This window comes from Polyodon spathula, chromosome 17, assembly GCF_017654505.1.
Source record: "Polyodon spathula isolate WHYD16114869_AA chromosome 17, ASM1765450v1, whole genome shotgun sequence".
NCBI lineage: Eukaryota > Metazoa > Chordata > Actinopteri > Acipenseriformes > Polyodontidae > Polyodon > Polyodon spathula.
The window spans coordinates 18,036,355-18,160,164 of NC_054550.1; the positions used below are offsets into that span (position 1 = coordinate 18,036,355).

General features: G+C 42.5%; 2 protein-coding genes and 1 long non-coding RNA gene across 6 annotated transcripts in view; 1 reads left to right on the top strand and 2 right to left on the bottom strand.

Annotated features, from left to right (window-relative positions):
• LOC121330047 (synaptosomal-associated protein 23-like) overlaps nt 1-6,713 on the top strand; it is a 15,067-nt gene extending 8,354 nt beyond the window's left edge. For all 4 annotated transcript variants that reach the window (XM_041276286.1, XM_041276285.1, XM_041276289.1 and 1 more), the window contains 2 exons: nt 4,019-4,171; nt 5,319-6,713. In XM_041276286.1, the coding sequence (XP_041132220.1) occupies nt 4,019-4,171; nt 5,319-5,403 (238 nt within the window). In that variant the 3' untranslated portion in view covers nt 5,404-6,713. The remainder of the gene's footprint in view (nt 1-4,018; nt 4,172-5,318) is intronic.
• Nucleotides 6,714-35,053: 28,340 nt separating this feature from the next.
• Nucleotides 35,054-41,397, bottom strand: LOC121330413. The gene is made up of 3 exons (XR_005951856.1): nt 40,614-41,397; nt 35,560-35,698; nt 35,054-35,236 (listed from the first exon to the last, which is right to left on the bottom strand). It is a non-coding gene; the product is annotated as an uncharacterized LOC121330413 (long non-coding RNA).
• Nucleotides 41,398-82,606: 41,209 nt separating this feature from the next.
• exd2 (exonuclease 3'-5' domain containing 2) lies at nt 82,607-104,342 on the bottom strand. Its single transcript, XM_041276131.1, has 9 exons — nt 104,289-104,342; nt 100,702-101,435; nt 99,645-99,901; nt 93,664-93,790; nt 92,531-92,847; nt 87,726-87,832; nt 86,404-86,539; nt 85,487-85,843; nt 82,607-85,111 (listed from the first exon to the last, which is right to left on the bottom strand). Exons 2-9 carry the CDS (start codon nt 101,035-101,037, stop codon nt 84,895-84,897), a joined length of 1,854 nt encoding a protein of 617 aa, XP_041132065.1. The 5' UTR covers nt 101,038-101,435; nt 104,289-104,342; the 3' UTR covers nt 82,607-84,894.
• Nucleotides 104,343-123,810: the final 19,468 nt, after the last annotated feature.

Genomic DNA, 123,810 nt, shown 5'->3' on the forward strand with positions numbered 1-123,810 from the left:
AAGTTATTGACCCCTTAGTTAACTCAACCCAATTTTAAAGGGATAATTAGGGTCAGCTGTTTGAATGTTTTGGTTAACAATTAGGCCTGATTTGGGCCAGCCCTGCCCAATATATATCTGACTAACTTTGGCCCTTACCATCAGAGTGAAGTTATCAGCACACACGTTCGAGTGGCACATCGTGCCACAATCAAAAGAAATTCCTGAAGGAAAAATAGTTGTTGATGCCTATCAGTCTGGAAAGGGTTACAAAGCCATTTCTAAGGCTCTGGGGCTCCACCAAACCACAGTCGGAGCCACATTGTCCAAATGGAGAAAGTTTGGGACAGTAGTGAATCTTCCCAGGAGTGGCCGTCCTGCCAAAATCTCTCCAAGAGCAAGGTGTAAAATCGTCCAGGAAGTCACAAAGAACCCTAGAACAACATCCAGGGATCTGCAGGCGTCTCTAGCCTCTGCTAAGGTCAGTGTTCATGACTCCAGCGTCAGAAAGACACTGGGCAAAAACGGGATTCATGGCATAGCAAGGCGGAAACCATTGCTCACTAAGAAGAACATGAATGCTCGTCTCAAGTGTGCCAAAAAGCGCCTGGATGGTCCTCGAGTTCTGGAACAATGTTCTATGGACAGATGAGTCAAAAGTGGAACTTTTTGGCAAACATGGGCCCAATTATGTCTGGCGAAAACCAAACACTGCATTCCACAGTAAGAACCTCATACCAACGGTCAAGCGTGGTGGTGGTATTGTCATGATTTGGCGATGCTTTGCTGCATCAGGACCTGGACGACTTGCCATCATTGAAGGAACCATGAATTGTGCTCTGTATCAGAGAATTCTACAGGAGAATGTCAGGCCATCCGTCCGTGAGCTGAAGCACAGCTGGCTCATGCAGCAAGACAACGATCCGAAACACACAAGCAAGTCTACATCAGAATGGTTGAAGAACAAGAAATTTAAAGTTTTGGAATGGCCTAGTCAAAGTCCAGACCTAAACCCCATTGAGTTGTTTTGGCAGGACCTGAAACGAGCAGTTTATGCCCGAAAACCCACAAATATCACTGAGTTGAAGCAGTTTTGCATGAAGGAGTGGGCCAAAATTCCTCCACGGCGCTGTGAGAGACTGATCAATAACTACAGGAGACGTTTGGTTGCAGTTATTGCTTAAATGTGGCGTAACCAGTTATTGAGTCTAAGGGGCGAGTTACTTTTTCACACTGGGGTATTGGGTGTTGCATAACTTTCTTTAATAAATACATGAAATAAGTATCTAAATTGTGTGTTATTTGTTCACTTAGGGTCCTGAAGCATTTTATTTATTATATATATATAACACAATGCACAATTATATATAATTATATATAAATAAAAATATGCTTTGGTTGTTCAGATGTCTGTGGTGTACTCAGTAAAAAAACAAACCAAAAAAAAAAACAAATTACGTCCGACTGTTTCTCCTTTCATTATACTATGTAGTGTTTTGAACACAGCTCTCAGACTGCTGCGGGGCTTCTAGGTATGAGTATATCTCCGGTCCTTCCAGCGTTAAAGCCTGTGTAACACCAGAAACGTTTTGGGCAAACTTCCTGCAATTTGTAGCTTGAACTATTACCATGTGAATAGTTCAAGCTACAATACCTGGACAGTCTTGGGTTGAGCTTTACCTTAAGCTGCTTGATGATGCTCTGTAGAATAGGTTTTTAAAAAATTTAAATTGCTACCTGGTGTGTATTTTTTGCTACCTTGAAATAATTACCCTGCAGGTGGCATTCTGTTTAAACTAATGTGGTGACCTTTGCCTTTTTTGTTTGTTTTTAAATATAACTTTTCTTTAGAAATAGCAGCACTTCATGCATTACAATACCATGCTATGTTTTGGATGCATGGTAATTGCATGTAAATCATGCTAAACATGAACCCAGTTTCAGCTGGGGATGCACAAGGATGTTCTCTGTATGTCTTATCCTGGTGGGGGAGCTTCTTCTAACAAACTGGCAACCCACCCTGGGCACTATACTATACCAGCATAGGTATAGAAGATATTTTTGTGGTTTATATGCACAATTTAATAGAATTGATTTGAAAATCAGGTGTTTGTGATCACAGACCGGGGAAGTGCTGTTTTGTTATTGTTAATAAAGTACCCTTTGAACCCGGACCCTTGAGCATGATCTCTACGGTTCATTTTGATTTAGTGTGGCTCATGAAAAATCTGCTGAAGCCCTGTCCAAGTGTGTGTGCTGGTGGGGGTGAACAACAGTGTCACAAGGGATCAATGATGATGCCAATAAAATAGATTTTGAAGCCCTGATTATGACTACAAATAAACTGTCGGTGCCCTAGAAAAACACTTACGGGTCATATTGATAAAGCATTTACCCAAGTGTTAAATTTAACATTTCTATTTAATGGTGTTTGCAGTCATTTAGAGTTCAGCGTGATTGCAGGCATCATATAATAAGATGTAAATTAAATTTGGGCTGTCAATTAATTGTAGTTAACTTCTGCGATTTAAACGTTAATGTCTTTGGAGATAGTTAGTTTTTATTTTTATTTTTTAAAACGCACATTAAGTGCACCCTTTTGGCATATTGGAATTCATTCCCTGCGGCACTATTTTAGTATACCGGAGAGCCTGTAATGCAATGAGTGCAACTGGCGTTTACATAGAGATTAGTCATGTAACTGCATTATGGAGCCAAGTACTAAAAGTGAAGGACTTTGTGAATGGGAAGTTTATTTAAAAACAACTTTGACATATCTAAATTGAAACTTTCAGTATCACAAACATAATCTGAAGCAGCACCTGCGTGCTAAACATGCATCCACTTCTCAAAATACACTTGCTAGCAACAACACAACAAATGAAACTTGTCAGTTTTGACAGAGTACACTTTTAGATACAGTCGGTGATGCCTCGGGAGAAGTATTAGAATAAGCTGCTGTTCCAATTAAATGAGAGACATTTGAGACAACCTTGGTGAAAAGAATAATAATTAAATCACATTATGATTAAGTGCATAATTTAAAAGTCAATTGTTTTTTTTATTCCTAAACGAAATGAATTGCTGTTTCTACTTGAATTAAAATTACGTCTTATTACAAGGCGAGACCTCTATGATGTTGACATGCCAAACTTAAAATACATTTTAAAAAGAAGTGTAAAAAGCTTTGTGTGTGGCCCAATACAGTGAGTGCTTGTAATAAATTCTCTGGGCTCTTGTCATTGTGCAGTTGCTCAGTAGATTGTGTACATGGCTAACACTGTCTGTTCTGATCTTTTCATTGCCACCAGTCTCTTCTCTTTGCTCTGCTGCTCCTAACTTGTGCTAAGCCTGTGTTGCTAACCTCTGTGGATTGGCCCCTAATTTGGGATCTGTCGGCTTGCGGGACTCCATCTGCTGGTAATCCGCCTGTGCTGTCGTCTGTCTGCTGAGTAGGTGACAATCATATCTCTACAAATAGTTCACACTGTGTGCTCTGTTAATGAAACTGAAGTGCCTGTTTTCTGCAGTTGATTTAAGAGACACACACGTGCAAAACTGTGAGGATTACTCTTGACCACTGGTAGCTAATTTCATTTGACACTTGAGCCAGATTCAAACCCTGGAATAGCTGAGAGGTTGGTGAATTAGCTCACTGTCTCCTCTTCTAATATGGGTTTAACCCAAGTATGAAGTCTCCAAAATGCAAAATTATGAGAATTTAAGTCTTTCAGCCATTATACAACTTTTCAGAATGATAGCCCCTAAATAACGTCAGTGTCTTGCACTAAAAATGAAATACAAACTGGCATTGATTTACATATTTATATATTGATATTCGTTTACATTTCTGCAGTTTTGAGTTATTTGGTTTACTTTTCATCGACCTGTATCGGGTCTGCAGTGTTGATAGAATTAATAGCACTAGTGATAGTCTTTGCCCTTGACCACTCTATGGTGTCTGATGGTAACTTCATCATCACTGCAGCATGTTTCTATTGCTGTTGCTGCAAAGCTGACCCTGCTGTGTTTCCTGCAGAGCAAAGAACTTTGAGGTGAGCGACCACTACAAGAAGACCTGGGGCATCGGCACAGAAAGCTCTGCAAAAGTGGTGTCCAGCCAGCCCTGCAGCACCACCCAGAATGGACAGCAGACCTCCTCGGGAGGGCCAGGGGGACCCTATGTCAAGAGGTATCTATCACTGCACTGGTACAGAGTCTAAAGGTTCAGTTCTATCGATACACTGTCAGCTGGCTCTGTACAAAGAGATGTTAATATAAGGGAACTTAACAAAACACAGAGGTTTGCATCCTGGCTATGAAGTCACCGGTCTTAGCTGGGGATTCTGGATGGAGCGTTACATTGGCAAGACAATAGAAATGTGTCATAGTAGCGTATCTTTTAAGCTAGTTGAAATATTTCAGTAGTTGATATCCTGTTTATTTAATGTTTTACATTGCTACTTAAAAAAAAAAAAAAAAAGCAAATAAAACAAAATTTATTTTGCAAGTTCACAATAGTAAAGACAAACAGTTTTTCATGTTTTATTAATTGTATCATAACCTGTGTGGGAGGTAGGCAGCCTCATTGGGAACCTGAAGAACATGGCATTGGACATGGGCACTGAGATTGAGAAGCAGAACAACCAGATTGACCGCATCATTGTGAAGGTCAGGCGATTTCTGCTGTGCCCTCGTGGGGCACAGTGCCCAGGGGATGCACTTTAAGGATATCAATTTACTCTCGTGAAGTACTAAATAAATACATCACCACTTTGGTAGTACGTGTCAAGTAACCCTCTTAAAATGCCAATTCCGAATGGTTGCTAAATAAGGCAATTGAGTCCACAATTGCAGCACATATGTATTGATAACTTTTACAAAATTTTTGTTGATATATTGAACTTGGAGAAATGCATGCTTATAGTCCTTTTATATACAAACCTGGAATTCAGTTGCTTTGAACTCGCACAAAATACAGAGACTACTCCTGGGACAGCCGATTAGTAGTTTGTCTTCTACTGAAAGTTAAATGAACGTGGGCATAGTAATTCATATTGGTGTATTAGATTAGTTTAATGGTCTGCTGTATTGAGTGGTTACCATTCATAAAACTGTATACAGGGTTGTAATTGCAGACATTTCATTTAGGGAGTTTCTTTGATTTTGCATGACTTGTATTTGATTGATAGTATTCAGAGTGACAGTAATACAGATCTAATGGCAAACAACAAAACAAATCACATGTTTCATTTTAAAAAGGGGAATTCAGTACAGAGCAGTTAATACAACTGATACAATTGTGCAGTTTAAGCAAGCGTTCATTATTTGTTTTTCAGGCTGAAACAAACAAAGTGCGTATTGATGAGGCCAACCAGAGAGCGAATAAACTCATCAAGTAGTTGGAGAGCTTCTGTGGTGTGAGGGGGAGGGGGGGGGAGCAACCTTTGACCCCTCCTCCTGGACCTTGACCATTCTCCAGCTTCCACTTCAGTCTGGACTCTCTTCCTACAGGATATCTAACCCCTCCTCTCCTCCTTTACAAAATCAAGCCAGTGTGCTCATTTCAGCGATGGGATGTGTGAAGCTGGCACTAGGAATGGCAGGGCAGTTTGGGATTGCCTTTCAATCAGAACAAGAATTTACACGAGTCACAGCAGTGCTTTAGAAACGGGTTTGTGTTTCAGAAATACTAGCGCTATTGTTTTCAGTTGCAACACTGGAGATGGTAGAATCGGTGTGCAGGGAAAGTGCTGCTCCATCTTTTTCTTTTTTACAGCAAGGGTTTATAATTAAGGGATGTGCAACCTGAGGCCTGTGACCCCTACACAAGCCCACTCTGCAATGCTTGATTATGTAATGCAAAGAAGCAAAGGTGAGTGAATCTGGTCAGAACTGCTAGTAACCAATGCTAAGATGGTTAAACATGTTTTGGCCACAACAAATATTCAAAAACAAACAAGAAAACAGACAGTTTTATCTAAAATAACACATTTATTACAACAATTTCAACTCTTTCCATGGAGCCATAATGTAGCTGTGGTTGCTCACCCCTCATTATTAACCAGTAGTCTGTTTAACTGTCTGGGATAATAAGATTTGCTGTTCAGGGCTTTTGTTTTAGTACCTGTTAATAAACTCATTCAAATGGATGTAGTTCATTTGCTCTATTCAGTGCTCTATTGCTTCTGTCACACAAGAAATAAGTGATGTCATTTAAAATATCCATCCCTTGGTGCCTTGCAAGAAAGGATGGATATACACTCCTTGCTCTATTAGACTTTGTTCCCTTCACATTATCTTCTAGGTGTCCCAACATTTCCTTTCCGTCAGAGCATTGAAACAGTGCAGCCTGGTCCCGGGCTGGTCATTTACATGTTGGGATTGAGAGAGGCGCCCCGTTTGTAAAGTAATACAAAAAAAAAAAAAAAAAAAGCAACACGTCACAATGCTCTTGCACAGTAACCCCTTGTATACAGATTCACCAATCACTGCTCTCCATGTGTCCTTCAGCTCAGTGTCAAATCCCCTGTACCCCTAGAAGACAGTTGGGTTGCTATTGTACTATAAAGGGAACCCTGAAAATTTGCAGTATATTGTTTTAAATTAATGTAATTGTATTTATTTTTTTGTTTTTGTGTGTCCTATTTTGGTTTGTTTCCCAATTTAAATGAAGGCTTGCTTTTGTTCTGCGTTCTTGCCCGTGTGTTGGGGATTCTCCCAATAGTAATACATGGAACACAGCCCCCATCCCCAGCCTGGTTTAATGGTGCAACAATTTCATGATTTATTCTTCAGATGGATGGGATGATTAGGGTTAACTAGCTGGGGTTATATGGCTATTTCCTGCAAATAACGTTTCTGTGACTTTATACGTTCAATAAAATCAAGTTTGTCCAGTCTGTTCAATGTATTGCAGTTTTTCAGTGTATCGTTTGCCAAAAGTTGTCAATACAGTAAGTAAGCAATCAATACAGTAAGATGTACATTTTTTAGGGGCAATTTCAGATTGTCACACTTATTACTGTAATCTCATTAAATTGTGCACTCCTATTTCGTATAAAAAGAAAGTGCATGCATTTCAAAAAATAATTTCTCGTACTTGCTGTGGCAAAGTGCCTGCCCCTGTATGTATTTTACGTTGTGTGTTCGGTGAGTGGAGAACGGGATTGGAGATCGAGGTAATTGTAATAATAATAGTTAAAATAGAAGTTCACTGTGTTTTTTCTGTATAGTCTGTTTTGTTTGTCTTTTTGTTTTGGCTACGAGTGCCGTGTCCTGTGCTTGTTTGTCTTACAACCTTTTATTTTCTGTCTGTCTGTCCACTATTAAATGCTGAGCGAGACCATTTGCTCCGCTTCACCAAACTCCATCTCTGTTTATTTCTTGGTTTCTGGTCTGAGTCACCCACTACAGCTGTCTTTGTGACACTTGCACATCATTCAGTTATGTTTGTGTCTGCAGTAGCTTCAGATGTTACCAGGATGCTTGTGCTGAATTTGTTGGTAACCATGATGTCAGTAATTTAAAGAAAGCCTCAGTCCTCCCACATTTATGGAAGTCTGTTTTACAGCATTTAAAAATAATGTTCTTTGTGTAGAGTAGGAATAGGGTACCTTTTTGTTTGGTGAACCGTTCAGGTTTTTGTTAAGCTAATAGACCTTTGGGTTCTGCACAGAGTAACCTCTCCTCTTGCAGTCTTTTGTATGACTGTGTTTTATTGAATGATTTTTACTTGTTTTAAAAACAATGATTTTAAAAAGTAGCTGTTCGATCCCAGCCGCTCCCATATCCCTGCAAGATTTCAAAGCATTTGAATGATGACTCCTAACAAGGTGACTTTGGCAGCATGCTTTCTATTTATGCAGTGGTGGATTAAAAAACCTGTATAGGGATGAAACTTGTCGGGAAGCAGCAGTAGATCATGGGACAGATGAGTGGGTGGTTGGCACCTTTTCACCTTGGCACGGAATAACGTATTTTGTAAGGAAGATTAAGTCGGCTGATTTAAAACAGACAATCAGATAACCCTGCAGGCCACTTGACAGCCTGCGCTTGCTGTTCCTGTGGGCTACTGCATTGCATGTTGGGTAGCGATGTCATCGCAGAACCCCAGCAGTTCTGGGAACAGAGTGGTCACATTGAGTAAAGCCATGCTTGGGTGCTGCTTGCTAGGAGTCTACATGTGAGCCAGGTGACTGCCTCTTCCCCATGGTCTTCTGTCCGTACCTGCCCTTGCTCTGCTGGGCTTATTGATCCCTGGCATATCTCTGAACCTGTCAAGTGACTTTTGAATAATTCTGTATATAATGAAATCAGGCCCTGCAAAAATGTACTACTTCAGTTACACAAGAAATGTTGCTGCTGAAATTTAATGTGGGTAAGAAATTTAGTTCCTTTTTTTTTTTGTAATTTTTGTCAAAAAAAAAAAAAAAAGGCAATTTTAATTTTAGGCCTTTTTTAGTTCTTTGTCATTTGTTTGTGGAATATTGTCTCTGCATAAAGTGTTATGTGATTCAAGACAAGTGCCTTTTCACATAGGTATCAATTACTTTTAATTGGTACCTTCATTCTGAGCCTTTTACTGTATACAGGTATGTCTGTATTGTTTTAATAAAGTTTAATTCAGATGTGCCGTGAATATTTATTTTAAACTGAGACTGCAAATTGCACATGCATAATTGAAGCTGTATCCCAGAGGTAAAAGATTAGTTTTACTACAACACTTATCACAAGATGCAACCACGAGTGATAAACACTAAGGTCCACTTCTCTAATAAACTCCCAGATTACAGTGCAGTTTTCATTTGAGTACCTTGGACCTGCAACAACAGCCAGTGCTGTTCATATTCTGCTTTTCTCTATCCTTTTTACTGTAGATTTGGGGTCAGTGTGTTTGGTTAATGTTGTATCCTTGTAAAACCTCCACTTTATTTATTGTAGCTAAGGAGGGTGTATCTAAGTGCACAAACAAACGGGTAAGGCATGGGTGTATTTTGGAGCATATTTCCCCTGGCTTTGCCCAACTTCTTCAAAGACACCTCCACTATATCCCCATGTAAGCCATGATCATGACAGATAATAAGAGGAAAGAGAATACCGATGGTCAATGGGAATGAGTGAGATTAATCTCTTTTGTTTGTTTTGTTATATAAATGGTCAGCTTGCATTGCATTTGATTTACATTTCTGATTCTTGACTAAGTTCATTGTCTGCAGTTGGTGCTGCGGGGATTCCAGAACAGAGACTTTCATTTTCAATTGGACCTGCTCTTGATCCTTACTGCCATCACCTCCAGTCATAGCAGAAATCAGGCATGTGAAACTCAGACCCTAACTGAACTGGGCTGTATCTCCACAGCCTGAAACACAGACCTCAGCTGAACTGTGCTGCATTTCCACTGTCTGAAACACAGACCTCAACTGGGCTGTGTCTCCACTGTCTGACATGCAGACCTCAGCTGAACTGGGCTGTCTCCACTGCTTGAAACACTGTTGGCTAAAGCATGCTGTGCCAATGATGCAGTCAGCATACAACCCAAAGTCTTTAACTTTTTCTTACCCAAGGTTTAGATAGGAAAACAAAATTTGGGGTCCTCTAACCTGTAACACAGGAAGGGGGTATTATGGAGCTTATTACTGGGCACTCTACTAAACTCTGGGGGATTAGAATTGGTATGTTTGTGTACTCAGGTTATGAACACCAAACATCTTAACAGTACATTTGATTTGCTTTGGTGTTGTCTAAAAAGAACTGATTTCAACAGCAGTAGTATTTAGATCCGTTTAGGATTTAAAACTGAAATTACCTTGCCCTATTGTATTAGGATTTCTTAAACAAAAGGTCATTTTTAAAAAATTATTTTTGAAGTTATGCCCTGCTTCCAGTGAAGCTGTTGAACAAAGTCACTGTTCTCCAAACTGTTGCTTTTATTAGGTTTTACATGTTAGCAACAACAACAAAAATACATAAAAGGTTGAAAAACAGGATGAATGGCAAAACAAGTATTTGGAGTTGTACATTTTTTAAAAAGTGCAAAAAAAGCTGTAACAAAACAAACACAATGCTGAAAATGCTGAAGAAATGGATACATCACAAAACAAAGATTAGAAGCCAAAGGCAACCTGTTGAGTAGTACAGTGTGCCAGCAACACTAAGGCAGACGTGGTCGTTCACAAACAAGAAACCGTGTCAGTCTAATATACACCACAAAGGTACAGTCCCCCTGATTCTGAATCCCTGGTTTGTTTTTCTATGTGGTTCATCAAGTTGTATTAAAAACAAAACATTTTTTAGAGTGAAATCTGTATTTAATAATATAAATCTAGTGATATACCTCTAATAAAAATGTTGAAAAAAAATTGCACGACTAAATTGTAACCTGCAAACCAACCAAAGTAGACAATGTTCCTGTTCTATCTAAAATGCTGCATTGTAAAAAAAAACCTTCAAAAACATTGAGAAAGTAAATGTTACATTAGAGGGTGATTTTTGACATTCATTACAATGACTCTCTAATTCTTATCAAGAATATCCATAGACATGTTTTCCCAAACCCCTTTAATATTCTATACCAGGCATCTCCAATCCTGGTTGTGGAGGGCCAGTATACCTCCTGGATTTTGTTCCAACTGTACCTTAAATTACTTAATTGGACCAATTAAGCTTCTAAAGCACTTAATTGGTCCAATTAAGTAATTTAGGGTACAGCTGGAACAAAAACCAGGAAGGACAACGGCCCTCCAGGACCAAGATTGGAGACCCCTGTGCTACACAGTACTGTACAGCTCCTAGAAAAGAAGCCAAGCTGCATTTGAATGGTAACACTCTGTAAGAAAACTATCTAAGTGAACCCAGGTACAACATTTACAATATTAGCCACAACATGCCAAAACTGCATAGAATTCTGGTTTCAATTTCAGTGCTTATAGTGCAGTATTGCCGTACAACCATTTATTTCTTTTTAAAATGAATAAGGTAAAATTAGTGATAGAATTTAAAAAGAAAAATACTGTATGTAATCAATCTTTGCTTAGAGCTATAACACACTGTCACTTTTAATAATAATAAACAACAAGTGCACTGTAAGGTGTCCAGTGTTCGTACTCCATGTTTACTATCTCCATTTTAAACCATAAACATTAATAATAAAAGATATGTTGTTCATCTGACAAACCTTTTCAAATACAAAGTAAAAAAAGCAATTCATATTTTATTATGTGCACCTTTTGTTATAAATGTTATTTTTAGTGTTTTTAAAGAGAGCCACCAGAGCTGTGGTGTCTGGTTCTCTCGATTTCTTCTTTGAGAAGGGGTTGCTGAATCTCTTCTTGTCCTTCTTGCCGCCGCAGCTCTCTCTGCTGGCTGAGGTGGAGGGCTGGGTGGGCAGGTTGTGTGCCCTTCCCTATGTGCTGGGACTCTGGGACTTCCCCTGCTGTGGAATTGCATTCTGCACAGCCTGCTCCCAGCTCTGTAACTCCTCCTGGTCACACAGAACTGGAGCATCATTCATTCTTCACAATCTGCATGCAAGGTCTAACTTGGAAGGTGATATTTTCAGACAGTGTGTGTATTACCACTTTTCTTAAATCACCTATGTTATACAAGCTGCACTGAGGAATGAATAAGTTAGTAAGGTTGATAAGAAGTAACACAGGCTGTGTTGTTGCTCGCAACTTGGTTGTACAAAAAAACTAAAGATTCATTCAGGCGTAGGGTTGAGAACCACAGGGCCCCCAGTGACTGCTCTGTTCTCATGCTGCAGAAAAGAGAACATCAACTGGACAGCTTTTTATTTATTGATCAATTTTCACATTTAATTGTACGGTATGGAGTTTCTTGCTCTTCTGCTTGTGTTAAATCAGCTTCTGATTTTTGCAGAAGTAGCAACTCGCCTTGTCTTTGCCCTGGAAGAGGTACCCCCTGCCATAGTGAAGTCTGTAACAAAAAAGAGTAATTGGAAATTACCCAATAGCCTATTTCCAGGAATGTTAAAGAAAGGGAAACTGAAGGACATGAATCACGGCCCTTGCAGGTGTTGAAGCAAGAAGTCGACAATTTCAAGCAACTGTCATCAAGTTGCTCTCAGCTGTTTTAATAATGTCGCTTAACCTCTCCACATTTTCTATTGTGGAGTAAAGACGTATTGAAATGTGAGTTGATTCTCACCGCAGTCTGATAACATGTTTATTCTTCTTGCAGTTGGGTAGGATTTCACACGCTGCATTTCTGAGTGAGAGAGGGGAAGCGACAGCGAGTGGGAGAAGTACAGGCGTGGAAAAGTACAGAGCAGTTTCGAAGCAGAAAAGAGAAATTGCATCTTGAATTGCTTTAATCAGAAAACAGAGGACATTGGGGAAACATAGCAGCAGCTCAAAGTCAAACAGCCGCGTGTGTTTTTCTGATAACAAACAAGCTGAAACTCGGAGCAGCTGATTCAAATTCAGCGCCGTTTTGAGACACGGGCGAGGGGAGGAGCCGACAGCACAGCAGAACAACGCAGTTAAACGAGGCAGTCTTCCCAGCGACAGCGAGTGGAAGCCACAGCGAGTGGGAGAAGTACAGGCGTGGAAAAGTACAGAGCAGTTTAGAAGCAGTATGAAAGCAGGTTGACCGCTGCAGAAGAAACTAAATTTAAAAAAAAAAAACCTCAACATGGTCTTCAAGCCAGTAATCTGTGACACCTGCTTGATGTGGGAAATCCGAGAAAACCCAGCGGAGCTAAACCAAGTGTGCGTAAAGTGCCGCGCGATCCAGGATTTGCATAAACTAGTAAGTATGCTAGAAATGGAGCTGGAAGAAGTGAGACAGCAACAGGATCTTGAGGAACTGGCACACCCACAATTCATGGAAGTCTGCATCACCCCTAACAGACTGAAAGCCACCAGGGAGATAGAAGGTCAGAACAGCTGGGTTCAGGTAGGCAGAAGCAGGGAAAAAAAGAAACTTCGTCAAACAAAACCACCAGAAATCAAAACAACCAACAGATTTGAGTCACTTCAGAATTTTGATGAGCAGAACCAACAACAAGAGAATGAAAGGAACAACATCCAGGACCCTATTGACAGTGGTGACCAGACAGCAAAAAGAAGGGAGGTCATGATTGTTGGGGACTCCATATTGAGAAACACAGCAAGTTCAATTCGCAGTTTGGACCCCCTTACTACAACAGTGTGCTGCCTTCCGGGAGCCTCGGTCAAGCACATCACTGAGAACGTGGACAGGCTCCTAGAACGAACAGGAGACGACCCGGTAGTAGTCGTCCACATCGGTACAAACAACATTGGAAGAGACAGACCAAAATCCCTGCAAAACAAATTCAGAGAGCTAGGAAGGAAATTAAAAGAGAAAACCAAAACTGTGGTATTTTCTGGTATACTACCCGCACCTTGCAAAGGACCATATGGACAGCTGGAAATAATTAATCAAAACGCATGGCTGAAGACGTGGTGCACACGGGAAGGCTTCACCTATCTTGATCATTGGACCACATTCTACAACGAGGACTATCTGTATAGACGGGATGGACTGCATTTAAATAACAAGGGAACTAGTCTACTTGGAGAAAAGATCCTCGAGCAGGTTCGGAAGCATTTAAACTAGAAAGGAAGGGGGGAGAAATCAACAAAAAAACAGAAGGGAGACCGCATCAAAACAAGAACAACAACTCAGGTAAGACAACCATTAAATGTATTTATCTAAATGCTAGAAGTATCAGAAACAAAATTCTAGAACTTGAAGCTACTGCACTAACAGGTAACTATGATGTGATAGGTGTTACAGAAACGTGGTTATCTGAGAGTGATGGGGACGAATATAATATTTGTGGGTATACACTGTATAGGAAAGACAGGCAGGACAGAAGAGGAGGAGGGGTAGCACTATACATAAGAAACAGTCTTGAAGCCCAGGTGTTAAACCTGGACAAAGAAAATAAAACCGAATCAATATGGGTCAGAATAACAGACAAAAATTCAAAAGGCATAATAATAGGAGCATGCTATAGACCGCCAGATTCAGACGGTGAGCAAAATAATCTGTTATACAATGACATTAGAAATGTGTGTAGCAAAGGAGAAGCCATACTAATGGGGGATTTCAACTTCCCCCAAATAAAATGGGAAAACCCGGTGGGTAGCGCGAAGGATGAAATAGAAATGGTGGAAATGACAAATGACTGCTTCCTAACACAATTTGTGAAGGCACCCACTAGAGGGGAGGCATGCCTTGATTTAGTCTTTTCAAATAACGAAGATAGAATAACTAAAACAGAGGTCAGAGAACCACTGGCAAACTCAGACCACAACATGGTCTCATTTGAAGTGTTTTTTAAATCCCCAAAAGTAAAGACTAAAGCTAAGGTTTACAATTTTAGAAAAGCAAACTATGAAGGTATGAAACAGAGACTAACAGAAGTAGATTGGAGTAAAATAGAGAAAACACCCACAGAAGAAGGATGGTTGTTCTTCAAAAATGTAGTACTAGAGGCGCAAAACAATTATATCCCTAAAGTAGACAAATCTAAATGTAAAACTAAATTGCCAAAATGGTTTAATAGATCAATTAAAAAAAATATTCAGCGAAAAAAGGCACTTTACAGAGCATTAAAAAAGGACCAAAAAGAAAGTACGCAGAAAGAGTACACAGAACTGCAAACGCAAGTCAAAAAGGAAGTTAGAAAGGCCAAGAGAGAAATAGAAATGAACATTGCTAAGGGAGCTAAAACCAATTCCAAAATGTTTTTCCAATATTACAACAGCAAGAGAACATTCAAAGAGGAGATTAAATGTTTAAGAGATACAAATGGCAAAATCGTAGAGGAAGAAAAAAAAATAGCAAATATGTTAAATGATTACTTTTCACAAGTTTTTACAAAGGAAGATACTGACAACATGCCCCACATGTCATCCAGTTCCTATCCAGTTTTAAATAACTTTAGCATAACTGAGGCAGAAGTGTTAAAGGGACTAGGAGCTCTTAAAATAAACAAATCCCCTGGGCCGGATGAGATCCTCCCAGTAGTACTCAAAGAAATGAAAGAAGTAATTTACAAACCGCTAACCAAGATCATGCAGCAGTCTCTTGACACAGGGGTGGTACCGACAGACTGGAAAATTGCAAACGTAATACCGATCCACAAAAAGGGAAACAAAACTGAACCAGGTAACTACAGACCAGTAAGCCTGACTTCTATTATATGCAAACTTATGGAAACTATAATAAGATCCAAAATGGAAAATTACCTATATGGTAACAGTATCCTGGGAGACAGTCAACATGGTTTTAGGAAAGGGAGATCGTGTCTAACTAACTTGCTTGATTTTTTTGAGGATGCAACATCGATAATGGATAATTGCAAAGCATATGACATGGTTTATTTAGATTTCCAGAAAGCTTTTGACAAAGTCCCGCACAAAAGATTAATTCTCAAACTGAACGCAGTTGGGATTCAAGGAAACGCATGTACATGGATTAGGGAGTGGTTAACATGTAGAAAACAGAAAGTACTGATTAGAGGAAAAACCTCAGAATGGAGTGTGGTAACCAGCGGTGTACCACAGGGATCAGTATTAGGTCCTCTGCTATTCCTAATCTACATTAATGATTTAGATTCTGGTATAGTAAGCAAACTTGTTAAATTTGCAGACGACACAAAAGTAGGAGGAGTGGCAAACACTGTTGCAGCAGCAAAGGTCATTCAAAATGATCTAGACAAGATTCAGAACTGGGCAGACACATGGCAAATGACATTTAATAGAGAAAAGTGTAAGGTACTGCACGCAGGAAATAAAAATGTACATTATAAATATCATATGGGAGATAATGAAATTGGAGAAGGAATCTATGAAAAAGACCTAGGAGTTTTTGTTGACTCAGAAATGTCTTCATCTAGGCAATGTGGGGAAGCTATAAAAAAGGCTAACAAGATGCTCGGATACATTGTGAAAAGTGTTGAATTTAAATCAAGGGAAGTAATGTTAAAACTGTACAATGCACTAGTAAGACCTCATCTTGAATATTGTGTTCAGTTCTGGTCACCTCGCTATAAAAAAGATATTGCTGCTCTAGAAAGAGTGCAAAGAAGAGCGACCAGAATTATTCCGGGCTTAAAAGGCATGTCATATGCAGACAGGCTAAAAGAATTGAATCTGTTCAGTCTTGAACAAAGAAGACTACGTGGCGACCTAATTCAAGCATTCAAAATTCTAAAAGGTATTGACAGTGTCGACCCAAGGGACTTTTTCAGCCTGAAAAAAGAAACAAGGACCAGGGGTCACAAATGGAGTTTAGAAAAAGGGGCATTCAGAACAGAAAATAGGAGACACTTTTTTACACAGAGAATTGTGAGGGTCTGGAATCAACTCCCCAGTAATGTTGTTGAAGCTGACACCCTGGGATCCTTCAAGAAGCTGCTTGATGAGATTTTGGGATCAATAAGCTACTAACAACCAAACGAGCAAGATGGGCCGAATGGCCTCCTCTCGTTTGTAAACTTTCTTATGTTCTTATGTTCACTGTGGTAGTTGTTGCCGTAGCTTAAATTCTTAGCATCTTTATAGCAGGAAAGTTCCTCAGGCTTCAACACACAGTAGATGTTGATCCAAGACCTACAAGGCGTAGTGATTATTTACAGTTCTCTGCAAGTTGACATGGTCATTATTACACCGTGTAACAAATTTTTTATTTTTTTGTTCCTGGGTAGTAAGTGTTATTTCCTAATTGCTTATGCCTCAAAAGTATAGAAAATGGCTATTATTCCCCACAAACTTTGCTTTTGTGACCAGGACAGTGATATTTCAAAATACCACTATTTCCAATGGGAAAACGGGCAAATGTGTGTCTTTTTGTTCAGATAAATTCAGAAAAAAACAACATATGAATCCAAATTGACATGTATGTATACTAAAGTAATACAAAAATGACTACAAAAGATTTAGAAGTGAGTAGTTTTTCGAGATTTACGATTATACTGTAAATACTGTTTCTATTTACAGTATAATCGTAAATCTCGAAAAACTACTCACTTCTAAATCTTTTGTAGTCATTTTTGTATTACTTTAGTATAAATACATGTCAATTTGGATTCATATGTTGTTTTTTTCTGACTTTATGTGAACGAAAAGACACACATTTGCCCGTTTTTCCTGTGTTGGGCAGTGTCTGTGAATGCATTTGTGTGTTGGGCAGTGTCTCTGACGGCACCGGTGTTGGCAAGTGTCTCTCAAGGCACCGATGTGTTGAGCAGTGTCTCTGAAGGCAGTGGTGTGTTGGGTAGTTTCTCTGAAGGCACCGGTGTGCTGGTCAGTGTCTCTGAAGGCAGTGGTGTGTTGGGCAGTATGTATGAAGGCAGTCGTGTGTTGGGCAGTGCCTCTGAAGGTATTTGTGTGTTGGGCAGTGTCTCTAAAGGCACCAATGTGTTGGGAAGTGTCTCTGAAGGCAGTGTTGTGTTGGGCAGTGTCTCTGATGGCAGGAATGTGTTGGGCAGTGTCTCTGAAGGCAATGGTGTGTTCTGCAGTGTCTCTGAAGGCAGTGGTGTGTTGGGCAGTGTGTATGAAGGCAGTCGTGTGTTGGGCAGTGTCTCTGAAGGTATTTATGTGTTGGGCAGTGTCTCTAAAGGCACCAGTGTGTTGGGAAGTGTCTCTGAAGGCAGTGTTATGTTGGGCAGTGTCTCTGATGGCAGGAATGTGTTGGGCAGTGTCTTTGAAGGCAGTGGTGCTTCGCGCGGTGACTTTGAAGACACTGTTGTGTTGGACAGTGTCTATGAAGGTAGTGCTTTGTTGGGCAGTGTCTCTGCAGGCAGTTGTGTGTTGGGCAGTGTCTCTGAAGGCACCGGTGTGTTGGGCAGTGTCTCTGAAGGCACCGTTGTGTTGGACAGTGTCTCTGAAGGCAGTGTCTCTGAAGGCAGTGTTGTGTTGGGCAGTGTCTCTGATGGCAGGAATGTGTTGGGCAGTGTCTTTGAAGGCAGTGGTGCTTCGCGCGGTGACTTTGAAGACACTGTTGTGTTGGACAGTGTCTATGAAGGTAGTGCTTTGTTGGGCAGTGTCTCTGCAGGCAGTTGTGCATTGGGCAGTGTCTCTGAAGGCACCGGTATATTAGGAAGTGTCTCTGAAGGCACCGTTGTATTTGACATTGTCTCTGAAGGCACTGGTGTGCCGGCCACTGTCTCTGAAGGCACTTTTGTGTTGGATAGTGTCTCTGAAGGCACCGGTGTGCTTGTCAGTGTCTCTGAAGGCAGTGGTGTGTTGGGCAGAGTCTCTGAGTAAGCAACGGTGTGCTGGCCACTGTCTCTGAAGGGACTTTTGTGTTGGACAGTGTCTCTGAAGGCAGTGGGGTGTTGGTTTGTGTCTCTGAAGGCACCGGTGTGCTGGTCAGTGTCTCTGAAGGCAGTGTTGTGTAGGGCAGTGTCTCTGAATGCAGAAATGTGTTAGGCAGTGTCTCTGAAGGCCCTGTTGTGTTGGTCAGTGTCTCTGAGAAGGCAGTGGTGTGTTGTGCAGTGTCTCTGAGAAGGCAGTGGTGTGTTGTGCAGTTTCTCTGAAGGCACTGGTGTGTTTGGCAGTGTCTCTGAAGGCACTGCTGTGTTGGGCAGTGTCTCTCAAGGCTCTGGTGTATTGGGCAGTGTCTCAGAAGGCATCGGTGTATTGGCCAGTGTCTCTGTCTAGGTACCGGTGTGTTCAGCATTGTCTCTGAAGGCACTCTTGTGTTGGGCAGTGTCTCTGAAGGCATTCTTGTGTGGGGCAGTGTCTCTGAAAGCACTGTGAAATTGTGCAGTGTCTCCGAAGGCAACGTTATGTTGGGCAGTGTCTCTGGGAAGGCAGTGGTGTTTTGTGCAGTGTCTCTGAAGGCAGTGATGTGTTGGGCAGTGTCTGTGAAGGCAGTGGTGTGTTGGGCAGTGTCTGTGAAGGCAGTGGTGTGTTGGGCAGTGTCTCTGAAGGCAATGTTGTGTTGAGCAGTGTCTCTGAAGACACTCTTGTGTTGGGCAGTGTCTCTGAGAAGGCATTGGTGTGTTGTGCATTGTCTCGGTGAAGGCACTGTTGTATTGTGCAGTGTCTTTGAAGGCATTGGTGTGTTGTGCAGTGTCTCTGAGGGCAACCATCTGTTGGGCAGTGTCTCTGAAGGCAGTGGTGTGTTTTGCAGTGTCTCTGAAGGCAGTGATGCTTCGCGCAGTATCTCTGAAGGCACCGGTGTCTTGGGTATTGTCTCTGAAGGAATCAGTGTGCTGGGCAGTGTCTCTGAAGGCAGTGGTGTGTTGGGCATTGTTTCTGAAGTCGGTGGTGTGCTGGGCAGTGTCTCTGAAGGCAGTGGTGTGTTGGGCATTGTCTGTGAAGGCAGTGGTGTGTTGGGCAGTGTCTCTGAAGGCAGTGTTGTGTTGGGCAGTGTCTCTGAAGACACTCTTGTGTTGGGCAGTGTCTCTGAGAAGGCAGTGGTCTGCTGTGCAGTGTATCGGAAAAGGCACTATTGTATTGTGCAGTGTCTTTGAAGGCATTGGTTTGTTGTGCAGTGTCTCTGAAGGCACCCATCTGTTGGGCAGTGCTTCTGAAGGCAGTGGTGTGTTGTGCAGTGTCTCTGAAGGCAGTGGTGCTTTGTGCAGTATCTCTGAAGGAATCGGTGTGCTGGGCAATGTCTCTGAAGGCAGTGTTGTGTTGGGCAATGTCTCTGAAGGCACTGTTGAGTTGGGCAGTGTATTTGAAGGCAGTGGTGTTTTGGGCCGTGTCTCTGAAGACAAAGTTGTGTTGGGCAGTGTCTCTGAAGGCAGTGTTGTGTTGGGCAGTGTCTCTGAAGGCAGTATTGTGTTGGGCAGTGTCCCTGAAGGCACTGTTGTGTTGGGCAGTGTCTCTGACAGCAGTGCTGTGTTGGGCCGTGTCTCTGAAGTCAGTGGTGCTTTGTGCGGTGTCTTTGAAGGCAGTGGTGTGTTGGTCACTGTCTCTGAAGGTAGTGCTGTGTTGTTCAGTGTCTCTGAAGGCACTGGTGTCTTTGGCTGTGTCTCTGAAGGCACCGTTGTATTGGGCAGTGTCTCTGAAGGCACTGGTGTGTTGGGCAGTGTCTCTGAAGGCAAAGTTGTGGTGGACAGTGTCTCTGAAGGCACCGGTGTTTTGGGCAGTGTCACTGAAGGCACCGTTGTGTTGGGCAGTGTCTCTGAAGGCACTGGTGTGTTGGGCAGTGTCTCTGAAGGCAGTGGTGTGTTGGGCAGTGTCTCTGAAGGCAGTGGTGTGTTGGGCAGTGTCTCTGAAGGCAGTGTTGTGTTGGGCAGTGTCTCTGAAGGCACTGTTGTGTTGGGCAGTGTCTCTGAAGGCACTGTTGTGTTGGGCAGTGTCTCTGAAGGCAGTGGTGTGTTGGGCAGTGTCTCTGAAGGCAGTGGTGTGTTGGGCAGTGTCTCTGAAGGCAGTGGTGTGTTGGGCAGTGTCTCTGAAGGCACCGGTGTGTTGGGCAGTGTCTGTGAAGGCATTGGTGTGTTGGGCAGTGTCTCTGAAGGCACTGTGTTGGGCAGTGTCTCTCAGTGTGTTGGGCAGTGTCTCTGAAGGCAGTTATGTGCTGGGCAGTGTCTCTGAAGGCAGTGTTGTGTTGGGCAGTGTCTCTGAAGGCACTGTTGTGTTGGGCAGTGTCTCTGAAGGCAGTGGTGTGTTGGGCAGTGTCTCTGAAGGCACCAGTGTGTTGGGCAGTGTCTCTGAAGGCAGTGTTGTGTTGGGCAGTGTCTCTGAAGGCAGTGTTGTGTTGGGCAGTGTCTCTGAAGGCAGTGGTGTGTTGGGCAGTGTCTCTGAAGGCAGTGGTGTGTTGGGCAGTGTCTCTGAAGGCAGTGGTGTGTTGGGCAGTGTCTCTGAAGGCACTGTTGTGTGGGGCAGTGTCTCTGAAGGCAGTGGTGTGTTGGGCAGTGTCTCTGAAGGCAGTGGTGTGCTGGGCAATGTCTCTGAAGGCAGTGGTGTGTTGGGCAGTGTCTCTGAAGGCAGTGTTGTGTTGGGCAGTGTCTCTGAAGGCACTGTTGTGCTGGGCAGTGTCTCTGAAGGCAGTGTTGTGTTGGGCAGTGTCTCTGAAGGCAGTGGTGTGTTGGGCAGTGTCTCTGAAGGCAGTGGTGTGTTGGGCAGTGTCTCTGAAGGCAGTGGTGTTTTGGGCAGTGTCTCTGAAGGCACCACTGTTTTGTGCAGTTTGTATGAAGGCAGTATTGTGTTGGGCAGTGTCTCTGAAGGCACTGTTGTGTTGGGCAGTGTCTCTGAAGGCAGTGGTGTGTTGGGCAGTGTCTCTGAAGGCAGTGGTGTGTTGGGCAGTGTCTCTGAAGGCAGTGCTGTGTTGGGCAGTGTCTCTGAAGGCAGTGTCTCTGAAGTGTGTTTGGCAGTGTCTCTGAAGGCAGTGTTGTGTTGGGCAGTGTCTCTGAAGGCACTGGTGTGTTGGGCAGTGTCTCTGAAGGCACCGTTGTGTTGGGCAGTGTCTCTGAAGGCACTGGTGTGTTGGGCAGTGTCCCTGAAGGCACCGGTGTGTTGGGCAGTGTCTCTGAAGGCACAGGTGTGTTGGGCAGTGTCTGTGAAGGCATTTTTGTGTTGGGCAGTGTCTCTGAAGGCACCGGTGTGTTGGGCAGTGTCTCTGAGAAGGCAGTGGTGTGTTGGCCCGTGTCTCTGAAGGCACCTGTGTGTTGGGCAGTGTCTCTCAAGGCAGTGGTGTCTTGGGCAGTGTCTCTGAAGGCACCGGTCTGTTGGGCAGTGTCTCTGAAGGTACCGGTAAGTTGGACAGTGTCTCTCAAGTCACCGTGTCTTGTGCAGTGTCTCTGAAAGCACTGTTCTGTTGTGCAGTGTCTGTAGGCGGTATTGTGTTGGGCAGTGTCTCTGAAGGCAGTGGTGTGTTGGGCAGTGTCTCTGAAGGCAGTGGTGTGTTGGGCAGTGTCTCTGATGGCACCGTTGTTTTGGTCAGTGTCTCTGAAGGCAGCGTTGTAGTTGGGCAGTGTCTCTGAAGGCATCGGTGTGTTGGGCAGTATCTCTGATGGCACCAGTGTGTTGGGCAGTGTCTCTGAATGCACTGGTGTGTCAGGCAGTGTCTCTGAAGGCAGTTATGTGCTGGGCAATGTCTCTGAAGGCAGTGTTGTGGTGGGCAGTGTCTCTGAATGCACTGTTGTGTTGGGCAGTGTCTCTGAAGGCAGTGGTGTGTTGGGCAGTGTCTCTGAAGGCAGTGTTGTAGTTGGGCAGTGTCTCTGAAGGCACCGGTGTGTTGCGCAGTATCTCTGATGGCACCGGTGTGTTGGGCAGTGTCTCTGAATGCAGTGGTGTGTCGGGCAGTGTCTCTGAAGGCAGTGGTGTGCTGGGCAATGTCTCTGAAGGCAGTGGTGTGGTGGGCAGTGTCTCTGAATGCACTGTTGTGTGGGGCAGTGTCTCTGAAGGTAGTGGTGTGTTGGGCAGTGTTCCTGAAGAGAGTGATGTTTTGGGCAGTATCTCTGAAGGCTGTGGTGTCTTGGGCAGTGTCTCTGAGTAGGTACTGGTGTGTTGGGCTGTGTCTCTGAAGGCACTCTTGTGTAGGGCAGTACCTCTGGAGGCAGTGGTGTGTTGGGCAGTGGCTCTGAAGGCACCGGTGTGTTGGGCAGTGTCTTTGAAAGCACTCTTCTGTTGTGCAGTGTTTCTTAAGGCAGTGATGTGTTGTGCAGTGTCTCTGAAAGCAGTGGTTTGTTCGGCAGTGTCTCTGAAGGCACTGGTGTGTTGGGCAGTGTCTCTGAATGCAGTTTACTGACTGACTGGATTGTGTTTGAGTTCAGTTTGTCAGAGAGGAGCTGTTCTTCCCTGCATCTCAGTGATTGGGGTGTGTTTGAGCTCAGTTGTTATCAAAGGAGCAGCTCTTCTGTGCATGTTCACTGACTTTGCTGTGTTCGACTTCCGTTATAAGAGGAGAGGAGCTGCTCTTCAGTGCATTCTCAGTGACTTGATTGTTTTTGAGTTCAGTTTGTAATAGGAGAGGAGCTGCTCAGTGCATGCTCAGTGACTGGGTAGTGTTTGAGTTCATTTTGCTAGAGGACAGGAGCTGTTCTTCAGTGAATTTTCAGTGATTGGGATGTATTTGATTTCAATTTTAAGAGATGAGCTTCTCTTCAGTGCATGCTCAGTGATTGGGTTGTGTTTGAATTCAGTTTGTAAGAGGAGAGGAGCTGCTCTTCAATGCATTTTCTCAGGGTTATGTTTGAGTTAGGTTTGTAAGAGAGGAGCTGCTGTTCAGTTCAGATTCAGTGACGACTTTGTGTTTTAGTTCATTTTGTAAGAGGAGAGGAGCTGCACTTCAGTGCATGCTCAGTGACTGGGTTGTGTTTGAGTTCAGTATGTAAGAGAGGAGCTGCTCTTCAGTGCATGTTCACTAACTGGGTTGTGTTTGAGTTCATTTTTTTAGAGAGGAGCTGCTCTTAATTGTATTCTCACTGCCTGGGTTGTGTTTGAGTTCAGTTTTATGAGAGGAGCTGGTCTTCACTGCATGCTCAGTGACTGGGTTGTGTTGGATTTCAGATTTAAAGAGAGGAACTGCTCTTCAGTGCATTTTCACTGGGTTGTGTTTGAGTTCAGTTTGTCAGTGAGGAGCTTTTCTTCAGTGCATGTTCAGTTACTGGGGTGTGTTTGAGTTCAGTTAATAAGAGGAGCTGCTCTTAGTGCATGTTCAGTGACTGGGTTGTGTTTGAATTTAGTTTGTAGAGAGAGGAGCTGCTCTTCAGTGCATGTTCAGTGACTGGGTTGTGTTTGAGTTCAGTTTGTAAGAGAGGAGCTGCTCTTCAGTGCATGTTCACAGGGTTGTGTTTGAGTTTAGTTTGTGAGAGAGGAGCTGCTCTTCAGTGCAAATTCTGTGAATGGGTTGTGTTTGAGTTTAGATTGTAAGCAGAGAGTAACTGCTGTTCAGTGCATGTTCACTGACTGTGTTGTGTTTGAGTTCAGTTTGTAAGAGAGGAGCTGCTCTTCCGTGCATTTTCACAGGGTTGTGTTTGAGTTCAGTTTGTCAGAGAGGAGCTTCTCTTCAGTGCATGTTCAGTTACTGGGGTGTGTTTGAGTTCAGTTAATAAAAGAGGAGCTGCTCTTAGTGCATGTTCAGTGACTGGGTTGTGTTTGAGTTCAGTTTATAAGAGAGGAGCTGCTCTTCAGTGCATGTTCAGTGACTGGGTTGTGTTTGAGGTCAGTTGTAAGAGAGGAGCTGCACTTCTGTGCATGCTCAGCGACTGGGTTGTGTTTGAGTTTAGTTTTTAAGAGAGGAGCTGCTCTTCAGTGCATGTTCAGTGACTGGGTTGTGTTTGAGTTCAGTTTGTGAGAGAGGAGCTGCTCTTCAGTGCATGTTCAGTGACTGGGTTGTGTTTGAGTTCAGTTTGTAAGAGAGGAGCTGCTCTTCAGTGCATGCTCAGTGACTCGGTTGTGTTTGAGGTCAGTTGTAAGAGAGGAGCTGCACTTCTGTGCATGCTCAGCGACTGGGTTGTGTTTGAATTTAGTTTTAAAGAGAGGAGCTGCTGTTCAGTGCATGCTTAATGACTGGGTTGTGTTTGAGTTCATTTTGTCAGGAAGGAGCTGCACTTCCGTGCATGCTCAGTGACTCGGTTGTGTTTGAGTTCAGTTTTAAGAGAGGAACTGCTCTTCACTGCATGCTTAATGTCTGGATTGTGTTTGAATTTAGTTTTAAAGAGAGAAGCTGTTCTTCGGTGCATGCTTACTGACTGGGTTGTGTTTGAGTTCAGTTTGTAAGAGGACAGGAGCTGCTCTTCAGTGGAATTTCAGTGAGTGGGTTGTGTTTGATTTCATTTTTAAGAGATGACCTTCTCTTCAGTGCATGCTCAGTGACTGGGTTGTGTTTGTATTCAGTTTGTAAGAGGAGAGGAGCAGCTCTTCAGTGCATGTTCAGTGACTGGGTTCTATTTGTTCAGTTTGTTTGAGAGGAGCTGCTCTTCATTGCATGCTCAATGAATGGGTTGTGTATGAGTTCAGTTTGTGAGAGATTAGCTGCTCTTCAGTGCATGCTCAGTGACTGGGTTGTGTTTGAGTTCAGTTTGTGAGAGAGTAGCTGCTCTTCAGTGCAGGCTCAGTGACTGTGTTGTGTTTGAGTTCAGTTTGTAAAAGGATAGGAGCTGCTCTTTAGTGCATGCTCAGTGACTGGATTGTGTTTGAATTCAATTTGTTATAGAGGATTTGCTCTTCAGTGCATGCACGGTGATTGGGTTGTGTTTGAGTTCAGTTTTAAGAGAGGAGCTGCTCTTCAGTGCATGCTTAGTGACTGGGTTGTGTTTGAGTTTAGTTTGTCAGAAAGGAGCTTCTCATCAGTGCATGCTCAATGACTGGGTTGTGTTTGAGTTCAGTTTGTAAGAGGAGAGGAGCTGCTCTTCAGTACATGCTCAGTGACTGGGTTCTGTTTGACTTCATTTCATAAGACAGGAGCTGCTGTTCAGAGCATGCTAATTGTCTGGGTTGTGTTCGAATTCAGTTCATAAGAGAGAAGCCGCTATTCAGTGCATGATCAGTGACTGGGTTGTGTTTGAGTTCAGATTTAAGAGAGGAGCTGCTCTTCAGTGCATGTTCACAGGGTTGTGTTTGAGTTTAGTTTGTGAGAGAGGAGCTGCTCTTCAGTGCATGTTCAGTGACTGGGTTTTGTTTGAGTTCAGTTTGTTAGAGAGGAGCTGCTCTTCAGTGCATGCTGAGTGACTGGGTTGTGTTTGAGTTCAGTTTGTAAGAGGAGAGGAGCTGCTCTTCAGTGCATGTTCAATGAGTGGGATGTGTTTGGGTTCAGTTTGTAGGAGAGGAGCTGCTTTTCAGTGCATGTTCAGTGACTGGATTCTGTTTGAGTTAAAGTTATGAGAGGAGGTCCTCTTCAGTGCATGTTCACTGACTGGATTTTGTTTAAATTCATTATGTAAGAGAGGAACTGCTCTTCAATGCGTGTTCACTGACTGGGTTATGTATGAGTTCAGTTTTGTAAGAGAAGAGGAGCTGTTCTTCAGTGCATGTTCAGTGACTTTGTTGTTTTTGAGTTAACCTTGCAAGAGAGCTCTTCAGTGAATGCTCAGTGATTGGGCTGTGTTTGAACTCAGTTTATAAGAGAGGTGCTGCTTAGCTTGTGTGCCAAGCAAAGCTTTTGCAAAAACTGTGCACAAATATATCAGTACTTGTATGACCCTAAACTGGTTGCAGACTATGCAATATCTTCCGATTTTTAAAAAAAAAAGTTTTTTCGTAGATCAATAGTCAATACCTGGAGATTATATATATATTTTTTTAATTTATTATCCTTGTAGTCACATTTAGCTTAAAACCTCTTTTACGAGTGAGATCCAGGTAGCAGCTAGTCAATCAGACAAGAAGAACAATACACAATAAAATACAATTAAGACACTGGCAAATCACATTTAAAGCAATAATCAAAATACACAAAAGTAGTCAACTATTTAAAATAATTACAACTCTCAGTCATGAAATCATGCAGTTTACTCCTAAATTACATTAAAGATATCTGGGTCTGCAGCTTTATTTTGGACTGGAACTCATTCCAGGACCATGGGGCATAATAAGCAAAGGATCCTTTAACCAGCCTCAGTACACACATTTGGGATTTTAAAATGCAAAAAAGAATAATATCTGAGGCTATGGTTACTATGAAAAGCTATAAGGTATTCATTTAAATAAGTATATTCATATAATTTATATTGAGTAGCCTTATATACCAGAATATACCAGTGCTTCAACCTACGTAAAGCCAAAGAAGTCCAGCCTACCAAATCATATAATATACAATGATGAGTATTAAATCTTGTATTTGTAATGTACCTCAATGCTGCATTATATAGCGAGTCCAGTTTACCTAAAGTTGATGATGATGCAAACCTGTCTACTGCATCACCATAGTCAATTTGTGGCAAAAACATGCAAGCATTTAGCCTCTTTTTTTTGTTTCCATAACATATATAACATGTTCATATCATAGTGACATTTATAACGTATTCCCATGCCCAACAGATGAGTGTGGAAACATGCACTCACCTCTGTCCAGCACACTGCCTTCCTTCTGTTTCTTTAATACGGTCCTATTAGCATATGGTAATGCATCAGTTTAGAAACATGTGATGCAAATGTATTCTAGGTGGACATTCAATATGCACATAGCGCAATCAAATTTGAATTGGGTGAAAGCCCTAATTCGTCTGAATATACCAATATCTGTGCGATAATTGCGATGCGCTAGTTCCAATAACTGCGCTCATTAGTACAGAACCCCCCCCCCCCCCGGCTCACCGTGTTTTGTCTGTCTGGTTTTGTTTGTCTGTTTATTTTGGCTACCAGTGCCGTGTCCTGTGTTTTTGTTTGTCACAAAGACCTGACAGACTGGTTCACATATTAAATGCTGAGCGAATCCATTCGCTCAGCTCCACCAAACTCCACTTCTCTCTGTTGTTTATTTCCTGGCTCTGGTCTGACGTCACCCACTCCAGCCGTCTTTGTGACACGTGGTGTCAGAATGGGATTACCAGCGCCTCCTAGACGCAGACCAGAGCAGGAACTGCAATTTCTTGTTTAAAAAAAACTAAAAAAAAAAAAAAAAAAAAAAAAAATAAAAAAGAAATGGGAGGCTGGAGCTGGAGAGATGGCTGCCAGGATCTGGAGGACCTCCTCGGTGGTCTAGAGGACCAAGGCTGGTGCCTTGCCTGTGGGGAGTTCGGGCACCCGGTGGTGCGCTGCCCCTACCAAGAGGGAGAGGAGGAACTGGCCCAGGAGAGGAAGGTGAGGATGGCAGAGAAGGGGAAAGGGGAAGAGGAAGGCAGAGCGTCCACCGCCCAAGTCTCCACTAGCAGAGGAAGAATGCCTGCTGGTTTTGCCTCCAGAGCCAGAGGGAGAGGAGCCATCTCCAGCGCCAGAGGGAGAGGTGCATCCAGAGCAGTGAGGGAGAGCTGCACCAGTCCCCTGCAAGTGAGGGAGAGCCACACCAGTCCCCTGTAACAAGGGTAGACTACACGTCGCTCCCACCTCCGCCCCCATGAGACTACACACCTCCGCCATCTCCATCGGCAGGAGCAGGGCAGCAGGAGCTGCCTCGAACTCAGCCATCTTCACCAGCAGGAGCTGCCTCTGCCTCCGCCACCTCCACCGGCAGGAGCAGAGCAGCAGGAGCTGCCTCTGCCTCCGCCACCTCCACCGGCAGGAGACTATACGCCTCCGCCACCTCCACCGGCAGGAGCAGAGCAGCAGGAGCTGCCTCTGCCTCCGCCACCTCCACCGGCAGGAGCAGAGCAGCAGGAGCTGCCTCCCCCACCAGCAGAGGGTGAATGCCTGCTGGGTCCCTTTCCACCAGCAGAGGATGAATGCCTGCTGGTATCACTTCCCCCACCATCAGAGGATGAATGCCTGCTGGTATCACTTCCCCCACCATCACGAGGAGAGGAGCTGGAGCTGCCTCTGCCTCCATCACCATCAGGGGGAGAGGAGCAGGAGCTGCCTCTCCCTGCACCAGAAGGACCAGGAATAGATGCTGGCGGTCCTCAGCAGCCCTTGCATAGGCTGCTGAGGGAAGCACGGGGAAGAACCGCCCGGCCGCAGTGGCCGAGAAGAGGGCCAATGCATGCACCCCAGCTTGTCCTGACTCCCTGCCTCGCTTCGCCTGGGGTTGCCAGCCGCTCCGCATCGCCTGGGGTTGCCAGCCGCTCCGCATCGCCTGGGGTCGCTGGAACTGCTTCGCCAGGGGTTGCAGTCAGCTCTGCTTGGCCGCAGGGGTCAGTGTGGCCAGAACCCCACCAGAGGGAGCTGCCGGCTATGAAAAGGGGGGAGATGTCAGGAGACCACCCTTCCCCCGCAGCAATTTCGCTGCAGGAGTTCTGGGGGCTGGAGTCCCCCCAGAGGGAGCTGCCGGCTATAAGGGGGGGAAAGGTCAGGAGACCACCTTCCCCCGCAGCAGTTTCGCTGCAGGAGATTTTGGGGGAGGTCTGGAGACCACCAACCCCAGCAGCTTTTCCGCTGCTGGACTTGCCCCAGCTGAAGGAGTCAGTCTGGGAGCTGTCAGCACGTCTGCTGACAGCCGCACCATTGGCAGCATTTCCGCTGCCAGTGGTACAGCGGGAGGAGAGATTCGCCCCACTGTCAGCACGTCTGCTGACAGCATGGCCAGTAGCAGCCTGGCTACTGGCAACATTGCCGCCCATCAACCCCTTAAAGTCCCTGTTCTTGGCCCAGGACTTTGAGCAAGACTTTTGGGATTTTAAGGGGGGAGGTGGCCATTGAGGCCATGTGTGCTTTGCACAAGGGGGGGTGTGGCAGAGCAAAGCTCTGCCCTTTTAAATTGGCAGGGATGGGGTTAACTTCCCCTGCCTGCCTGGGTTTATTATGTTCAGGTGGCTGGGGTTGATTAGTTGATTAGGTTGATTAACGATCAATCAGCGCCCAGCCACCTGATATAAAAGGAGGCCTCTGCTTCTCATTTGGGAGAGAGGGAGCTGAGGAAGCAGGTTGGTGTTTGTTTTGTGGTTTTTTGAATTTTCTAAATCCAGTGAAGGCATTGCCCAGCCTGGAAACTTTATTTTTGTGAGTTTTGTTTTTGCTTTATTTGTGTTTGAGTATCTGTTATTTTGCCCTTGTGCACTTTATTTTTGTTTATTTATAATAAAATAGTTATTTTTTTGAACTGCAGTCTGTCTCTGGGCCTCTATCCACTCGCCAGCCTGCCACATTTGGTGTCAGAGTGGGATAGCGCCACCTAGAGGCTCAGAGCAGTATTTTTGGTTTTGTGGAATTTTTGTGATAATTTATTTTTTTTTTTTTTTGAAAAAAAAAAAAATGGGAAAGAAGAGCAGACAGTGGAAAAGGCAGGACAAGCAGCAGCTGAAGAAATGTAAGCTGCTGCAGCCACCGCTGGAGGACCCGGCCAGCCTCTTCCCCTGGTGTTCCTGGTGTGGGAAGGAGGACCATCGTTGGCGGTCCTGCCCAGACGTGCCACCGGCAAACTGGTGTGGCCGGTGTGAGGAGGACGGCCACAACTGGGCAGGATGCCCCTACAACCAGGCCCAGGAAGAGGTGCCGTGTTCACCCCGGGCATCAGGGGCCACCCCACTACCTCCAGCACCACCACCTTCACCACCGTCCCAGGAGATCTGGGACTGGTTGATGCACCCTGAGGCAGACCTCGTCCACGATCTCCCCATAGTTATCAACACGCTGTGGCGTCGAGATGGGGAGAGGTGGGAACAGTGGGAGGAACAACACCACCCGGCCTCCTTCCCAGAGGTTGCCCTCATGGTGGTTAATTACCTGGCGGTAGACATGGGAGATCCACCGGTCACTCCAATAAAGAGAGGTGAGCCGCCTTCCCGAGAGCCAGAGAGGGGTGAGCCGCCTTCCCGGGAGCCAGAGAGGGAGGAGGAGCTGCCGTCGCTCCCAGAGCCAGAGAGGGGTGAGGAGCTGCCGTCGCTCCCAGAGCCAGAGAGGGGCGAGGAGCTGCCGTCGTCCCCAGAGCCAGAGAGGGGTGAGGAGCTGCCGTCGCTCCCAGAGCCAGAGAGGGGTGAGGGGCTGCCGTCGCTCCCAGAGCCAGAGAGGGGCGAGGGGCTGCCGTCGCTCCCAGAGCCAGAGAGGGAGGAGGAGCTGCCGTCGCTCCCAGAGCCAGAGAGGGGTGAGGATCTGCCGTCGCTCCCAGAGCCAGAGAGGGAGGAGGATCTGCCGTCGCTCCCAGAGCCAGAGAGGGAGGAGGATCTGCCGTCGCTCCCAGAGCCAGAGAGGGAGGAGGATCTGCCGTCGCTCCCAGAGCCAGAGAGGAGTGAGGAGCTGCCGTCGCTCCCAGAGCCAGAGAGGGGTGAGGAGCTGCCGTCGCTCCCAGAGCCAGAGAGGGGTGAGGAGCTGCCGTCGCTCCCAGAGCCAGAGAGGGGTGAGGAGCTGCCGTCGCTCCCAGAGCCAGAGAGGGGTGAGGAGCTGCCGCCGCTCTCAGAGCCTAGAGAGGGAGGAGCCGCCGCCGCTCTCAGAGCCAGAGAGGGAGGAGGAGCCGCCGCCGCTCTCAGAGCCGGAGAGGGGAGGAGCCGCCGCCGCTCTCAGAGCCCGAGAGGGAGGAGCCGCCGCCGCTCTCAGAGCCCGAGAGGGAGGAGCCGCCGCCGCTCTCAGAGCCCGAGAGGGGAGGAGCCGCCGCCGCTCTCAGAGCCCGAGAGGTGAGGAGCCGCCGCCGCTCTCAGAGCCCGAGAGGGAGGAGCCGCCGCCGCTCTCAGAGCCCGAGAGGGAGGAGCCGCCGCCGCTCCCAGAGCCAGAGAGGAGAGGAGGAGCCGCCGTCGCCGCCTCCGCCACCAGAGGGAGCCGGGCCGCCGTCGCCGCCTCCGCCACCAGAGGGAGCCGGGCCGCCGTCGCCGCCTCCGCCACCAGAGGGAGCCGGGCCGCCGTCGCCGCCTCCGCCACCAGAGGGAGCCGGGCCGCCGTCGCCGCCTCCGCCACCAGAGGGAGCCGGGCCGCCGTCGCCGCCTCCGCCACCAGAGGGAGCCGGGCCGCCGTCGCCGCCTCCGCCACCAGAGGGAGCCGGGCCGCCGTCGCCGCCTCCGCCACCAGAGGGAGCCGGGCCGCCGTCGCCGCCTCCGCCACCAGAGGGAGCCGGGCCGCCGTCGCCGCCTCCGCCACCAGAGGGAGCCGGGCCGCCGTCGCCGCCTCCGCCACCAGAGGGAGCCGGGCCGCCGTCGCCGCCTCCGCCACCAGAGGGAGCCGGGCCGCCGTCGCCGCCTCCGCCACCAGAGGGAGCCGGGCCGCCGTCGCCGCCTCCGCCACCAGAGGGAGCCGGGCCGCCGTCGCCGCCTCCGCCACCAGAGGGAGCCGGGCCGCAGTCGCCGCCTCCGCCACCAGAGGGAGCCGGGCCGCCGTCGCCGCCTCCGCCACCAGAGGGAGCCGGGCCGCCGTCGCCGCCTCCGCCACCAGAGGGAGCCGGGCCGCCGTCGCCGCCTCCGCCACCAGAGGGAGCCGGGCCGCCGTCGCCGTACTACCTTGGAGATTCGGGGCCCCCTCAACCAAAGAAGGCTTGGGGGCTCCGACATCAACCCCGCCCACCACCACCCACCATAACAGCCCACCCAAGGGACATAATTGGACTCTTGGGGGGAAGGGGGTGGGGAGGGTGGGGGGAAGGGGGGAGTTGGCCGATTGCGGCCGGTGTACGTTGTACATGGGGGGAGGTGTGTGGCAGAGCAAAGCTCTGCCCTTTTAAATTGGCAGGGATGGGGTTAACTTCCCCTGCCTGCCTGGGTTTATTATGTTCAGGTGGCTGGGGTTGATTAGTTGATTAGGTTGATTAACGATCAATCAGCGCCCAGCCACCTGATATAAAAGGAGGCCTCTGCTTCTCATTTGGGAGGAGGGAGCTGAGGAAGCAGGTTGGTGTTTGTTTTGTGGTTTTTGAATTTTCTAAATCCAGTGAAGGCATTGCCCAGCCTGGAAAACTTTATTTTTGTGAGTTTTTTTTTGCTTTATTTGTGTTTGAGTATCTGTTATTTTGCCCTTGTGCACTTTATTTTTGTTTATTTATAATAAAATAGTTATTTTTTTGAACTGCAGTCTGTCTCTGGGCCTCTATCCACTCGCCAGCCTGCCACAGGGGGGGTATATGTGGCAAAGTTCCCGCCCCTGTGTATATTTTGTGTTGTGTGTTAATGTTGGTGTATATTCATTGGTGCACGGGATATAAACGGGTCTGTGTAACACGAGTGTTTAAAATGTAATGTAAAATGTAAAATTTAATTTGTATTTAGGCACGAGGATTGCACAGCACTTCATGTGCAAGTAAAATATAATATGTGAGCACGGGGAATTACACTTTATTAATTCACTTGCAGTTGTACCGTGACTCCAATTGAATGATTGATTAGCAATCGAGTCTCGGTACACCTGCATAAAACCTACATGTTTGCACATACTTGGGGTCTTTATTTTGGCTAAAGTGCCGTGTCCTGTGTTTTGTTTGTCTTGTAACCTTCTATTTTCTGCTTGTTTAATTATTAAATGCTGAGCGGTAACAATTGCTCAGCTTCACCAAACTCCACCTCTCTGTTTATTTTGTGTTGGTTCCTGGTTCTGGTCTGATGTCACCCACTGCAGCCGTCTTTGTGACAGATGGACTGGGTCCCTGTCCACCAGCAGAGGGTGAATACCTGCTGGGTCCCCGTCCACCAACAGAGGGTGAATGCCTGCTGGGCCCTTTCCACCAGCAGAGGATGAATGCCTGCTGGTATCACTTCCCCCACCAGCAGAGTATAGAGTATACAATTCTATGTGTTCTTCGCTGCTCCACAGGCATATCGGCATCCAACATGTACCATCAAAGTATGGAAATGTAGATTGAGAGAAGGATGATGAGGGGAGGGGGGCTGCTGCCTGTTATCTTTGCTGTGTGTTGCCACACATCTGTAAATTAATTTTATAAATACATCATACACCCATCTTGTGGCACATTGCTTTATTTGGCTACTCCATAGGTCGCTGTGCATTATGGGTGAGGGGTGGGCAGCTGCAGTTAATGTTTTCCTAAAATCAGACCGGTGATACAATCAACCAATCAAAGACCTGTATTTTCTCTGCAGCAGTCCAATCATAAGTTAGCTGAGCTGGGACAAACAGTTGTTAACTGAAATTTGTTTTTATGCAGCTGTCCAGTCTGCTGAATGTCGGTGTTGCTAATTCTACAGAGACTGTTAATTTATTCAGAAATCATAGTAGGCTACAATTATCATTTTAGGAGCATATTTAGAATTAATTTTGATTATGAAAATGGCATAACGGAAAAAAATCCATTCCGCCGACACTCAAAACCTTACAAACTGGGCTTAATCATGATGTTCAAATGGGTGAGTAGAATAAATAACAGAATGCATTTCTGTGTATTGTGTATATAAATATGCTTGATTGATGTTTACTTTGCAGGTGAATGTTACATTTACTGTGTGCTATCACAGTTAGACTTTGTCACGGCATGACTTAAAAAAAAATAATTCAGAAAAAAAAGACAGTATCCAAAGCCTTTTTTTTTTCAAAAACATATAGCTATGTCGGATCAGCTGGCCTTTAAAGAAACCTATATATTATATCCTTGTGATACAATACTGTCTGTATTCAATAAAAGAGTGGCATTATCAGTACATTAATTTGAAAACTCGGCACCTAGCTATGGAGCCAATTGTATATTTGAGTTGTCCGTATGTATGTGTGCACTACATATTGTGTGGTCTCGTCTGCTGTCATATCGGTACATACTGTGGCAACACCAATGATAGCAGCCTGTCGCATTACTAATGGTGACTGTCCATCATTCTGCATTCTCACTTGGCTGTTGTGTGCAGTTGCTGTATTGGTAGTGAATGTACAGAGAACTGCTATATTCCAATGTCTCACAACTGCTTTGTGCTGTTTTGGAATATCTCTCATTTTGTGCTAAAGCTGTATTTTTTGCGAGGCACAAATTTAGCGAGTGGATTGCGTGAAGATTGAAGATCGGGCCCCAGGTCTTTCTGGGGGAGAGGAGAGAGGGAATAGCTGCAGTTACTAACATTCTGCCATAAGGACACTTCTTAGATGAGTGAACATGTCTGTTTATTTGTGTTAATGGAATGTATCTTTGGCAATACTTGTTCAACTTGTCATACCAATAAAGTATTTAAACTTGAACTAATTTCTTCTTAACTCATATGTTTGGCTGTTTTGACCTTGAGCTCTCTGGTATTATTGGTCACACATCAATCTGTAGACAGATGTTTCTTTAACTCTTATGTGATATTTACCTTCTTGATGATAAGACATTCATGAAGTTAATAGACTTGCTTGATTCTGGGAAAAAGCTCCATTATACCAGGGGTAGGTTTCCTTGTATCCATGGAACGAAGTCGGATAATGGAATCAACTGGACTGGAAGAGCCAAGTCTGTCTACCACAGTGTTATACAGTAAAGTTATAGGTAGAAATGTTTTTATTTTGTTTTTTGTTTTTTGTTTTTTTAACAAAAAGACACAGATTTATGGGATGAGATCTTTACACTGAAGTGTAATTTGCACCAAATAAATGTAAACTGTTCCCGATAATGTTGCAAAATGTGGAAGAAGACTTTTAGATAAAATAAAAACTAGCGATCAAAGTGACACTGGCATTGGAGTGATGCATCTCTCCAATGCAGCACAGTACAATCACTCCAGTGCAGCGCAGTACAATCTCTCCAGTGCAGCGCAGTACAATCTCTCCAGTGCAGCGCAGTACAAGCAGAATTCACGTAGGCACAGCCAGTTCCACCTGTCATCCCATTTCACCAGCATCTCCTTCTTTTTCTCCATCAGCTGGATTAGTTTTTCTTTAATCTGTAAACATAGGAAGTTTGAAAAAAAGAATAAGCTCTAAAAATGATATTGTGTGTACATTTATACCCTAAACATGTTGTACAGCTGGAAAACCCTGATGAAAATAAGTGTTTTATGTAGTTTAATGCAGAAATTGTTTAAACCCACAAGATTAATTGCATTGTCCAAAATGTTCCTAGCAGTGTGCCTTGTCCTACAAGACTCTAAGCTGCTTGATCCTTTTTTTGTTAATTGACATTAACATCTTTCCAGGTATTGGATGCCAAGACCCTCGTAATGATATGAGATGGAGCTGCACAGCAGGAGCTCTACTACAGCCTTACCTCCAGTGAAGCCTGGTGTTTGCATGCTAACAGTGCCATGGCAAGGTCCACACACATACTGAAGCTCCTGTTCCTCGTGTCTATCTCAGCTTTAATGCCCTGGTGGTATTTCATTAGTAACTTCACTGAAGAGACATCCCTGGAAAAACGGAATACAGGCCATACATTAACCATACATTGGGTTTTTATTGAGCTTTGACATGGAGAATCTTTGTGAATTTCATGAGGAATGTCGTGGAACTTTTCAGGTCCGCAACTAAAAGAGCCAAATGCACCAGGTATTTTCTGGTATGCTACCGACACCTTGCAAAGGACCATATGGACAGCTGGAAATAATTAATCAAAACGCATGGCTGAAGATGTGGTGCACAAAGGCTTCACCTATCTTGATCATTGGACCACATTCTACAACGAGGACAATCTGTATAGACGGGACGGACTGCACTTAAATAACAACGGAACGTCTACTTGGAGAAAAGATCCTCGAGCAGGTTCAGAAGCATTTGAACTAGAAAGGAAGGGGGGAGAAATCAACAAAAAAACAGAAGGGAGACCGCATCAAAACAAGGACAACAACTCAGGTAAGACAACCATTAAATGTATTTATCTAAATGCTAGAAGTATCAGAAACAAAATTCTAGAACTTGAAGCTACTGCACTAACAAGTAACTATGATGTGATAGGTGTTACTGAAACTTGGTTGTCTGAGAGTGATGGGGACAAATATAATATTTGTGGGTATACACTGCATAAGAAAGACAGGCAGGACAGAAGAGGAGGAGGGGTAGCGCTATACATAAGAAACAGTCTTGAAGCCCAGGTGTTAAACCTGGACAAAGAAAATAAAGCCGACTCAATATAGGTCAGAATAACAGACAAAAATTCAAAAGGCATAATAATAGGAGCATGCTATAGACCGCCAGATTCAGATGGTAAGCAAAATAATCTGTTCTACAATGACATTAGAAATGCGTGTAGCAAAGGAGAAGCCTACTAATGGGGGATTTCAACTTCCCCCCATATAAAATGGGAAAACCCGATGGGTGGCACAAAGGATAAAATTGAAATGGTAGAAATGACAAATGACTGCTTCCTAACACAATTTGTCACGGCACCGACTAGAGGGGAGGCATGCCTTCATTTAGTCTTTTCAAATAGCGAAGACTAAAACAGAGGTCAGAGAACCACTGGCAAACTCAGACCACAACATGGTCTCATTTGAAGTGTTTTTTAAAACCCCAAAAGTGAAGACTAAAGCTAAGGTTTACAATTTTAGAAAAGCAAACTATGAAGGTATGAAACAGACACTAACAGAAGTAGATTGGAGTAAAATAGAGAAAACACCCACAGAAGAAGGATGGTTGTTCTTCAAAATTGTAGTACTAGAGGCGCAAAACAATTATATCCCTAAAGTAGACAAATCTAAATGTAAAACTAAATTACCAAAATGGTTTAATAGATCAATTAAAAAAAATATTCAGCGAAAAAAGGCACTTTACAGAGCATTAAAAAAGGACCAAAAAGAAAGTACGCAGAAAGAGTGCACAGAACTGCAAACGCAAGTCAAAAAGGAAGTTAGAAAGGCCAAGAGAGAAATAGAAATAAACATTGCTAAGGGAGCTAAAACCAATTCCAAAATGTTTTTCCAATATTACAACAGCAAGAAAACATTCAAAGAGGAGATTAAATGTTTAAGAGATACAAATGGCAAAATCGTAGATGAAGAAAAAAAAATAGCAAATATGTTAAATGATTACTTTTCACAAGTTTTTACAAAGGAAGATACTGACAACATGCCCCACATGTCATCCAGTTCCTATCCAGTTTTAAATAACTTTAGCATAACTGAGGCAGAAGTGTTAAAGGGACTAGGAGCTCTTAAAATAAACAAATCCCCTGGGCCGGATGAGATCCTCCCAGTAGTACTCAAAGAAATGAAAGAAGTAATTTACAAACCGCTAACCAAGATCATGCAGCAGTCTCTTGACACAGGGGTGGTACCGACAGACTGGAAAATTGCAAACGTAATACCGATCCACAAAAAGGGAAACAAAACTGAACCAGGTAACTACAGACCAGTAAGCCTGACTTCTATTATATGCAAACTTATGGAAACTATAATAAGATCCAAAATGGAAAATTACCTATATGGTAACAGGGTCCTGGGAGACAGTCAACATGGTTTTAGGAAAGGGAGATCGTGTCTAACTAACTTGCTTGATTTTTTTGAGGATGCAACATCGATAATGGATAATTGCAAAGCATATGACATGGTTTATTTAGATTTCCAGAAAGCTTTTGACAAAGTCCCGCACAAAAGATTAATTCTCAAACTGAACGCAGTTGGGATTCAAGGAAACACATGTACATGGATTAGGGAGTGGTTAACATGTAGAAAACAGAAAGTACTTATTAGAGGAAAAACCTCAGAATGGAGTGTGGTAACCAGCGGTGTACCACAGGGATCAGTATTAGGTCCTCTGCTATTCCTAATCTACATTAATGATTTAGATTCTGGTATAGTAAGCAAACTTGTTAAATTTGCAGACGACACAAAAGTAGGAGGAGTGGCAAACACTGTTGCAGCAGCAAAGGTCATTCAAAATGATCTAGACAAGATTCAGAACTGGGCAGACACATGGCAAATGACATTTAATATAGAAAAGTGTAAGGTACTGTACGCAGGAAATAAAAATGTACATTATAAATATCATATGGGAGATACTGCAATTGGAGAAGGAATCTATGAAAAAGACCTAGGAGTTTTTGTTGACTCAGAAATGTCTTCATCTAGACAATGTGGGGAAGCTATAAAAAAGGCTAACAAGATGCTCGGATACATTGTGAAAAGTGTTGAATTTAAATCAAGGGAAGTAATGTTAAAACTGTACAATGCACTAGTAAGACCTCATCTTGAATATTGTGTGCAGTTCTGGTCACCTCGCTATAAAAAAGATATTGCTGCTCTAGAAAGAGTGCAAAGAAGAGCGACCAGAATTATCCCGGGCTTAAAAGGCATGTCATATGCAGACAGGCTAAAAGAATTAAATCTGTTCAGTCTTGAACAAAGAAGACTACGTGGCGACCTAATTCAAGCATTCAAAATTCTAAAACATAAGAACATAAGAAAGTTTACAAACAAGAGGAGGCCATTTGGCCCATCTTGCTCGTTTGGTTGTTAGTAGCTTATTGATCCCAAAATCTCATCAAGCAGCTTTTTGAAGGATCCCAGGGTGTCAGCTTCAACAACATTACTGGGGAGTTGATTCCAGACCCTCACAATTCTGTGTAAAAAAGTGCCTCCTATTTTCTTTTCTGAATGCCCCTTTGTCTAATCTCCATTTGTGACCCCTGGTCCTTGTTTCTTTTTTCAGGCTGAAAAAGTCCCTTGGGTCGACACTGTCAATACCTTTTAGAATTTTGAATGCTTGAATTAGGTCCTGCAGTTTAATACATTTCATAAACTCAAATTGCTTTAAAGCATATAACTCGGTTAATAATGGTAGTATAGAGTAGCTACAAACAGGTACAGGAATGGTTTCTGCAATTATTCCCCTACAGGAACAATGGCACTGACCTGTGACCGGCCCACATGAGAACTTTCCTTCACAGCTTTGCCAGCAAGCATGGTTTTATCCTCTTTTGTTTTACATTTAGAAAGGTAAATTACACCCTGTTTTCACCCCAATTTAGAATTCCCAATTTGAGTGCGCCACCTCTTCACTGCTTCCCACATACCAACCCATGACTGAAGATAGACAGACGTTGCCGCCCTCAGATTAAAACTTTTTCCAGGATGGGAGGGGTCACTTTTTGTGACAATGCAGGCCCCCCAGCTGGCCCGCAGCCAAGAACTCCGGCAACCAGAATTCAAATTAACGAGCTCCATACGACTCAGACTGCACTCATGCGGTAGTGTCTTTACTGGAGGAGGTTCCACACACCTCAATAACCTGAGCAGTACCAGCACGCCATGCAGTCCTGGACCTCTCTCAAACCAATGCTGCTAAAAGGTCTGGTGGTTTTTTAGGGTTAAGTTGAGTCCAATCTCATTTCACTTGTTACTCTGTATTTTAACAAAGGTCTCCAGAGGAAAGGGCCCCTAAAGGAACCTTCTCCTTGCCTCACCTTGGTTTCTCCTGAGTTTCAATCTGCCTGATGTTGCTCTCCATCCAGGACATGAGGTCTCACACCATGCTGAAGAAGCAGCACTTGTCGTCTGGCGCCCATCGCAGGCATCCAGCAGTACCTTCCACGCCTCCACCACCTGGTACTCTGTGTGCTGGATCCAGCAAGCTGCTGGTTGCATGACTGTGACAGGAGTGAAAGGAGTTCCTCTTGTAAGTTGCCCTCCCGACTACTGGCAGGAAGGACCGAGACACAGGAGAATGGCCGAGTCATGGTTGGGGCAGAAGCCACAGTGGTGGTGGCCATCTTAACTTGGGGAAGAACCTAATGGTTGAGCCCCATTATTGCAATCAGCTGTGCTGCGTTTGACGATTGGCTGAGGTTGGGCAGTGCAATGATTGTAGGGGCAGGGCTCAGCACTATTTAAGCTGTGGGGTTCTGCCATTTGGTTGCTATCCTGGACGGAGACATTTATGCTGCATGAGCTCTGTGAGTTTTGTTCTTTTGTTTGGTTTGTTTGTCTTTTGTTTACACTCAGAATGAAGATTGCCAGACCAGCTGCCTGTGAGTCCGGACTTTTCCCCTGAGATCCTTGGGAGCTCCAGGAGTTACTTGTCCTGGGTTTTTTTTTTTTTAAGAGGGACCTCGAGCCACCTACTGTGGGGTGTGGAATACTGGAAAACCCTGTGACAGTGTTTATGTTCTGTTTTGTTTTCATTTTTAGCCTCTGTTTACCATAGTTGATAAGAGGCATTTTGTTTCTTGTGGGAATTATAAATAAAGAATCCAACCACAACTACGTGGTTCCCGTGTCCCATCACTTCCTCCCATAACCCACCACAATGACTCACCCTGTATTCACGCGGCAGTACCTTTACTGGGTGAGCCACTGCACATCAACAATCACAGAGGCACAGGAGGCATACCTGTTTCCTGAATGTGTGGATGTCTCGCTCGAAGGACTGTAGAAGGACTCGGCTGTGCTGACACATCTGCAGGGAGCTGCGTGTGCTTCTCCTGGAGCAGAGCCAACAGCGCCTTGCCATCATAGAAGTACTTGTGGAGTAGCTCTAGCAGGTCCCCCAGCTCTCGTTCAGATTGTCTTTCCACTCTGCCATGGTGGCTGCTTCGCTGTGCTCCCTGTCGATCAGGCCGTCTATCACACGATTCACATTGTCCACCCGCTCCTGCCCAATGCTCCCCGTGTCCCGGGCAAAGTCACAGAACTTGTCTCACAGTGTCTGAAAGAAAGAAATCAGTATTGCTGGGCAGAATTTGGCAAATGTTAAATCCTGTGTTGAAATAATAATTATATTTCAATATGTGATTTGGGCATTTATAAAACTTAATATACTATTCTGCACCAGAAGAAAAAGTAAATCTCAAACTCAATTTACATGCGGGCCAATGTCGAGCCAGATATCCTAATGTAGGGCCAATGACATCACAGAAGATGGTATTGGTTAAAAAAAAACAAAAAAAAAAACCTTCTTTCATGAAGTATTACACTGAACTGTCATAGAACTTTTTTACAATTTGGGTTTGCCAAAGATTTTTTAATGTTGCCAGACACCTGTCAATGGTTCATTTCTGTGAGTCCGTTGATGTTTGGCCTCAGTGACTGTGCAGTTGAATCCTTCAGGATTGCAGCAAGGTGTGTATCAGATCATTTTGTTCTGCATTTTGACTTGCTTATATTCATAGTGGAAAAAATTCTCTCACAAATGTATGTGCTGCCGAACAGAGCCATGGTTTTTCTGAAGCTTTTGCAAAGCTATGGGAAAGATGGTGGTAGCTGCTTGAAGAACTGTATTACATCTCCTCGGGCATCCTTGAATTTATTCTTCAGAGGTGTGTTGCACTGAAGATCAATGAGCTCCATCTGTAAATCACTTGGTGCTGTTTCCACATCAACTAAAAATAGATCAGCAAACCAGCTCTTCCAGAAGTGACTTGCATGATGGGAAATGAGTGCGATTACTCTGAGAAATCTGATTTTTCCTCAGTTTCAGTTTAGTTGTGAATGCTTTCACATTATTAAACATTGTTGTCACAAGCTGACCAGGAACTTGTAGCATCAGGTTTAGGTTATTCAACTCTTGGGTGATATCAACAAGGAAAGCAATATCCATCACCCACTTTGTGTCTTCAAACTCTGACATAGGCATATTAATCTCCTCCATGAACCTTTTCACCTTTTTGTTTTTAACTCAAAGAATATCTTTAAAACAGTACCCCTACTTAGCCAACGCACCTCTGTGAAGTAAAACAAGTGACCATATTTGGATTCAATTTCCTCCAAGAAAACATGAAACTGTCTGTGCTGCAAGCCCCTGGAGTGAATGTAGTTCACACATTTCACAAGGTAAAAAGGTAATTTCATTCAGCAAGCGTAATGACACATTTGAGCTACTGTAACTAGGCCAGCTTCAGTCAGTGAAAGCTAGGAAAATGAAGCGCACGTATCCTGGCGGAGTTCAAAAAGGAAAGAAGATAAAAGAATCGAAAACTCGACAGGAAAGTTTGCAGAAGCTCACTAATTTCTTTAAGAGTAACACTGCATAGGACTCATCCGATGGGGAGGAGGTGGAAAATGTTTGTCCTCCTCGTGATCTTGCCACCACCTCAGCTTGTTGCAGAAGCACCGTCAGCACAGACCTAGAAGAAGCAGCTCGACGTGCCGTAGAACTTGCCGATGCCTCCCCTGAATCGTAGCAAAACCAATCGAATGTGACCCGGTGGTGAGTGAAACTGTCACTCTCTCGGAATACCCAGTGCTTTGGGTGGACAAGCTTACCGACCAGGAGAAATGGCAGCTGATCAAAAGGGGGCCAGTTCAAATTAAAGATTTTGACTCCCCACAAAACGATGACAAAGTCCCACGTCGTTTTACTGAAGAGAATTACCAAAAGAAAATGAAAATAGAGAAAAAATACATAATGGTTAGTTTATTCAGTGAGCAGTGATTCTGTATTTTGTTTCTGCTGTAAGCTGTTTGAAAGAGGGACCAGATATGCTCTTAACAGCAATGGATTTTGTTCATGGATAAATCTTCATAGCCACTTGAAAGAGCATGAAAATGGCAAATCACACCGTGCCAATATGCAGAGCTGGAGTGAATTAGATGAAAGGCTGAAATCTGGCAAAACCATTGATAGCGTCAGTCAGGAATTACAGACTCTGGAAGTACAGCACTGGAGGGCTGTGTTAAGCAGAATAATTGCCATTGTTTGCAATTTAGCAGAACGCAACCAGATGTTAAGACGACACTCGGAGAAACTTTTTGAGTCTCATATGGCAACTTTCTTGGACAGATAGAGCTGATGGCACAGTTTGATCCCATAATGAGCGAACATCAAAGAAGGATTGACAAAAAGGAAATCAAGGATCATTACTTGAGTAACACCATCCAAAACGAGCTAATTGGATTAGTTGGACAGAAAACATGTGATGCAATTGTTCAGAAAGTGAAAGAGGTCAAATACTTTTCAGTCATAATGGACTGCACCCCAGACATCAGCCACACAGAACAGTTGTCCCTGATGCTACACATTGTGAACTGTGAGTCATCTGTGGGGGCCTCCATCTCAGAGCACTTTGTTGGGGTTATCAGTGTTGATGACACCACAGAAAAAGGCTTGTGCAATACCCTCCTTGAGCAGCTGAACCACTTGAAATTGAACATTGCAGGCTGTCATGGGCAATCCTACGATAATGGAAGTAAAATGATGGGACACAAGCAGGGGGTCCAGAAAAGAGTGCTGGAATTGAACAATAAAGCAATGTGTGTTCCCTGCAGCAGTCACACACTAAACCTTGTTGTGGCTGATGCAGCCAAGTCATCTGTACTCTCTGAGTTTTTTTGGCATTCTTCAGCACCTTTACAACCTCTTCACCTCCTCAGTACAGTGCTGGTCAATACTACAAAATCATGTGAAGCTCACAGTGAAAAGTCTGTCAACAACAAGATGGGAGTGCCACATTAACAGTGTGAGAGCACTTTGTTACCAAATGCCTGAAGTGGTGTAGGCTTTAACTGCACTCAATGAACAAGCAACAGAGAAGGAGAATGGGGAGACAATGTCTCCATCACAGAGCCTGTGTAAGGAGCTGACAACTTGGTGAATCGTTCTCTGTGTTGTGATCTGGTACAATGTGTTGCATCAGGTAAACCGTGTCAGCAAACTCCTGCAAAGCCCCAGTGTGTCGACTGAGACAGTGAAGACAGAGACTGATGGTGTTAAACAGTTTCTCCAGGAATACAAGGATGGTGGACTTGCCTCAGCCCAGATAGATGCAAGAGAAATAGCTGAGAAAATGCAAATAGACATGACATTCCCAGTGGAGAGACAGAGAAAAACTCGCCAGTTCCTCTATGAGGGCACAGAGGAAACTCAATTCACACCAGAACAGCCCTTTAAGCAAGATTTTTTCCTTCCCCCGGTTGAATAGTGTCAGTGAGAGATTCACACAGGTGGACCAGTTTTTTCTTTGTTGGGATTTTTATATTCAGCAGATAACATGAAGAAAGCCGTTCAGGAAGACACACTGTCATGCAGGAACCTGGAGCAGGACCTGGTCCTTGAAGTAAGGGCAGCTGTCACTGTTTTTCGAGGTCACATTTCTTCTCCAGCATAAATGCTGGATTACATCTACAAGGAGAATATTTTGGAACTGTATGGCAATTTGATCACTGCCCTTCATTTACTCTTGACTTTACCAGTCACTATCGCCACGGGTGAGAGGAGTTTCTCCTCCTTGAACTGATTAAAACATAATTGCAGTCAACTGGGTCCCAGGAAAGACTGATTGGTTTAGCAATGATCTCTATTGAGCAGAAAGTCTGATCAGAATATCAAATAATCAAATAATATAATCAACATAATCAAAGCTTTTGCTGAAGCCAAAGCCAGGATGGTTAGATTCTGATTGCAGCAAGAGATAATAGAAGGTACGAAAATGTCTTTCACTCTCCCATTTTAACTTACAAGAGAACACCTTAGTTCAAGTGCACTGTTGATACTGTAGCCCACCCTTATAATGACATAGGATTGTGGCAGACACTGGTGTGTGTGGTAACACTAAAATGGTCATGACAGGTAGAGGAGGAGGAGCCCCTAAACTGAGATTTGATTGGAGCCACAAATTGACAAACCCGCCCCTGAGAGTATGCAATGAATGCTTTGCCTTTCTCACAGAACTGCTCCTCAAGATCTTTAGAAAGCTAAACAACACGCCCTGCTACTGTATTTGCAGACAGGCTAATATTGCTAAAAACGTTTCTCTCAGGACATACGACCTCAGACACTTTAAGTATTCAGTCTTTAATAAATTCACCATCAGTGAACGGCTTCCCAGACTTAGCAATCACTTCACTCACCACATAACCAGTGATGTAGTCAAGACCAAACGTACCGAGACCAAGACTGAGACCAACCGTACCAAGACCATGACCAAGACCAAAATATTTTTGTTGTGACCAACCTTATAAACTAAATTCAGTTTTGCTAGAACAACAACAACAATGATAATAATAACTATTTCTTTTTTGAAAGCTATTTTTCTTTTAATAAACAAAATAAACACAACAAATATAACAACTGAAAAATTTGTTCTATTGACTTTTTCCAGTTACAATCAATTAGGAATACACACCCTGAAAAGGTGTATAAAAACATTTACTGCAACAGATGGCTGTGAGCTAGAAGCAAAAGCTGCACTTAGCTTCGGGAACTTCCCATACTCAGCATGAATAGAAGAATGATTTCACTTTAGATGCCTAGAAAACAAAAAATGAATATGGAATTATCTTAATAAATGTGGTCCTGTATTTACTGATTCTCATGTCAGTAAAACCATTTGGGGCATTAACATTAATGACCTTCACAATTAACATTTTATTACAACAATTAATTTTTTTGGCTACAAACTTAAAATTCCAAACATGCTATAATATATATATTATTTTATATATTGGTAAAGAAATATTATAAATATCCTTCGTTATCATGCGAGACATATATATATAAGTAATATATATATAATAAATGGTTGGTTTTTCATCATCTACATAGAAACTTAAGTAATATTCAATGACTCATAGGCCTCACAATTCTTCTCATTTTGTATTGCACATATATGCATATGCGCTTCTAAAATTCACCTTTTACATCAAACTTTTAGAAAGAAATAAAATTAACTCAGCAAATCTTCTGATTATTATTATTATTATTATTATTATTATTATTAATAATATTTATATAGAACTAGAGTTGCTAGCAACTATAAAGGCTTCTAAGAAAACATGGTTCAATCATCACAAATAATCGCTGATACAACTCGCTACGTTTCCTATAATAGTTAATGGGCTACTTAAGTTGTATCGTGTACAGAGCATAATCTTACACTGAAGTTTAAGTGCACCGATCTGTGTTAGATACAGCTAAGGAGCTATAGGCCAATTTGTAGGTTTTGAACCTTAACAGAGGTCAAAGCTCATGGGTAATGACATTTTTTTTTATAGAGCACGTATGAATTCCTATATGTGTTCCATGTGAACCATGACTCTATCTGTGATCCCTGAGGCGCAAGGAGCCAGTTTTTAGCTTGATCTTTTGGAGAGGTTAACGGTGGTGGGTGATGGCATTTTTTGTAGAGCACATATGTCTTCCTATACGTGTTCCATTATAACTATGAACCCATCAGCACTCCACAGGAGATAAAATTTAAATGTTAATTCCAATATGGCCACCAAGCTATGTGACCAATTTGCTTTGAACATTGGCTGTTATTACTTTATTATGGGCCGCACAACTGTACCAACAGTGAAGAGCATACATGCAACACTGTTACTGTTATGGGTCAAAAAAGTCTTTTTTCAATTATCAATATGGCTGCCAAAACCATGTGACCAAATCATGCCATTTTGAAATCAACAGTACTTGACGTATGTCTCTGGTCTATTGCAGTATGGATTTATACTTTAATATATGTAAATATAGCACTCGTGAAATTGTTATTTTGCTCACTGCATCCATGTTTTTAACGAAAAAGCAGGGATTTTGTAAAACTTAGAAAGGACCTTGTCCTGAGCAAACGTGACAATTTGGGTGAATATCAACACCGCGGTTTGAGACAAGAAGATCTTTGAATATTTTACGCAAATCCAACGTGCATCGTGAAATTTTTTGTTTGCTGCATCTAATTTAATTTAATTATCAATATGTTCGCCAAACCATGTGATCAAAACAGGCCATGTTGAAATCGACAGTACTTCACATTACCCTCTACTACCTTACACAGTTTCATGTCTCTAGTCTATTGCAGTATGGATTTATACTTCAAAAAATATAAATATAGCACTCCTGAAATTGTTATTTTGCTCACTGCATCCATGTTTTTTAACAAAAAAGCGGGGATTTTACAAACTTAGAAAGGACCTTGTCCTGAACAAACATGACAATTCTGATGCAGATCAACATTGCGGTTTCAAACAACAAGATCTTTGAATATTTTGCGCAAATCCAGCGTGGCGAGCAAACCAACCATCCAATTGACTTTGTTTCAACATTTTCATTTTATAGGCCATTCATGCGCTATATGCTGACATTGTCAGATCTCCATCTTGTCATGTTGAAACATCCTGAGAACTGCTCCAATCAAATAACAACACTGACAGGAATCCCTTTGAGTGTTAATAGGCAAACCACGGGTTTAGTTTTTTTTTTTTTTAATTGTTTCTTGGGTTGTTTTTATAAGCCTTTAAGCGAAAAATCAGAAACCCTAATCATATCATATACCAAAGCAAGGATGGAAATAAGACCCATTTCATAGCAGTTTTATCCATACCTGGTTTTATTATGCATTGAATAAGACACACCTGAGTTTATTACCTATACAGCTATGGCCAAAAGTATTGCATCATTTTGAATTTTAGGTATATATGTATACAGCACTTGACATATGTCTCTGGTCTATTGCGGTATGGATTTATACTTTAATATTTGTAAACTATATCGTGAAATGAAATTTGTAAGATATACACTCATGATATTGTGATAATATATTAATATATAATATATATAGAACCTTAAGATATATATGATATATCATATATATATATATATACAGTGCCTTGCAAAAGTATTCAGACCCCTGACCAATTCTCTCATATTACTGAATTACAAATGGTACATTGAAATTTCGTTCTGTTTGATATTTTATTTTTAAAACACTGAAACTCAGAATCAATTATTGTAAGGTAACATTGGTTTTATGTTGGGAAATACTTTTAAGAAAAATAGAAAACTGAAATATTTTGCTTGCATAAGTATTCAACCCCTGTGCTGTGGAAGCTTCCACTTTGCACAGATGAAAGAAATTGCCCTAATGAGGACACAATTACCTTATCATTAGCCTCCACCAGTGAACCATTAATGTTGCTGTCACATTTTCTGGATAAAAACCCCACTGTTGAAGGATCATTGGTAAGGCTGTGACTCTGAAGGAAAATGAAGACCAAAGACCAAAGACCAAAGACCATTCTACAGAAGTTAGAGATAAAGTAATACAAATGCATATATTAGGGAAAGGGTACAAAATAATATCCAAGTGTTTGAATATCCCAGTGAGCACAGTTGGATCAATAATCAGTAAGTGGAAGCTGCATCACACCACCCAGGCACTGCCAAGAAAAGGCTGTCCCTCAAACAAGGAGACTTGTGAGAGAAGCTACAGAGAGGCCAACAATCACTTTGAAGGAGTGTAGCAGGGCGGTAGGAAAGCCCTGCTGTTTATTCATATTGTTTGTTTATTTTTAGAACGGGGTCTCCCCCTCCGCCCCTGTGTTGTTATTTTGTATTTGTTTATTGTTTTATATTTGTGTTTATAGATGACGGCGAACCGCCATGTGTTTTGTTTGTTTATTATTTTGTATGACTGCGTAGATGTGGTTTAGTTTTGTTATTGTTTTGCAGCATGGATGGGAAGCCCCATCCACATTATGAAACTCGTGCAGAAGGTGGCCATCTCCCGAATTAGTTAAGTACTAATTTGTTGCTAATCGGGAGATGGTCACCTGTATAAATACCTGCAGCTCTCTGCACTTCGGGTGGGTGTTCAGAGGAGGAACAAGAGCGAGCGAGAGGAGAAACTAAACTTAAAAGAATATAAGGATCCGTGAAGGCTACTGCCCAGCTGGACCTTAATTCACTATTTGTGTTCGAGATTTATTTTGTTTAGTTGTTTTATTTCTGCTCTGCGAGCAAGTGTTTATTTTTGTTCAAATATTTTATTTATTTTTTTGTGTTTGCTTTAAATAAAACTGCGCATGCCCCACTGCACTGTACCTTTTGTTTTTTGTTGAGCTTTCTTCTGGTCTGAGTCACCGCATCCCACTCTGACACCACGTGGGGCAGGAAATGGCGTTGCGGTGACTCAGACCAGAATGAGAGAATTGGTTAGGGGTCTGAAGGGAAGGCACTGTAAAAGTTTTAGGCAGGTGTGAAAAAATGCTGTAAAGTAAGAATGCTTTAAAAAAGACATGTTAATAGTTTATATTTATCAATTAACTAAATGCAAAGTGAGTGAACAGAAGACAAATCTACATCAAATCCATATTTGGTGTGACCACCCTTTGCCTTCAAAACAGCATCAATTCTTCTAGGTACACTTGCACACAGTTTTTGAAGGAACTTGGCGGGTGGTTGGCCCAAACATCTTCTGACCAGACTTCTCTGGACCGTAGATGGGTGTACCAGGGTCCCACTGTTTTCTGCCAATTCTGAGCTGATGGCATTGCTGGACATCTTCTGATTGTGAAGAGAAGTAAGCATGATGTGTCTTTCATCTGCTGCACTAAGTTTCCTTGGCCAACCACTGTGTCTACGGTCCTCAGCGTTGCCTGTTTCTTTGTGTTGCTTCAAAAGAGCTTGGACAGCACATCTGGAAACCCCTGTCTGCCTTGAAATTTCTGCCTGGGAGAGACCTTGCTGATGCAGTATAACTACCTTGTGTCTTGTTGCTGTGCTCAGTCTTGCCATGGTGTATGACTTTTGACAGTAAACTGTCTTCAGCAACCTCACCTGTTAGTTGAGTTTGGCTGTTCCTCATCCAGTTTTATTTCTCCTACACAGCTGTTTCTGTTTCAGTTAATGATTGTGTTTCAACCTACATATTGAATTGATGATCATTAGCACCTGTTTGGTATAATTGTTTAATCATACACCAGACTATATGCTTACAAAATCCCTGACTTTGTGCAAGTGTACTGTGGCAGGAAACGGTGTTATGGTGACTCAGACCAGAAGAAAGCACAACCAAAACAGAGGTACGGTGCAGTGGTGCGTGCACCGTTTTATCAAAGAACAAAAATAAACAAAATATTTGAACAAAAATAAACACTTGCTCACAGAGCAAAAATATAAGGTTTTAAGTAAAACAAATCTCAAACACAAAAATAAACGCTAAGGTCAGGCTGAGCAGCTGCCTTCACTGATCCTTATATTCTTTTTAACTATCTCTCTTGCCTCTTGCTCTCCCGTTCTCCACTTCTGAACATCCACCTCTAATATGGAGAGCTGCAGGCATTTTATACAGGTGACCATCTCCCGATTAGCAATACATTAATCACTTAATTCGGGAGATGGCCACCTTCTGCACGGGTTTTAATTATTAACATGGATGTAACATGGAACAAAATTATAAATAACACATGTGACGAAGGTCACCACGGCTTCCCCTTCTAAAATAACACTGACAGTCAGGCTCGCCGTTCTAAAATAAACACTGTACAGGGCTGCTCGCCCTGTTACATGTACCTAGAAGAACTGATGCTGTTTTGAAGGCAAAGGGTGGTCACACCAAATATGGATTTGATTTAGATTTTTCTTCTGTTCACTCACTTTGCATTTAGTTAATTGATAAATATAAACTATTAACATGTCTATTTTTGAAAGCATTCTTACTTTACAGCATTTTTTCACACCTGCCTAAAACTTTTGCACAGTACTGTATGTGTGTGTGAACTTTTTTCACATTTTGTTGTGTCAGTACCTCAGAGTTTCATGCATTTAATTTTTTTTTTCCCCCCACTTAGCTAGACACCACACTCCACACTGTTAAGGGGAAAAAAGTTTTTATGAGAAAAAAATCTATATATTAAAAATACAAAACTGAAAGATCATAATTGGATAAGTCTCCACCCCCCTGAGTTAATACTTGGTGGAAGCACCTTTGGCAGCAATTACAGCTGTGAGTCTGTTGGGATAGGTCTCTACCAACTTTGCACACCTAGATTTGGCAATATTTGACCATTCTTCTTTACTAAACTGTTCAAGCTCTGTCAAGTTCCTTGGGGAGCGTTGATGGACAGCAATCTTCAAGTCATCAACCACAAATTTTCGATTGGATTTAGGTCGGGCTTTGACTGGGCCACTCAAGGACATTTACCTTTTTGTTCCTTAGCCACTCCAGTGTAGCTTTGGCTGTGTGCTTTGGGTCGTTGTCATGCTGAAAGGTGAACTTCCATCCAAGTTTCAGCTTTCTTGCAGAGGGCAGCAGGTTTTCCTCAAGGACTTCTCTGTACTTTGCTCCATTCATTTTCCCTTCTATCCTGACAAGTGCCCCAGTCCCTGCCGATGAGAAACATCCCCATAACATGATGCTGCCACCACCATGCTTTACAGTGGGGATGATGTTCTTTGGGTGATGCGTTGTGTTGGGTTTGTGCCAAACTTAACGCTTTGCATTTAGGCCAAAAAGTTCCATATTAGTTTCGTCAGACCACAAAACCTTTTTGCCACATGGCTACAGAATCTCCTGAGTGTTTTTTGGCATTCTTCAAACAGGATTCAAGGTGGTCTTTCTTGAGTAATGGCTTCCTTCTCGTCACCCTACCATACAGGGCAGATTTGTGGAGTGCTTGGGATATTGTTGTCACATGCACACTTTGACCAGTCTTGGCCATAAAAGCCTGTAGCTCTTGTATAGTTGCCATTGGCCTCTTGGTAGGCGCTCCTTCTTGCTCAGTCATCCAGTTTGGAGGGATGGCCTGATCTAGGCAGGGTCTGAGTGGTGCCATACACCACCTTCCACTACTTACGTGTAGACTTCTATAGGCACTGTGTGTGTGTGTATATATATATATATATATATATAGCTGGAAAAAATTAAGAGACCACTGCAAATTTTTCTTAAATCAGCATCTCTACATGTATGGCAGCCATTCCATTCCAGTGTCTCTTGAATTCCAACACAGGCACACCTCCTTCTACTGAATGAGGTACTGATTAGGGGATCACCTGAACCAAATCTTATTTAACAAGGAAAAGTATAAAAACCACTCCTGTGGTCATCACTATCCTCTTGCAATAGGACCAGCTGGATGGCAAAAGAGTGCTGTATCAAAAAATAACTATTGACCATGCCCAAAGAGCTGAAAAGGGAAGTTTTGAGTGAGGAAAAGAAGGGTTAAATTATGGCTTTACTTGCAGAGGGATACAGTGAGCGTTGGGTTGCTTCCATCCTTAAAATTTCAAAGACAGCGGTTCATAAGAACAAGGTCAAGCAGCACACATTGGGGACAACAAAGCTACAGACCGACAGAGGGCGAAAACGACTCTCCACTGACCGGGATGACCGCCAACTCATTCGAATGTCACTCAGCAACCATAGGATGACATCAAGTGACCACAAAAAGAATGGCAAATGGCAGCTGGGGTGAAGTGCACGGCGAGGACGGTTCGAAACAGGCTCCCAAGGGGAGGGCTGAAGTCGTGCAAAGCTAGAAAAAAGCCCTTCATCAATGAGAAGCAAAGAAGAGCCAGGCTGAGGTTTGCAAAAGACCATAAGGATTGGACCGTAGAGGACTGGAGTAAGGTCATCTTCTCTGATGAGTCCAGTTTTCAGCTTTGCCCAACACCTGGTCATCTAATGTTTAGATGGAGACCTGGAGAGTCCTACAAGCCACAGTGTCTCGCACCCTCTGTGAAATGTGGTGGAGGATCGGTGATGATCTGGGGGTGCTTCAGCAAGGCTGGAATCAGGCAGATTTGTCTTTGTGAAGGATGCATGAATCAAGCCAAGTACAAGGTTGTCCTTTGCAAGGTGCCGGTAGTATTGTTGCTGTCTCACTTCTTCCAGCTCCATTTCTAGCATACTTACTAGTTTATGCAAGTCCTGGATTGCGCGGCACTTTACGCACACTTGGTTTAGCTCCGCTGGGTTTTCTCGGATTTCCCACATCAAGCAGGTGTCACAGATTACTGGCTTGAAGGCCATGTTGAGGGTTTTTTTTTTAAATTTTTTTTTTTAAGTTTAGTTTCTTCTGCAGCTGTCAGCCTGCTTTCAAACTGCTTCTAAACTGCTCTGTACTTTTCCATGCCTGTACTTCTGCCACTCGCTGTCGCTGGGAAGACTGTTTCTACACAACAAGTTAGCATACCTTGGTTAGTCAACCCATTGATACTAACACAGTTTGTTGCATAAAGGTGTGTTATAACTGAACTGCAGCTGCAGCCTCTCTGCGCTCTGTCAGGCAGCCTTCTGGTGCTACAGCTGTGCTCTACTATTCTCCTGTAGTTTAAAAATAGATCCTGTCATGGTTCAGGTTTTTTACATACTCTTATTTATATATTTGCTCTGCACACACTCTTAAACTCAGGGGAGACGTTTAGGAAGATAAAGATGTTTTGAACTCCTAGTGGTTTATGTTCGAGCACTGGATGAGCTGCGTGTCCATGCAACTTTTAATTAATCAAGAAAATCACACATTCATTTATTTTGACATTTTATGAATCAGAGCAGTGTTAGTACTCTCGGTTTATTAAATGCTTTAAAAATTAGATTGGTTGGTTGCACAGACCACTGTAAATCCCAAGTAAAAAGAAGTCTGGGCAATCCAGTGCTTTACAGGTTTACAGCATTAGTACTTCAATACAGTAATACAATAAGGAATAAGGAAACTAAAAGAGAAAAACAAAACTGTGGTATTTTCTGGTATACTACCGGCACCTTGCAAAGGACCATATGGACAGCTGGAAATAATTAATCAAAACGCATGGCTGAAGACGTGGTGCACACGGGAAGGCTTTACCTATCTTAATCATTGGACCACATTCTACAACGAGGACTATCTGTATAGATGGGATGGACTGTACTTAAATAACAAGGGAACCAGGCTACTTGGAGAAAAGATCCTCAAGCAGGTTCAGAAGCATTTAAACTAGAAAGGAAGGGGGGAGAAATCAACAAAAAAACAGAAGGGAGACCGCATCAAAACAAGAACAACAACTCAGGTAAGACAACCATTAAATGTATTTATCTAAATGCTAGAAGTATCAGAAACAAAATTCTAGAACTTGAAGCTACTGCACTAACAATTAACTATGATGTGATAGGTGCTACTGAAACTTGGTTGTCTGAGAGTGATGGGGACAAATATAATATTTGTGGTTATACACTGTATAGGAAAGACAGGCAGGACAGAAGAGGAGGAGGGGTAGCGCTATACATAAGAAACAGTCTTGAAGCCCAGGTGTTAAACCTGGACAAAGAAAATAAAACCGAATCAATATGGGTCAGAATAACGGACAAAAATTCAAAGGGCATAATAATAGGAGCATGCTATAGACCGCCAGATTCAGATGGTGAGCAAAATAATCTGTTATACAATGACATTAGAAATGCGTGTAGCAAAGGAGAAGCCATACTAATGGGGGATTTCAACTTCCCCCAATATAAAATGGGAAAACCCGGTGGGTAGCACGAAGGATGAAATAGAAATGGTGGAAATGACAAATGACTGCTTCCTAACACAATTTGTCAAGGCACCGACTAGAGGGGAGGCATGCCTTGATTTAGTCTTTTCAAATAACGAAGACAGAATAACTAAAACAGAGGTCAGAGAACCACTGGCAAACTCAGACCACAACATGGTCTCATTTGAAGTGTTTTTTAAAACCCCAAAAGTAATGACTAAAGCTAAGGTTTACAATTTTAGAAAAGCAAACTATGAAGGTATGAAACAGAGACTAACAGAAGTAGATTGGAGTAAAATAGAGAAAACACCCACAGAAAAAGGATGGTTGTTCTTCAAAAATGTAGTACTAGAGGCGCAAAACAATTACATCCCTAAAGTAGACAAATCTAAATGTAAAACTAAATTGCCAAAATGGTTTAATAGATCAATTAAAAAAAATATTCAGCGAAAAAAGGCACTTTACAGAGCATTAAAAAAGGACCAAAAAAAAAGTACGCAGAAAGAGTACACAGAACTGCAAACGCAAGTCAAAAAGGAAGTTAGAAAGGCCAAGAGAGAAATAGAAATGAACATTGCTAAGGGAGCTAAAACCAATTCCAAAATGTTTTTCCAATATTACAACAGCAAGAGAACATTCAAAGAGGAGATTAAATGTTTAAGAGATACAAATGGCAAAATCGTAGATGAAGAAAAAAAAATAGCAAATATATTAAATGATTACTTTTCACAAGTTTTTACAAAGGAAGATACTGACAACATGCCCCACATGTCATCCAGTTCCTATCCAGTTTTAAATAACTTTAGCATAACTGAGGCAGAAGTGTTAAAGGGACTAGGAGCTCTTAAAATAAACAAATCCCCTGGGCCGGATGAGATCCTCCCAATAGTACTCAAAGAAATGAAAGAAGTAATTTACAAACCGCTAACCAAGATCATGCAGCAGTCTCTTGACACAGGGGTGGTACCGACAGACTGGAAAATTGCAAACGTAATACCGATCCACAAAAAGGGAAACAAAACTGAACCAGGTAACTACAGACCAGTAAGCCTGACTTCTATTATATGCAAACTTATGGAAACTATAATAAGATCCAAAATGGAAAATTACCTATATGGTAACAGGGTCCTGGGAGACAGTCAACATGGTTTTAGGAAAGGGAGATCGTGTCTAACTAACTTGCTTGATTTTTTTGAGGATGCAACATCGATAATGGATAATTGCAAAGCATATGACATGGTTTATTTAGATTTCCAGAAAGCTTTTGACAAAGTCCCGCACAAAAGATTAATTCTCAAACTGAACGCAGTTGGGATTCAAGGAAACACATGTACATGGATTAGGGAGTGGTTAACATGTAGAAAACAGAAAGTACTGATTAGAGGAAAAACCTCAGAATGGAGTGTGGTAACCAGTGGTGTACCACAGGGATCAGTATTAGGTCCTCTGCTATTCCTAATCTACATTAATGATTTAGATTCTGGTATAGTAAGCAAACTTGTTAAATTTGCAGACGACACAAAAGTAGGAGGAGTGGCAAACACTGTTGCAGCAGCAAAGGTCATTCAAAATGATCTAGACAAGATTCAGAACTGGGCAGACACATGGCAAATGACATTTAATAGAGAAAAGTGTAAGGTACTGCACGCAGGAAATAAAAATGTACATTATAAATATCATATGGGAGATACTGAAATTGGAGAAGGAATCTATGAAAAAGACCTAGGAGTTTTTGTTGACTCAGAAATGTCTTCATCTAGACAATGTGGGGAAGCTATAAAAAAAGGCTAACAAGATGCTCGGATACATTGTGAAAAGTGTTGAATTTAAATCAAGGGAAGTAATGTTAAAACTGTACAATGCACTAGTAAGACCTCATCTTGAATATTGTGTGCAGTTCTGGTCACCTCGCTATAAAAAAGATATTGCTGCTCTAGAAAGAGTGCAAAGAAGAGCGACCAGAATTATTCCGGGCTTAAAAGGCATGTCATATGCAGACAGGCTAAAAGAATTGAATCTGTTCAGTCTTGAACAAAGAAGACTACGTGGCGACCTAATTCAAGCATTCAAAATTCTAAAAGGTATTGACAATGTCGACCCAAGGGACTTTTTCAGCCTGAAAAAAGAAACAAGGACCAGGGGTCACAAATGGAGATTAGACAAAGGGGCATTCAGAACAGAAAATAGGAGGCACTTTTTTACACAGAGAATTGTGAGGGTCTGGAATCAACTCCCCGGTAATATTGTTGAAGCTGACACCCTGGGATCCTTCAAGAAGCTGCTTGATGAGATTTTGGGATCAATAAGCTACTAACAACCAAACGAGCAAGATGGGCCGAATGGCCTCCTCTCGTTTGTAAACTTTCTTATGTTCTTATGAATATGGTTATTATATATTTAGCTCTTGGCAATAAAATGCAAAAAGCTAAAATGCCACAGCTAAATTCTAGAACATACTAGAACATATATATATATATATATATATATATATATATATATATATATATATATATATATATATATATATATATATATATAAATATAAAAAATAATTTCTATACCTTATAGCAATGCACCAATATAAATATTAAATTCAAATATATGCTTACCTTCCAGTATAGTGTAGTGTAGGATATATTGAAAAATAAGAATTGTCTTCAAAATGCAGAGACTTTACTTTGACCAAAGAGCAATCAATTTTTCAGAGAACCTCAGAGCATGGATCACACAACTTGTAGTTAGCAAGTTGAGCGATACTTCACTGGTGTTTTACTTTGGTTTTTATAGGATTTTCTCTCCATTGAATACATCAGGAGTCCTAATTAAATCTGATCATAAATCTGCCTTGACAGTTCCTATCTTTGAGTTAATGATATTTTCTAGAAGGATCGGGTCAACTCCTTTTAAAACCAATTGGAGATAACTTCTTTCCAAAAAAATTGAAACATGATTTCATTGCTCTCTTTTTCCTAACCCCTCCTTTCTCCAAAAAGTCAGGAGAAACAAAGTTCACATGATCCCTACTACAATATAACGCAATACCATACAAGTATATATGTGTATAAAGAGAGATGCTGTTTTATATATTTAACATTAACTTTGTGTGATTATATGAACCTGTGCCCACTAGATTCCTTCTGAGTAACACACTGTATCTCATCACCTTTCAGTTGAGTTTACTTTCATATACAGATATGTTAACAAAATATGGAACAAAAAGACTGTAAGGGTTTATCACAAGCATTTGAATAAGCATACAGTGGTCAGTTCAGTTATTTTCATTTAAATTTAAGCTATAATGAAACATGTAAAATATAATAGCCTTATATTAACTTGTACCATGCTTGGACTAAGCTTGACCTCTCTCTTGGTTTCTAAAAATTCGCCTACACAAGCAGGTTTCAGACACCCTGTTTACTTGCCAAGCCTAGTGTTTTAATTAATATGAAACTCCACTGTAAGCACTTTTCCAAAGTCATTTTTTGGCCGATTCAAGAGACGCCTGGACCGGTATCTTTTCAGATAATACCAGAAACGTACATCATAATTTTTATATCCAAGCTCTCATTATTTTCTTATAATATACAGTGGCTCTCAAAAGTATTCACCCACTTTGGACTTTTCCACATTTTATTGTGTTGCAAAATGGAATCAAAAGGGATTTAATTAGGAGTTTTTGCCACTGATCAACACAAAAAAGTCCTTAATGTCAAAATGAAAAATGAAATCTACAAATTGTTCTAAATTAATTACAAATATAAAACAGAAACTAATTGCTTGCATAAGTATACACCCCCTTTGCTATGACACACCTAAATAAGCTCTGGTGCAACCAATTGTCTTTATAAATCACATAATTAGTTGAATGGAGTCCACCTGTGTGCAATTAAGGTGTTTCACATGATTTCAGGTTAAGTACACCTGTCTCTGGGAGGTCCTACGGTTGGTTAATACATTTCATGATGTACTACATCATGAAGATGAAGGAACATTCAAAGCAAATCCGGAATAAGGTTCTTCAAAAGCACCAATCAGGGGTAGGATATAAGAACATTTCCAAGACATTGAATATCCCCCCCGGAGCACAGTAAAGTCCTTTATTAAGAAATGGAGAGAATATGGCAAAACTGTGACTATGGCAACTGGCAACTCTAAAGGAGTTACAGACTTCCACTGCTGAACTGGGATACACTGTGCATATGGCAACAATAGCCCGGGTGCTTCACAAAACTGGCCTTTATGGGAGAGAAAGCCATTGTTGAAAAACTCGGCTAGAGTTTGCCAGAAGGCATGTGGGAGACTCTGAGTCCAAATGGAAGAAGATTCTATGGTCTGATGAGACCAAAATAGAGCTTTTTGGCCTCAACGATAAGCGCTATGTTTGGCGCAAGCCTGACACTGCACATCATCCTGAGAACACCAACCCTACCATGAAGCATGGTGGTGGCAGCATCATGCTATGGGGATGCTTCTCTGTCTCAGAGTCAGGAAAGCTTGTGAAGATAGAGGGCAAAATGGATGCAGCAAAGTACAAAGAAATCCTGGAGGAAAACCTGCTTAAGTCTGAAAGAGACTTGGGACTTGGGAGAAGATTCATCTTCCAGTAGGAGAATGACCCCAAATATACAGCCAAAGCCACACTGGAGAGCTTACAAACTAAAAGGTCAATGTCCTGGAGTGGCCCAGTCAAAGCCCAGACCTCAATTCAATTGAGAATATGTGGAAAGAGTTGAAAATTGCTGTTCACCAAAGTCCCCATCCAACTTGACGGAGCTTGAGCAATTTTGCAAAGAAGAATGGGCAAAAATTGCACTGTCCAGATATGCAAAGGTGGTAGAGACTTATCCAAATAGAGTCATGGCTGTAATTGCTGCTAAAGGTGCCTCTACCAAATATTGACTCAAGGGGGTGAATACTTATTCAATCAATTATTTTCTGTTGTGTATTTGTAATTCATTTAGAACAATTTGTAGATTTTATTTTTCACTTTGACATTATGGATGTTTTTTGTGTTGATCAGTGGCAAAAACTCCTAATTAAATAAATTTTGATTCCTTGTTGTAATTAATACAATAAAATGTCACCTTCACTGATCCTTCACGTTTTAAATATCTCCCCTCTCTCTCTCTCGCTCTCCTCCATATACCCACCCAGAGTGCAGAGAGCTGCAGGCTTTTATTTACTATGGCTGAGGGGTTAAAACTATCAATTCTCTCATTACCCCTCGGTCACATTCTGCACAAGTTTTAAAATTAGCAACTGGCATAGGATGGGCTGCCAATCTCGCCTCTGCCAGAACACATCTAAATAAAAACAAAACAATAACAAAATAAACGCAGCTACGCCATCAAAACAATAACAAATACAAAATAACACAGTACAGGGGTGGAGGGGGAAACCCTGTTCTAAAAATAAATACTGTACAGGGCTGCTCGCCCTGTTACACTGTGTTATTGTAATCTAAATAAAAGATTTATTTCTAACTCCCGGGCTCCTTTTCGATCAAGTCTTTATACTTTTTTCAAATAAGATACATCACTGTGTACAACTATGCATTTGTTTAGCTCCCAGAAATATATCAGCAGTTCTAAGACTTTAAATTGTTGATTCAATTATTCTGTTAATATCACTTTAGAATAATCAGACTCACTCCTTTCTTTAAGAGACTTGACTAGTCTGCTCTTTTAACCAGTTACCCTGAACACTCATTTTCTAAGTTTTTTAAATTTTTCCATTACAAGATTTTTAAAAATATTTTTCTACTTTAAACAGCTACATTAACATAACATGTATATATTTATTTCAATTCTACTTCTGATCAGGGTCTGCCAAGAGCTGGTCAGTCTGACCTTTCTCTGCATGCTCTTCACAGACTGTACATAACAACTGTTTAATATTTTTTACCAAGTATACAGGTCTATTTGAAACAGAGTACATACAGTATTACTGTGATTATTGACTAAGAGTGTATCATATTATTTAAATCAATACATGTTCGTTTAGATCATCCAATTCATGTCTAACAAATCAGCCCATTCCCAGCAGGATTCGAACTCTGCGCCAGGCTCAGCTCAAGCTGGTTCTGCAAACACCACGACAGGCCTGTGCAGATCTGCTAAAAAACATTTTCTAAAACACATTACAGTCATTACAATATTTGCTGCAGTTTCACAAATGTTCAATTTGTTTCCCAAAGATCAGCCTGCTTCCATTAGCTGTGACAATCTTTAAAAGCCTGATACCTGCAAAAACTTAAATCTTGTTAGCTGGGCTCCCATCTCTACATTCTTATTCCCATCGTCAGTGGACAAACACATTTTACCTGAATCTGGGTCCGTCAAAGAACCGCACACCCTTGCAACCAAGGCCTTCCATGCAAAAGGATCTAATGACTTATAGCACAAAAGGGACATGCCAGAACCACCTATGACAATCCACACTGCTTTTAGCTGCCATTTCGTAACCCGCCCTTTACGATGCCCTCTACACTTCCATTACCATCTTGATCACTGTATAGCATAACTCAATAACTTGGGTCAGTAGTGTACTTGTATCATAAAGTGTGTTTATTAATACATTGAGCTTGGTAATGCTGATTAGATCTCTTTTGATAAAGGTTTGGTTATAAAAAGTTGAAACTTGTTCTGTGCATAATTGCAAAAGAACTTGCTAGGGCAAAAGAGAACCTGCTTGAAGTACATTTATTCAAAATCCATTCAAGTTTAGAAATAACCCTTCTCATCCACATTCTTAAATTATTGAGTTGCACAGATACAGGATTTTAATTACAGACTTTGCAACACTGCATGTTTCCCCGGTGGCTCTTTGACAGTTTAGTCTTCTGTGCACTCTCACTCTGCACAGTAACGTAACCTGACAGCAGGCGGCACATTTGGTAGTTAATGCAAACATTTTGACAACCACAAGTATAATAACTTGAATAAATACACAATAACACATACAAATAAAGTAACTTGTATCTAGAGAATGGGTGAGGAATGAGTTTTGTGAAGATAGTGTATTGCAGGGAGGGAAGTTTACAAACGAGAGGAGGCCATTTGGCCCATCTTGCTCGTTTGGTTGTTAGTAGCTTATTGATCCCAGAATCTCATCAAGCAGCTTCTTGAAGGATCCCAGGGTGTCAGCTTCAACAACATTACTGGGGAGTTGATTCCAGACCCTCACGATTCTCTGTGTAAAAAAGTACCTTCTATTTTCTGTTCTGAATGCCCCTCTGTCTAATCTCCATTTGTGACCCCTGGTCCTTGTTTCTTTTTTCAGGTCGAAAAAGTCCCTTGGGTCGACATTGTCAATACCTTTTAGTATTTTGAATTCTTGAATTAGGTCACTAATGCATTGTACAGTTTTAACATTACTTCCCTTGATTTAAATTCAACACTTTTCACAATGTATCCGAGCATCTTGTTAGCCTTTTTTATAGCTTCCCCACATTGTCTAGATGAAGACATTTCTGAGTCAACAAAAACTCTTAGATCTTTTTCATAGATTCTTTCTCCAATTTCAGTATCTCCCATATAATATTTGTAATATACATCAAGGAGCTGACTTCATAATTATTGTTTGTATTACAGTATGCTACTGTTTTGATAGAGCTAGGCTGACTGAGAAATATGTCTGGGTTTGGTTTGTGGAAAAGGTGGCAACCCTATCCCAGGTTCGCGCTTCTTTAACCTATGCTGCATAGCACCAGTCTGTCAGAGGGTGGGATCGATTCGCCACACTCTGATTCGTGGAAGTATTACTGCAATCCAATCCAAACTGACAATAAAGACAAAATAAATTCCACTCCAAAATGTCCTGTTATACGGTATGTCAAAGAAAATATTAAAGGAAGGTTGGTGTTTCTTATGTGTTTCACTTAAAACCAGACATTAAAGCGTCAGGGTTTGTTTCCTGCCACCCTGTCACTGCAGCAATCTGTGAGGGCAAAAATAACAGTCACCACGGCAACACGGGTGACTGATTTTGTTTTGTTTTTACCAGCTCACCGAGTAGGCGGTCTGAACCAAGTCCCCGTATGCAACTCAACAGTGGGGCACAGCAGACTGGGTCCTGGTGGATATCACACTGCTACTACTTTTTCATTTTAATCTGCAAGGCAGTAAAGAAAAAGCTGTCCTTACAAAGGTACCACCAAACGTTCCTGTCAGTACACTGCATATGATAGTTAATAAAACAATGAATAATCCTCTCTCAACAACAAAACCCTAAACCTAAAGTCAATATACTATACTGCATCTATTACACATCTAAAGTAGTTCATGTTTGGCAGTGAATAAGCGTTTTTGTTATTTAAAAAAAAGTGACCAGAGGTGCTGACTTCCTCAGTTCTCCTGACAAGAACATTTCGGGGTACCTCTGTAAGCACTGCAAAGAAAAACACACACACACACATACACAACAGCAAAGTTGTGAGGGTAAAATAGTAGTCACCACGGCAATGCGTTAACTGTGTTTTTTTTGTTTTTTTTATATACTGGCGCGCCGAGTAGATGCCAATTCCCGGACTGTCTGGGTCAAACGCAGACAGGTGGTAACTGTCGTCTCAACTAAAGCATAGCATCGATAGCGCTGCCGGTATCGGCGCTATGCTTTAGTGTGAGAGATCCCCGGTTTGCGCCTGCCCTCTGCCTGTGTGTGGATTGCCTCGCCCTGTGTGATGCGCCTGCCTGCGTTAACCGAGATCGCTATTGCTACTAGCAATAACAAGAACACTACTTCTAACAGCCAGGACACTACTTCTAACAGCCAGGACTGGATGCAGAGCAAGTAGAATCCCAGTGCACTTATTTGGAGTCCAGTGCACATCATTCAAAATAAGCTGTTCCTGTTCCTCAGCTTTTACTGCATATATAGAGCTGGCTTTATTATGTTACTAAAACCCTTGCCAAAAGGGTTTTGTTGTGCTGCTGGAATCCTGTCAAATCAAGCATCCATGTTATCCAGCTGTGCTCAAGCTTTTGAAAGCCTTAAAATACTTTCCCCATTAACCATGTAACATGAGAAAGTCCATAATGGATTTGTCCATAAGGGATGTGGTTTGATAATCCACTGTGAGTCAGCCTTGAATACTGACTGAAGCATTGTGTGCGTACCTAAATTCAACGGTACTGTTGAGCGTTGGCTCAACAAAAACGTCACTATTGTCATAACGCTTCCGGGTATTTAGGAACGCTTCGTTGCATTCCTAAACCCCAAACCACCTCCTAAAACGACGCAGTGGTTCACCCAAAAACTCGAGTCATGACGAAATTTTTTTTTTTTTGTCGAGCCGTCCTGTCACCTAGAACAGTGAAAATGGTGACTCCTTCCGCGGGGTCCCTGTGGGGCCCCATCGCAAAAATAACAAGTTCCTAACCTCAACAGAACCCGAGATACGTCAAGTCAAAAACGTCCGTAAACGACCCTTCTCGGGGTCATATCTCAATGACCCTGGGACCTAGAACCCGGGTTGAACTTCCTAGGGTCATGTCTGGGGCCCCTCTTTCACAGGGAGCAATCTGTTTTCAAATACTATATTTTCAACAAATTTTCACATTTTCAGCATGATGGCATGTCAAGGTAAGATTTCCAATAGCTTTTGCGTTCCAGGTTGGCAAAAAAAGTCTAAATTGGGGTCCTTTCCAGCTGGGGACAAGTCGCTTGGAGGGATTGAAAGGGGCACTGAGGTGGACCCCCGTACCGATTTTCATGTCTCGGGGACCCCCGAATCCCGAGATATAGCACCCTGAAAAATGTCTGTGGGAAATCCCATTATAAATCACCTTGGGGCAACACCCTCCATCTGGCGTCAGGGTGGCATACGAACCCGTGGCCGGTGATTTTCTTTAGTTGAGAGTCATATGCACATGAAGAGAGTGCTCCCTAGGTCGTGGAGATATGAGGTTCGATGAGACCACCCCCTCCCTATGGCAAATACCATTATGAAAAAAACAAAGCAGCCCAGAATTTGGGACGTTATCTGCAAACCAAATCGGTCCAGAATTTGGGACGTAAATGAAAACAGGGGCAGCCTATATTTAAAACTGTGATTACATTAGAGATAAAGTAATGTATCCTGTAACAAAACTGCAATAGTGTATATATCTGATATTAAAATACATTGCACAAACGATTATAGATATATGCTATTTGAAAGAAAAAGTACACCACTACAGAAAAAAAAAAAAAAACTATTCTTACATTCGTGCATAACATGATAATTCATATAAAGTAATAACCCATAGTTTGTTATATTAGTACAGCAAAATACCATGTTATATTTTAATTGAAAGGTTGTGGAAAGCAGATCTCTTGCTCTCTTTCTTTCTCTGATCGTAATATTAAAAATGCCTGCAAGCTTTTCCACTGGTGTGACGACATATTCATGTGACAGACATGGACCAATCAAAACGCGAGACTGTTATGTGGTTACATCCCAAAAATCGGGCCTGTGTCACACCTCCATCCAGGCTGACCGACTTTCCGACCTCAGAAACGAACTGTCAGGCCAGCCCGTCCAGATACTTCTCCTTTCGCTATTTAGCAGCCTCACAGGTTGAGAGGGAGATTTGCAACCAGAGCTCATTGTATGTCTGTCACAATTATGATAGCCTACTTTTTTTCGTTGTACTAATTCTAATGTGCCTGAGCAAATCCAATTGAATTGTTGATATCAGCAATTCAGGATTAAATGTTAAAACCGCTTGCCATATGTATCGCCCCCTTATGCTATGTGAAGAGCACTGCAGGTTCATTAGAAGTAAATTGACGTTTCACTTTCCCAGTAGGAGACATGTCTTGGCTTACTCTCGCTTTGTTTCTGCAAGCTCTGCTATATGGTCTTTCATGCCACAATTATATCACGTTTCTGACTTGAATCTGCATGCAGACCTCCACATCGATAACAATTAGTGTGCGCCTGCATGTTATACTGCTTTGTTTACAGTAGATCGTGCTTGCTCTTGTTGCACGCTGACACCCGTGTCATTTGGATCTCTAAACTGTGACGAAGTCCGTTACATTTTTGTTTGCAGACTCCATAGCTTGGTCAATGTTTAAGGCAGAAATAAAAGTTAACTGTGATTCAGACAGCAGTCTTCTCTGTATTGCGTTCTCATTTATGCCACAGACGAGTCTATCTGGTTTGATTCAGCGTATCACCATAGTTACAGTCTTTAGCTAATTTTCTTAATTCAGCCACGTAATATCCTACAATTTCATTAGTTTTACTGTTACTGGGATTAAATTTAAATCTTTACACAATATCACTTGGTTTAGGATTATAGTGGGTTTTTTTTTTTTTTAACAATTTGACTAAATCTTCAAAGAATTTGTCTCCGGGTTTCTCAGAGCTCAGTACATTCCGTATTAACTGTAGGTCTGTGACCCACTACAAAAATCGCTCTTTTTATCAGCTTCGTCAATGTCATTTGCAGTGAAAAAATTAGTTAATATCTCGCAATATTCTTCCCAAGTCTGAGAGTTAGCATCAAACGGAGAAACTGACCCGACTGTGCCTGACATTTTTCTTGGATTAGTTTATTCCAGCGTTTTGTTATTAAGTCGTTCCCTTTCAAGTGGAATGACAACCACTACCGAATGGGAAGAGCCTCTCGTCAGTCAATCACTGAGTATATATATAAAAAAAGCTGCCCTATCAGCGCCCTGCTGTGAGGAGGAAGTCCCTCCCACCTACTGTCAATAGACTAAGGACCTATTGATAGCCCGACACTGTCTGCGCTCTTTCCGGCATTGACACAGATCGGTGCACCCACCTCGACGCCGACACTGACACCGACGTGTTTGCTCGGCGCCGATGCCCCGCGCCATGTCAGTGTGCTCTGCAGGGTCCTCCGCTGGGTTCGACCAGTGAGACCAGTGTGCGGCAAAATTCCCCAACACGATGGGCACACTTCCTGCACCAGATGCCTAGAGCCAGACCACGCGGCCATGGCGCTGGCAGGTGAGTTGGACTGCTCTCCCTGCCAAAAGTTCTCTAAACGAACGAAGCGCAGGAGGGTAGCCCTCTCCCCATCGGAGTCTTTCTCCTCAGGACAGGGGACATTGAGATCTGTGGTCTAGGGTCCTCCCCAAAGGTCCTCTGGAACTCCGCCACCACTGTGTCCCAGGAGTTCCCCCATACCCCTGGGTCACCCTCCCCTTCCCCAACACCAGTGCAGGCGCCCCTCCTTGGAGGCGAGATGGTCACTGCCGACGCGGCACCACTCGAGAGGGCGTTCACCAGGAAACAGGCAGTCACCGCGGGGGTACCACTCTCCTTCCCCGCGTAAGCCCAGGTGCTCTCCCTTGCCAGAGAGATGCCAAAGCTTAGCTGAGTGGCATTTTGAAGAGCTTGCACAAACAGTGAGGGCCCAGCAAACCATGCTGGAGACGCTGCTGAAGTCTCAGGGCACCAGCTTTCCCACTCCCGCTCTCTATCCCTGGCCCCACCTAGACCCCCAAGTCCAGACGAGTTGTCCTTTACATCATTGAGGTCAAACGTGTCCAACCCCACCACTTCAGTTGGGCAGGCCACAACGGGGAGGCTCCATACCGCCCCTTCCGCATACGTCTCAGAGGGAAGAGTTCCGGGCCCTGATGCAGAGCGCAGCTGCTGCCACAGACGTTCCCTGGCCAGCAGAACAGGAAGGTAAAGGGAATCACTTTCTAAAGCAGAAAGGGCACCCACAACAAGCCCTCCCTCTGTGCCAAGACTTCTTAGAGCTGGTTTCACTCATCTTGGAGCAACCGGGCATCCGCTCCCTCAGGTTCCAGAACAGCGGAGTCCCTGCTACACACAGCAGGAGCCCAAGAAGCTGGTCTAGGCATGTTCCCTCCTATTGGGGTGTAATAAAAAAAAAAGTGTGTTCTAGAAAGTTCTAGAAATGCGTTCGAGTTCATCTGTGCCCTTGCCCTATAATAACCCGTATCTTATATAACTTGTTTTTATCACGCTTATATAACTTGTTTTTGTCAGAATGTTCTAGGGAAAGGGATGGTTTATTCAGAGGGCCGAGCCTCGAGGGAGTGATCTGGCCAATTACTCTCTCGCACGCAGAAGCCTAACTTGGTAAGTTATAAAGGACGGGGTTCTCCCCTGCTCTGATGAGAGTCAGCCGTGAGGATTAGCGCGCAGTCCTGCTCGGTTTTTTTTGAGACAGCTGTTTTCTCTTACCAGGGTCGAAGGGCTCTCCCGATCTGCTTGGAAGGGTAAGAATTAGTTCAGTTGTGTCTCATGGATTGTATTGATCTGAGATTAATATAATCTTTGTATGTAACCTTGTTGGGTTGTGTCCCGTTAGGGATATCGTTATTCGCAGTATAGCATCTGTGTATGTAACTGTGTGTGTGTGTGTGTGTGAAATAATAAAGGACCTTTTGAAATTACTCTGTGAAGTAATTGTCTTATTTACCTCCACATTAAATTTCACACAACATGGGGACAGGGTCACGGTGCTGGTGCAAGGATCCACCTTCACCAGAGTGGATGAAGAACCTACTTGCCCATCCAAGCCATGCAGGACTACTGATGCCATGCTCAAAAAAGTATATGTGTCAGCAGCTTTGTCAGTACGAGCGGCAAACACAATGGCCATACTGGTGCTCTACCAGTTGCAGCTAGCGGCGAGGTTGCAGGAAGGGGCGGGAGAGCGTCAGGTGGTGATGGGGGCGATGACTGACCTGATGGAAGAGTTAGGTCAGGCATCAGGCAGGTCTCTAGCCATGCTGGTGGCTGCTTGGCGACACCTTTGGCTAACCCAACTGGGCCTGAACGCGCCCTCCACCCCAGACCAAGCAAGCAGGCAGAGGAAGAGCTGACAGTAAGGGATCACCACCGGCCAGGGGTAACCAGTTTTCCGGCTGGAGACCGAGGCCGGGGCCTAAGAAAGACGTGCCCCCTCCCAAGCCCAAGGGAGACCGCCCCTGAGGGCATCTGACTACCACCTTCCCCTCTCTCAACCGGACTGACCACTGGACACGACCTATGGCAAGGCTGCACCCAGGACTCCTGGGTGCTATCAACTATGAGACACGGATACGCTCTACAATTCCGCATAGGTCCGCCACCCTTCAAGGGTGTGCTCCTCACCACCGTCGAACCAGCGAGGGCGATACTCCTTCAACAGGAGATCGCCAATCTTCAACAGAAGAATGTTATGCGCTTGGTAAACCCAAGCGATACCCTCAGCAGCTTCTACTCCAGGTACTTCCTGGTGCCCAATAGGGACAGTGTTTTCTGACCTATTCTGGACCTCAGGGTCCTCAACATGTTCCTCAAACAAAGGAAGTTCAACATGTTGACCGCACAGCGTATCTTCTAGTACGTCCAGCCGGGTGACTGGTTCACATCGATCGACCTGCAAGATGTCTACTTCCACGTCCCGATCCGTCCTGCGCCCAGAAAATATCTACGCTTTGCTTTTCAAGGCAACGTGTAAGAATTCTGCCTGCTGCCATTTGGCCTTTCGCCGTGGCCCCGCACATTTTCCAAGTGCATGGATGCAGCACTGGCTCCACTCAGGCTGTGGGCTATTCGGATCTTGAACTACCTGGACGATTTGCTAGTTTGTGTACGTTCCAAAGCACACGCTGAGGTGCACACCAGACAGGTCATAGATCATGCGATAAAGTTAAGGCTCTCCATACATCAACAAAAGAGCAACTTCGTATCGTCTCAGTCCAGTGTTCCAGGGGATCAAACTGAACTCTGTGAGCATGCTTGCCTCATTGTCAATTGGATGCTCTTCTACAGGTCAGAATATTTAGAAGGTTGTTGGGGCTGATGGCAGCCGCCTTGAGAATCCTTCCCCTAGGGCTGCTGAGAATGTGCCCGCTTCAGGCCTGGGTAAATACGTTCAAGTTGCACCCGGTCCGTGATCGATACTGGCTGGTGCGAGTGTCCAGACAATGCCGGAAGACACTGGAGTGGTGGCTCCACCCTGGCAATCTGCGCCTCGGATGTCCCCTCGGCTCCCCTCGCAGAAGGGAAGTTGTCACTACAGAAGCCTCCAGCCTGGGCTGGGGAGATGTCTGGAATTGGAGGGAAATAAGAGGTCAGTGGAAGGGACATTGGGAGCAAAGGCATATAAATGCCCAAGAACTGCAAGCAGTAGCCCTAGCGTCATCTCATTTTCGCCAGCAGTTAGCGCACAAAGATGTGCTGATCCAGACAAGGTTTGCCAGATGCAGTGGTAGAGACACTAAAGTCTGTTAAGGCACCTAGAACTAGAGCCCAGTATTCATATAAATGGAACATTTTTCAAGACTGGTGCATCTAACCTCCTTACAACATCTGTTTGATGCAGGAAAATCCGCATCCACTCTGAAGGTCTATCTGGCAGCAATATCAGTGTGCCACGATAAAATTGACTCTGTGCCCCCTGGGGCACACTTTCTGGCAGTGCAATTTCTTAAAGGGGTTTGGAGGCTCTGTCCTCCGATGAAAAGCATGGTCCATAACTGGTGCTGGGGCTCCTTACGGCTCCCCCATTTGAGCCCATGGCTTCAGTAGAGCTGCGCCCTGTTTCCCTCAAAGTGGCATTTTTATTAGCCATTACATCTGCCAGAAGAGTAAGTGATCTTCATATGCTGCCCATCAATGACACATATATGGCTTTCACTGGAAATGACTCGCGGGTAACATTAAGAATAAACCCAGCCATTTTGCCAAAGGTGATCTCATCATTCCACATTAACCAACCAGTGGTTTTGGAAACTTTCAGACCTCCCCCAAACGAGTCACAGGAGGACCATAGACAGCACTTGCTTTGCCCGGTCTGGGCTCTGCACTGTTACCTGGATAGGACAGCATCCTGGAGACAGTCCAACCAGCTGTTTGTCTGCTATGAGTCCTGCTCTAGAGGTCAAGACCCATCAAAGCAACTGGGTGTCAGATGGGGACATTACGGCCCATTCTACCAGGGGCCAAGCGATTTCGTGGGCTCTCTTTGATGGCGCCTCATTGGATGAGCTTTGTAATGCTGCTACATGGACAGGTAGTCAGACATTTGCATGTTTTTACCGCCTTGATGTTGCAAACCGAGCAAGGCCCTCTCTGGGCTCGAGGGTGTTGCAGGCAGCATGCTCTTAGGCATCATGAGGGCTCTGAGGCTATCGCCGTGTGGATGTACTGTCGGTAATCTGGAGCCACGACAGCTTTGGTACAGCTTCCCATTCGGTAATGGTTGTCATTCCACTTGAAAGGGAATGTTAGGTTATTACAATAACCCTGTTTCCTTGAAAAGAATGACAACCATTACCCTTCAAAGTTGTGTCCTCAGCTGATTTCGAAAGAAAATGGTGACATGCTACTATGAGGATTAACCTCTTCAGCAGGAGGTGGGAGGGACTATTCCATAGTCCTGCAACCTCTGTAAAGTTGCATCCAGGTTCTGGAGATGGTCCTCTTCATCCTTTCCAGTAACCAGAATATCATCCAGATAGCACTGAACTCCTGCAATCCACTCAAGATTTGATCCGTTGCCCTCTGGAACAACGCTGGCGCTGAACAGTACCTGAACAGCCCCTTGTGGGTTGTAGCAGTCAGCAGTTCCCTTGACTTTTCATCCACATGCATTTGCAGGTAGGCTTGGCAGAGGTCAATTTTACTTAACTTTTGACCCCCAGCTAGGCCTGCAAACAGATCATCAATGTGCGGTAGCGAATAATGCTCGGCTGACAGCACAGGGTTAAGAGTCACATTAAAGTCTCCACATAACCTGACTGACCCATCTTTCTTGAGGACAGGTAAGATGGGCATCGCCCATTCACTCACGCTGACCAGCTCCAGTACTCCGTCCTTCACTAGAGCATCAAGGTCAGCCTCCACCTTTGGTCTGATAGCGTAGGGTACGGGTCGTGCTTTCAGAATCTTTGGTTTGAAACTTTGGTTTGCTGTCTGGCTTAATATCAAGCTTCACTTTCATGTCTTTCATGCTACCCAGCTCACTTTTAAAAACTTTGTAATGTCTCTTTAAAATGGCAGGTAGACCTGACAGCCAGTCCAGTTTGATACTCTCCATCCACGAGTGACCCAGTAGAGAAGGGAAGTCAACTTTAACTATATTCTCCAGTACAACAGATTCTCCAGTATACGTTGGCTGGCTGAAGTGGAAGGCGTTTCAATGTCTTTTTGTAGACTGTGTCTGACACGAGAGATACAGCTGCCCCTTGTCATTCTCCATGTGTACAGGCTGCCCTTCCAGCAAGGGAGAGACCCCATTGCCATGTGGACCTCCAATAACCGTCAGTATGTGTAGTCCAACTTCCTCATGGGATGAGTTGCTCACCTCTGTTCTTTCCTGCTCCAGAGAGTGTCTCTTTTTTTTATCTCTGAAAGTCTCTTTTCTGTTCTTTGACTTTGACACTTTCCCTGTGCTCTTTTTGTTTCTGCATGCATGCGCAATGTGCCCTTTTTTTTTTACCACAGTTGCGGCAATCCATGTCCTTAGACCAGCATGCAGATGCCTGATGTCCCGCTTTGCCACAGCGGAAGCATGTGCATTGCCCATTGGCCTGTCTATGATTTTCAGTGTAAAATCTGCTCTTTCCCTGATTAGCTCATGTTTTGAGCCTCTTTAGCTGCTAACGCCATAGACAAACTAACTTCAATAGCCTTCAATAGCAAAGTTAGGTTGGTTTCAGTCAATAGTTTCTTTTGTGTAGCTTCACTACATAGGCCACACACTAATCTGTCACAAATAGTATCATTTAGAACGTCATTAAATTCACAGTGCTCTGCTAATTTTCTCAGTACAGAAACAAACACTGTCACCGTTTCTCCTTCCTCCTGATTCCGTCTGTGGAATCCTGTGGAGTCTCTCAGCTATAACTAGGGGTTTTGGTGAGAAATGTCCTAACGTATCCACTATTTCTTTATAGGACTTATCACCTGGCCTCTCTGGCTGTAACAGGCTGCATAATAAATTGAAAGTCTTTGCCCCCATAACACTCAAAAACGTGGGTACCAGTTTGTCATTAGGAATGTAATTTACAAGAACAAAATACTCAAATCTCTCTGTGTATGCGCGCCACTGTTCCACACTCTCATCGAACTGTCCAGTGTTCCCGACAATTCCAGCTTCTTTTATTTCCAGTCACGTTATTTTCATTTACTTCACTCACTGTATTTTTTTTTAAATTTTGTCGTTTCCCCATTCCAAGGTCCGTCTTGAGTCCTTTCTTCTTAACCCAGACAATGCTAGCCAGCCTCATTCACGTTTGTGTCTATGTTAACATTAGCCTGAACTGTTCATGTAAAATAAAAGTTTTGTACTTCAAAAAAAGGAAAAAAAAAACAACTTATCTTCCAAACAGAGAAGGAAACGCAGGTTTAGACTTCCTCGTCTCCAATTTGTTATATCTCAATGGTTTCTTAACCTCACCTTATATAACTTGTAATGAGGAAACAGTTTTACTGATTTTATTACAAACTGCACAACATGACTGACAATGATACTATCAATATCCCATAGTGCCCCGGTATAACCCCACTAAGGTGTGCATGCATGGACAGATGTAATATACAACAGTATGATTCCATAGCCCAAGTCCTCTTTTCGGAAATCATGTCCTAGCGGCTGACATCACTACACAAATCGAACACAAAATGAGAGTTCAGTTAAATTGCTTATCTTGGATTTAAAATCTAATGACTCATTGCAAAAACTTTATAACCTATTCTGCAAATGATGGTTTCCTCTTAATTACGATATAATTAAATCAATTTAACTTCACTCACTGTTTGTGTTCAGTTTGAATTAAAAACAGGGAGCTGTTTTTTTGCATTATTAATGACACAGAATCAAAGTTACAGGAGGAAAAACATTACATATCGCCATTTTCGAAATCGAAGGTCAGCTGGGGACACGACCTCAAAGGGCAGAACAACGCAGTTAAACGAGGCAGTCTTCCCAGCGACAGCGAGTGGAAGCGACAGCGAGTGGGAGAAGTACAGGCGTGGAAAAGTACAGAGCAGTTTCGAAGCAGAAAGGAGAAATTGCATCTTGAATTGCTTTAATCAGAAAACAGAGGACATTGGGGAAACACAGCAGCAGCTCAAAGTCAAACAGCCGCGTGTGTTTTTCTGATAACAAACAAGCTGAAACTCGGAGCAGCTGATTCAAATTCAGCGCCGTTTTGAGACACGGGCGAGGGGAGGAGCCAACAGCACAGCAGAACAACACAGTTAAACGAGGCAGTCTTCCCAGCGACAGCGAGTGGAAGCGACAGCGAGTGGGAGAAGTACAGGCGTGGAAAAGTTTGAAAGCAGGTTGACGGCTGCAGAAGAAACTAAACTTAAAAAAAAAAAAAAACCTCAACATGGTCTTCAAGCCAGTAATCTGTGACACCTGCTTGATGTGGGAAATCCGAGAAAACCCAGCGGAGCTAAACCAAGTGTGCGTAAAGTGCCGCGCGATCCAGGATTTGCATAAACTAGTAAGTATGCTAGAAATGGAGCTGGAAGAAGTGAGACAGCAACAGGATCTTGAGGAACTGGCACACCCACAATTCATGGAAGTCTGCATCACCCCTAACAGACTGAAAGCCACCAGGGAGATAGAAGGTCAGAACAGCTGGGTTCAGGTAGGCAGAAGCAGGGAAAAAAAGAAACTTCGTCAAACACAACCACCAGAAATCAAAACAACCAACAAATTTGAGTCACTTCAGAATTTTGATGAGCAGAACCAACAACAAGAGAATGAAAGGAACAACATCCAGGACCCTATTGACAGTGGTGACCAGACAGCAAAAAGAAGGGAGGTCATGATTGTTGGGGACTCCATATTGAGAAACACAGCAAGTTCAATTCGCAGTTTGGACCCCCTTACTACAACAGTGTGCTGCCTTCCGGGAGCCTCGGTCAAGCACATCACTGAAAACGTGGACAGGCTCCTAGAACGAACAGGAGACGACCCGGTAGTAGTCGTCCACATCGGTACAAACAACATTGGAAGAGACAGACCAAAATCCCTGCAAAACAAATTCAGAGAGCTAGGAAGGAAATTAAAAGAGAAAACCAAAACTGTGGTATTTTCTGGTATACTACCCGCACCTTGCAAAGGACCATATGGACAGCTGGAAATAATTAATCAAAACGCATGGCTGAAGACGTGGTGCACACGGGAAGGCTTCACCTATCTTGATCATTGGACCACATTCTACAACGAGGACTATCTGTATAGACGGGATGGACTGCATTTAAATAACAAGGGAACTAGTCTACTTGGAGAAAAGATCCTCGAGCAGGTTCGGAAGCATTTAAACTAGAAAGGAAGGGGGGAGAAATCAACAAAAAAACAGAAGGGAGACCGCATCAAAACAAGAACAACAACTCAGGTAAGACAACCATTAAATGTATTTATCTAAATGCTAGAAGTATCAGAAACAAAATTCTAGAACTTGAAGCTACTGCACTAACAGGTAACTATGATGTGATAGGTGTTACAGAAACGTGGTTATCTGAGAGTGATGGGGACGAATATAATATTTGTGGGTATACACTGTATAGGAAAGACAGGCAGGACAGAAGAGGAGGAGGGGTAGCGCTATACATAAGAAACAGTCTTGAAGCCCAGGTGTTAAACCTGGACAAAGAAAATAAAACCGAATCAATATGGGTCAGAATAACAGACAAAAATTCAAAAGGCATAATAATAGGAGCATGCTATAGACCGCCAGATTCAGACGGTGAGCACAATAATCTGTTATACAATGACATTAGAAATGTGTGTAGCAAAGGAGAAGCCATACTAATGGGGGATTTCAACTTCCCCCAAATAAAACCCGGCGGGTAGCGCGAAGGATGAAATAGAAATGGTGGAAATGACAAATGACTGCTTCCTAACACAATTTGTGAAGGCACCCACTAGAGGGGAGGCATGCCTTGATTTAGTCTTTTCAAATAACGAAGATAGAATAACTAAAACAGAGGTCAGAGAACCACTGGCAAACTCAGACCACAACATGGTCTCATTTGAAGTGTTTTTTAAATCCCCAAAAGTAAAGACTAAAGCTAAGGTTTACAATTTTAGAAAAGCAAACTATGAAGGTATGAAACAGAGACTAACAGAAGTAGATTGGAGTAAAATAGAGAAAACACCCACAGAAGAAGGATGGTTGTTCTTCAAAAATGTAGTACTAGAGGCGCAAAACAATTATATCCCTAAAGTAGACAAATCTAAATGTAAAACTAAATTGCCAAAATGGTTTAATAGATCAATTAAAAAAAATATTCAGCGAAAAAAGGCACTTTACAGAGCATTAAAAAAGGACCAAAAAGAAAGTACGCAGAAAGAGTACACAGAACTGCAAACGCAAGTCAAAAAGGAAGTTAGAAAGGCCAAGAGAGAAATAGAAATGAACATTGCTAAGGGAGCTAAAACCAATTCCAAAATGTTTTTCCAATATTACAACAGCAAGAGAACATTCAAAGAGGAGATTAAATGTTTAAGAGATACAAATGGCAAAATCGTAGAGGAAGAAAAAAAAATAGCAAATATGTTAAATGATTACTTTTCACAAGTTTTTACAAAGGAAGATACTGACAACATGCCCCACATGTCATCCAGTTCCTATCCAGTTTTAAATAACTTTAGCATAACTGAGGCAGAAGTGTTAAAGGGACTAGGAGCTCTTAAAATAAACAAATCCCCTGGGCCGGATGAGATCCTCCCAGTAGTACTCAAAGAAATGAAAGAAGTAATTTACAAACCGCTAACCAAGATCATGCAGCAGTCTCTTGACACAGGGGTGGTACCGACAGACTGGAAAATTGCAAACGTAATCCACAAAAAGGGAAACAAAACTGAACCAGGTAACTACAGACCAGTAAGCCTGACTTCTATTATATGCAAACTTATGGAAACTATAATAAGATCCAAAATGGAAAATTACCTATATGGTAACAGGGTACTGGGAGACAGTCAACATGGTTTTAGGAAAGGGAGATCGTGCCTAACTAACTTGCTTGATTTTTTTGAGGATGCAACATCGATAATGGATAATTGCAAAGCATATGACATGGTTTATTTAGATTTCCAGAAAGCTTTTGACAAAGTCCCGCACAAAAGATTAATTCTCAAACTGAACGCAGTTGGGATTCAAGGAAACACATGTACATGGATTAGGGAGTGGTTAACATGTAGAAAACAGAAAGTACTGATTAGAGGAAAAACCTCAGAATGGAGTGTGGTAACCAGCGGTGTACCACAGGGATCAGTATTAGGTCCTCTGCTATTCCTAATCTACATTAATGATTTAGATTCTGGTATAGTAAGCAAACTTGTTAAATTTGCAGACGACACAAAAGTAGGAGGAGTGGCAAACACTGTTGCAGCAGCAAAGGTCATTCAAAATGATCTAGACAAGATTCAGAACTGGGCAGACACATGGCAAATGACATTTAATAGAGAAAAGGTACTGCACGCAGGAAATAAAAATGTACATTATAAATATCATATGGGAGATACTGAAATTGGAGAAGGAATCTATGAAAAAGACCTAGGAGTTTTTGTTGACTCAGAAATGTCTTCATCTAGACAATGTGGGGAAGCTATAAAAAAGGCCAACAAGATGCTCGGATACATTGTGAAAAGTGTTGAATTTAAATCAAGGGAAGTAATGTTAAAACTGTACAATGCACTAGTAAGACCTCATCTTGAATATTGTGTGCAGTTCTGGTCACCTCGCTATAAAAAAGATATTGCTGCTCTAGAAAGAGTGCAAAGAAGAGCGACCAGAATTATTCCGGGCTTAAAAGGCATGTCATATGCAGACAGGCTAAAAGAATTGAATCTGTTCAGTCTTGAACAAAGAAGACTACGTGGCGACCTAATTCAAGCATTCAAAATTCTAAAAGGTATTGACAGTGTCGACCCAAGGGACTTTTTCAGCCTGAAAAAAGAAACAAGGACCAGGGGTCACAAATGGAGTTTAGAAAAAGGGGCATTCAGAACAGAAAATAGGAGACACTTTTTTACACAGAGAATTGTGAGGGTCTGGAATCAACTCCCCAGTAATGTTGTTGAAGCTGACACCCTGGGATCCTTCAAGAAGCTGCTTGATGAGATTCTGGGATCAATAAGCTACTAACAACCAAACGAGCAAGATGGGCCAAATGGCCTCCTCTCGTTTGTAAACTTTCTTATGTTCTTATGTTCTTATGTAATGGTTTTCATTCTTTTCAGGGAACCAGGGTTATGGTAATAACATAACGTTCCCATTCAAGTGGAATGACAACCATTACCGAATGGGAAGCTGTACCAAAGCTGTCGTGGCTCCAGATTACCGACAGTACAGCCTCACGGCGATAGCCTCAGAGCCCTCATGATGCCTAAGAGCATGCTGCCTGCAACACCCTAGAGCCCAGAGAGGGCCTTGCTCGGTTTGCAACATCAAGGCGGTAAAAACATGCAAATGTCTGACTACCTGTCCATGTAGCAGCATTGCAAAGCTCATCCAAGGAGGCGCCATGAAAGAGAGCCCACAAAGTCGCTTGGCCCCTGGTAGAATGGGCCGTAATGTCCCCCGGCATGGGGGAGTCTGTCTGTTCATACGCCAAGCGTATGGCATCTGACACCCAGTGTGCTAGATGTTGCTTCGATAGGGCTTGACCTCTAGAGTGGGACCCATAGCAGACAAACAGCTGGTTGGACTGTCTCCAGGACGCTGTCCTATCCAGGTAACAGCGCAGAGCCCGAACTGGGCAAAGCGTGTGCTGTCTACGGTCCTCCTCTGACTCGTGCGGGGGAGGTCTGAAAGTTTCCAAAACCACTGGTTGGTTAATAGGGAATGATTAATATGGAATAAGAACATAAGAAAGTTTACAAACGAGAGGAGGCCATTCGGCCCATCTTGCTCGTTTGGTTGTTAGTAGCTTATTGATCCCAGAATCTCATCAAGCAGCTTCTTGAAGGATCCCAGGGTGTCAGCTTCAACAACATTACTGGGGAGTTGATTCCAGACCCTCACGATTCTCTGTGTAAAAAAGTGCCTCCTATTTTCTGTTCTGAATGCCCCTTTGTCTAATCTCCATTTGTGACCCCTGGTCCTTGTTTCTTTTTTCAGGTCGAAAAAGTCCCTTGGGTCGACATTGTCAATACCTTTTAGAATTTTGAATGCTTGAATTAGGTTGCCGCGTAGTCTTCTTTGTTCAAGACTGAACAGATTCAATTATTTTAGCCTGTCTGCATATGACATGCCTTTTAAGCCCGGAATAATTCTGGTCGCTCTTCTTTGCACTCTTTCTAGAGCAGCAATATCTTTTTTATAGCGAGGTGACCAGAACTGAACACAATATTCAAGATGAGGTCTTACTAGTGCATTGTACAGTTTTAACATTACTTACCAGAATCTAAATCATTAATGTAGATTAGGAATAGCAGATGACCTAATACTGATCCCTGTGGTACACCACTGGTTACCACACTCCATTCTGAGGTTTGTCCTCTAATCAGTACTTTCTGTTTTCTACATGTTAACCACTCCCTAATCCATGTACATGTGTTTCCTTGAATCCCAACTGCGTTCAGTTTGAGAATTAATCTTTTGTGCGGGACTTTGTCAAAAGCTTTCTGGAAATCTAAATAAACCATGTCATATGCTTTGCAATTATCCATTATCGATGTTGCATCCTCAAAAAAATCAAGCAAGTTAGTTAGACATGATCTCCCTTTCCTAAAACCATGTTGACTGTCTCCCAGGACCCTGTTACCATATAGGTAATTTTCCATTTTGGATCTTATTATAGTTTCCATAAGTTTGCATATAATAGAAGTCAGGCTTACTGGTCTGTAGTTACCTGGTTCAGTTTTGTTTCCCTTTTTGTGGATCGGTATTACGTTTGCAATTTTCCAGTCTGTCGGTACCACCCCTGTGTCAAGAGACTGCTGCATGATCTTGGTTAGCGGTTTGTAAATAACTTCTTTCATTTCTTTGAGTACTATTGGGAGGATCTCATCCGGCCCCCTTTTTTTTAATGCTCTGTAAAGTGCCTTTTTTTTCGCTGAATATTTTTTTTAATTGATCTATTAAACCATTTTGGCAATTTAGTTTTACATTTAGATTTGTCTACTTTAGGGATGTAATTGTTTTGCGCCTCTAGTACTACATTTTTGAAGAACAACCATCCTTTTTCTGTGGATGTTTTCTCTATTTTACTCCAATCTACTTCTGTTAGTCTCTGTTTCATACCTTTTTATCATGGCACACCGATATTTCTGCCAAGTAGACCTTCAGAGTGGATGCAGATTTTCCCGCACAAAACGGGTGTTGTAAGAAGGTTATAATTGTTTCAATAGGGCAAATCACAGGATTGTGACCCTCAGCAATGCACCAGTCTTGGAAAGACTTTCCATTTATATGAATATTGGGTGCCCTAGCAGACTGTAGTGTCTCTACCATTGCATCTGGCAACCCTCGTCTGGATAGATGACTCAGTTCAAAAGTCAGACCCAGAGTTGGAGCTGGGCTGGGTTCGGATGCCATAATAACCTCTCCGCTTGGCTCAGGATGTCCTTGCGGAGCGGGAGCTGCCACATTTGGCCCAACAACATGTTGGAGAGGAGAGCAAACCAGGGGCGCCTCTGCCATCTGGGTGCAATCAGCAAAACCTGGGCTCTCTCCACCCTGATCCTCTCTAGTGTCAGGGGCAATAGCGGTAACGGAAGGAACACATACAAGAGCCCCAACAACCTTCTAAATATTCTGACCTGTAGAAGAGCATCCTCTTTGAATTGAGTGTGACTTTCAACGACCGAATCCTGTCTTCTGACAGTGAGGCAAGCATGCTCACAGAGTTCAATTTGATCCCTAGGAACACTGTGGACTGAGACGGTACAAAGTTCCTCTTCTGTTGATGTATGGAGAGCCTTAACATCGTCACATGATTTATGACCACTGGTGTGCGCCTCGGTGCCTACCTTTGGAACGTGCGCAAACTAGCCAATCGTCCTGGTAGTTCAAGATCAGAGTACCCCACAGCCTGAGTGGAGCCAGTACTGCATCCATGCACTTCGAAAATGTGCGGGGCAACAGCGAGAGGCCAAATGGCAGTTTGTACACGTTGCCTTGAAAGATGAAGCGTAGATATTTTCTGTGTGCGGGACGGATCAGGACATGGAAGTAGGCATCTTGCAGGTCGATCGATGTGAACCAGACTCCCAGCTGGACGGACTGGAGGATACGCTGTGCGGTCAACATGTTGAACTTCCTTTGTTTGAGGAACATGTTGAGGACCCCGAGGTCCAGAATAGATCGGAAACCGTCGTCCTTCTTGGGCACCAGGAATTACCTGGAGCAGAAGCCGCTGAGGGCATCGCTTGGGTTTACCAAGTGCACAGCATTCTTCTGTTGAAGGAAAATCATGCAAGCTGGTTCAATGGTGGTAAAGAGCATGCGCTTGAAGGGTAGCAGGCCTAAGTGAAATTGCATTGCGTAACCGTGTCTCATAGTCGATAGCATCCAGGATAGCCTTGCCATGGGTCGTGACCAGTTGTCAGTCTGGTTGTGAGGGGGGAGAAGGTGGCAGCCGGATCCCCTCAGTGGAGGTCTCCCTTGGGCTTGGGAGGGGGCAGATCTTTTTTAGGCTCCAGCCTTGGTCTCTAGCCGGAGAACTGGTTACCCCTGGCTGGCAGTGGTCCCTTGCCACCGACTTTTCCTCTGCCTGCTTGTTTGGTCTGGGGTAGAGGGCGGTGTTCAGGGCCAGTTGCCCTAGCAGGCTGGGAAGGCCACCTAGGGCACTGGTGATAGGGAGGATAGGCACAAAAAGTTAGAACCGACCTCCGTGGCCTTGTGGGACCTCTCAAGGCTCACATCAACGGTTGCTCCGAACCTCTGCCCCGGTGTTATAGGGGCATTCGGCAACGCAACCTTCTCCGTCTCTACAACCTTGGCTTGGGTCAGCCAAGCTTTGGCGTCTGTCTGGCAACTCAACTCAGAATGGGCGCGCCTGTGCCTACGAGGGGAAGGGGAACGGTATCTCCGTGGTGATTGCCTGCCTCCCGGTGAGGGCCCTCTCGAGCGGTGCTGCTTTGGCGGTGTCCACCGCGATACTACAGAGGGGCGTCTACGCCTCCGCACCAGTGGTGAGGTAGGAGAGGGTGAACCAGGGGTAAGGGTTCGGGAAGCTCTCTGGGAAGGACCCTGGATCACAGATGTCATCCTTTCCTGCCCCGAGGAATGGGAATCTGCTGGGGAGAGGGCTGCCTCCTGAGTTTGGTTCTCCTCGAGAACCGATGACAGGGAGAGCAGTCTAACTCTCCTGCCAGTGCCCTGGCCGCGTGTTCTGGCCCGAGGCACTGAACACAAGCGGTGTGCCCATCCTGCTTCAAGAGTTTGGCTGCACACTGGTCACACTGGTGAAAACCAGCGTGTCAGCATCAATGACCGTAGTTGGCAGCGAGTAATCTGCATCGATGTCGGCGCCGAGGTGGACGCGCCAATCGGCGTCGAAGTGAGCCCAGACGGTGCCGGGCTGTTGATTGGCGCAGAGTCAATCGGCGCGTGGTCAGTGCAGAGTTAGATTGGCGGCGGGGTCGGTGCCGAGCTGTTCTAGCTGATGCTGAGTTCAATCGACTTCGGAGTCGGTGCCGATGGAGAGCGTGGTCCATGCTGGGCTGTTATAGCTGAGTTAATCGGCGTCGATGAGGAGCGCGGTAAGCGCTAGGAGAGCCCTTGGCTGAGAAGGGCGTGTAGGCCCGAGCTGGATGGTAGCTGGAGCCGAGTCAATCGTTACAGCAGCACAATAGCTCACACGACTCAGAAAACAGTATATTAAACTACACAAGGTAATAGAAGAGAATAAGGTTTTGCGCCAATTTCTGTGGAGAGGGGTCAAAACCAACTCTAATCAGTAGAATCTACCAAAGCGAGACTAAGGTCACTAGCAATCTCAAAAACACTCGTAGTAATGTAGCTTACCATTAGGAATCCAAATTGTAGGTTGAAACCGTACAAATGAACCAATTTCCAGCACAAAGAAGGCACAAGGCAATCTGCGTGTTGTCTCAGTGGGGTGAGAGAGAAAATGGCGACATGCTATTGTGAGGACAACCCTATTCAGCAGGTGGGAGGGACTTCCTCCTCACAGCAGGGCTCTGATAGGGCAGCTTTTTTATATATGCTCAGTGATTGACGGGTCAGAGAGGCTCTTCCCATTCGGTAATGGTTGTCATTCCACTTGAAAGGGAACTAAAGTGAACTTACAAATCAACACTTTTCCAAGAGTTTACTTGATAGGAGTCGGCTCAAAAAAAGGGACCTCTCTTGATCGAACAAAAAACAAGAACGAAGATCCCTGTTAACAGGTTATTTAGCCTTGCCAAACAGACCGCGGTAAAGATAGCTTGACGTTTGATACTCGTTTGATATTTGACTCACACTAACCCGACATGCGTAAAAATGCATTCTCTCCCCAAACACAGTAGCTAGAGCGTTCAAACCAACTTTAATTTAAAGGAGGACAAATGTGAATTGTTTCAGTCTCTGTTTTACCTGTGAAGCCTAAGAATAATTTGTGAGATACAATAACATATCACATATACGCACCACCATCCCAGCATAAATTAAAATGGCTTTATATCCCCAACCACAGCAGCTAGCATTTTCATGCACTTAATGCGGTAGACCCGGCCCTGCCGTCATTAGGCACGAAGGGTCCTTTAGGGTGTAAGTTCACACCGCTAACTCCTGGGTTAGACAGTGCTAGTCCGTTCCTCATATGCTGTTGTTCCTTCTCCCTCGTGACAGCTCTGGTATACATTATCCCATACGCAATACCATTGGTGGTAGTCTTCGAATTGAAAGGGAACGTTAGGTTACTTGGTTAAGGTAAAAATAGAAATGGCTTCCTCATGATGATAGTTTTATTCCTCGGTGGGCAGGATCGAGTGCATCATCTCAGGAAGCGGCCTATCGGCAGCTCTGGTATTGAGAGCTCAGCAACACCTACCCAATGGGCAGGCATATTCCATACGTAACGTCATTGGTGGTCGTCTTCTCTTTCAGGGAACCAGGGTTACGTTAAGTAACCTAACGTTTAATAGCTCCAGTCATCCACACTTCTTGCTCCTCAGTTAATATATATTTTCATTACACAGCCTGGAGCAGCACTTAATGGCTTTTAGTTGCAAAATCCTGCAATGGTGCTTCACTGTTCATGGGATAAACTCTGAATACTTTGTCGTTCATGGCTAATTTTAATAATTTCTTCAGAACTCCAAAATGAGAATTGTTTGCAACTACCTTCTTAAATAATCAGAAAACGCACATTTACACTGGCACATGCCACTCCATTAAACAATTGTTACTCAGAAATTAAAGTTAAGCTTTAATATTTTTATTGAATGTTGTTGTGTTTTGTTTTGTTTTTTTTTTTACAATTAAGGAAACAAAGCAGCTTTCATGTTCATTTTAACACGTAAGGGAAAGGAAAGGAAAGCAGCAAGTTTCTTAAACATTAGCTATGTTTGTCATCTTAATCTTAAATTATTCTTTTTTTTAATATTTTTTTTTTTTTATCCCCATTACAGGTTTAGGCTACACTAATGGTAGTTTAAAATTGGGTCCAGAATTTCACTCTCAAATTACACTAAATAAAAAGAAAGTTGGCACCACTTTTAAAAATTGTCAGGCGAAGAACAGTAAGTGATTTGTAGTTGTAAAAAATGTTCCCACTGCAAAACTGGGAAACATTTTTGCAGATAAAGTGCCCCAGTAAAGGCAGCAGGGAGGGTATGTGAAAAAGCATGCGGGGAAGCCTGAAAGTGCTAAGGTCTGGGATACTACTTGGTCAGTTACCAACCTTCGAGTCACCAACCAGAGATTCCAGAAGAAGCAGTCGAGATTTCATGGGGTCAAAAACGAGCACCTACGATTCAGCAAGTTTTACTACCAATAAGCCTTTAACCTTGGACCTAGGAGGCCTTCAGCCATAAACAACTACAACTCTTCCCTTTTCCTAAAGTGCCAAACTCAGCACCAAAAAGACAACAAAATGCGTAGGGCCATTCCACAGTGAAGGACCACCAACTGAAAATGAGTGTATCTAACAACACCCTGGCTCGCCTGTCCCGCTATTTACATGTCCTCTCTTGATTCAATGGCACTCTTAAATCTACTTCCGCATGTAATCCAAAGCTGCCATACTAATAGCAGTACAGTATGAAACACTTCTCTACAAATCTGTCTATGCATATACTACATGATGTACCCTATCTAGATTTTGTGTTTGTTTTAGGAAATTGTAAATCAATAAATAAAAAGAGTATACTAAGAGTTCTAAAAATTTGGTGGAATCTTTTTTTTTTTTTTTTTTTAAACTGTCGAATGACTAAACGCATAAAAAAAAAAAAAAAAAGATAGGACAGGGAAGCAAAAAGCAGCAGTGTTCACGTGGATGCGTCCGCTGTGGCTGAACCCTCCTCCCAGTCCATGGCTGTGCTTGCGAGACTCAGTTGAGCTGGATCTCGAGATCCTCCCCATACTTGCGCAGCAGTTTGCTGTGGTTGTGATCGACGGACCACAGTGGGGGGATGTGGCGTGGCTGCATGGAGGTCAGGAAGTGCTGCCGCCAGCGTTTCTCCAGTTCCATCAGGCCGTGCAGACCACCCTTAGCGTGGGCTTGGACCACCTTCAGACCGTGAGGGATGTAGCTCTCATTGAAGATCCTGGACCAGAGGGGAAGAGAGATTTTAGTGAATGACACCAACACATTAGGCAAACACCACAAGATCTCCTTACAGAGGTGTACGTGAGACTCTCACTGCATAGCAGTTTTATACATTGCCCTGATTTTATTTTTCTAAAATCAAACAAGACACAGACTTGTAATTAGTTAGATATTTCTATATCTTTGAGCTTCACATTTCAAGCCGTGCTGTGTGCTCACCACACGAGGCCTGGAATCTTGCAGAGGGTGGGAAGGGCACTCACTGAAGACTGAGTCTTATACGGGGATTTGTTGCAGTTATGAGACAAAACTTCAAAAGGCTCTTTTGTCTTGGAGAGAAAAAGCAGCAGTTTAAAACGGCGCTCTCCCCTACCTGGTCTCCAGGCCGGCTGCCTCTTGCAGTAAGGCTGGTGTGACCTCATCAAGGCTGTAGAATGTGCGGAGGGTCCCCAGCAGCTCCTCCCTCCGGCTCTCTGGCAGGCTGTCTGCTTTGAGCAGGGCTCGCGCCCCAGAGCGGACCTGCCGCCGGTCAGAGTCCTCAAGTGGCCGCACTCCCTCCTCGCACCCCAGGGGGGCGCTGTGCTCCTCTGACAGCCGCTGCTTCAGCAGGTTGTCATGGTAATTGGAGGCTGCGTGGCAGGAAGTGCACAGGAGCAGCACATCGTGGGAGTTGTGGTCCTTCATCTGGATTGGGAAGTGCCGTCGGTATTCGTGAGGGACAATGTTTTTTCTAAAGAGAAAGGATAATTCGGTAATTCAAAAGGACCCTATTTAACAAAGTTTATTCCAACTGCTTATCAGTAGTTTTGTGGCGCGTGTTTTTAATTTGATTGAAAGATCCAAACAATATGGACATTCACTGGTATGAGTGAAACAGTTAAAGCTTTATTAATGTTTCATTACAAAGGCTCCCTGCCCCGGTTGTGTAGTTTTACTGCACTAGGGAATTACCTAGGATTGAATCAACCACCGATCTGTGATTATCCCAGGATGACCCCTAATCCTGATGCACAGGGACATTCCCTGTACTGTAAAATGCTCTGAAAAGTCTACTTACTATGTTACAGGTCATAGAATCCTATCCTTACAATCACATTCTATGGTGCCTATATTATGAAGGTAAAGCGGAGTCCACTTAATTGATACACATGGAGTATCTGCTTCATCCGAGTCAGAAGAAATGTTTTTTGTTTGTTTTTAAAACCCTATTACAACACATCTTCCAGTGCTCTACACAGATTGTGTGCATTTTGTCCTCTGCAGTGTGAGCAGCTGCTCCTGGCCTGGTACCTGATGTAAGACTCGGTCCTTCCACACACCACACAGATGTTCTCCTTGGCAGTGAGGTAATAATCCTGCTGGGACTCTGGTCTGCCCGATGGCTCAAACTTCAGCTTTACAATGAACGGATCCTCGCTCAGCAACTCTTCAAAATAAAAAGCAAAATAACAATACAGCATCAACAGAACCGCTCTTCCGAACACAAGTTATGCCATTGTGTCTACATAAATCTGTCAGACAAACAAGGGTTATATTATAAACGTGGCACAAGGAGTTTATGCTTTACACTGTGTCATTGGGGACACAACTTGTCCAAATTTCAACATATTCAGGAGGCACAGTTCCCAAGATATAGCTTTCACTTTAAACAGGTCATGATAATCATCCTGTTTCTTAAATGTACTCCTCATTGCTGACTACTGTCTGCATACACTCTCCTACCAGCTTGTTCTACTGGTTTATTGTTCTATGCAATAATTGAGCAGGAAAGTTCCGTGCACAGCCTCCACCCATCCCACCTTGGAGAAGGATTTGGTAATACTGTATCTCTGATGTCACACAGAGCCTGGATACGTGCCCTCACAGACAGTCAGGTGCTGCAGTGTATGCAGTGTTGTTGGCGGCCCCAGCATGGTGTTGCATAGGGGGCACAATCCTGTCTGCTATGTCAACATGAAGGATCTCAATGCACTCCTTTTTTTAGGGCAGAGGTGTCTTGGCTAGCAACATGGCCATAAACTCCAACAAGGCTAAATGTTTCCCTACCTCTACTAATTCCAAATACAAGTTCTCCTGTTAATCTCTTTAAATGAGAACCTCTTCTCAGTTGCTCCTGCTCAGTTAAATGTGTAACAAGAGGTAGGAACCACAACCTTGGCACACTTGACAAGTGTTAAAGAGGTACTTTTTCAATCGGCGTGCTCCTGGGCTCATCTCCAGTAGTAACCAAGACCTTCTCTTTCCTATGACTAATCCCTTTTATGTTCTCCGTGCTTTATTTTCATGTTGACTCACCACAGTTCATCCGCCACAGTTCTGATTAAATTACAAAAGTGTCAAAGAAAAAACAAAAGATAATAAAAAGGGACTGTTCTTCTACAGGAAGGGATTGAATTTTCTTTTTTAACCCTTGGTTATTCCACCCTTAAGAGTATCAATAGAAAACAAGTTCAGGTCAGTGTTAACCTGGGGAACAGGAGACTTTGAAAGCCACTCAGGGAGGGGTGGGTGTTGGGGAGACTGAGTATGTATTGACAGGTAAGAAATGTTTCTTTGTTAAAGTCTTGAGGATTACACCATTAAAACAAGAAATGGGGGTAGTGCAAACTCACCTCCTATCCCCTTATCCAGGTACCACTTGGCCTTCTTTTTGTCACAGGTACACAGGGGCTGCCCATCCGGGGCATGCAGAAAGCAGTTATCGTATAGCGGAGACTTCCTGAAACGCAAAGTAAAGCATGTTACATAGCTGGAGTGTTTCAAAGGAAATTCCGCAGCGCACAGATTCCGCAGTGCTGTTGCTTGGGAGCTGCTTCACTCACAGATGGCTCACTGGGCTACACAACATGGCTCTTCTCATTTAAACGTTGTTCAATCTGCGTTTTATTGTTACCCATCTTGAAAATAACCGGGTTCAATCTTGGAAAATTTCAAGCTCACATCTGGTAAGCCAGCTTTAAGTGCTTTGGCTCATTTTAACTAGTACTGTAGCTGAAAGGTTATGGTAAAAAAAAAAAAAAAAAAGATGAATCTTAGAGAAAAAAAAGGTGTTGTTTCAAGGGATCTACCAGTGCAGGGCTCCCACAGTACTGTTGCACAGAAGCTGATTCACTCACTAAGCACTGCAGACAGGTCCAGGGAACACAGCTTCACTCGTAACAGCAGACTGAAGTGCAGTCCAGGCAGAAAAACTGCACTCAACACATTAGAACACTTAAGCAGTTCAGGTCTTGTGTAAGCCTATATGCCATATAATGTACACTTCCACCATTTTAACACTTAAAACTATTCATAGCATGTCTTTTTGCAAAAGTTACTTTGTGCTGAGATAGTTAAAAGCAGGAGTTCTCAACTTTATTTTTTATTTAGGTTTTTTTTTCGTTTGTTTTTACAAATGAGAACTATAAATCACATATCAGAAAGCATCCAATCACAGTATTTGTCACGGTTCCAGTACATCTTATCCTGTGTACAGATGCCATCCCGTTCATAGAATTCTACACGCATGTTTAAAAGTTTAACAATTTTGTTAATATTTTATTCTGAGAAACTAGTGTCAAGTTCATCAGAAGTTTAAGAAAGTTAAAGGGATGATCCATTTTACATATGTATCAAAATAGTGATTTAAAACTGTAACTAATTAAAGCCAACTTACTTTAAGGAATGTATTCAGTGTATGTTCATCCACAACTTTAAACACTCAATTATAAACTACGTAAAACTATAAAAACATGTAAATCTAACACTGAAAGTACATTATAGAGTTCAATTTATTTTAGATGTCTAAATAATTGCACTGAAAAGTGTTCTCTTTACACATTATATTATGTACAAAATATAAATCTGTGCAGTAGGCCTATACAGTAGTAAAATCAAATGAATATGTAGCACACTTTTTTACTTTAGCCTCCACGATACCAGTAACAGAAAATCATGTTGCTGCATTGAAACAATTATTTTAGCACACTTTCTTTTTTACTATAGCCGACTCAATTAACACAAAATAGATCAGTGCCGCATTGACACGTAATATACAGACCTTACCTATATAGCACACACTTTATAAATATATATAGAACATTTTACAGTACACGTGGTTGTAAGTAAAACACACAGCCTACCTGTTACTTCTGTTTTCTGTTGGTAGGAGTCAGACTTAAGACTTAAGCAATTAAAGACTTCACATTCAGAATTGTAATAACAAGTTGTCCACATCTTGTGTTTCGAGACACTGGAGTCCACATTTGTGAAAGCTTGTCGATGGATACTCTGTAGAGTATAAGTTTATATGCCCTGTTTTAATCATGTGCCAGTGATTTAGTAGCTACTTGCATCTGTTCTCCTGTTTATTTTTGTCCTGTCATTTTTTTTTTTTCAGCGTGTCTCTTTGGATCATGCAATACCCTAACCCCAGCATCACACTTACCCGGTTACTATTGGGGGACATATGTTATGTCCGGCATATATGAATGTACAGCATAATGATGTTGTATTAGTGAGGGTCTGCTATGTGTACAATTCTACCCTAAGACCTAAGAATTTAATGTCATATCAACATACTTTAAAATTAAAGAAATTTTGTGCCAGAAAGACAATGATTCTTGGTAGTAAATCTCCATCCCGACCTGTGAGGGCGGCAAGTAATGGGAACAGAGTACTCTGGACTACTTGGCCTGACACTTCGTTCCGAGGGTTAAAAGGAAGTTGGTCCCTTAGAACAGGGGCGGAGCTTCGGTACACTAACTCATTGACCTGGAAGGGAAATGCTGTGGCAGCCGCGGATTGGGAGAGCAGCTGCAATCATTTACCAAGGGGTCATGAGTGGAAGGACCTGTGTTTTTGTGAAGTAATCGTGAGTGTTTGTTTTGTACTGCCTATTTGTTTGTTATCACTAGACAGCTAACATGTTCCAGAGCTGTCGCCAGAGGCCAGCACAAACCCGGAACAGCACTGCAGTTCTTTATCATAATAAACTGTATTTGTACCACAATCACTAATTTACACACTAAATGGACTTGTGTATGCGTTTTGTGTTTAACGTGAGGACATAATAACAGAACTATTATTTCGGGACCAACCTGGGGATTACAAATGTAAGCAATACACGCCGTTGTATTACTTACCAGCATTATTATTTACTGATTGTTTTATGTCCAGTGTCTGACGGCAAAACAAATAAAAACAAACCTTTGCTCCTGGATTACAATTGTCTGTCTGTTCTTTGATCACCTGCACACTATTAACCACTTTGCCACAGCTTATAGTAACAAGACAGATTAGCCCAACACATTCTCATGCATGAATAACTCAGACCAGCTTCTGGTAAAGTAAAATAAATCAATCAAACAAAAGTTTGATAATTTTATTTAAAAGCATAGGTCTGTAATATATTTATACTAGGCTAGGGTGCCGCATTAACATTTTATTATTATTTCCAAAGTTGAGGATTGTAAGGATTCTGAGGATTGTAGCACTTGAAGATAACCCTTTCTTTGAAGCCAACGGTGCTCTCATCAACGCAAATGTCACTACCTGGGATAAATAGCTCACTGCATTTTGTGTCTATGTAGCTGAACACATTCTTGACTTTTTGTTCTCTGCTAACAAAAGCAGCCTGAGGTACCTGGGTGGGGGGAAGGGCAAAGGTGTAGCATCCAAAAGATCTGCAAGAAATGTGATCTCTTGAATACATCTTTGAAAAACTGCAATCCGTCAGCCCATTCCTCTGAGAAATATTCTTTTATGTCAGTTTTTACATTCAGTCCCATATTCAGCAGAACACCAAAAAATGCCTTCATCTCTGGTAACGTAACAGTTTTCCAGGAGTTCCAAATAGAATTATGATGTGCGGTCCTGTTAGTTTTACACTCGCATATCTATTGGTTTCATTTACAATTTCAGTAAACAAAAAAGTTGAAAAAACTCCAGTGCAGTAGTACTCCCTAGATATCCCCTATTTACCACAGTAAATGGGAGTTTTGTGAAAGCAGCTGCACTTACCGATGCGCATCTCCATTCGCCCTCCGGCTGCACGTCTGGCTCGTGGTCATTTTCCTCAGATTCTTCAGAGTCCTCATTAAGAGAAATATTTACTTCCTCATCACTAGATTGATCAAAATCATCATCCAAACTGCTTTCGTCTGTACTTTCTGCCTCATCCATCATCTGTGCAAGTTTTTCAGCCTGCCTTGACTTTCTCTGCCTTCTCTGTGCCATTCTCACTCTGCGTCTGTTCAATTCGGCTTTGCTCAGCCTGTATATGGACTATTCGTCTGTCTTCACCTTCTTTCCAATCAGAGACGATTAAGGAACGCCTCGCCTCGGCTTTTTCCGGCATAAACGCATCACGTCCTGTGTTAGATCATGGTTTTTGGCAATGTCAGACAAGAGTCAAACAATAGACCGGAAAGGGATTTTCGCGATGTTGGACCAGGTCCGACATAGTACGGCAAAAGGTTAATTGGTTAAATCTTGAGTGGTTGGTAGAATTGCTGTGTCTCCAATTAGTAAATTTATTCTAACTCTAGTACCTATTTTTATTGATTTGTTGCAAAAATCTGCACAATAATATTCCGGTGGTTTTTACCAGTTGTTATTTTAAATAAAATTATTTTTTAAACTTCCATTGTGTCTCTGTCTCCTTGCATGGTGCACCATACTGTTGCTTACCAAATTAAAGAACCTCAGTATATTGAATTCTAAAGTGAACTTTAAGGTTTACAAGAGGACCTTGCCCTCTTTAAAAACCATGTGGCGTAGTTGCTTTTTGGTCATAGGACCGTTTGAACCATTTTACCCCTTTAAGCCATGTAGTAACCTGCTACACAGGCTTGCAAGCCATCGATTATCCCAATATCAGTTATATTCTGATATTCAAGGTTTTTCATGTTGGCATAGTCTTCAATCTAATATGCGAATATTATTTAATTAACTGGAAAATAAAAGCAGTTTGTAACATATTACATAAAAATCTATAGAAACATAAACCCATCACCCCCTCAAATAAACCCAGCACCGCCCAATCAAATAAACCCAACAGCACCCCCCCCCTCAAATAAACCCACCAGCACCCCTCAAATAAACCAGCACCACCCCCTCAAATAAACCCCACAGCATCCCCTCAAATAAACCCAGCAGCTACCTGGCTGAATAAAACGCACACCCCACAGAAACATGCACTCCCCTACCTGGCTGAATAAAACACACACCCCACAGAAACATGCACTCCCCTACCTGGCTGAATAAAACACACACCCCACAGAAACATGCACTCCCCTACCTGGCTGAATAAAACACACACCCCACAGAAACATGCACTCCCCTACCTGGCTGAATAAAACACACACCCCACAGAAACATGCACTCCCCTACCTGGCTGAATAAAACACACACTCCATAGAAACATGCGCTCCCCTACCTGGCTGAATAACCAACTCCCAGAGGCTTGCGCTTGTGTTTGCGGGGGTCCACCATCTGCTCGTCCGCAGGGGCTTTGCTGTCCGACCCTGTCCTCCTGTTTCGGAGTTTCTTGTCTCCACTGACTAATGCGCCCCCATCATCCCCTCCTCCTCCTCCTCTCCCTTTGAACGGCACATCCACCAACCCCTGACACTTGGCCAGCAGCTGTTTACAGACACTTTCCGGGGCTGTGCCTTCTGGAGTTGTCATGGAAAGTCCCAGCAGGTGAAAGAATAAAGCAACAGATACCTGGGCATCTCTGCCAGCATACGTTACCTGAAAAGGGACAGAGAATGATTTACACTCATATCTTCACCATAATTATTATATAAATCAATCTATAAATGTGTCTTAAGGGCGCACACATTCCTAGGATTGGTTTTGCCACACCTGTCGTCTTATGCCAAAACCACCACAAAAGACTTTTCCAACAATGACCAAGACAGATAGCGCTCATCATCATTAATATCAGTGCCATGATTAGCTACTGTGGCAGACAAGGATGCATCTTCTGCTGGAGTTGAGGACAGGTTTCTAGAGGATTTGTGAACCAAGCATGGCAGCCCAGCGGATGGCTCGTTAAACTCCACAATATGGCTCTTTTGATTTAAACTGGATGCTGTACAATCTGTAGCCTGTGGTAGAAGCATGTCAGAATGCAAAACGCTATTATATTATGTGTATAAACATGAAGCATGTTAAATGAGCACAAAACAGCTTTTATTTGTTTAGGATTCTTTGTTTTGTTGGTTCTTTTAGCCAGAAATTAAGTATGAAAAGTAAATCAGCGTTAATAAGAGTAAATAGGTTTTACTTTAAAGCTATGTGTGTTTCTGGGATCTGGAATATTTACAATAGTCCAGTCCAACAGTTCAGAGAAATTTTACAAAAACAGATAACTCCTGTAATGTGTAATTAGTAATAATTAGTCATCACGAGCCAACATGTTCTGCTGAACCTGGATTAAAGTATATGAAACACCCACACACAAAACATGAAGTCTGGGCAACAATGCAACTCAACGTTTTTTTTTATTCTTGTTTTTATTTTCATAACTCAAGCTCCGGAATTAAGGTGGCTCCCATCCAATACCTGCTCCTGGGAAAGTTCCTCAGCTTCCCAGTTGCTACATCTCAGCTGCAAGGACTTGTCAAGAGAGAAGTTCAGGATGTCTTGCGCCAATGACTTCAGGCTCAGGCCATTATGGATGAGGGTCCGTCTGCACAAGACACGCAAACACCCCAAAACCCAGGGGAGTCAGGGTGGGATTAGCAGGGTGCTTAATATCATAGTGCTTTGAAAAAATGCATATTCCTTTTTGCATTCGTATACCAAGTAATGCAGTGGCATTCACAAGGACTGTCACCGTGGCTTCAGATACTCATTCTGCGGTCAGAATGCACTGCTGCATTTAGCTAATGTAATTCTTGTAGTTTAATGATTTTCTTTATTTTTATAAATGATGTCTGGTAGCTATTTTGGAGTTTCGAGGACCTAAAAATGGTATTTAGAAAGTCAGTAGCCCTATGAATGCTTCTGTACAGACAGGCAGTTAGGTCTACTAAAGGAGGTGCATCTCAGTGACTATTCATCATTGAGCTTCAATATCTGCCCTGGTTTCATACCTGATCCGGAACTTCCACTATACAGAATATAAGCAAAATCGAAATCTTGAGGTGGGAGTCGATTCCAATTTTCTACGTATTTAAGCCATTTCTAATGAAACACTAATTAAAATGAAGGTCAATACATATGTAATGCTGTTTGGGTTTATCTATTAAAACTCATAAAAAGATTAAATTCAATTGGAAGTCCAATCAAGCTGCTGTCTATAAATGCTGATAGATTTGACCTGTTTACATTGCCTACACAATTTATTGCTGTTTGATTATTTTATTTTTTAATGAATCAACAGTTCATAAAAGTCTACATTTGGACTTACCCACAAAGATTCTAGACAACCTGGAATTCTTAATACATTAACTTTCACTAAATATCGGTAGCTAAAGCAATCAACATGTAAACAAGTTTTTATAAATTCGTTTTTTAAGATTGCTTTGACTCATTTTTCAATACAGCGACCCAATGTGCACAACTCTTAACACATAATGATAAACTGAGTGGTAAAATGCAACCATTCAGACAGTTTTCCATGCTAACATACAACATGCATAACTGTAAATCACCTCTTCCAATCATAAAGTTGCCCTGTCAATCAGTTCTTAACTACTTGATCACATGGTAACAGTTGGGGGTCATAATTGCAAATAGCTTTCTCTATGTGAAAATGCAAGATAGCTTAATTGATAATTAGTTCATCACTACATAAAGCTCTGAGGAAATGGCAGTAGTAGTTAAAATGGAGTTAGAGGAAATTGCTGATTGTGCTCATGCTCGTGGTCATGCATAAGATCGTGGTCAACAAGAAATGTATATTACAGTGTCCAATGAAATCAGAGCTACAGTGGTTGATCTTGTTATAAAAAGGGGTTCAACTACGGCAGAGGCTGGTCACACTGTACAACCAAACCTCAAACGGTCAAAGGTTGCTTCAATTATCCAGACATTTCGCACTGAAAATAGGTATGTGTGTAGCATTCAAATGTTATTCTTTACAGTAATTACTCAATGTTACTCATTGTATATACTTGGTGCTGATGTCAAAGTTTTGTCTAGCAGAACTGAAAGAAGACCTTCCTCTGGTGGGCAAGGGTGAATCCTTACTGCTCAGCAGGAGATGGCCATTGTGGACATGGTGGTGACACAAAATGATATACGCCTCAGGGACATACAGCAAAACATATTAGGAAATAATGAAACATTCCAAGGGGTTGAGACCATAAGCACTACCACTATAGCATGCATTTTGAAAAGACACCAAATATCTATGAAGCAGATATATTTGGTTCCTTTCCAAAGAAATGAGGACAGAGTCAAGGCATTACGACGCGAATATGTTCAAGTGACAATGGACAAGCTCTAAACATTGCTCTGTGATTGTAATATGGCAGAATCTACTGTAAATCACATGCATTACCCTTGTTGTTCAGAGAATGATGTAATTGGATGCAGGGGTCAACCACCACAAATTAATCTACATGGATGAAGCAGGCTTCAACCTGGCCAAACGTCGATGGAGGGGTTGGAATATCATTGGACAATGAGCCACTGTCAATGTCCCCAGACTGTGTGGTGGAAATATAACCATGTGTGCAGAAATTTCTCACAATGGTGTTGTGGCCAGAGACCAAGTCATTGGGCCATATAATCCTTCTCACCTTCTCCATTTTCTGATTGTGCTTCACAATCGCCTCGTACAAACACATGCTGCAACTACATGTGTCACAGTTTGGGACAATGTGAATATCCACCACGCAGTGGTTGTGCGAGAGTGAAAGATATTTCCTCTGCCTTGCTAATGAAAACATAAACTGTAATGTTGATGAAAATCTTTGGCCAAACGCAGAGCACAGAATAGATCATTGATGTCAATATCAGTGAATGAATGTTACAGTATATCTAATACTCTATAGTTACTGTAAGTAGATTTTGTTCATTTGTAATTGATTATTTTATGTATTATACTTTGTAAAACAAAATGTCAGGAAACTTTATCTTTCTATTACTGTAGTTTAACCCCTCGCCCCCCCCCCCCCCCCCCCCCAAACAGAAGTATTCGGTATTGTTACTTTAAGACTCATTTATGTTATTGTGTTTCAAAGATTAAAAAGAAAATGTTGAAACAAAGTTTCTGATGTTTGGACACACTATTTGCTTTTGGTGCCTTTATTGTTGCATGGTTGCATTCACTTTGCAATGTAAACAGGATTTGATCAATAGTTTGGGTTTTGGTCATCTTTGGACAGTACCGTGAAAAAGTATATGCCCCCTGTCTGATTTTCTGCATTTTTGCTAATTTTTCACATTGAATTTGGTCAGATCTTTTTGTGGGCTGTAGTAGTATATAGAGGGAGACAGAGAAAAAAATTACACCAAAGTTTGGTGCTTCTTTCATTTGTTTGGTGTGCAAGGTAATCAAACATACAATCTTCAGGTGTGAAAAAGTTATTGCCCCCCTAGTTAACTCAACCCAATTAAAAGGGATAATTCGGGTCAGCTGTTTGAATACTTTGGTTAACAATCAGGCCTGATTTGGGCCAGTCCTGCCCAATATAAATCTGACTAATTTTGGCCCTTACCATCACAATGAAGTTGTCAGCACACAGGTTCTAGAGGCACATTGTGCCACAATCAATTCCTGAAGACCTCCGGGGGAAAAAAAGTTGTTGATGCCTATCAGTCTGGAAAGGGTTACAAAGCCATTTCTAAGGCTCTGGGGCTCCACCAAACCACAGTCAGAGCCATACTGTCCAAATGGAGAAAGTTTGGGACAGCAGTGAATCTTCCCAGCAGTGACCATCCTGCCAAAATCTCTCCAAGAGCAAGGCGTAAAATCGTCCAGGAAGTCACAAAGAACCCTAGAACAACATCCAGGGATCTGCAGGCGTCTCTAGCCTCGGCTAAGGTCAGTGTTCATGACTGCACCATCAGAAAGACACTGGGCAAAAGTGGGATTCATGACAGAGTAGCAAGGCGGAAACCACTGCTCACTAGGAAAAACATGAATGCCCGTCTCAAGTTTGCCAAAAAACACCTGGATGATCCTCAAGAGTTCTGGAACAATGTTCTATGGACAGATGAGTCAAAAATTGAGCTTTTTGGCCAACATGGGCCCCGTTATGCCTGGCGAAAACCAAACACTGCATTCCACAGTAAGAACCTCATACCAACGGTCAAGCATGGTGGTGGTAGTGTCATGATTTGGGGATGCTTTGCTACATCAGGACCTGGACGATTTGCCATCATCTAAGGAACCATGAATTCTGCTCTGTATCAGAGAATTCTACAGGAGAATGTCAGGCAATCTGTCCGTAAGCTGAAGCGCAGCTGGGTCATGCAGCAAGACAATTATCCGAAACACACAAGCAAGTCTACATCAGAATGGTTGAAAAACAAGAAATTTAAAGTTTTGGAATGGCCTAGTCAAAGTCCAGACCTGAACTCCATTGAGATGTTGTGGCAGGACCTGAAACGAGCAGTTCATGCATGAAAACCCACAAATGTCACTGAGTTGAAGCAGTTCTGCATGAAGGAGTAGGCCAAAATTCCTCCATGGCGCTGTGAGAGACTGACCAGTAACTACAGGAAGTGTTTGGTTACAGTTACTGCTGCTAAAGGTGGCGTAACCAGTTATTGAGTCTAAGAGGGCGATTACTTTTTCACACGGGGGCATTGGGTGTTGCATAACTTTCTTTAATAAATAAATTAAATAAGTATCGAAATTTTGTGTTATTTGTTCACTCTGGGTCCCGTTTATCTAATATTAGATTTTGGTTGAAGATCTGATAACATTCAGTGTAAAAAATAGGCAAAAATGCAAAAAATCAGACAGAAGGCAAATGCTTTTTCACAGTACAGTACATAATATTTGATACAATTGAGTAAGAATATCACTGAATGCTTACTGTACATTATTTAGAATATTTTTTATTCTGTAGGTTGCTATCATTTTGCTCATTGTAATGTTAATCATTTGAATATGAGCAAATGACACTTTTAGACTTTGTTTTGATTTGAATTATTTTGTGTTCGGCAGCATTATTTGCTAATGGGTGTTTTATTTAGCAATGCTTCAATGATTAAACTTCAATGATCCAAGCATCTGATGTTTTGGAGTTACGATTTGCTTTTGCATAATGTATTTATTTCATTTGACACAGTTGTATTTATTTTGCACGCCGCATGGGATTTTGACCCCAAAATGAGCAGTTCAGCATTTTAGAGTTAAAAGTTGTGCACATTGGAACGTAAATTGAAAAATAAGTCAAAGGAATTGTAAAAAAATGCAATCTGCATGGTACAGTATCATTTTATTAAACTAAAAATGCACATTTGTTATCTCATGTACTTCTTTGCATGACAGGTATGATTTATCATTATTTTATTAGCTATAAGCACTTTAACCACCATGGAAACCCACACGTCTTAGTTTTGACCATGATATCACAGTCTAATTTACAGCGCTACCCACACAAAAACACTGTCTGCCAGTCCACAGACCCCCTATGGGTCAGAAACAAATATAGTGCAGACTCTCACATTTCTTTTGAAGAAGTTACAAAAATATAGTGACAGTGACACCTAGACAAAACCAGAACAACTGAAACAAGCCAACCAAAGCGATCATCATTAGTCAGCGACACTGCTTCGAACACAGTCCTCTGTGAACAAGCTAACTGCAAGTATTAGAAGGGCACTTCTTTTTCTCCAAAGTACACCCAGTTAGCAGGAAAATAGTTTCTCATCCATGTGCCAGCACTATAAGAGGTATTTTAATCTCTATTGGTTGACAAAAAGTGAACCAAGCGCTTTACATGTCTGTTAAAACACAAATTATGCAATATCAGTTCAGTATGGCAGGTTTCCATCAAAGCACACCAAGACCCTATATTCCGGTCATTAACTCCTATTTTTTGAAAGAGGTAAAACTTTGGTTAATTTAAAAAAACGAGAACCAAAACAGCTAAGTAATATAAGACAAGTTCCCCTAAGTGCTCTCAGGGTGCTTGTTTCTCATTTTGTAACATTTACATGATTTTTTTTGCTTTCTCCTTGAAGTTAAAGTCTGGAGTAAACGCTTTGAAAACATGGCCCTATGGATGTAACAGTGAATTGCATATTGATGAATTGTGTTACTTTCTTTATATGACATATCGTATTACAATATAGGTTTTTATCGTTTATATTGCGATACAAACCAAAAGCACAGCATAGGTCATTGTAGTTCACCAGCTGGTTCTTGAATGAAGTGTGTGTTTTACAGCTGGTATGAATACATACTCCCTTTCACATTTAATTTTTGCCTTTTAACAAAATAGTTCTTTATTAAAGGATCATTTGATCACATTAAGCATCATACAAGTAGCCCATCAGGACCATTGCATCTGCTGTTATAGATATTGAACAGATTACAATAAATCGGTATCGTAAAATCCCTACAAGACACCACTCACTTCTGCCTCATGGCCAGGTACCGGAGATCCACAGTGCAGTTTACTGTGATTCCATAGTCTCGCATCAGCTTGCAGGCATCTTCGAAACAGCCAACACCAGCTTTCAGAATGGAGTCATCCTGCAGGATGCCCAGCAGGCTGTGAGGGACACTCTGCCCATCCCCTCGGAATTTCAGCAGACGAATGGCAACACAGAGACCACTAAATGTGGACATTTGCAGGAGAGCCACTGGACCTGCTTTCCCTTTCACCGACACCTACGAGACAAAATAAAGACATGATTTAGAACATCTTCATACAGCACCCTGAGAAGACAAGCGCTTAAGTGGGGGACTAGGAACGCTCAGCTGCAGTGCAGAATGGACTGGGCACAAAGTACAGCAGAGACCATGTTAAGCCATGAATCTAGTTCACTCCTTTTTGTCTTTATGCAATATGATATATATCTGCAGAAAGGTTCAAATGGCTCATACAAACTCAGGGCTTTATTACAGGCAAATCAAGTCTGAACATAAAATTACTCAATTACAGAAATTACTGAATGCTATGCTGTCAGAGGTTGTAAAAGCACTATACTGTACAACAGTGGGTTTGTACTTTCAATGGTCAAAAGGCCAAGTATAACAATTTTTTTTCTACAGGTGAAAAAAATCTGTATAATGTTTCAAAAAGAGAAATAAACACAATTGTCTTCACATGCAAGTCCCAGCTGCCAGACAGCCAGTCACAGAGCACAGACACCAAAGTGTTAGAAACAATCTAGAATAAGGTGAAATCCCAGACAAGGATTAACACTGAAATACTTATATGTTCTGGAAGACATACAGGTTTAATACACACACTCTACTGTCAGGATGTTTTAAGTCAAAGAGGAGTTGTCAAGATTTAAAGTGAAAGAGCCAATTTTTAAGTATAGTAACATCTGAATAATTAATGTTCCTGACAAAGATGCTCGTTTGGGTTTCCAACCATGTGCGTTTCTTCTTCTTGAAACAACAAACAACCCTGGTATTAATAATGCTGGTACCACTGTTCATCCCCAGTTCCTCCCAGTTACCCATTCGCAGTCGATGCCCAGTACTGGGTAGACTCCCAGCTCCCTCTGCAAAGCCGGCCACACCTCCTCCCAGTCGTTGGCGCAAGACACCAGGGCTGGTTCCACCTTCAGCAGTTGCTCAGCCAGGGGAAGCATGGGCCAATGAGAATGCTCGCTCACTACCACACCCTCCAACTCCTCCTTCTCCTTCTTCCTCACTTTCCCCAGCTCTCCATTCTTGTTCCTGTTGGAGATTTTCTGTCTCCAGCTTTTCACAGCTTTCCATATCACCAGGCCGCCCAAAGTGGTGCCCAGCAAGGTGACAACAGCTGCAGTTATTACTGCTTGTCTGGACATTATCGGTGGTGCACTATTACTAAGTTTGATATTGAAATAAATTTAAGGAAGGGCACCTCAAAGCAGCCGTAAGTTAAATAAAAAAAAAAAACATTGGTGGTGCTTCTGACACAAAAAGCACTTGACCTTTACGACTCAAGATGGACTTACTATGAGCCTTGAAAATTAATAACAATAAAAAGCACCAATACTTGAGTACAACATTACAGTCTGGATTAGATCTGGCACATCATAATGAACCTATACATATGGTCAGTCCGGCTTAAAGGTAAAAAGCCTTACAAAATCCAGAACCTCAGCACTGGCAACACCAAATTTCTGATCACATCTGCATACGGACAAGACCATCTTTAAATGAAAGAAAACCCCATCCTGAAGTGTTGTGCATGCATATCTTCCTGCAAACAGAAAGAAAGATTATTAATATGGCTTAACCTGAGCCTGGAGTTCTGATGGACACAAATGAACATCACAGCATCACATCATCAAAGGCTGGTTTCACAGATCCTGGTTAGCACTAACCTTAGACTACTCCGTGTTACCTGAGATATTGGTAGTCCAAGAGTACTGCTAATCAGGGTTGTGCAACCATATGAAACAGTTTCTGTTCTCCAAAATCTTTAGGCTTTCTTGTTTTACTCAAGTAGAATTTCCCCATGAGCACTTTGCAGGGTTGATGAAAAACTAATACAAACAAAAAGGCTGAAGTAAAAAAACAAAAATTGAATCAAACTTTCCAGATCATGCAACAGAACTTTCACTGGAATGTATGAGCATGAAAAACTTTTCTTTGAACACGGAACAGAGAAGATATTTAAACCGGGAGTCGCTGCAGACTTGTGGGATGGGAATGCAACATCATGAAGTGGCAGCTGAGAGGAGTCATGTGATAGATCCTTTGCACATTTTGAGGTGAATAGTACGCTGACATGAGGAACATTTGCAAAATATATCTGCTCCAGTATGGGTTACATTGACTTACCGTTGAGCCAAAGAATACAACCTTCCCCTAAACACATTTCCTGTTTTTACTGCCTAACAGAGTGCTGCTGGCAGATAAGCAGGGCTCAGCCTCACATCATGGAAGCACACAGTGCCCCACACACAGTTCAATCTTACTATCATGGAAGCGCACAGTGCCCCACACACTGTTCAATCTTACTATCATGGAAGCACAGTGCCCCACACGCAGTTCAATCTTACTATCACGGAAGCACACAGTGCCCCACACGCAGTTCAGTCTTACTATCATGGAAGCACAGTCCCCCACTCACAGTTCAATCTTACTATCATGGAAGCACAGTGCCCCACACGCAGTTCAATCTTACTGAAGCACAGTGCCCCACACGCAGTTCAATCTTACTATCACAGAAGCACACAGTGCCCCACACACAGTTCAGTCTTACTATCATGGAAGCACACAGTGCCCCATACACAGTTCAATCTTACTATCATGGAAGCACACAGTGCCCCATACACAGTTCAATCTTACTATCATGGAAGCACACAGTGCCCCACACGCAGTTCAATCTTACTATCATGGAAGCACACAGTGCCCCACACGCAGTTCAATCTTACTATCATGGAAGCACACAGTGCCCCACACGCAGTTCAATCTTACTATCATGGAAGCACACAGTGCCCCATACACAGTTCAATCTTACCATCATGGAAGCACACAGTGCCCCACACACTGTTCAATCTTACTATCACAGAAGCACACAGTGCCCCACACGCAGTTCAGTCTTACTATCATGGAAGCACACAGTGCCCCACACGCAGTTCAATCTTACTATCACAGAAGCACACAGTGCCCCACACGCAGTTCAGTCTTACTATCATGGAAGCACACAGTGCCCCACACGCAGTTCAATCTTACTATCATGGAAGCACACAGTGCCCCACACGCAGTTCAATCTTACTATCATGGAAGCACAGTGCCCCACACGCAGTTCAATCTTACTATCATGGAAGCACAGTGCCCCACACGCAGTTCAGTCTTACTATCATGGAAGCACACAGTGCCCCACACGCAGTTCAATCTTACCATCATGGAAGCACACAGTGACCCCACACAGTTCAATCTTACTTTTGGAGTCCAGTTGGCATATAGCTACTGATGGGAGCTGCAGTTCAGGTAAGTTAAATGAACTAAATGAAATAAACAATGAGGAAGCACTGCAGTCATGACTGACTGTATAAACAAACACCTTGTGTTACACTGATTTTAAAACTTTCAATCCAACAGGTTCCCCGGTTTTTCATTATGGTTTTCATTAACCATTATTGTAACTTATCTTTGGCACACAAGCTCTTCATTTCATTCAGATTGGTGAAGGACTTTGTAACCTGGTGGTTCAAAAGGGCATTCCCCTTAAATTTCACAAACCAAAACTATGAGACAGCCACAGCTGTGACATCATTGCTTCCACCAGGGCTGTGCTTGTTTCTGTGATGACACGCTTTTGAAAACGGTTTCAATACTACATGTGCTATATTGATTGTTTTGTGCAGGTTGTGAAAGATGTGGCCTTATTTTCGACTGTGTTTGAAGACGGTATTTTCTTAATTCCTGGTTAAATTAACTTTTAATAAAAACATCACTGCTAACCGTCACCTGGTTTACAAGTGAGCGGTGTTGTGATGCGGGTAATTTGAGATTTTTTTTATTTGTTAATTCTTCTACTACTGCAGGCACTTTTTTGTATACCTTTACATTTCTAACTATGCTAAGAGGCTGTTGATAGTAGTTTCGTTAAACAATTAATGCTGACACACTGTAATGGATATTTGTATCCAAATAACATCACTTTTTGTTTTTATCTCTTGTTCGTGATAAAAAAATCCCGGTCCTTGTTGAATGCAAAGCTGGCAACTTAACACACTCACGCTACACAGCACAATTGTGTTTAGTATCAGGAGATTTCTCTTTTGTCTAGAACTACTTAAATGAAAAAGAAAACCTTAGGTCACGCTTAACATATATAATAATAATAATAATAATAATAATAACAATAATAATAATAATAATAATCATGTCACGTTTAAAATATCACAGTAGCAAAACGACAACCTATTACTAAATACTTAATTGATTTCTTAAAATTAACTCGTTTTTTCTGTTCATAGCCCTTTTACTCAAAATTACGTGGAACTAAACAAGCCACTGTGTCTGATATACATGATATAACTGTGTCTGTTTATTTTATATTAGTGTCTAACTTAGAGCCGCAATGTTTCTGCCTGCTTACCTATCTTTCCACCACACGGTATCTTCAAAAACTCTGGACAACGCTGGAAAGCGACTTCCGGTTTCTCTGAGCAGCTGACTTGAGCGCGTCATCATTTTAAAGGCACAGTATGCGCTTTTCGCGACAGAATCTTTGACATAATGCATACATATAATTACTGGGTTATTTTAATAACATCGTTTAATTGCATTCACGACTATCAATAAGCCTCACAATCGATGTATCAGTGCGTGCTGTGTCGACTGTGCAACTGACCGTACAGAAAAAAAAGTATTAACCACCACTGAGCATTCGCAATTCCATTATAAAACAACAGTTTCCTAGTAATAATAACGCTCTGTAATTAGTCCCGAATATATCCAAGATTTTTTTTTTTTTTTAAATAAACAACAACAACAAAAACACATTTAAAACAAGTTATTACTCGTAGTTGTTGTGGTTGTGGGTTTGTTGCTCAAGTAGCTTTATCTCGTAGATTAAATGTACACCCTCCTCTTAAATATACAACAAGGGGTGCATTTTCTGACGTTAAAATATACACCCATCGAAATATAAGCTTCCCTCAGAAATGTAACTGGTAGGTCAGAAAGGCTGCTGTTTCTTGACCGTTACATTGGACTGAAGGGCCACCAATATGGGATTAAGTCAGACCATTCATTGAATTGTGTATCACTGGTCACTGCCGTATTTGTTACAGTCAACATGTCCTCCACTTATTAAGTACAATAAATACTAAAGTGAAATCATCTTATTTAGTATGTATTATACTAACTGTGATGCCAGATGCTGCGTAACTGAGACATTTATATAATGTGTTATTTAGTACTCATTATATAGTTACTGTATATAGCAAAAAGGGCATTTTCTTTAATGAATCAAATCAAAACCCACTCGATCAACAAAAAAACAAGGAAACATTGACGATTTGCATGCAGTAAACGGTAAAGTATTTGACTACACAACAAAGACCTAGGAGATTTTGTTGATTCAGAAATGTCTTCATCTAGACAATGTGGGGAAGCTATAAAAAAAGGGAACAAGATGCTCGGATACATTGTGAAAAGTGTTGAATTTAAATCAAGGGAAGTAATGTTAAAACTATACAATGCACTAGTAAGACATCATCTTGAATACTGTGTTTAGTTCTGGTCAACTCGCTACAAAAGGATATTGCTGCTCTAGACAGAGTGCAAAGAAGAGCAACCAGAATTATTCCGAGTTTAAAAGGAATGTCATATGCAGACAGGCTAAAAGAATTGAATCTATTCAGTCTTGAACAAAGAAGACTACACGGCGACCTAATTCAAGCATTCAAAATTCTAAAAGGTATTGACAATGTTGAACCCAAGGGACTTTTTCGACCTGAAAAAAGAAACAAGGACTAGGGGTCACAAATGGAGATTAGACAAAGGGGCATTAAGAACAGAATGTAGGAGGCACTTTTTTCACAGAGAATCGTGAGGGTCTGGAATCAACTCCCCAGTAATATTGTTGAAGCTGACACCCTGGGATCCTTCAAGAAGCTGCTTGATGAGATTCTGGGATCAATAAGCTACTAACAACCAAACGAGCAAGATGGGCCAAATGGCCTCCTCTCGTTTGTAAACTTTCTTATGTTCTTAATGTACAGGCATATTTGTTTTTTACTATTTATTTTTGTGGACTATCGTTAGTGACAAAAACTTTGAGCACCCATCTATATTTTACCTTTTTCAGCATTATATGGTGCTCCTTGAACTGCTGCCTTTTTATTCAGTAAATCAGGAAAAATCATTGTCGAGCTGTGCTACAGGATTTAACGCATCCTTCGTTTTATCTGGTTTTATTCTGAAATATATTTAGCACATCCCCTGCAGTTTAATTTTCTGTCAGATTCATTCAGCTGTTTATAATAACATCAAACTGAGAATTCTACCTGTTGCAAAAGTGTGGAGGGCTCGTTATAAAGGCTATAGTGTACATAGAGATGTGTGTATGTACAGTGCCTATAGAAAGTCTACACCCCTTTCAAAATGTTTACCTTTTGTTGCCTTATAGCCTGGAATTAAAATAGTTTTTTTTCATTTATCTACACATCCTAGCCCACAACTTCCAAGAGAAATATTCTAGAAATTTGTAAAAAATTAATTAAAAATAAAAACTGAGATAGCTTGGTTGGATAAGTGTCCACCCCCTCTTGTAATAGCAGTCTTAAATTAGCTCAGGTGTAACCAATTGCCTTCAAAATCACACACCAAGTTAAGTGGCCTCCACCTGTGTTAAATTGTAGTGATTCACATGATTTCAGGATAAATTCAGCATTTCCTGTAGGTTCCCTGAATTTCAAAGCATTTCAAGCACATTCAAAAGAACTCCAGGACAAAGATGTTGAAAGGCACAGATCAGGGGATGGGTATAAAAAAATATCAAGGCCTTGAATATCTCTTGGAGTTTCTCAATGGCAGGGACAGGGGCACTTGTCAGGATAGAAGGGAAAATGAATGGAGCAAAGTACAGAGACATCCTTGAGGAAAACCTTCTGCCTTCTACAAGAAAGCTGAAACTGGGATGGAAGTTCACCTTTCAGCATGACAACGACCCAAAGCACACAGCCAAAGCTACACTGGAGTGGCTAAAGAACAAAAAGGTAAATGTCCTTGAGTGGCCCAGTCAAAGCCCCGACCTAAAACCAATCTAAAATTTGTGTCATGACTTGAAGATTGCTGTCCATCAACTCTCCCCAAGGAACTTGACAGAGCTTAAACAGTTTTGTACAGAATAATAGTCAAATATTGCCAAATCTAGGTGTGCAAAGTTGGTAGAGACCTATCCCAACAGACTCACAGCTGTAATTGCTGCCAAAGGTGCTTCCACCGAGTATTAACACAGGGGGGTGGAGACTTACCCAATTATGATCTTTCATTTTTTATTTTTAATATGTAATTTTTTTCTCAATAAAAACTTTTTTCCCCTTAACAGTGTGGAGTGTGGTGTGTAGATAAGTGGGAAAAAAAACCTAATTTAAATGCATGAAACTCTGAGGCACTGACACAACAAAATGTGAAAAAGTTCAAGAGGGTGTAAACTTTATATAGGCACTGTATATGTGTGTGTGTGTGTGGCTGTTTGTTCAGCGCTTGTGGACCCGCAAGTGTATGCTTGCCTTGGGTCCAGTGATGAGTTAATCTGGCCCTGGTCAGATCTATGTAATTTCCTGTCTCGTCTTCATTTTTTCAGGGACGAAGTGGACAGGAATTTTAAACCAGGCCCTTAAAACCATGTGGACCAGATCTGGCAGCATGTTTAAACATCTTTAAACACCGGAAGATACTTTTAAATGTATTCCCATCTGCAAATCCATGCTGTAAATTATCACCAAAAAAGATTAATAAAGGCATATTTGTTTATGTATTGTATTATTCCAGGTAATTTACTAGGTTATATGCAATTTAAGGAATAGGTAATCCCATCATTATCATTTATTAAGTAGGCTACATTATTATTCAGTTCCCCAACGTCAATGATGCTGTGGACTGCAGTCAAACCTCCATCAAGGCACTCTCAGGACCAAATGAGGCGGATTTTGTGAACAGGAAAACCTTTCACAGCATTAATGTACAGGTACTTATGACGTTAACACTTACATGAAATTAAAAATGAGCTAGAATTCCACAACTGATGCAAATAATCCAACATTTGAATGACAATTATACAATGCCAGTGCTAGACAGTAGGTGTCAGACTTTGGATAATACTATACATCATCCATGACTTGACCTCAATTATTCCCAGATGATATGTGACAGATCATGTGACATCATTGTCACATGTGCGGTGCTCCACAAATTAAAAAAAAAAAAACTTATGTATTTAGCTTATCTGCAATTTTTTTCCATGCTTCCTCTCTGGACTTGGCAGAAGCAGTAGTGTTGCATTTAGTTGTGATAATGCTTTTATATTCCTCAAAACATTCCATTATAAGCTCTAGCTCAGTCAGGCTGAAAAAAGTTGCTTTCTCTTTGGACGTTATCTTCCGTGAGGATCATTGTTTCAGTGCTCTGCGATTCTCCCTTTGAGGAGCACGAGCACGCGCAATTACCCGGATTTCTTAAGTTGGAATCGAGTTAATGAGACACATTTAGCCTGTATTCACCGTCGAGGAATGGAGATAGCCTGACTTCAATTATCGGGTTAATCAAATCTGGCTAACCTCTGATTAGCCTGAATTAGTTAAACCAGCTACGAAGAACATGGCCCAGGTGTGCTGGATGTAGATTGATGCACTCTTCCTACCTAGTGTTTTTGAAATTTCTGCATCTTGAAAGAGTTCGTATTTAGTGAATAACATTGTTCTGTTAGCAGGGTTGGGTTTTAATGATACACAATTCGCTTAGTAATAGAATTTATAAAACAGTTCACTAACGTTTCAAGACATAAATGACATCCTGTGACGATGAGTGCCAGGAATATTGCAAGACTGTCCATGGCAACAGCTTAGTACGTGTATTGTCTAAAAAGTTCTGTTGATTGATCCAAACAGAACCCCGTCTCCATAGAAATGGAACCTTTATTAAATGCTAAAAAACATTTCATACATTGCCCGATTAAGCAAGTTGGGTCTGTCAGTTTAAACTCCAATTGGAAAACTAAAAGGGGATTTTTGTTTTCTAAAATATTTTCTCAGTGACGAGCCTCTGATATTTTTTGGGAGCCTTACTTAGGTTCCTGCCTACCGACCACAACCTTCAAAAGAGCTTCTGTACAGAGCAGGTGATAGTTCGTTTATTAAAACTGTTAATAATGCTTCGCCATTACTTAGTATTGATCTTCATTTCCCTTTGCATCCATGTGTAAAACTAATAGGATTTAGCTGTATAAATATATTGATAGGTTGGTTTGTGTAAAGTATGTTTGAAGAACAAGCATAGCACAGGTTTCTCCAAAACTTTCCCATTGAGGGTCCAGGACTCTAAAACTAAAGCCCCCAGGGGAAATTTTGGGAGATCCCAATAAAGTAGGTTTACCAAATTTCCACTGATGCTGTAGCAACATTGATAACTGTATATAATAGGTAAGCTCTATTTAGAAAGTTAACATTTTATTTTTATTGTAGACGATAACAATTCATTGTAGTCTTTCTGCAGCACAAGACTAGAGACTTTCACGCCTGCACAGCTATCAGCCTCAGATCCATGCACGTGAGCCTCTCGTATCCCACTGCAGATCCACCCTCTCTGCCCACATCAGCCTCTCGTATTCCACTGCAATGCTACCCTCTCTGCCCACGTCAGCTTCTCCTATCCCACTGCTGATCTACCCTTCCTACCCACATCAGCTTCTCCTATCCTACTGCAGATCCACCCTTCCTACCCACATCAGCCTCTCGTATCCCACTGCAGAGCCATCCTTCCTACCCACATCAGCTTCTCCTATCCCATTGCTGATCTACCCTTCCTACCCACATCAGCTTCTATCCCACTGCTGATCTACCCTTCCTACCCACATCAGCTTCTCCTATCCTACTGCAGATCCACCCTTCCTACCCACATCTGCTTCTCCTATCCCACTGCAGATCCACCCTTCCTGCCCACATCAGCTTCTCCTATCCCACTGCAGATCCAGCCTTCCTGCCCACATCAGCTTCTCTTATTCCACTGCTGATCTACTCTTCCTGCCTACATCAGTCTCTCCTATCCCACTGCAGAGCCACCCTTCCTGCCCAGATCAGCATCTCCTATCCCACTGCTGATCCACCCTTTCTGCCCAAAGTATATAACCCATTTGTAATCATAATAATCAATTTAATATTAATAAGGTAAGTAAATACTGCATGTCTGTTTAAACACAGGTCAGAGGAATTTAGGTTTCAGGGGACATCCTCTGATCCCACGACAAAGCCAGCTTCCTCTTCTACACCCAGGAACTCGAGAGCCGATGTCAGCAAGGTATCGGCCTCTGGAGAATAAAGGCCAGCCTTGCAGGTATCCTCCCAAGCTCACTAGGTGCCTGGCTGGCAGGGTTTGCGGTAGAACGATGAGGAGAAACAGTCCCTTCCTGTTTTGCCTCTCTAACTCCCGACAGCACCAGAGTCAATGTTCCACAAAGACATGTTCAAACCTCCTGAGATTTCAATTTGAAACTAATTTTGGGAAAGTAGTGGTAAAGACTTGCTTGAGAGGAAATGCTAGCAACCTCTCCTCTCTGGTAAACAGTGTTTGTTATTAATAAAATATATTGTTAATAAAAAGTGTTTTCATTGAAATATGACAGCTGTTTGTTTGTTATTGTTCTCTGTAAAGTAGTTTATTGACGATCCCTTGCCACAAATTTCTAGATGTTCCCTAACAACATTTTAGAATGGAAAGGTTGTTGGTTGTTGTAGTTCTCTCCCAGTAGACATGTACAGATGGTCCACTTCATAAATATTGACTTGTTTGCAATACAAATGTGTCTGCATGATTAAAGAACATCCTAAATGATGAGAAAAGAAAGAAAGAACCAAATACCTGTTATACACACACCCACTTAGAATTCAGATCTCTGTATATTCAGTGATACATGGTAGGACTAATAATAATAATAATACTGATCTTTATTTTGTATAGCGCCTAAATGCAAGCATCTCAAAGCGCTGTACAGTTTAGAACAATAACATTAAAAACAAAGTACAAACAACAAATAGGCAGCATATAGTAAAGTAAAACATTTCACAGTGACATAAGCCTAACAGTGATGAAATGATGTGTTTTTATTTGCTTTTTTTTTTAAATCATTGATATTATTAACGTCCTTGATCACCTGCGGAAGATAATTCCAAAGCCTAGGAGCATAACAGCAAAAAGCCCCGTCACCCAAAGTCAAAGCTTACCCTTTGCAATCCTTGACAGACTCGAATTCGCAGAGCGAAGGTTACGAGTCGGAAGGCACCTTGTTAACAATTCAGAAATGTAATTTGGGGCCAAACCATTTAGAGCCTTATAAGTTAGCACTAACATTGTAAAATCAATTCTGCTCTTAAAATGTTACATAAGGACCTTTTTTATTTTATTGTGTTACATATTCCCATGTGTTGCTACAAATGTTTACACAAGCTGTGTGTGTATTGTTTTATTTTTTTTATTTCACATTTTCACATCCTGCTCACATATGTAACTGATATGGATTTACCAATAAGCAGGAGGATGATGGGAAATCTAGTTCTGAGAGGTCCATGTGGGTACATGGGAAGCCATCTTGAGGCAGGGAATACAATGTGAAAGTTTAAAAAAGTGGTCAAAATGTAAAAAAAATAAATACAAATTAAACAATACACACACCTTAGGTAAACAGTTGTAGCAATACATGGGAACATGTAACACAATAAAATCAAAAGTTCCTTATGTACCCTTTAACCAGCTCTTAACTAAAACATTATGTCCCAAATTAAGACAGAATCCCATTGGGTCTCAATTTCTGGAATGTTTTACATCAGATCATATAATATACACCAAAACAGGAATAATCCATGTATTATTAATGTATGACATTAAGAATAACATTTGTACACCTGTATTAGATTCCAATACATTATTACTGCTCATAACTGTGCCATTGCTAAGTGCCAAGCTCTGCAGTTGCAGTGCAGTGAGTCTGTACTGTATAAAGAACTGGACAGAAAGTAAATTCCCTTTGGAATAAAGGTGGGGGTGTTACATTAGCACCTAGAAACTGCATTGGGTCCGATTGGCTAAGAGGGAATAGTTCAATGGTGTTAATGGTATAGCTGGACAAACTGTGGTCATTTTGAATTGTACCAGCTGACATCCTGTAGATGATTAAAGCATGAAACACCATCCTGTGTGGGACTGTGGCAAAGTGGCTGATAAAGAGAGAACAGGTGTAGCGGTGATGCGGTGCAGGAGTGCAAGGCAGACACTTATAATCCTTTTAGAAAGTGCTCTTTATTTGTATTCCAGGTCTGGTGACCATTTAAATAATAAATCCCTGTCAATACACAACCATGTGTAAAGCACGGGGATAACAAACAGGGCACAGTCCTGAATAGGAAAACAAATACATGGTCACCAGTCCTGGGTGAGTGCAGACGTGCTTGTGGTGAGTGAAGACACGATATTTCGTGACGGTTTTGTGCAGTGGTGATCCGGATTGTGCTGACCCTAGGCAACAGCTCCGGATTGGTGAGTTAACTGTCTGGTGGTGCAAAACACAAACAATTACGAGACAGACAATTACTAGACAGACACAAAACACAATACACGACACGTCTCTTTTCTCTTAATGAGAACTCCTCTCTCAGTCCTTCTCTCTGCTGAGCTTTTACCCAAACGAAGGAAAAGATCAGCGTTACCCTGGCCCCTATATGTAATCCCGCATGACATCTTGGTAAACGGTTGCAGCTGCCTTATTGCTTGCAGCTGCCCCTCGTTTACCTTTCAGGTTAGTAAGGTCTTACAACATAGTCTCATAAGAACATAAGAAAGTTTACAAACGAGAGGAGGCCATTCGGCCCATCTTGCTCGTTTGGTTGTTAGTAGCTTATTGATCCCAAAATCTCATCAAGCAGCTTCTTGAAGGATCCCAGGGTGTCAGCTTCAACAACATTATTGGGGAGTTGATTCCAGACCCTCACAATTCTCTGTGTAAAAAAGTGTCTCCTATTTTCTGTTCTGAATGCCCCTTTTTCTAAACTCCATTTGTGACCCCTGGTCCTTGTTTCTTTTTTCAGGCTGAAAAAGTCCCTTGCGTCGACACTGTCAATACCTTTTAGAATTTTGAATGCTTGAATTAGGTCGCCACGTAGTCTTCTTTGTTCAAGACTGAACAGATTCAATTCTTTTAGCCTGTCTGCATATGACATGCCTTTTAAGCCCGGAATAATTCTGGTCGCTCTTCTTTGCACTCTTTCTAGAGCAGCAATATCTTTTTTATAGCGAGGTGACCAGAACTGCACACAATATTCAAGATGAGGTCTTACTAATGCATTGTACAGTTTTAACATTACTTCCCTTGATTTAAATTCAACACTTTTCACAATGTATCCGAGTATCTTGTTAGCCTTTTTTATAGCTTCCCCACATTGCCTAGATGAAGACATTTCTGAGTCAACAAAAACTCCTAGGTCTTTTTCATAGATTCCTTCTCCAATTTCAATATCTCCCATATGATATTTATAATGTACATTTTTATTTCCTGCGTGCAGTACCTTACACTTTTCTCTATTAAATGTCATTTGCCATGTATCTGCCCAGTTCTGAATCTTGTCTAGATCATTTTGAATGACCTTTGCTGCTGCAACAGTGTTTGCCACTCCTCCTACTTTTGTGTCGTCTGCAAATTTAACAAGTTTGCTTACTATACCAGAATCTAAATCATTAATGTAGATTAGGAATAGCAGAGGACCTAATACTGATCCCTGTGGTACACCGCTGGTTACCACACTCCATTCTGAGGTTTTTCCTCTAATCAGTACTTTCTGTTTTCTACATGTTAACCACTCCCTAATCCATGTACATGTGTTTCCTTGAATCCCAACTGCGTTCAGTTTGAGAATTAATCTTTTGTGCGGGACTTTGTCAAAAGCTTTCTGGAAATCTAAATAAACCATGTCATATGCTTTGCAATTATCCATTATCGATGTTGCATCCTCAAAAAAATCAAGCAAGTTAGTTAGGCACGATCTCCCTTTCCTAAAACCATGTTGACTGTCTCCCAGTACCCTGTTACCATATAGGTAATTTTCCATTTTGGATCTTATTATAGTTTCCATAAGTTTGCATATAATAGAAGTCAGGCTTACTGGTCTGTAGTTACCTGGTTCAGTTTTGTTTCCCTTTTTGTGGATCGGTATTACGTTTGCAATTTTCCAGTCTGTCGGTACCACCCCTGTGTCAAGAGACTGCTGCATGATCTTGGTTAGCGGTTTGTAAATTACTTCTTTCATTTCTTTGAGTACTACTGGGAGGATCTCATCCGGCCCAGGGGATTTGTTTATTTTAAGAGCTCCTAGTCCCTTTAACACTTCTGCCTCAGTTATGCTAAAGTTATTTAAAACTGGATAGGAACTGGATGACATGTGGGGCATGTTGTCAGTATCTTCCTTTGTAAAAACTTGTGAAAAGTAATCATTTAACATATTTGCTATTTTTTTTTCTTCCTCTATGATTTTGCCATTTGTATCTCTTAAACATTTAATCTCCTCTTTGAATGTTCTCTTGCTGTTGTAATATTGGAAAAACATTTTGGAATTGGTTTTAGCTCCCTTAGCAATGTTCATTTCTATTTCTCTCTTGGCCTTTCTAACTTCCTTTTTGACTTGCATTTGCAGTTCTGTGTACTCTTTCTGTGTACTTTCTTTTTGGTCCTTTTTTAATGCTCTGTAAAGTGCCTTTTTTCGCTGAATATTTTTTTTAATTGATCTATTAAACCATTTTGGCAATTTAGTTTTACATTTAGATTTGTCTACTTTAGGGATATAATTGTTTTGCGCCTCTAGTACTACGTTTTTGAAGAACAACCATCCTTCTTCTGTGGGTGTTTTCTCTATTTTACTCCAATCTACTTCTGTTAGTCTCTGTTTCATGCCTTCATAGTTTGCTTTTCTAAAATTGTAAACCTTAGCTTTAGTCTTTACTTTTGAGGAGTTGGTCAGCTTCTTTCCAGGCTGACCAACTTCCCGGTCCTGGAAACAATCTGTCAGGCCAGCCCTTCCAGATACTTCTCCTCCTGTTCTTTAGCGCCCTCACAGGTTGGGAGGGAGATTTATCACCAGAACTCATTATCTTTCTGTCACAGGGACCAACACATCTCTCCACTGGAAGCTGTTGGGTCATCCTGGAGACATGTGGGACCAACACATCTCACCACTGGAAGCTGTTGGGTCATCCTGGAAACATGTGGGACCAACGCATCTCACCACTGGAAGCTGTTGGGTAATCCTGGAAACATGGGACCAACACATCTCACCACTGGAAGCTGTTGGGTCATCCTGGAAACGTGGGGCCAACACATCTCACCACTGGAAGCTGTTGGGTCATCCTGAGCAGCTCATTTTTCTGCTGCTGTCTCCAAACAGAAGGTCTGGCTTCTGGGGGTGTAGCACTGTTAATTGGTAGGGCCCCTTGAGGGTGAGGGGGATCAGTGCTGAAGGTCAATATTGCAATTCACTCGCAAAGGTGCACTTGACTGCACCCATATTACTATCCAGGCACCTGTTCCAATTGTCCTGTTCTATTAGGATTCCAGTTGTATTCGGAATAGTGAAAAATTTGAATAGCTATTCCATGCCATGTAAATGGGTATTCCGAATGAATCCGTCCGTGTTCTGGATACCAGTATTCCGAAAACGTGATACCGAATACCCACTTAGTATTAGGATACTATCAGAATACTATCCCTTCTAGACACCTGTGAACAGGATGGCTTTGCAGGGGTGACGTCAGACCAGAAGAAGGATGAAGAACAACAGGTAGGGCGGTGAATCTGTGACGCTACGGCGTCCAGAGTTTTATTGTAAATAATAATAATCACAAACAAAAGGTTTTAAACAAAACACACAAAACAGGACACGGCACTTGAGGCCAAAATAAAAAGGTAAACAAAACGGACACTTAACAAGTCAGTGGACGAACAAACAAACAAGTACTGTGCTGGCACTTCCTGCACGCTGTAGCAATTGTTATTTCAAAACCCCAAAAAACTCCTCTCTCTCACCTGTTCTCCACTCACGAACACACAACCCCGAGTGAGTGAAAACATGCAGCGTTTATGCAGCTGTACCGAGACTCAATTGCTAATCAATCATTCAATTGGAGTCTCAGTACAACTGCACGTGAATTAATAAAAGTGCAATTCCCCGTGCTCACATATTATTTTACTTGCACGTGAAGTGCTGTGTAACACTTGTGCTCGAAACCCATATTTATATCCCATGTATTTTATACATAAACACCAACATTAAACACACTACATACAACAGAAAACACTTATAAACATAAAGGGGCAGGACACTCCGCCACATATGCCCCCACTTGTGCGCAGCACACCTGGCCTCAATGGCCACCTCCCCCTCAGTCTCAAAGTCCCGGTTTATAGTCCCGGCCCAGGAACAGGGGCAGCAACGGGCCAATGGTGGCGGCCACAGTGGGAGGTCCTTCTCCCACCCCAACAGCTGTAGTGGCCACAGACGTGGCATCCTTGGGTGGTGTGAGGCAGGCATCCTTGGGTGGTATGAGGCAGACATCCTTGGGTGGAATCAACAGGAATTCATCCTCTGCTGGTGGAGGTGGGAGTTGTAAGCAGTCCTCCCATGGTGGTGGAGGCGGAACCAGCAGGAATTCACCCTCTGCTGGTGGAGGTGGTAGCTGCAAGCAGTCTTCCCACGGTGGTGGATGTGGAATCAGCAGGAATTCAGGGGTGGGAGCTGCATGTAGTCTCATGGCAACGGGGTTGGGAGCAGTGTGTAATCTCCTGGTGACGGGGTTGGGAGCAACGTGTAGTCTCCTAGTGATGTAGGTGGGAGCAGCAGGTAGTCTCCCCCTGTTGGAGGGGACTGGTGCGGCTCTCCCTCACTTGCAGGGGACTGATGTGGCTCCTCTCCCTCTGGTGCTGGAGATGGCAGCGATGGCTCCTCTCCCTCTGGTGCTGGAGACGGCGGGGCTTTTCCCAATAAAGTGGGAGATAGCGGGACCCCTGCCATATCTGCAGCCAGGTAGTGGATTACCATCTCCACAATGTCTGGGAGGGACTCTGGGCGGTGTTGCTTTTCGCAGGCTTCCCATCACTCTCCATCTCTGGCCGACAGGAGGTTGATCACATCAAGGAGGGTCTCTTCAGCATTCCTCCCAGGCTCCACCAGCCATCCCCAGAGTCCCTCAGAAGAGAGGGAATTTGTCGGCCTCTGAGCCAGTGGGACCTCTCCCCCTGACGTCGGATGCTCTTGTACGACCCCAAACTGGTTGCCGACTATGCAATATCTTCCAATTTTTTAATTTTTTAATTTTTTTTTTAGTAGATCAACAGTCAATAACAGGATATATATATATATATATATATATATATATATATATATATATATATATATATATATATATATATATATATATATAATCCTTGTAGTCAAATTGAGATTAAAACCTCTTTTACGAGTGAGACCTAGACAAGCATGCAGTAGCAAGTCAATTGGACAACAAGAACAAGTATACAATAAAATACAATAATCAAAATACACAAAAGTACGTAACTCAACTATTTAAAACAATTTTTAACACAAATCATGCAGTTTACTCTTAAATTGCAATAAAGATGTCTGGGTCTGAAGCTCTTAGTTTGGACTAGAACTCATTCCAGGAGCATGGAGCATAATAAGCAAAGGATCCTTTACCAGCCTCAGTACGCACATTTGGGATTTTAAAATGCAAAAAAGAATGAGATCTGAGGCTGTGGTTACTATGGGAAGCTATAAGGTATTCATTTAAATAAGTATATTCATATAGTTTACATTGAATAGCCTTATATACCAGAATATACCAGTGCTTCAACCTGTGTAAAGCCAAAGAAGTCCAGCCTACCAAATCGTATAATATACAATGATGAGTATTAGATCTTGTATTTGTATTGTACCTCAATGCTGCATGATATAGTGAGTCCAGTTTACCAAAAGTCGATGGTGATGCAAACCTATATACTACATCACCATAGTCAATTTGCAGCAAAAACATACAAGCAATAAGCCTCTTTTTTTGTTTCCATAACATATATAACATGTTCATGTCATAGTGATGTTTATAGCGTATTCCCATGCCCAACAGACGAGTGTGGAAACATTCACTCACCTCTGTCCAGCACACTGCATTCCTTCTGTTTCTTTAATACAGTCCTATTAGCATATGGTAATGCATCTTTAATTAGAAACATGAGATGCAAATGTATTCTAGGTGGACATTCAATATGCACATAGTGTAATCAAATTTTAATTGGGCGAAAGCCCTAATTCGTCTGAATATACCAATATCTGCACGATAATTGCGATGCACTAGTTCCAATAACTGCGCACCGCTGGCTCAAATAGGGTCGAAGTAACAGTCCACTCTGGAGTTGGTTACAATAGTACAAACGTACAATAGAACCGAACCCCAACCTCCCCCCCATCCACACACACCAGATGGGCAGATCAGTTATGTGTTTTATCATTGAGTATTGTATTGATATGATGGACAGCGGTAGTGTGTTTGCATATACAGATATATGTGTTCTTCACTGCTCCACAAGCATATCCGCATCCAACATGTGCCATCAAAATATAGAAATGAAGATTGAGAGAAGGATGAAGAGGGGAGGGGGGGGTCCTACCTGTCTTTGCTGTGTGTTGTCACACATCTGTAAATTAATTGTATAAATACGTCACACACCCACCTTGAGGCCTGTTGCTTTATTAATTTATTCCATAGATAGCTGTGCATTACGGGTGTAGGGGTGAGCAGCTGCACTTCGGAGAGCCAATCACCGTCAGGGCACTCTTGCTGTTAAAGGCATGCTTACGTTTTCCTAAAGCCAGACCGGAGATATGATCCACCAATCAAAGACCTGTATTTTCTCCGCAGCAGTCCATTCATAAGTTAGCTGAGGCAGGACAAACAGTTCTGTTAACTGTAATTTCTGGCCGTTTTTATGCAGCTGTCCAGTCTGCTGAATGTTGATGTTGCTAATTGTACAGAGACTGTTCATTTATTGAGAAATCATAGTGGGCTACAATTAACATTTAACATATTTAGAATTAATTATTATTTACTTACAGAAAAAAAAAAATGTCATAACGAAAAAAATCCATTCTGGCGACACTCAAAACCTTACAAACTGGGCTTAATCATGATGTTCAAATGGGTGGGTAGAATGAATAACATAACTCAGTTCTATGTATTGTGTATATAAAAATGTTTACTTTGCAGTTGAATGAACTTGTTACATTTACAAATCAGAGAGTGCGCTAACACAGTAGACTTTTCACGGCATGACTTAATAAAAAAATAAAAAAAAAAAAAAAAAAAACAGACAGTATCCAAAGCCTTTTTTAAAAACTTTACTTCAAAACATACAGCTATGTTGGATCAGGTGGCCTTTAAAGAAACCTATATAGTATTTCCTTGTGATACAATACTGTCAGCATTCAATAATACAGTGGCGTTATATCAGTTCATTAATTTGAAAACTCTGCGCCTAGCTATGGAGCCAGTTGTGTATTTGATTGGTCCGTGTGTATGTGTGCACGATATATTGTGTGGTCTCGTCTGCTGTCATATGGGTACATACTGTGGCGACACCAATGATAGCATCTTGTCAATCATTCTGCATTCTCGCTTGGCTGTTGTGTACTTACTTACTTACGCCTGTTGCCCCGCTGGGGACATAGGCCGCCAACAAACGCGCTCCAGCCATCCCGGTCCTGAGCCAATTGCTCCAGCTGTCCCCAGGTATGGCCTGCCCTCTTCATGTCTGCCACCAAGTCACGGCGCCATGTATTCCTTGGGCGACCTCTCTTCCTTTTCCCCTGCGGGTTCCAGGTGAGGGCTTGCCTTGTGGAGCATGTGGCTGATCCATCTCCAACGTCTTTGGAGGATCTGTTCTTCTGCAGGCTGCTGTCTTGTCCGCTGCCACAATTATTCATTACTAATTCTGTCTGGCCAACGAATTCGCAGAATCCTTCTGAGGCAGGTGTTGATGAAAGTCTGCATTCTCTGTCTGTGTGGATCTCCAGACATTCTTCAGTTGTTGGAAAGCCGCCCTTGCCTTGCCAATTCGGGTTCTAACATCAGCATCTGTCCCACCCTGTTTGTCAATGATGCTGCCAAGGTAGGTGAAGCTCTAAACTCTTCTAGCGCTGCACCTTCCAACCTGATGGGTGTGGTATTTGCTGTGTTGACCTTGATGATCTTGCTCTTCCCCTGTGGATTTTAAGGCCTAAGCAAGCTGAGGTTTCCGCAACAGTGCTGGTCTTTTCCTACATCTGTTGCTGGGTGTGGGAGAGAAGGGCCAGATCGTTGGCGAAATCAAGGTCGTCCAACTGTGTCCAGAGAGTCCATTGGATGCCATTCCGCTTTTGGGTTGTTGATCGAAGATCGGGCCCAATGTGTAATAAACTTGGGCAGACAAGTAGCCCCAATATTTTGGTCTACTCTGACCATCAGTCTTTTTCTCTTCAGTTGTGTCATTATTCTTTCTTTGGGGCAGTCTTGGGGTTCTGGAATGGCCTTTGTGATGGGTTGCCATTGTTCATATCATAGCAGTTAATAAAGTTATGCTGTTTGCATAAACATGCACCCTGAACAAAGAATAACGAAAGTAAAATAAAGAACAAGTGTGCTTGATACAACTGTCTCACTCTGCCTTTTGTTATGACCAGAACGCTACATGGTGTCAGAAGAACTAAAATAAAAATAATAAAATAATAAAATAAATACATAAATAGTGTGACAGAACATCACCATGGCAAAGTTTCGTGCACCGGAGCCGCTGGACTTTTCCAGACCAGCTGACAGGCTTGACTGGAAGCAACGATTTTCTAGGTACCAGACAGCCACAAAGCTTGCTGCCGAGTCAGAAGATGTGCAGGTCAGTTCGCTAATATATGCTATGGGGGCGGACACTGAGCAGTCGTTGTATTTGAAAACAACGGGGATGAGAATAAATATAATGTTGTACTGCAGAAATATAATGAGCACTTCATACCGAAGCATAATATTATATACGAGAGAGCGAGGTTCCATCAAAGAACACAAAATGGAGAATCTGTAGAGGCCTTTATTAGACAGCTGAACGAGCTCGCTGAAAACTGTGACTTCGGAGCACAGAAAGAGGAGCAAATAAGAGACAGGCTGGTGATTGGCATTACAGACTAGGAGCTGTCACAAAAGTTACAGATGAAAAGCGACCTTACCCTCCGTGTAGCAACAGAAATGGCAAGACATTCTGAGCTTGTTAAAAAGCAGAATACCGAAACGGACATTGAGCGAGTAGAAGATCTGAAGGCATTCATGTGTAAAGAAGAATCGCACAAACCGAGAAACATGCGTCAGTACAATACTCTCCATGCGAAACCAACGGAAGAAAATAAAAAGTGTGGGAGATGTGGCCGCAAGCATGCAGGCACAGACATTTGCCCAGCGAAAGACAAGAAATGCAATAAATGTCACAAACACGGACACTTTGCAACAGTCTGCCATACTAAATTAGTGTATGAGGTTACTACGCACACAGAAGATGCAGACTCACTGTTTCTGGGCTCAGTTACAGACAACAATCAGAACGTAGACACAGTTACCAATGACGATGAGCCTCCGTGGCACACTACTCTGAACATTGCTGGAACAAGTTCTTCATCACCTGTGATCTTCAAGATAGATTCAGGGGCAGATACATCAATCATAACTGAAGTAACTTACAATAAGCTAGCTGAAAAGCCACAGTTAAAGAATGTGAAGAATGCTTTGCATAGCCCAGGAGGAATTGTGACCACTAGAGGGCAGTTTATTGCAAAAATGAAGATAAAATGTCAAAGCAAATGGCTAGATTACATTTTCAGAGTCGTAGTTGTGAAATCTGAAGAAGATAACCTACTCTGCAGAGCCGTTGTCGTAAAATTGGGGCTGATACATTGCATTGAAGAAGTTAGTGTAGAAGGTGAACCAGTCAAAACTGTGCTGAAAGAAAATACTTAACCCAACAGCATCACTACACCTCGCAGGATCCCAATTCCCTTACTGCCAAAGGTTGAAGCAGAGCTGAGAAGAACGGAATTGAAGGGGATCATATAAAAAGTGACTCAACCAACTGAATGGTGCGCGCCTATGGTACCTGTAGTAAAGAAAAATGGAAAGATAAGAATTTGTGTGGACCTGAAAAAACCGAATGCAAATGTTAAAAGAGAAAAATACATTTTGCCAACGCTGGATGATATATTGCCAAAGCTAGCAGGAAGTATTGTATTTTCATGTTTAGATGCAGCAAGTGGATTTTGGCAAATTCCACTGGAAGGAGAGAGTGCAAAACTAACCACTTTCATCACACCATTAGGCAGATACTGCTTTAGAAGGTTACCATTTGGCATCACCTCAGTTACTGATAATGGACCGAAGTTCACTGCTTGGCTATTCAAGCAGTTTGCAACGCAGTATGACTTTGAGCATGTGACTTCTAGTCCATATTTTCCACAATCCAACGGCATGGCCGAACGAGCAGTCAAAACCGCAAAAGAGATACTCAAGCAAGCTGACCCTTACCTTGCGTTACTGAGCTATCGTTCAACACCCACAGAGCCAATGCAGGAAAGCCCAGCAAGACTGATAATGGGAAGAAGAATTCGCACTACTGTTCCAACATTGAAGCAAAATTTAACCCCAAAATGGCCTGATCTAAATGTAGTAAGACAGAATGACGCAAAAGCAAAGCAGAGTTATGAAAAATACTACAATGGAAAACATTCCCCAAGACCACTTGTAGCAATTCACTTGCTCCATAAAGTGGGTGTAAGTTTCATCCACCTGTCCCTTTTATTAGGGTCATTAGCCTGGCCTGGTTAAAACTCAAATTCCCATAGTTCCTTGCTATAACCCTCTGTTCATCCTCTCCCCCCATTGGCTCATTGAAATATCCACTCCTCCAATCTCAGAGCTCCTTGGAAGCCAGTACCGGTATTAAAGCTGGCTGGCTAGGCCAGAGAAGGACTCCCTTTTCTCTTGAGGAATCCATTTGACAAATAACAGCACAATACTTAATTACAGTGTAACTTTAACTTTATTTTAGATAAATACAGGTGCATCCATTTACTCTTTTGTTAAAATCTTGTACTTTGTCTAAACCTTTCTTTTTTGTTTACACTGTTACTTGTTTAAGTTTAATTGCTGTTCAAGGTCTGTTTAGGGTGTTTTTGTTAGTGTGTTCAGTCCCCATTTTGTTCCTGATTCTCCTGATATTTTCCAAACGGCTGTTCACCAGTCAACCCGATACTACTCAACAGACCATTTTCTACGATCGTTATTTTCTCATCAATCTTTATCCATCCTCATCAGTACAGGACTCTATTCAGGACTTCATTATTTGTTGGTGAGATTATTCCTTTTTTGTTTGCTGGTTTTTCTACTTTACTTTAATACATTGGTTCCTGTAATTTTGCTTTTGTTCTTTTGTTACTTTGGATTACATGTGCATTGCTTCACTGGACTTGTTAGGCCTAAATTTCATTTATCATCCATTGCCATCAAGACTGTCTTTGTAATTGGTTTCCCTGTATACTTATTCATTCACCTTTGTCTTTTTTGCCCGTCAGTGTGTTGGTTTTGTATTGGTGTGGTGTTTGTTTGGGTGGGTTTATTGGAGACCCACCGGACACCGCATTCATTTCGCTTTAGTGTTATTTTGTTTGGATGTTTGTTTAGTTCACTTTACTTTCTTACTCACCTGTACCTTCCACTAAATGTTCTCTGCAATAAGTTGTTGTCCTTATATTTCATTTATTACATTATAGTTTAAACAATAAACCGTTTGTTCGTGAAAC

Excerpts from the sequence above, each read along its gene's own strand:
- exd2 (XM_041276131.1), bottom strand. The coding sequence starts at position 101,037 with ATGTCCAGACAAGCAGTAATAACTGCAGCTGTTGTCACCTTGCTGGGC. Across the intron at positions 93,791-99,644 it reads TACCTGGCCATGAGGCAGAA|ACGGACCCTCATCCATAATG; the intron begins GTGAGTGGTGTC and ends TGTCTTGTGCAG. Across the intron at positions 86,540-87,725 it reads CCTGGATAAGGGGATAGGAG|AGTTGCTGAGCGAGGATCCG; the intron begins GTGAGTTTGCAC and ends TTTATTTTGAAG.